Source organism: Magnolia sinica, chromosome 5, assembly GCF_029962835.1.
Source record: "Magnolia sinica isolate HGM2019 chromosome 5, MsV1, whole genome shotgun sequence".
Lineage (NCBI taxonomy): Eukaryota > Viridiplantae > Streptophyta > Magnoliopsida > Magnoliales > Magnoliaceae > Magnolia > Magnolia sinica.
In genome coordinates this window covers 103,028,939-103,173,117 of record NC_080577.1, presented here as the reverse complement: position 1 = coordinate 103,173,117, position 144,179 = coordinate 103,028,939, and the positions used below count along the sequence as shown (strand labels likewise).

Below are 144,179 nucleotides of genomic sequence, written 5' to 3'. Positions count from 1 at the left end.
TGCGCCAACATTTTAAGATTATACATGACTACATGCGTGCAGATACAATTGATATACATATCATCGATCTTCACATACATCTAGGGTGATGATCCAATATTTTTGGGACAGGATACATACATGGTGGGGCCAGCTCTAGAAAGACTAGGGTCTTGCACGTACTTCCTACATTGGCACGTGTTAAATGCTTTTTCACTTACGCAATCGCGACAGCAGACTACTAGTATTTCATGGAATCTTCGGGTCACATTCGACTTTCAGGCTCAGACGACTTTAGTTGGATGAGTTACATTCACATCGACTTTTAGGCTCAGACGACTTTAGATGGATGAGCCAAGTCAAACAAAGATAACGGGGCTAGCTGTAGGTCTATTCTTTAAGTCGGCTGAAGATAATAATAATGGAATTTTTCAAAACACACAACCTTATTATAGAAAAATTATATTCAAATACTTTTTTGGGGTTTTTACCTAAAATTCTTCCAAGTTGATGATATTATAAAAGCATCTTTTTACTTTTCATATTTAACAAAACATTTTTAGAATTGTATGGACATTAAATAAAAAGTCTAATTTCTAATTTATCCTCTTAGCCATTTTAGCAAACCGAAAACCTCATCCTTTGTGGAAGAGAAGGACTACACAAACAAGACACTATATAGGGCAATACACGAGCAGAGTTAACTCGGTTAGCTCGGTTAGCTCGCTCGACTCGACTCTAAAAAGCCGATTTGACTTGGTTCGAAACTGAGTTCGAGCTGAGTCGAGCTGATTTTTTAGCTTGAAAAAATTTCGAACCGAGTTCAAGCTTGGCCGGGCTCGATTCGACTCGGATCAAACCCAGCTCGAATCGGACTCGAATCGATCTAGTTCGGTGACTTGGTTACTTTGATATTGATGTTGCTCACCAACTGTTTGATGAAATGACCCATCCCAGTGTCGACTGGTGGCAAGGAATGTATGTATGTGAAACAGATACCCATTTTTCTTGATTTTCATGTTGCCTATGAGGCGTTTGATGAAATAGCTGTAGAAACCATTACTGTAATTTTACAAACAGTGAGAATTTGAGATGCGGTCCATTTGTTTGTGAAAATGCTGCAGAGGCGAACTCGGCTCAAACTTGGTTCAAACTGACCCGAGCTACTAACCGAACCGAGCCGAGCTGGCCAGTCAAGCTCGAGGACTAAGCCGAGCCGAGCCGAGTTCGAGCTGGGTCAGCAAGTGGCCAAGCCGAGTCAAGTTGTGCCAAGCTCAACTCGGTTCAACTCGTGTACACCTCTAACGCTATATTAATATTAACGTGCAGTATTTCCAAAATCATATCATTTACTAGTTGCTAAACCCATTTTAGGTGTGGGTCTAAAAAATCAGTCCCATCTATGATTCAAGTGTACCGTATGATTGGAAATAGAGTACAGGCAATGCCTACCTTCCAAAGTGTTTCCCTGAGTACGGCCCACCAAAATCACAAATTATCCTAACTTCTGGATTCCAGGTACCCTGAAAATTTGTGCGCTTATATAGGTACACGAGTGTGTATCCTTGGTCCATATACATCCCAAATTGAACTTGTACCTTTAGGAGGACCACACTTACATTTGCACTCTAGTACACACACTTATACCCTTGTGCACCTCACAACGACCATTGATACTCAATATGTCATTGTATACTCGATTACTATTCTAATCAACGGTTGTAATAGTTACACGTCAGTAGAGGAAGCCACCCATCCGTCCATTTCACCATTAGACCGTCCGATTACTGTAAGCCAACATCGGATCACTAAATCAATCCATATATACATCCAACCTAGACTTTAACCTGTTGATCTTATTCAACCTCGTATGCTTGTACACATACAGTTGGGCCCACTGTGAATGTATATGGTCTATCCACACCGTCCATCCATTTTTCCTGCTAATTTTAAGAGTTGATGCCAAAATTGAAGTGAATCCAAAGCTAAAGTGGACCATGACACAGAAAACAGTGTGGAATAACGATTTCCACTGTTGAAACCTTCCTAGGGCCCACAGTAATGTTTATTTGTAATCCAAAATTTTTATAAGATAAAAAAGACATGGATGAAGAGAGGCCACAGACATCAGCTTTATTCAAAACTTCTGTGGCCTCCAAGACTTTTTCAGTGGTAGAGGTTCAATCACACTGTTTCATGTGGTGTGGTCCACTTGAGCTTTAAGTATGCTTCTGTTTGGATTAAAGCCCTAAAATTATCTGTTAATATAGATGAACGGAGTGGATAAAATAAATAAATAACGGTGGACCCCACAGAGTTTACTCAGTACGCCCAGGGTACTGAGTTACTCGGTACGCAGTACGATTTACGGAGATACTCAGTAGGCTCTTATCGTACTGAGTAAACTCAATCGGGCCCACTGTGAATTTATGTGGTTTATCCACACTTTTCATCCGTTTTTCCATCTAATTTTAGGCGTTGATCTCGAAATCGAAGCTTATGCAAATCTCAAGTGGACCATACCACAGGAAACAGTGGAAATAATGATTTCCACCTTTGAAATCTTTCTAGGCCATACAGTTATGTTTATTTTCATCCAAACTATTCATAATATTAAACAAACATAAACAAACATGGATGAAGGGAAGAAGGGGAAAAAAAAAAAACAAATTTAATCTTGATCCAAAATTTATGTGGCCCCTAAGAATTTTTCAGCGGTATAAATTCAATTCACACTGTTTCCTGTGGTGTGGTCCATTTTAGCCTTCTATACGGTTCTGAGTTAATGCCCTAAAATGATATTTGACAATGGATGGACAGACCGGATAAAATACATAAATCACGGTGGACCCCTCAGAGTTTACTCAGTACGCAATCTGCATCCCCTCACCAAGCAGGTTTGGACCATCCAAACCCCGAACTCATTCTCCATCCGACGCATCTCATAATGAAAGCAACCAAAGACCCAGAAACCACACCAGAAGATCCATCTCTTTCCATCGACAGCATGCGATAGCCGCACTCCTCAAACGCATAACCCACCGATTAAACTGCTCCGGACCTTCGATTTCATGCGTTCCTGAGCTCCTCCAGGACATCAATACAAGCCCTGCAGACGCCATTGACATCGACCATCTTCCCCGAGAGACAATTCCAACTGTAGAAACCCATGCAGTCTCTGGTTCCAGATCAAAACCGATCAATGTATATCTCATATGATCAGCAGGTGGCCCCTGAATTTCAATGTGATGTAGAGAGGGTCGCAGACAATTTCATGGCCAGGATGGACCAGATCAGGGGCAGAAGTGATCCGGACCGTCGGAACCTTAAAATAGGCATTTCTCGCAAGCGGAATGATATATAAAATAAATCAAAGCTCCAGTAGACCGCTGCACGCTCCAGGCTCAATAATGCTACAACCTAACATCACCTACACGTATCTATCATGCATAAGCTTATATAAAGCTTAGTGGGTGGTGAAAGTGTGTGCATAAGGTAAGTGTCAAGTAAGCAATATCAGAGTAATCAGAGTAAGCGAAAATACTGATAAACCCATAATCATACAATATCAGAAACACTAGCAATATCATAAATCATACGAAATCGGAGTATGCAAAAACATACCGATAGGCCCATAAATACCATCGGTCTTATCCAGCTATGCGACGAAATATAATAAAAACAATATCATATACGATGAAGCAATGTATATCAACTATGCAATGCGGAGACAACAAACCAAATATCAAATGCCGAGGATGCAATACAATACACAAATCCTGATGAGTCCATAAGCAACTCAAAATGCCATATACCGCGAATGTAATGCAACATGCAGTGCAAATGGAATGACTATGCTGGAGTGTGAAGTCGGGATGGTAGTACGTAGTATCACAGGCTATGGGGTCCATCATAATGGACTTCTATCCAAACTAGTCCCATACCTAATTTGGATAGAGAGACCCAATGTGGTAAGCTCCTGATCTCAGGTTAGTCGCATGCCACAACCAAAATCCTACCTATTGCGAAGGTACACGTAACAAATAGTTACGCACCACCAGCCCGAGTGGATAGTGAATGAATGAATGAGTATGCAACTCCTACTTAATAAGTCCACATATCAGTATGGTTCATCTCTGGGATCATCACCGGGGTCCATTATACTCCATGCCAGCTTGCCGCCCCTATCGGCACAATAAGGTGAGTGGAAGAGACCTCACTATCTGCTAGCCAATATTGGGCCCGGCTCGTCAATAGCGGACCCATTCCTCGAGCTGGTCGACTCAGCTAGAATTGCCCCCTCCTCTCGGGCAGGTAAGGCCGCACCCCTTCCAACCGACCACGACACAGTGGGAGACGCGGCCTAATGGTATACGGCCCTCATGCGCTCATGCATCCACTCGGTCTAGACGTTGGAGCAACCTCTGGAACCAAGAGGGTTTAGGGACTTTCACCCAGGGATATCTATAGCATCCCATGTAGAACAGATTTTCGGTGTCCCATCTGGCCATCCACGAAATACTTGTGGAGGCTACGACCCTGATGTCGCTAGGGTGTACAGTGATCACAATGCAAGATACATGAGTCATACAATCCAATCATGCATCACTTCTATGCATACCATGCGCTCAGGTGAGACAATCTTTGCCTATCAAGGAGTCTCATAACAACCTGCACAATGACATATGCAATGGTTAACCACATCTCATAACAAACACACAGATGATGCGTATGGGCATGTATCATGATGCTATCTTTGTCACATACTCCTAATCGATATCAAAACGGCATCGACAATCGACCTCTTCAATGTGGACATTTATCCACATTGCCCCTAAGGAATGGCCCACATAGAGCCTAACATATAGTGGACTCATGGCCTCTCACAAGGGTTAAATATACAACACCATGGGCCTCACTCAAGAGCCACATATACACAACAGGTGGGCCCTGCTCATGGGCTTCAAATACATGACATGTGAGCCCTACACATAGGTCACGAATACATCAAATGCGTCATACATCCTGGGCCTAATACATATCACAATGGCCTTGCCCATAGGCCACGAATACACCACAATGGGCCTTGCCTATGGCCATGAATACATCACATTAGGCCTCAACTACGGTTCGCATATACATCATAAAGGTCTCGACAATCGGAATCGACACTCAGAATCGGCCTCAACAATCGGGGTCGGCCTATACAATCGACCTCGACAATCGGAATCGGCTTTGATACTCGGCCTCAACAATCGGGATCGATCGAAAATCAGAATCGGTAAATCGGTCACGATAATTAGCCTCGATCGCTAATCAGAATCGGCAAATCGGTCAAGTTAATCGGAATCGGCAATCGGTCATACAATCGAAATCGATCGAAAATCAGAATCGGCAAATCGGTCAAGTCAATCTGAATCGGCAATCGGTCATAACAATAGGAACCGATCGATAATCAGAATCGGCAAATCGGTCACGTCAATCGAAATCGGTGATCGGTCATGACAATCGGAATCGATCGATAATCAGAATAGACAAATCGGTCAAGTCAATCGGAATCGGCAATCGATCATGACAATCGGAATTGATCGATAATTAGAATCGGCAAATCGGTCAAGTCAATCGGAATCGGCAATCGGTCATGACAATCGGAACCGATCGATAATCAGAATCGGCAAATCGGTCACGTCAATCGGAATCGGCAATCGGTCATGACGATCGGAATCGATCGATAATCAGAATCGGCAAATCAGTCAGGTCAATCGGAATCGGCAATCGGTCATGATGATCGGAATCGATCAATAATCAGAATCAGTAAATCAGTCAAGTCAATCAGAATCGGCAATCGGTCATGACAATCGGAACCGATCGATAATCAGAATCGGCAAATCGGTCATGTCAATCGGAATCGGCAATTGGTCATGACAATCGGTCATGATAATCAAAATCGATTGATAATCAAAATCGGTAAATTGGTCATGTAAATCGGAATCAGTAAGAATGGGCTTAACAAGGCCTAAAGGAATGTCACAATGAGGACATCTAACCATCATTGCCTATCAATGTGGACATCTAACCAACATTGCTCGCAAGGAGTGGCCCACATAAGGGATTCATACGTAACGTAACGGCCACACATACATCATATTGGGCCTCGCCTATGGGCCTTAAATACATCATAATGGGCCACAACCCATGGGCCTCGAATACACAATAGGTGGGCCCTACACATGGGTCTCATACGCATCAAATGGGCCATGTATCTAGGTCTCGAATACATCAAATGGGCCACGCGTCATGGGCCCAATACACATCATAATGGGCCGCACGATAAGGGCCTAATACACATCATAATCGGCCTCGTGTACATCAAGTCGGGCCTCATCATATAGACCTCATATACGCCAAGTGGGCCACAATAATGGGCCTCAGACACATCAAGTGGGCTGCATCGGGCCGCACTAATGGGCCTCAAGTGAGCTTGGCCCATACTAAAAAATCATTTCAATAGTTGTAGGTGTAACATTTGTATCACTATACACTATCATTCCATGGGGCACATAACCCACTAACAATGATCAGTACTGTCCAAACATTAGACATCACCATCCAACATTGTCCAGCACTGTCTAGCACTATCTGGACGGTGTGGATGAGACAAATACATCACGGTGTAGCTACAACACCACCCAAACATTGTCCAGCACCGTCCAACACTTTCTGGATAGTATGGATGAAACAAATACATCATGGAGGGTATCCACGTCCCTCACCTGGGATGGTGTGGATACCAATAGCTATATCATGGTGGGTTCCCACCATCTAAATGGAGGGTGAGGATAGAACACATCATCAAGGTGGTCCCGTACGTGGGAGATTTCCACCGTCCAGGACACTGGACGGTGTGGATGTACAAATATACATCATGCTGGGGTCCACATGTACGTGGACTGGATGGCATGGATATAATAAATACATCAGGGTGGTGCCATGTGGTGGGCCACCCCTCCAAAACATAGGGCCCCACCGTACCATGCTGCTGGACGGTGAGGATATATAACTCATTCATCAATGGGTGGGGTCCAGGTCAGTGTGGCCCACCATTTTGGATCAAAGTGATATTTGTACTTTCCTTTGTCCAGGCCTGTACTCAACGATAGCCAGGTGGACCTTGTCCTCTGGACGACCAGGGGGGCCCTGCCCTGAAATGATCTGAACTGTATGGAGACCACATGCAGCAAGGTGGGCCGTACATAGCACCGTCCAAATGGACGCCGCAGTTGAAACACGCAGATCAAGGTGGGGTCCACGAGCGTGGCCCACCTAAAATGAGAACACCAATGGATGGGCGGTTTAGATGTATAAGGAGGTGGATCCCATAGATCCTGGTGACGTCAATACCCCAGCAGTGGAACTCACGGGGCTTACGGATTCGCTGCAACAGCAGCTGCAGCTGCTGGTCCCAGTAGATGAATGGCTTGGATTCAAGGGACCCACAGCATGCTGACATTGCAGCAGCTAAGTTGGCCCACGTGCAGATGCTACACACACCTGCGGGCCCCACCAGCAAAATAGATGGACGGTGTGGTGCACAAACACACGCATCATGGTAGCTTGACACCACCCAGCTAATCCAGCACTGTCCAGAGGCCTGGACGGTGTGGATGAAACAAAACATCACGGTGGGTCCCACATACATCAGGGCCCATAGTCATATATTAATATATATATATATATATATTATTTGTTAAATCTTAAAATCGTCCAAACTCTGGACGTCTTTGAGGACGTGGGTATGAAATGCATCACCAGGTGGGTCCCACCTGCCACGTCTGGACGGTGGAGATCCTACACATGCGCCTGGGTCCCCCCGTCTAGCAATGGATGGACGGTGCGGTTTACATTACAAAATGAGGTGGGCTCCACCGTGCATAGTTGGATGGAATGCATACATCTGGTGGGTCCACACGTGCGGCCCACCAGCTTGTATCATGCAGGTATTTGTTTTTCCACTTCACACGGTCCAGCAGCTGCTGCTGCTGGACGTCCTGAGGCTGGACTGTTTGGACGACCATCCTCAAAGTGGGCCCAAGAGTCTGGTCAAAATGGATGGATGGTTAGGACATAACGCACACCTCGTGATCAGCCCACCGTCCAGAAATCTGGACGGTGCGGATTTGAAGCATACATCACGGTGGTTCTCACAGCAGGATGGCATGGATTAATACCTCAAGGTGGGCCATGCAATTAAGGAAAGAGAGAGAGAGAGATCCATCGACATTGGTAGCCCATCGGCCATCCACGCAATACCCACCGTTAAACTGCCCGGACTCGTAGGGTGTTCCTGACCAATGCAAGATATAGCTCAATCCAATCATGCATCACTCCTACACATACCATGCGCTCAGGTGAGACAATCTTTGCCTATCAAGGAGTCTCATAACAACCTGCACAATGACATATGCAATGGTTAACCACATCTCATAACAAACACACAGATGATGCGTATGGGCATGTATCATGATACTATGCTGTCACATACTCATAATCAGTATCAATAACTGACATCGACAATCGACCTCTACAATGTGGACATTTAACCAACATTGCCCCTAAGGAATGGCCCACATAGAGCCTAACATATAGTGGACTCATGGCCTCTCACAAGGGTTAAATATACAACACCATGAGCCTCACTCAAGAGCCACATATACACAACAGGTGGGCCCTGCTCATGGGCTTCAAATACATGACATGTGGGCCCTACTCATGGGTCACGAATACATCAAATGCGTCATACATCCTTGCCCATAGGCCACGAATATACCACAATGGGCCTTGCCCATGGGCCATGAATACATCACATTAGGCCTTAACTATGGTTCGCATATACATCATAAAGGTCTCGACAATCGGAATCGACACTCGGAATCGGCCTCAACAATCTGGGTCGGCCTATACAATCGGCCTCGACAATCGGAATCGCCTTTGATACTCGGCCTCAACAATCGGGATTGATCGATAATCAGCATCGGTAAATCGATCACGATAATTAGCCTCGATCGCTAATCAGAATCGGCAAATCAGTCACAACAATCGGATAGATCGATAATCAGAATCGGTAAATCGGTCATGATAACCGGGATCGATCGATAATCAAAGTCGGCAAATCGGTCACGACAATCGGAATCGGCAATCGGCAGAAATCGAAATCGATCGAAAATCGGAATCGGCATATCGGTCACGTCAATCGAAATCGATGATCGGTCATGACAATCGAATCGATCGATAATCGAAATAGGCAAATCGGCAAGTCAATCGGAATCGGCAATCAATCATGACAATTGGAATCGATCGATAATCGAATCGACAAAGTCAAGTCAATCATAATCGGCAATCGGTCTGACAATCGGAACCAATCAATAATCGAAATCGAAAAATCGATCACGCCAATCGAAATCGGTGATCGGTCATGAATCGGAACCGATCGATAATCGGAATAGGCAAATCGGTCACGCTAATCGGACAAATCGGTCATGACAATTGGAATCGACAATCCGAATCGAATCGGCAAATCGGTCACGTCAATCGGAATCGGCAATCAGTCATGACAATTGGAATCGACAATCGGTAATCAGAATCGACAAATTAGTCAAGTCAATCAGAATCGGCAATCGGTCATAACAATCGGAACCGATCGATAATCAGAATCGGTAAATCGGTCACGTCAATCGGAATCGACAATCAGTCATGACAATCGGAATCGATCGATAATCAGAATCGGCAAGAATGAGCTTAACAAGGCCTAAGGGAAGGTCACAATGAGGACGTCTAACCATCATTGCCTATCAATGTGGACATCTAACCAACATGGCTCGCAAGGAGTGGCCCACATAAGGGATTCATACGTGACGTAACGGCCACACATACATCATATTGGGCCTCGCCCATGGGCCTTAAATACATCACAATGGGCCACAAACCATGGGCCTCGAATACACAATAGGTGGGCCCTACACATGGGTCTCATACGCATCAAATGGGTCATGTATCTGGGTCTCGAATACATCAAATGGGCCATGTGTCATGGGCCTAATACACATCACAATGGGCTGCACGATAAGGGCCTAATACACATCATAATCAGCCTCGTGTACATCAAGTCGGGCCTCATCATATAGACCTCATATACGCCAAGTGGGCCACACTAATGGGCCTCATAAACATCAAGTGCGCTGCATCAATGGGCCACATTAATGGGCCTCAAGTGGGCTTGGACCACACTAAATATCATTTCAATAGTTGTAGGTATAACATGTGTATCATTGTACACTATCATTCCATAAGGCACATGGCCCACTAACTATGATCAGCACTGTCCAAACATTAGACAACACCATCCAACATTGTCCAGCACTATCTAGATGGTGTGGATGAGACAAATACATCACGGTGTGGCTACAACGCCACCCAAACATTGTCCAGCAACGTCTAGCACTTTCTGGATAGTGTGGATGAAACAAATACATTATGGAGGGCATCCACGTCCCTCACCAGGGACGGTGTGGATACAAATAGCTATATCATGGTGGGTTCCCACCATCCAGATGGAGGGTGAGGATAGAACACATCATCAAGGTGGTCCCGTACGTGGGAGATTTCCACCATCCAGAACGTTACGGTGTGGATGTACAAATATACATCATGCTGGGGTCCACATGTACGTGGATTGGATGGTATGGATATAATAAATACATCAGGGTGGTGCCATGTGGTGGGCCACCCCTTCAAAACACAGGGCCCCACCGTATACTGCCTGACGGTGAGGGTATACAACTCATTCATCAATGGGTAGGGTCCACGTCAGCGTAGCCCACCGTTTTGGATCAAAGTGATATTTGTACTTTCCTTTATTTAGGCCTGTACTCAACGACAGCCAGGTGGACCCCGTCCACTGGACAACCAGGTGGGCCCTGCCTTGAAATGAACTGAACTGCATGGAGACCACATGCAGCAAGGTGGCCGTACATAGCACCGTCCCAACGGACGCCGCAGTTGAAACACGCAGATCAAGGTGGGGTCCACGAGCGTGGCCCACCTAAAATGAGCACACCAATGGATGGGCGGTTTAGATGTATAGGGAGGTGGATCCCACATATCCTAGTGACGTCAATACCCCAGCAGTGGAACTCACGGGGCTTACGGATTCGCTGCAACAGCAGCTGCAGCTGCTGGTCCCAGTAGATGAATGGCTGGGATTCAAGGGACCCACAGCATGCTGACATTGCAGCAGCTAAGTTGGCCCACGTGCAGATGCTACACAAACCTGCGGGTCCTACCAGCAAAATATATGAACGGTGTGGTGCACAAACACACGCATCATGGTAGCCTGACACCACCCAGCTAATCCAGCACCGTCCAGAGGCCTAGACGGTGTGGATGAAATAAAAAGATCACAGTGGGTCCCACATACATCAGGGCCCACCTCATATATTAATATATGTATATATATATATATATATATTATTATATTATTATATGATTTATTTGATAAATCTTAAAATCGTCCAGACTCTGGACGTCTTTTGAGGACGTGGGTATGAAATGCATCACCAGGTGGGTCCCACCTGCCACGTCTGGACGGTGGAGACCCTACACATGGGCCTGGGTCCCACCGTCCAACAATGGATGGACGGTGCGGTTTACATTACAAAACGAGGTGGGCTTCACCATGCATAGTTGGATTGAATGCATACATCTGGTGGGTCCACACGCACAGCCCACCAGCTTGTATCATGCAGATATTTGTTTTTCCACTTCACACGGTCCAGCAGCTGCTGCTGCTGCTGGACGTCCTGAGGCTGGACTGTTGGACGACCATCCTCAAAGTGGGCCCAAGAGTCTGGCCAAAATGGATGGATGGTTAGGATATAACGCACACCTCGTGATCAGCCCACCGTCCAAAAATCTGGACGGTGCGGATCTGAAGCATACATCACGGTGGTTCTCACAGCAGGACAGCATGGATTAATACCTCAAGGTGGGCCATGCAATCAAGGAAAAAGAGAGAGAGAGAGAGAGAGAGAGAGAGCACCCACCGTTAGATCTCTTCTTCATTCTTCCGCCAATGCAGGCTAGAGCTCACATGGGTGGACTTCAACGGTTGAGATCGGACTTAGATGGTGGAGATGGAAGGTAGGAAGATGGGCCACACTAGTTTCTCTCCCATGGAAGTCATGGACGGTTGCTTGGAGAGAATGAGGGAGAGAGAGAGAGGTTGGAAGAGAGAGATGGGTGAGTGATGTGGTGGGTGTACTTTGTGTAAGAGAGAGTTTGACTTTGGGGGTTGCTTGGGGATGGGGTTGTACTTTGACATGTGAGGTGATGTGTGATTGATTGATGAGATTGATGGGATTTGATGTGATGTTCTCTTGGGTTTTGCAACAGCGCGATGTTTTCCTCGAACTGAACGCGAGCTCACATCTTCTGGCCTGGGTATCACCTCAGTGAGCGAGACGCGACATCGGAACCGCGACGACGGCGCGGTCGCTAGGGTACAAGTCTCGGGTCGAACCGACTCTAAAATACAGGGTACAACTCAGGATCGCACCCCACTGCTATTTATGCGTCGTGGGTCGTCAAAATTCGACCGAGAGGACCGCGAAAGCCTATGGAACAGTACGAGCTAGGACACGGGTCTTACACAATTCCAACTGTAGAAACCCATGCAGTCTCTGGTTCCAGATCAAAACCGATCAATGTATATCTCATATGATCAGCAGGTGGCCCCTGAATTTCAATGTGATGTAGAGAGGGTCGCAGACAATTTCATGGCCAGGATGGACCAGATCAGGGGCAGAAGTGATCCGGACCGTCGGAACCTTAAAATAGGCATTTCTCGCAAGCGGAATGAGTTATTGGACGTACCATATATGATTTCAGGGTAGGAGAAGATACTTTAGCCAACCAACAATTTTACTTCCATTTTTACTATTTATAGTAAGTTTTAGTTCGATCATAACTTTTGATCCATTGAGTCTTAGGAGTCGTGTCCAACATGAAAATGGATTAGACAAATTAGGGAATAACGTGGTTTGGCCAAAGTGGACACTTACTATTTTTCGCCGAAAATATGAAGTCTAGCAGAAATTATGACCAGCTATAAATAGTTAGTTTACTATTTATAGTAAGTCATGATTATAGAGAGTTTAAGTTGGAGTTTGATTCTGAAACTTCTTCTTAAGAATGATATCACTATTTAAAGGATTTTAAACTCATTTTTATCATCAATCAAGTTATTTTCAATTTTATTAAAATTATTTCTTTTCCTTCGTGGATTCGAGGAATCTTTGTGAGGAGTCCGAAGAAACTCTGTGGATTCGAAGTAGTTATCCTTGAGGAAGATAGTACTCGACCTCATCACATCTATCCCTACGTCAATTGGTATCAGAGCAAAGCTTTCTTCTTGGATTTATGGTTTTTAACGATAGGTTGGGCAACACTCCCATAGACGATGCTTTAGGGAATTTACTTTTAACAGCGGTGGCTTTCAAAGCTACGTAACGAGAGAAAAGTCATGCAAGGGTTGCAAGCTGCCATTAATCGCATGATGGAGGCCCTGGGGAAGTACTATGTACAAAGTGGCAATCCACCACCAGTAGGTGCTAGAACTCGTAATCGCACTTATCGCAGGACGGTACCGGCAATAAACCACATGATCATTCCCGAGGAGGTGGTATTCAACGATGAGGAGGTCGACAACATGATCCTCCAATATCTCAGACAAGGTGGCGATCAAGCAGATCAGACAGATCGAGAATTCAAGATGAGGGTCGATTTTCCTAACTTCAATGGCTGACTTCACATTGCGGATTTCCTCGACTGGCTTTCTGAAGTTGAGCGATTCTTCGACTATATGAAAATTCCTAAAGCAAAGAAGGTCAAGCTTATGCCCTACAAGCTGAAGGGCAGAGCTTCAGCTTGTGGGAGCAACTGCAACTCATATGGATGAGACAGATGAAAACACCTATCCGCACATGACAGCGAATGAAGAAGCTACTATGTGCGTGATTCCTCCTTGATGACTACGATCAGGTATTATTCAAACAATACCAAAATTGTCGACAGGGTATTCGGTTGGTGAGAGATTACGCAACAGAATTCTACGCTTGACAACATGTAACATTTTGGTCAAAACTTAATCGCAACAAGTTGTCCGATTCAACGGTGGATTGCGTATGACAATCCAGGATCAGGTCTAGTTGCAGTCCATGTAGATGATGAATGATGCAATCAAGTTGGCTACCCGAGCGAAAGCGCAACTTGAGCATCCCAACACACGGACCTATCCTACCATCAGGGTCATCGCGACGAGACACTCCCAAGGAGCTTGTTCACTCCCCAAGTATAGGGTTGTGATGTAGTAATAAACTCGGTAAGACCGAGGTCGAATCCCAAGGGACTGATACTTGTACGTTATCTAAAATTAAATAGAACTAGAACTAGAATGAGATGAAATCTAAATCGAGTGTAAGTTGAGGAATAATGATGAAATAATTATCTAAAATTTTAAAGAATTCAGGGAAAGGAAACTAGGGATTCAGAGGATCCACTTGTAGAGATCAAGGAGATCTTATGTCTGCATTAAAAACTCAACTGGACTTAGAGTGCATCTTCATCCAGTTGAAGGATGTAACCATGAAGATCAAAACTGAACTTCCTTTGATCTAATTTTCAAGGGATGAAAGGTATATGAATTAGAATGGATTCCATCACCAAACCATGCCCAGGAGACAAAGTAAACAATAGAATTTAACTAATTACCAATCAATTAACAATGTATGAAGGTTAGGAAGGGTACCGTCATCCAACCATGCCTAGGAGACGATGGTGAACAATAGGGCTTCCTGACGTCATACACATAAAAGGAAAGGAACACGCTCAAAGCCATTGCAGACCCATTGTAATTTCAGTCACAACAGACCATTAAAGACTAAAAACATTCCCTTAATAATCAAACTAAAATCAAATTCAGTTCATAAATTTAAATTAAATTAAAAGCATAAAATAGGGTCTAAACAAAAGGCACAAGCAAAAATCTCGCATCACGCTACAAGCTTCACCTCTTAGGCCTAGCTTAGAGGTTTAGCCACACATAAACATGAGTAGGCTAACCCCAAAAATCATAAAAAAATGAAGAAAACAGTAATTAAGGAAATAGAAATTTCTAAACTCTCTTGTGCAGACGTGTAGGCTTGAATCTCCCAGCTACTGAATGCCCTCTTCTCCCTCTCCCTCTCTCTCCTTTATAGGATTCCGGAAGTGGTGGCTGGAGTCGAGCACCGACTTCTCTTTTGCAGTCAGTTTGCAACGGAGTCGGACTCCCTGTTTATGCAGTGGAATCAAAAGCAAAGCCTTACGCATCTGTGATGATTGGTGGGACTAGGATTGATGTCAGACGAGAAATCCGACCTGTCCATTGAATTCCTCTCGAAATTTCAGTCGAAGAGTATTTTTGCTTGGGTTTAGTGTGGTCCATCGAATCAAATCTTTCCACCGTCTGTCCGTCGTTTGAATGGCTGAAATCATATCCTCACTGTTTCTTGGAAACTTGACACCTAGGCCTTGGCCAGTTGACCCGTGGAATTCTAATAGACAGCTCGGATCAAAACATCGCATCATGATGGTGGCCCATAAAGAAAAATCGCAAGCTCTGTTGCGAAACAGAGCTTTCGTGTCGACGCTGTGAAAGTCGGTGGGCCCATGATCAGGGTATTCAGAAAAATCCAATCCGTTCATTGGAATGCTCTCGAAAAACCATTTGGAAAGGACTATTTTTAGAATGAAATCGGTGTGGCCCATACGATCTTCTATGCTACCGTTCATCTTGTGTGCGGCTGAGATCTTCACACGTATGCTTGCATGAAGGAGAAAGGACACATAGGCGCCGGTTGTGGCTAACCCTTGGAACGAATGGACGGTTTGGATTGTCCATATGGACAATGGGTGAGGCCCATAACCTAAATGTTGTTTACTTAAGATTGGATCGGTCAGCGCCCGTTGACCGATCTTGGTTGGTTCTGTGCAACTGGCGTGTGCGTGCACTGAATGCATGCACAACCTCATGTGGGATCTACTGTGATGTTCGTTTCAAATCTGCTCCGTCCATCCTTTTCCCCAGCCTTGTTAAAGCGTTGATAATGAGATTAAAGCATATCCAGATATCTGGCGGGCTCCAAATCACTAATTTATGAGTTGATCTGTCCGTTAGGCTACTTTCACGAGGATCCCACTGCTGAATTTCGACGTGTACGGTTAATATATGGTATTCAGGTCCTGTATAAAGTTTCGAGCAGAACGGATAGTGAGAACCTTGTGATCTTGCATTTTGGACGTCTTTCAGGCCACTTGAGCTTCAGTTTCTCGGTTTTCTCGGATTTCTGGCATGTATATCCATCGATCACGGTCTCCTAGGGTCCGTCCCATGCTTTGGTGAATTCTATGCATTAAATCTCAGCTTTTAGCACCCTGTTTCGATCTAAGCTCGCAAATGTACCTTGCATCACAACACGATCAAATCGGACCGTTAAACAGTACCATGTTCATAAAATCCGGCAATAACTGGGGTCTACTATGTAATATTTGACCCTCAACAGAGCTTCATAGGACAAAGGAAAAGAACTTGTAGGAGCACACACTCAACCTCCTATACCTGCGAATCGAAATCAAGGAAGTGAGAAAGTTAGGCCCCAAAGGTTCGTAACGACTATTGCTGGTCCGAGTAGGATCCCGAACCCTTATAATCGGCCAATGCCCGACCATTACTATCATTGTAGCCAACTGAGTCACCTATCAAACACTTACCCCCAATGACAAGTGGCGAACCTCGCCATCAATGATGATAGTACTGAAAACGCCAATGAAGACCTAGATGTTAATGGATTAGAGCACGCACTAGAGAATATAGTGGATAAGACAGATAGGATTTCGCAGGATCATGGTGAGTTACTCGTCGTGAGGCGACTATTATATGCACCAAGGAAATAGGTACACTATTGAGACTCAAATATTGCATGTTTAACCCTTCAATCACATTAGCTTTCCTAGTATTTAAGTGTTAATTCGATTTAATTATATATATTTTTGTCACGCGAGGTGATATGGAAGACTATAATGAATATGCGCTTAAAAAGATGGATTTAGAGCTCAAAAGAAGATAATAAAGAATTGGAGATTTAGAAGTCATTAATTAAGAATTCACATGCCAAAGATCCAAGGAAACCAAGGAATGAAGGGAATAAAATGAATACTGAAAATTGGCTAGAAAAATCATATTATGAAATTTTGAGTCTAAAAAAAGAAAGCCCTAAAATAATTCCAAAAATACACTTCAATGACATTGAAGTCACTTCGTTAGCATCGACAATTTTGAAATTTCGGGCTCAAACTCATTGGATAGTTCTGGAGAAGTTTCGATGACATCAAAGACAATTTCATGACATCGGAGGTGCAATCGAAGACCTCCCCAATGACATCGAAGTTTGTCATCGAAGATGGGTAAAGTGCTTAAATTTAAGGCAGGGGGATATCGGCCAACAGAGACGACCACAACCTATTTGTCTCTCAGCCTCACAGGATCTACAACTCGCAGCAGACATGCTAACCTCATTGACCATCATATTCCCAGAACAATTTGCTCCGTTCATCCCCTGCTCTACTTCCTATACAGATCACCAAAACGGCCTTTCTGAGACAGCCCCATTTGCTCGACAGAATGCCATAATGACAATTCGAGTCATAGACGCTATGCTGACCACCAATAACCCAACGGGCCTGCCAAGACAACCGTCCTTCTTAAACCTCAATCATCAGACTCTTGATTTGCCTCCACTTCAGAAAGATTTCAGAAGGAAAAACCATTCCAGTAGCAGCAATGTTCTCCTACCCCAAGTCACTTCTTAGTTAGCTGCTTATCAGGAATTCAAACCTCTCCAAGGAAGCAATCGCATTCCCTCATATAGTAACCTGTCTGACAGCATGTGCAAAGCTTCTCAGCTGATTCAAACCCACCTTTCTACCCCATGGACTCAACCCAATAAGACTGTCATGGATGCCTGAAAGACCTATTTAAAGATAGCCCGAGGAGGCCGATCATAGGCCCTCCTTCCCATCCCCTCACATATTCAGTTGGCTATGATGCAGTCCATCACAATTCAACAACTACAACTCGAAGTAATGAGCTGCTAGCCCAAGTTGCAATCCCGGATAAAAATGGTGGAATGAATGAACCAGTTAACAATGGTGTAGATGGGAGTCAAGGTCCGATCCTTAATGTGCCAGGGATCCATACAGGTGCACAATCAAACACGGAATTGACTCTATGGGTGGATATCCAGGGCAAGAAAGGTACTGATGACGCTTCTTCCTCCAATTCAAGCATAGAATCAGATCAAGAGATTACAGATAAGGGAAACAAGAAGAAGAAAAGGAAAAACATGTCCAAGCTTAATATCATTAACAGGGAAAGTCAGAGACTGAAAAGCAAACAACGACGGGCTGAGAACAGGGGATGGGTTACTGATGAGTAACATCCTATCTTGGAATATATGGGGGGGGGGGGTAGGTAATGCTCAAACTACCCGTTTTCTAAAAAGGCTAACCAAGAAACACAATATTGCGATTGTTTTGTTACAGGAACCAATGATTAGAGACTCCCATTGCTTAAGGGTGGTTTCTAGGTTGGGCTTTTCCAACCACATCGCTGACGAGACAGGGGGAAGTAAGATATGGATTTTGGGTAAGGATAATGTTCAAATGCAGATAATCAGGGCCAATAATCAAAGCATCATTATCACAGCCAACTCGCCGATTTTTCCCCTACCCATCACCATCACAACAGTCTATGCTAGTTGTAGCAAGGAACATAGAAAATAGCTTTGGGATGAGCTGAGAGCAATTTTTAGAATGACTACAGGCCCTTGGCTAGTTAGCGGCGACTTCAACACCACATTCAGTCCTAATGATCGTATTGGTGGCACTCCTCAAATGACGGGAGCAATGAGAGACTTCCAAGACACTATCAATGACACAGGGCTGATCAATGCTGGATACCATGGCCCTCCTTTTTCTTGGTGCAACAATAGAGCGGGCAAGAGCCGAAGATGGGCCAGGTTAGACTATATGCTCGTCAACGCATATTGGTTGGCGGCTCTCCCTAGCTTCCAAGTTCATCATTTACAGCGATCCTTTTCTGACCATTCTCCTCTCTTGCTCTCCTTCCATGAAGAGGCTTCTAATTTTCCTCGTCCCTTTCAATTCCAACGTGTGAGACCCGACCTGAGTTCTCATGTGTGCATGTGTGTATGTGAGTATGCATCTCGTGTATTTTGGTCCCGCGGTCCTACCGGTCAAATTCTGGCGACCCGCGACCCTCGGATAGTGATTGCGGTCAGCCTTGAGTTCGGTCACATAGACCTAACTTGGAATGACCTAAGACCTATGTCATTGCGACCGCATCGTCACCACGGTTCTAGCGCCGTGTCTCATGCATAAATTCAACTTATCCATCAAAAGTTATGGGCCGCGCATTATTTGGACCGTTGATTGCATTTTTGGTGGAATTACACATTTCTCCATGTGCACTATTTAAGCCACCTTTAGCCTAGCAATGATGGCTTCTTTTCTTAAGAAAACCATGATGAGATTAGCTTCTCTAGGCAATGATGAGCCACCCTATCCCATGAGCAATGATTGTTTTCTCTTTTTAAAAACTCATCTTTTTCTAAGAAACTAATCATTTCAACTCTACAAACTCTCTCATCTCCCTCTCTCTTTCTTCATTTCTCTCTTCTCCTTTTTGCAAATGCCCTCCAATGTCCACCATTGTTGAACTTTTCCAGCCCTCTTTCCTCTTCTTTCCCCCTAGATCTAACCATCAAAGATCCATCATCACCATTAAACCTCCTTCCTTGAAGCTTGAGGAACATGGTGGTTGAAGAATCTTGAAGATCCAACAAGTGGGTGAGCATGTAGGATAGATTGCATGGTTTTTCTTTAAAGATCTTTTGTTGTTTCATATGAAGAGTGTAGGACTCACCACATCAATGATGAAGGTCTACCACTCCTTGGATAAGGTTTTTAGCCTTTACTTGCATGCATGCGATCTTGTTGGGACCATTCTCCATGGACCCCATCTTGATGAGATTTCCTTTCTTCTTCTCTTCTCCCCTTTCTGTGGTTTGGATGTGATGATTATGTGACCCACCTGATGTGCCATATAACCAGGATTTTTAAATTTTTGGGACATCCAGGCCCAAGTTGCTGGACACCTAGGCCCAACTGTGATGCCTAGTTTTGCTGCTTGATTTGGAAGGCCTTTGAGCCTGATTTTATGGATTTTCTTGGGTAGGGGCTAGGCCTAGGAGTTGTGTGACACATCAGGGTGGACCCCACCTTGTGGAATCTGTGATTTATTTCCCATTTATTAATTTTATAGGCTGATCTAGACAATAACATGTTGCTGTCCAGATTGCTGGAATTTTTTTTATGCTGTAATGTATGGGTTGTAAGCCTTGTTTGTGGTCTCTTTTTCCCTGATTTCTTAGACTTCTCTTTGAGGTGTGGACCCCACCTAAAATTATGTTAAACCTCACCTTCAAATGTCCCTATTTGATCACCCAAAAAGGTGGGCCAAGGAGGGTGGACGGTCCAGATTTTTCTGGACTGTCCAACCACACTGTTTGATGGAAAATCATAAATATCAGCCTGATTTTGAAATAGTGGGCCACCTTTGTGGACCCCACCTTTATGTATACTTGTATAGGAAGGTTGGCCTTGTATTTTTCCAAATTTACATAGACCTGGGCCCACTCAAATGGGGTGCTAAAGTCAGGGACAGCAGCATTGCTGCAGCAGGAAAATAAAAATCTGGACCTTGCTGTCCATAAATTGAAGGAGTTAAATAAAATATTTTTACTATCCCAAAAATTTTTAATTTTTGAAGGGAGGTGTCCCACCCATGGTAGGACCTATCCACACAATTTCAAGTCCAAGGGATACCATTTGGGCATCCAAAAGGGTGGGCCAACATACTGGACTGCCAGAAATTTCTGCTGTGCAGTCCAGCAGCATAGTCCCATAAAAATAAAAATTTTAAAAATACTTTCTAAGAAGGTGGGACATATTTCTAGATCCCACCTTATTTTAGGATTGATGAGGGACCTTGAGTCCAAATTTTAGAAATTTTAGAGGCCCAGAACCCACCCATTGGATGGCTCAAATTCAGGATAGTTATATTCCAGCAATATTTTACCCTGGATAGATTGTATTCTTTAAATTAATTTAAATACTTCTGAGTATCTGAAAATCATGAAAATTTACAAAGATGTGGTCAACCCATGGTGGGAACCATCTACAAATTTTTGGGGCCAATGGATCCCTGTGCATACCGTGAAAGGGTCTGGACTGGCCCACCACGTTCGGACATCCAGATTAACCAGATTTTCTGGATAGTCTGTTTTATTTAAATTAATTAAAATACTTTTGACCATCTAAAAATCATGAAATTTTGTGGAGTTATGCCCCACCTATGGAAGGACCATCCTACAAATTTTCATATCCATCGGGCCCCTGTAATGACCGTGGTGCAGCCTTCAAATTTGGGTCAGTTTTGGGCCAAATACCTAGGCCCGTAGGACTACCCACCACGGGATGCCCCTACCTTGGGCTGTTGCTGGGCCTGTATTCCAGCAGCATGACCCACTTCTAATGTGTGTTGTGCATTCCCCTCTCATCCAGTGGGACCTACTGTGATATGTGTGGGTCACCATGAGTCAATAACCCATCTGGATTAAATAAATTTCTAGATTCCAGCAGGCCCAGGAAGTGGGTGGGCTGGAATTCCAGCAAGGGGCCCAAATTCGCTCCATAGTTGATTGTTTTGGAGCTGCTGTGGCCCACCAGATTTAAGGGAGTGTTGCACACACTCCTTGCCTTATTTCCTTAGACATTTTTGGGCATAATTAGTGCCTCTTAAGGCCCACCTTTGTGGTGATGTTGGGGGTTAGCCTTAACCAGATTTTTGGTAGTTTTATAGGCCCAATGGGATGGAAACCTATTTCTTGACCCAAGATCGTGCAGGGCCTGACCTTATTGTTTTATAGGCCCAACGGGCCATCTATAGACTGACCACGTATATTTATTAGTCGTGATGCCCTCATCAAATGCTTAATTATGGGCTGACTTTCGGGGCCCACATAAATGTATATTGTGGAGGGCCTTGCTAAGTCTTTGGGCTGATGTAGCAAGGCCCCCACTGTCAGTATAGGCCTTGCCCATGTGTATTCTTGGGCTTATGGGCTGCCCTCAAGTCCACCATAATGTGTGAATTGGATGGCTTTTGTTTTGGGTCATTTCTTTAGGGCCCATTATGTGATATAGTATATGCATGTTTGTGTTAGCAAGTAGGCCTTTTGGACTCAGTTCTTTTGGATAGGCCCATTGATCTTGGGCCTATACTCTCCTATCTATTATGATGGGCTTAGGGGCAATAATACACAAGAAGTCGGGCCCTTTGCTGCCCACTAAACTAACCCTGTACTAAGGCCAAAAGTGAGGCCCAACTCACTTTGTGTTAAATGTGAAACTTGCCCATGTAAATGAATTACTGGGTTGTCCATGGAGCCCATCACAATATGTGGAATTATGACCTTTGTGGTTGGGCCCAAACCTTACTTGAGAGCCCACTATATGGCCTATAAGTTGGGCTTGGTGTATGGCCTACTAGTCCATACATTGCTTAGGCCTTGGATCTTTCATTATATGAGTAGTGGCAGGTTACCTCTTGGAAACCAGTTGAGGTTGAATGTCCTCCTGTATGATCTAAAGGTAGGCCCATGAGTTTCTCTATGGATGGTTAAAGGCCCACCATATACCCTAGGCCATTTGTTTAAGGATCAATGTGAATGTATGTGGAACCTACCTTAATGCATGTTTGGTCCAGGCCGTCCAAGCCTTGAATCGCTTGATCATGGAGGCACTCTTTGCCTTAGGTTACTGCTGGACTCCCAGTCCATTAGTAGGCCCACTTGATCTTTCATGATGTATGCACACCCTCCATCTGGTGGGGCCCCCTGTGAGTATTGTTGGCCTTCATGAGATTATTTAACTAATTTCTGGACCTTAGCAGGCCCAAGAAGTCAAACGGGCCAAAAGTTTATCAAAGGGCCTTAGATGTACAATTTTATAGTTAAAACTTTATTTGGCTGTAGGGCCCACCATATTGAGAACTTGTGTACGTGTTACATGCTTATATTTTCTTATAATCTTTGGGCTTAATTAGTGCATTCTTTTGGGTCACTTTTAGTGATCTTATGAGGATCCCATCTTAGATCAGATTTCTGGGGCATCACATAGGCCCAAACTGGGCTGGGACGTCCACCATTTTGATGGACTTGTGGGATGAGATAAGGATAGTATTGGGCCCTTAGTTGCCCACTTAAATTACTAGTTATTGGGCTGATGTAATTGGGCCTATTTCATCCAAACTTAAACTTATTTTTTGGACCGTATATTGTGTACGCGGGCTGCCACCAAGTCCAACTTAATGCATGGATTCTATGGCCATTGGGAATTGAGCCTCAGACCTTAATTCCCCTCTTGGAGTCCATGTTGTTAAAAGTAGTATTATATTTTTTATGGCCTACTATGAGGAATATATGTATGCGGTTACCTTTATTTTTATCTTAAATATAGGCCTTTGGCCTTCTATTCATATAGTTCATGGTTGATATGCCTCTTTGGGGATTGGTGGTTAAATGTCCCCATTATGGACCCCTCTAGGCCCGGTTGTATTTAAGAATGATTGGATAACCATCTTAGACTCTTGCTAGGCTTATTTCTATATTACTTAGACCCGTAGCTTGTATACTTAGGCTCGTGGGCTACCCCAGGTAAATAGGCCCCCACTAGAAGTTGAATTCCTTAAGGATATTGTCTAAGTACCTAGTCTTGGTTCCTTCTTGGATAGGAGGAATGTAATTTACATTGTATATGGCCATATAGTGTGATTAAATTTATCCTCATGACCCATGTATATCATTGTATGCTTAGTTGACACTGTATGTGTGGTCATATTGTGTCATTGGGCATTGCATGTTACCTTCTCCGAGGGACGTAGTATTCCCTCTTAAGCAAGTTGGATGCTTGGAATTGATGCATGGTTGATTGTGTGATTTATACATCTGGCATTGCATAACATATGAGCATTATCGCCCTTGCTTCATTAGGGCTGTAGCCTCCACAGATACATTGTGGATGGCCATGTTTAGACACCGAAAATGTTACTTGAGCATACCGCGTGCATAGGATGCCCATGGGTGAAATTTTTAAAACTTCCATGGTACCAAGGATCTGCTCCAACGCCGTGACAGGGTGGAATATATGAGCACACGAGGGCCTTATACCGTTAGTCCGCGACTCCCACTGTCGTCTAGTCGGTTGGATAGGGGTGTGGCCTTACTTGCCTGATGTAAGGAGGCATTGCTAGGCTGAGTCTGACCAGCTCATGAATGGGTTCGCTACCTTCAGGCTTTACTGGTGATTGGCTCTCCATATGCAGGGTAGTGAAGTCTCTTACGCTCGTTTGACTGTGCGGGGTCTGTAAAGTAGCAGTCATCCAGCAGTGTAATAGACCCCGGTGATTTTCTTATGATGGAAATGTACTTGATATGTGGGTTGGATATAAGCACTGACATTACTTCATATTGCATTGCATCGGTTGTATAAGCCTCATATTGCATCGCCTTGGCATGGCGCCCAGTACCCTTTGCATTACCGTACTCATTGCATCATATAGCCTTGGTATGGCTTCCCGCATTATTATACTACCTTTGTATAGCTTCTTGCGTTCATGACAACCTTGGTAAGGCTAGTGGTGTTGGCTTTGATCATGTCTCCTTCCTGTATCTCTTATTATTCTTCTGTGCACTATTATCACACACTTACACTACCCTCTAAGCTTCTATAAGCTTATGCACGATTGATACGTGCAAGAGATCCTAGGCAGGCATCGCAGTGGCAAAGTTTGGATTAGAGCTGAGCTTGAGGACCCAGTATTGCAGACTTCCTTTCTTTCTTCTATTATCTTATGTGTCCTTTTGGACCTTATGTAAGCCTGTAAAAGTTCAAATTCTTAGTGAATTTTGTGATGTGTGCCCTTTGTTATTCTCAGATATACTTGTTGTGATCTTGAGTATGCTCGTATTGGAATGATTATACTGTTATGGAAATCCTCCTTATAGAATCTCAGGATTAGAACTTGCCTTAGGAACCGAGAATGGGGTACTACGGAGGCTGTTGCAGCCAGAACCGGCCATCAGGTTCCTTGTAAGTCCGGTTACCGAGTCTGGGGCGTGACACAACGAATGTGGATGGTCCATGAAGATTTCAGGAACTTAGTTGAGAGAAGTTGGCAAACCGAAATCACAACTCCCATGTACAAGTTCTACATCAAGCTGAAAATTTTGAAGAACAAGCTTAAGAGATGGAACAAGGAGGTTGTCATGCCCCAAGCTCGGAAATCGGATTCATAGGAACCCTGATCGCCGAATCTAGTGCCGACAACCTCCGTAGTACCCAATTCTCGGCTCCCAGCGCCCGTATGTCAGGTTCCGATCATAGGATCACACAAGGAGGATTTTTCAATGTACATTTATCTCGTAAGAGGCATAACCACAAGTTTACCAAAATCACAAAGGCAATATTATGATCATCACATATCCACTAATATAATATTTGAATACAATGCTGAAAGGGAAATACATATGTCGAAATCAAAGTTCCAGAAGTCCGCTACATGCTCCAAGCTCAACTTTGATGCATCACCTGCACGCATCTATCATGCATAAGCTTATAGAAAGCTTTGAGGGTGGTATAAGTGTGTGCATAAGGTAAATGCCAAGTATTCAATACAATGCCATAGTCATACAATACCGCACATACTGGTAATCCATAAATCGTACAATGTCGGAATAAGCAAAAATACTGACAAGATCATGAATCATACAATATTAAGATACACAATACAGATCAAATTGTGCAAATGAGGAGTCATAGAGAACCAAATATTAGATGCAGAGGATGCAATATAATATACATTCTTGATGAGTAACATAGTTAGCATCAGCTGTACCATATGCCACGGATGTAATGCAAAATGTGGTGCGAATGAAATGACCATGCTACAGTGTGAAGTCAGGATGGTAGTACATAGTATCGCAAGCTATTGGGTCCATCACGATGGACTTCTATCCAAACTAGTCCCATACCTAATTTGGATAGTCAGACTCAATGTGGTAAACTCCTGATCTCAGGTTAGTCACGTGCCCCAACCGAAATCTTGGCCCTTGCGAAGGTACACGTAACAAATAGTTGCGCACCACCAGCCCGGTGGATAGTGAATGAATGAATGAATGAGTATGCAACACCTGCTCAATAAGTCCACATATCAATAAGTTCATCTCTAGGATCATCATCGGAGTTTAGTATACTCCAAATGGCACTACCGCTCTCCCAGCCTCACAGTCCAAGTGAGCGTAAGAAACCCCACTATCCGTCTGACCAATAGTTAACCAATACCTATCTGGCACGTCGATAACGGACTCATTCATGAGCTAGTTAAACTCAGCCTAATATTACCCCCTTCTCTCGGGCGGGTAAGGCCACACCCTCTCCCAACCGACCACGACACAGTGGGAGACGCGACTTACTGGTATTCGGCACTTAGGCGCTCATGTATCCACTCGGTCTCGACGTTGGGGCGTCTCCTAGCCTCGGAGGTTTAGGGACTTTCACCCACGGACATCCAAAGTGCCCAGATGCTCAAACCAAACATTTTCGGTGTCCCATCTAGCCATCCACGACAAGCCTGTGGAGGTCATAGCCCTGATGTCGCTAGGGCGTACAGTAATCACAATTATACAATGCAAGATGCATGATTCATACAATCCAGTTATGCATCGATCCTGCGCATACTATGCGCTCATGTGAGACAATCTCCTCCCATCAAGGATCTCATAACAACCTGCCCAATGACATATGCAATGGCTAACCACATCTCGTAACAAACATGCAAATGATGTGTATGAGCATATATCATGATGCTATGCTGTCACATACTCATAATCGGTATCAATAACCGACATCAACAATCGGCCTCGACAATGTGGACATTTAACCAACATTGCCCCTAAGGTATGGTCCACATAGAGTCAAACATATAATGGGCCCACAGCCTCACACAAAGGCCTAATATACAACACAATGGGCCTTACACAAGGGCCACATATACACAACAGGTGGGCCCTGCTCATAGGCCTCAATTACATGACATGTGGGCCCTGCACATGGGTCTCGAATACATTAAATGGGTCATGCATCATGAGCGTAATAATATCACAATGGGCCTTGCCCATAGGCCAAGAATACATCACAATGGACCTTGCCCATGGGCCATGAATACATCATAATGGGCCTTGCCCATAGGCTTCAAATACATCATAATGGGCCCCATCACCTAGGCCTCAATACACATCTCCTTAGGCCTTGGACACGGGCTGAATACACATCATGTCGGGTCTCAAATACGGGTCACATATACATCACATATCGGTAACGATAAATTAAAATCGGAAATCAGCCTCGATTAATAATCGGCAATCGGCCACGACAAATCAAAATCAGTAATCGGCCTCGATCGATAATCGACAATCAGCTACGACAAATCAAAATCAGAAATCAGCCTCGATCGATAATCGACAATCGGCCACGACAAATCAAAATCGGAAATCGGCCTCGATCGATAATCGGCAATCGGTCACGACAAATCAGAATCGGTAATCGGTCTTGATCGATAATCGACAATCGGCTACGACAAATCAGAATCGAAAATCAGCCTTAATCAATAATCGGCAATCGACCACGACAAATTAGAATTGGTAATCAGCCTCGATCGATAATCGATAATTGGCTACGACAAATCAGAATCGAAAATCGGCCATGACAATCAGAATCGGCCTCGATACTCGGCCTTGGCAATCGTAATCGGTCTCAACCAAGCAAATCGGCCTAACAAAGGGCATGAGGAAAGGTCACAATGTGGACATCTAACCATCATTGCCCATCAATGTGGACATTTAACCAACATTTCTCCCAAGGGGGTAGTTCACATAGAACCAAACACATAGTGGCCCCACGGCCTCGCACAAGGGCCTCAAATACATCACATCGGGCCTTACCCATGGGCCTCAAATACATCACATCAGGTCTCATATACTTCGAGTGGGCCGCATCAATGGGTTGTACTAATCGGCCTCATAAACATCGAGTGGGCCGCACTACTTGGGCCGCACCATTAGGCCTCATAAACATCAAGTGGGCCACACTACTTGGACCGCACCAATAAGCCTCATAAACATCAAATGGGCCACATCAACGGGCCGCACCAATGGGCCTTATAAACATCAAATGGACCACATCAACGGGGTCTCGAATACATCAAATAGGCCACGCGTCATGGGCCTAATACACGTCATAATGGACCGCATGATAAGGGCCTAATACACATCATAATGGGCCTCGTGTACATCAAGTCGGCCTCATCATATGGGCCTCATATACGCCAAGTGAGCCGCATCAACGTGCCGCACCAATGGGCCTCATATACGGTCGAGTAGGCTGCATCAATGAGCCGCACTAATGGGCCAATAATATACATTAAACGGGCCTTAACAAATGGGCCTCAACAATGGGCTTCATATACATTAAGTAGGCCCACCGTAACGTTTATTTTCCATCCAATCTGTTCATAAGGTCACATGGACCCAACTTAAGAGGAAAAACAAATTTCATAATAATCCAAAACTTCTGTGACCCCAAAATCAGGTTTCAATGGTAGACATTCAATCTCCACTGATTTTGTAGTGTGTCCACCTGATAGACGGTGTGGATATACAACATATTCATCAAAGGTGGATCCCACTGTCTAGCAGCTGTTGGACAGTGTGGAGTATGATCACCAAAGTGGGCCTGGAAGATGAATCGGCGTGGAGTATACATCTCGTGGGACCCAAAGAGCTTGTTGACGCCATTCACAGCAGCACGTAGCTGTGTGAGGTGCAACGGCCAAATCGTCCAGCAGGGTCCCACATGGGCCCACCATATATATATAATAAAATATTACTATATACATATAGCAGGTGTGAGGTATAAGACATATACATTCGGTGGAATCCCACGTGTGAGGTGTACCAGCCAATCCACGTCCCTGGACGGTGGACAGAATACACACATCAAGTGCGTTTCACACAGATGGACGTCGTGGATATAAGACACGTGCATCAAGTGGGTCCCACCTGCCCACATGTGTCACACGTGTGGGACAGGTCCCACGTCCATAGCAGGTGTACGGGGTGGATGTAAAACACATTTATTAAGGTGGCTCCCATCCGTTCAAAAATGTTGGACGTCTAGATCAGACCCATACATTTGGTGGGTCCCACGGGCCTGCTGGCATCATGACATCAGCCATTTGCTGGTGTGAGTACAGCAGCCAACCTGCTTCCATATGAGGTGGGTCCCACGTACATCAGGGCCTACCGTCATATTTTAATATAATATCATATTTATTATTATTATTATTATTATATATTGTACCCACAGGACTTGCTAGCTGCGTCAGCGGCTGCAGCTGTGAATGCGGAGCCCACCGTTTGGACGGTGTTAATGATATACATACAGTACGGTGGAGTCCACATGTGTGTGGGTCCCACTTGCTGGGCTACAACACGTCAACAACAGGGTCCCTCAGCAGGGATGAAACACATACATGACAGGTGGGCTGCACCGTCCAGATTTCTCTGGATGGAGTACATAAAGCATACACATCAAGGTGGCCCCACAACTAGTGCGCTGCACACGTGCACACACATCAGGTGGGTGGATCTCCACCGTCCAGTTTTGCGGGATGGTGCAAGTATAATAAATACATCGTGATGGGTCCACATCAGCGTGGATGGTGTGGATCAACTTCAAGGTGGGCCACAAAGAAAGGGGAAGAGAGAGAGAGAGAGAGAGAGAGAGAGAGAAAAATGGAGATCAAAGTAGCGGAGGGACCCCACCACTATGGGTCCCACTATACAATGCATATATCAAGATAGGTCCCACCACAAGTGGGCCATCAAAATTATTATTATTTTAAAAAAAAAATCGACGGATGAACACGCACCTCAAGATCTTTTCTTCTTTCTTCCGCCAATGCAATCTAGAGCTCCAAGGAAACGATTCCAACGGTTTATATGGACTTTGGATGCTGGAGATGGGAGGTAGGAAGGTGGGCCACACTAGCTCTCTTATGGGAAGCTCTCATGGACATTGGGTTGCTTGCTTGTAAGATGGAGAAAAATGAGAGAGAGAAGGATTGGATGGATTGATAAGGTGTGGTTGTTGTAAGAGGTAGGAAAGGGGAGGTATGGGTTAGTTTGAAAATGATGTAAAAAAAGTATGGGTGGGGAGAAAAAGAGTTGACTTGTGAGGGGTGAGGTGGCATGGAGCATGGGTGGTGTACTTGACTTGTGAAATGATTGATTGATTGATGTGTTGTAGAGATTCCCTCGATATTTGCAACGCGCTGCATTTTCCTCGAACTGAACGCAGACCCACATCTCCTGGCCCGGGTATCGCCTCAGCACGTAATACGCGGCGTCGAAACCGCGGCGACGGCGCGGTCGCAAAGGTACAAGTCTCAGGTCGAGCCGACTCTGGAATATGGAAAACGATTCAGAATCGCGCGCAAATGCCGATAATAAATCTCGGGTCACCGAAATTCGACTGGGAGGACCGCGGAAGCCTACGGAACAGTACAGGCTAAGATACAGGTCTTATAGAGGTGTTTGGTAATGTTTTCAGGAATGTACAACTAGCTGAGGTGGAGGTAAACAGGGCCGAGCTTTCTCTCATTCATTTGATGTCGGCGGCGGATTCCATTGTGCTACAGCATGCGCAGGAAAATTTGAAGCGCGCCTATCTCCAAGAGGAGATTTTCTGGAAACAAAAATCCTGTATAGCCTGGCTATCTGAAGGAGACAGAAACACTCAATTTTTTCACAAATCTGTCCTTGACAGGGGCAGAAATCTGTCTATTAAAATTCTGAAGAGGTCCTCTAGGGAGCTTCTCCAGAAGGCAGAAGATATTGGAAACGAGGCGGTCCAATACTTCCAAAATCTGTTTATAGCGGAAGGCATCAGTTCCAACAGTGAGATTCTCAATTGCATCCCGAAATTGGTGACAGATCAAATGAACATAGGCCTCACGAGACCTTTCACGTTGGAGGAAGTCAAGGTAGCGGCCACCTCCATTCCTCTGGATAGCACTCCTGGGCCTGATGGCTTTGGAGGAGCCTTGTAAGACCCGTATTCTAGTCCGTACTATTCCGTCGATTGCCGCGATCCTTCCCGTTGAATTTCGGCAATCTGTAACATATAATTGACGTTTGCGCGCGATCTTAAACCATATCCTGTAGATTTGAGTCAGCTTAATCCGAGTCATGTACCATTGCGACCGCACCATCGCCGCGGTTCCAACGCCGCGTCTCGTGCACCAACCCGACGCTTAGATCATAAGATGTGGACCGTGCATTATAATGGTCATGAACCACATATTGCAGGACCCACCCATCTCATGTGGCACCAATCTCTAGGTAATCATGAGGGTGATGGAGACATCACTCTAGCTATAGCCACCCTACCCTAGTTATAGCCACCCTACCTACCCCTAGCCCTTCTTATAAGCACTTATGGCTAGCCACCCTACCCCTAGCTCTTCTTATAAGCATTTATTGCTAGCCACCCTCTCTTACAAGTAATCATGGCCTACGTAAGCTACTCTCTCTCTCTTTACAACTCTCTTTCTCTCTCTCATTTCTCAAACGCACATTCCCAAGCAAGGAAAATCCCACTTCCAAGCCTTCCCATGGAGAGAAAAATGTGATTTGATGACCCACTTCTCATCCCAAAAATCCTTCATCCAAGCCATCCACTTCTCATCTCCCTCCATCAAAGTCAAGCGCAAGGAGATCGGTGTTCCAACGGACCGAGAAGATCGAACGGTGGATGCTTATTAGGATAGATTTTCATGTTTTGATGATGGGTCAAGTGAGGCATATCGATTGATATTGAGGGTGAAATATTACATATCAGACCCCAGTTATTGCCTGATTTTACGTACATGATAATGTTTAATGTCATGTTTTAATTGTGTTTTTATTGAAGGATGTAATCAGGAGCGTGGACTGAAAAATAGTATCAAAAGCGTGGATTTGACACTCCGAAGTCACCAGAGCAAGGGATGCACTCCAGAGAACCAAAACTGAAGAATTTACATGCCAGGGATCCGAAGAAATCAAGCCATTCACATTAAAGAGGCCCGAAATTGGTGAAGAATGCAAGATCACATAGTTCCCGCCATCTGATTGGCTCAAAACTTCATACATGGCCTGAGGGCCATAAATTAACCGTACATATCAAATTTCAGCCCTTGGATCACTATGGAAGTGCCCCAACTGACATATCAGCCCATAAATCGTTGATTCTGAGCCCACCTGATATCTGGAGCTGCCTCAAATCTGGTCTCAACGCCTTAAATAGGGAGACTAATTGAATGAATGGATTGAATTTTGTAAAAACATTACAATGGGCCTCGTATGTACAGTGTGTGTACATAATGTACACACGTGCCGCCGAGATCCGAACCGAGTAAGGCGGGTCAGCGCCTGCTGACTCGTGTCTTCTTCTCAAAATGGCAACTGTCGTTTTGGTGTTGCATAATGGATGGACGGTGTCCGTTTTGCGGACGCTAGTGGGCCCCACAGAGTGACCGTACGGATGATCCAAGCTGTCCATCGTGTAGAGGGCCACGAATACATCAAACCTATGCTGACTGTTTGTACCCATGCAAGCACACGTGCGCGATACAGAGGCCATAAGTGGACTGCCCTGCAACGTTCAAATTGATTTTAGCATGATTTCTTCTCTGGTCCGAGTTAATGGACATTCAAAACCATCTGTTTCTGACCGAAATTTTGAGGGCAATCTAATGGACGGGGTGGATTTCCATGAAAGCACCTCTGTGGGGCCCACCGATCACGACAACGCTGGACGTGCGAAAGGTTACGTACGTCCGAAAAAATCCAGGTTTTCAGGCGGTTGTGGCCCACCATCTTTGATCATATGGCAGATCCAAGCCGTCCATCGTGTAGGCCAGCCAAAATACTTCCAAGAGACATTGATTTTACAGAAATAATGGAAGGAACACGAGAGTTATGAAGCCCTGAATTTGGCTGCGAAAAGGCTTTCGCTGCGCGTGCGATAGCTTTTCAAATTCGATTTCCACCACCCCAGCAGCTACAAAAAGAATTCCAAAACGTGGAGAAGGGTGTGTGCTTGAACAGGGGACATTAGATAGAGAAAGAGAGGCGGAGAGAGAAGTGTTGAGAATTTTTATATATTTTCTTTATTTTTTTCTGCTTTTTCTTATGAATTATGTTGAGATTTAGTCTGATTATGTTAGGCTAAACCTCTTAGCTGGGGCTAAGAGGTGAAGCTTGTGGCGTGATGGGAGTACTCCTATGGCTTTGATTCATGTTGAACTGATTTTGATGCTAGTTGATTTCATGGAATGCTTTCAGTTTTTAATGGTGTATTGTGACTTGAATTACAATATATCTGCGATGGCTTTGAGTATGTCCATTCCCTTATTGTGATTATGCAGTTAGGAAGCCCTGTTGTTCACCATTGTCTCCTAGGCATGGTTGGATGATGGAATCCTTCCTAACATTCATACATCTATCTGATTAATTGTTGATTAGTGTAATTCTGTTATTTATTTTGTCTCATGGGCATGGTTTTGTGATGGAATCAACTCTAATTCTCATACCTTTCATCTTTTTGAAAACTAGATCGAAGGAAGTTCAGATTGAGTTTTAGTGACATATCTTCCAACTGGATGAAGATGGGACTCAAAGTCCAGTTCAGTTCATGAATCAAGCGTAGATCTCCCTGATCTCTACAAGTGGATCCTCTGAATCCCTAGTTTTCTACCTCTAAATTTCTTAAGTTTTACATTAATATTTCACCATTATTCCCTCAAATTCATTCGATTTGGATTTCATCTTAATCTAGTTCTACTTCTAGTGAGTTTCAGACTACGCCCAGGTTTCAGTCCCTTGGGATTCGACCTCGGTTTTACTGAGTTTATTACTACATCACAACCCTATACTTGGGGAGTGAACAAGTTTTTGGCGTCATTGCCGGGGATTGACGGTTGCGTTTTCTGAAATTAACTAGTTTTAAGATTAGTTTAAGATTAAGATTTTTTTCTAACTTTAGGTTTAAATTTTTCTGATTTCTAGAAACTAACCTGTTTTCCTGTTTTGTAGGATCCTGACACAAACTTCTAAATTGGTAATCCCTTTCTAAATTCCTCTACTTTTTCTATTTTTAGAATTAGGGTTTGAATTTTAGAAATTTTCTAATTCTAGTATTTTCTTATTTTTAGGAAATAGTTTATTTTTAAAAACTTTCCCCTTTTGTTTTTAGAAACTAGGTTAGTTATTTCCCTTTTTAGAAATTCTTTCTAATTTTATAAACTAACTCATCTTTCCTTTATTTTATTTTTAGAAACTTTCTAATTTTAGGTTTAGATTTTCTATTTTAGAAACTTTCTAACTCTGGAACTTTCCTTTTTAGAAACTAATCTCTTTTGTTTTCTTTTACAGGATCTTAACATAGGAACTTCTCATTTGGTACCATCTTTCTAACTTCTCCTTTTACTTTCTGTACTTTTCTAATTTTAGATTTAGATTCTTCTTTTAAGTAACTTTCTATTTTCTATTTTTAGAATTTTTTTAATTTTTTATTTTTAGAAACTAACTTTCTATTTTTATTTTTAGTAACTTTATAATTCTAACTCTTTTAGAATCTAACTTTGTTTCCTAATTTATTTTTAGAAATTTTCTACTTGTAGACTTTTTGTTTAGAAACTAACTGTCCTATTTTGTAGGCTTTTAAGATAGAATTTTCTAATTTGGTAAGCTCTTTCTCTTCTTTCTATTTTTCAGATCTCTTTTAGTAACTTACTTTCTAAGTTCAGGACTTTTCTAATTTATTTTATAAATTTCCACTTTCCTTTAGGAATTTCTTCTTTTAGAAACTAGTTACTTCTATCTTTCCTTTTAAGGATTTTCTAATTCTAGACCTTCTCTTTAGAAACTGACTTATTTTGTTTTCTTTTACAGGTTTTTAGCTTAGGGACTCCAATTTGGTAACTTCTTTCCAACCCTCTCTTTCTTTCTAGATTTTTTTTTTCCTTTCTTAGGATTAGATTTTGAATTTGATTGAGGGTTGTGAGTGTTTCATGCCCAAGTGGGCCCGTGACAACACTTGACGTCTCTTGATTGAAGGAGGATTGGTTGAGGGGTTAACTATCCATCGCAGGACTAAACACCACTCGAAATCCCTGAGTTAATTGAAGTGATGGCTGAAAACCAACCACTTCTACCCCAACCTAGGGTGGAGGACATTCAGGATGAGAATGAGGTGTATGAAGCACCCCCGCCTCGTACTTACGAGATTATTTACAACCAACAGGGCTGAGTACGCCCTCATGCATGATTTTTTCTGAAAATACAGGACATATGGACATCAAGCCAGGGGTTATCCAACTCCTTCCTAAGTTTCATGGGCTTGAATCTGAAGAACCATATCTACATTTAAAAGAGTTTAATGAGATCATAGCCACTTTATATTTTCAAAATGTGTCTGAGGACACAGTCAGGCTGAAATTCTTTCCTTTTTCCTTGAAGGAGAAGGCTAAAACGTGGTTACATTCACTGCGTCCTAGATTCATTGGCACATGGAATGATACGCAAATGGAATTTATAAAGAAATTTTTTCCACATCATAAAACGATTACCCTTAGAAAAGCAATCATAAACTTCACCCAAAAGGAGGATGAAACATTTTACCAATGTTGGGAAAGGTTCAAGGATTTAGTCAGTTCATGCCCACAACACGGCTTTAAAACATGGCGCATTACAAATTTTTTCTATGATGGACTGACATCTTCCATGCACCAAATAGTCGAGACAATGTGTAATGGAGAATTCATTAATAATAATGTTGACGAGGTATGTGATTACCTCAATAGTCTTGCTGAAAAAACACAATCATGGGACTATTACCCAAAATCGAACACCATGTCTAGGCCGACTCAATCTAAGGAGAAAGGTGGATTGTATCTCTTGAAAGAAGAGGATAATCTCAAGTATAAAGTGACTACGCTCATAAGAAAAGTTGAGGCCATGGAAGGAAAGAAGGATAAGATTAATGAAAGTGTTTGCGGCATATATGATTGCAATATTCATACAACTGAAAATTGTCATACGATACCCGCCTTTCGAGAAGTGTTAAATGAACAATTCAATGTCGTAAATAATTATCCAAGACCTTTCAATGGACCAACCTCTAATACGTACAATCCTGGTTGGAAAAATCATCCAAACTTTAGTTGGAGAAATGGACAAACTGCTACCCCTCAAGGTTTCTTCAATCAAAATCCAAATCAGGGGAAACCTCAAGAAGAACCGGTTCAAAATTTCATGCAAGAGCTGACCCAAGCAATGCGAGACTTAATGCAAAAGATGGATTCACGTATGACGGTTAAAGAAAAAGGGATGCTTCCTGCACAACCGCTCCCCAATCCTAAACCGCAATACGAGATAAGTGATCCCAGCTCTTCAAATCAAATGGAGCACGCTAAATCCATCACCACTCTTAGGAGTGGGAAGATCATTGATAAAACCCTCCCGGTTATGCCCGAAAAGCCTCAAGAACCAGAAGAAGACAATAATAATGGATCTAGTGAGGCCCCACAAAAATTAGAACCGGAACTTCTAGAAAAGCCAGTTGCTCCATTTTCTCAACGGTTGGTCGCACCAAAACCTCTCTCTAACTCTCAGGATATCCTAGAGGTGTTGAAACAAGTGAAAGTCAACATTCCTCTACTTGATGTTGTAAAACAAATACTTTCATATGCCAAATTCCTGAAAGACTTATGCACGACCAAACGACGGCAGAGTATTCAAAAGAAGATCTTCTTGACCGAGAAAGTGAGTGTCATCCTAAAGCAAGATGTGCCACAAAAATTCAAAAATCCCGGTAGCCCAACCATATCATATGTAATCGGGGACCATCGAATTGATCATGCACTTCTTGACTTAGGAGCAAGCGTCAATCTGATTCCCTACTCGGTATACAAATAGTTAGGTTTAGGTGAATTAAAACTCACCCTAACCATACTAAAACTTGCTGATCTCTCTGTTCGTGTATCAAGAGGGATAATTGAGGATGTGTTGGTCCAAGTTGATAGATTTTATTATCTTGTAGATTTTATCATCCTGGACACCGAACCCATCAATAACATGAGCACTCAGATTCCCGTCATTCTCGGTCGCCCATTCCTTGCCACTTCAAACGCAATTACCAATTGCAGGAATGGTGTCATAACTATGTCCTTTAGGAATATGACATTGGAGTCAAACATCTTTTTCAATAACAGTAGAAACTTAGAGGATGATGACGATTTCCATGATATTAACATGATTGACTCTTTAGTGGAAGATACGATGCCTCTGACCCTCTAGAGACGTGCCTGGCCCACTCCCATGATTTTGATGATGACATGATTAAGGAGACGTGTGCCTTGCTTGATACTGCACCGGTACTTAAAGTTAACTGGTGGAGGCCACAATTTGAAGAGTTGCCCCAAACTGATGTAGTGTCTCTACCGTCTAACCTCAAGCCACCGAAGCTTGACTAAAACCTTTGCCCTCTGATTTAAAATATGTCTATTTAGGTCAAGATGAGACATACCCGGTGGTGATCTCTGCCCACCTGGAGAAAGAACAGGAGAGTATGCTCATATCTACTCTCATGGAGCATAAGAGAGCCCTTGGATGGACGATAGCGAACCTCAAGGGAGTCGACCCCTCGATTTGTACTCACCGCATTTATCTTGAGGATAATGCTAAGACCGCTCAGCAATCACAACGTAAACTAAATTCAAATATGAGGGAAGTGGTTAAGGCCGAGGTTCTTAAACTATTAGATGTGGGTATCATATACCCCATATTCGATAGTCAATGGGTGAGTCCAACTCAGGTGGCCTCCTAAGAAGTCCGGGATCACCATCGTAGCCAATGCTAATAATGAACTCGTGCTAACTAGAGTTACTACTAGTTGGAGAATGTGCATTGACTACAGGAAGCTGAATACCGTCATGAGGAAGGACCACTTTCCTTTGCCATTCATTGATCAAATCTTGGAAATGTTAGCTGCTCATTCCTATTACTGTTTCCTTGACGAGTATTCGGGCTACAATCAGATTGAAATCGCCCCTGAGGACCAGGAAAAGACTACATTTACATGTCCTTACGGCACCTTTGCCTATAGAAGGATGTCATTCGGATTATATAATGCCCCTGCCACCTTTCAGCGATGTATGATGAGTATCTTTTCTGACATGGTGGGGAAATATCTAGAGGTCTTCATGGACGATTTCTCTGTTTTCGGTTCATCTTTCAGCGAGTGCTTAAAGAGTCTTAAATGTGTGCTGAAAAGATGTGAAGAAAAGAACTTGGTACTTAATTAGGAGAAGTGGCATTTCATGGTTCATAAGAGAATTGTCCTTGGACATATTATCTCGTCCAAAGGAATCGAGGTGGATAAGGCAAAAATCGATCTTATCTCTAACCTACCTCCACCCAAGAACATTAGAGACGTGCGATCCTTCTTAGGACACGCAGGATTTTACAGGCGATTCATAAAGGACTTTAGTCTCCTCTCTCATCCTTTATGTAATCTACTTCAAAAGGATGCACCATACGAGTGGACTAAGCCATGTCAGGAAGCTTTCACTAAGCTTAAGGGCATGTTGACTAGTGCACCCATCATACAACCACCCGACTAGGGCATTCCTTTTGAACTTATGTGCGACGCGTCTGATTATGCTCTTGGGGCAATTCTAGGCCAGAGAAAAGATAAGAAACCCTACGTTATTCATTATGCGAGTAAGACTCTAAATCCTGCCTAAGTGAACTACTCGACTAAGGAAAAAGAACTCTTGGCCGTAGTGTTCGCTTTGGACAAATTTTGATCCTACTTGATTGGATCCAAGATCATTATTTACACTGATCACGCGGCACTCAAGTATCTTCTGTCTAAGAATGATGCTAAGCACCGCCTGATACGATGGATCTTCCTACTCCAGGAATTTAACCTAGAAATAAAAGATAAAAGGGAGTAGGGAACGTAATGGCTGACCATCTTTCTCGCCTTAATCCCTCTGATTCCCTTGAAATGATACATATCAATGACATGTTCCCTAATGAACAATTGTTCAGAGTCTCCCATTCACCTTGGTTCGCTGATATTGCTAATTATCTTGCCACAGGTTCCATACCGACACATTGGACTGCGCAAGATAAGAAGAAAATTTTCACCAAGGTACGTAACTTTTTCTGGGATGATCCATATTTGTTTAAATATTGCCCAGACCAAATCCTGAGGAGATGTGTGTCAGACGATGAGCGTCAGAGTGTCATCTCCTTTTGTCACTCACAGGCCTGTGGTGGTCACTTTTCTGCTAAAAAGACCACGGCCAAGATTTTACAGTGTGGCTTTTACTGGCCCACTATATTCAGGGACACTCATAAGTTTTGCAAAGCTTGTGAGCGTTGTCAGAAATTGGGAGCGTTGTCCCGTCGAAATATGATGCCCTTGAATCACATTCTTATCATCGAGGCATTTGATTACTGGGGCATTGATTTCATGGGACCATTCCCCCAATCTTTTGGAAATTTATATATTTTGCTCGCTGTAGACTATGTCACTAAATGGGTTGAAGCGATTCCGTGTCGGAATAATGACCATCGCACGGTCATTAAATTCCTAAAAGAGAACATCCTTTCCTGATTCGGAACGCCTCGATCTATCATTAGTGATGGGGGCTCACACTTTTGTAATAGGTAATTCGAGAGTTTAATGAAGAAATATGATACCTCTCATAAGGTGAGCACCCCATATCACCCACAGACAAGTGGGCAAGTTGAGATTTTTAATAGGGAGATCAAACACATTTTGGAGAAAACGGTTAACCATAACCGTAAGGATTGGTCAATCCGATTGACTGATGCCTTATGGGCTTACCGTACAGCGTTTAAAACCCCTATTGGAATGTCTCCCTTTAGACTTGTCTATGGGAAGGCTTGCCACTTGCCTATGGAGTTGGAACATAGAGCCTACTGGGCAATCAAAAAATTGAATTTCAATCTGGACAACGCTGGCTCGCTATGCAAACTTCAATTGAATGAACTCGAAGAAATCCGGAACGACGCATACGAGAACTCGAGAATTTACAAGGACAAAATGAAGGCGTTTCATGACCAACGTATTCTATGGAAATCATTCACACCTGGTCAGAAAGTCCTTTTGTATAATTCTCGACTACATCTCTTTCCAGGTAAGCTTCGATCTCGTTGGACTGGCCCTTACATTGTGGTCACTGTGTATCCTCATGGGGCCGTTGAGATAAGAGATCCTGACAATGGCAAGGAGTTTAAAGTAAATGGACATCGTTTAAAGCTATTTGTCGAGAAATTTGATTCAGAGGACATGTCTATACCTCTGACTGATCCTGTTTACCAGGATTGATCTCCTAGTCTGATGGAGGTATAGGTAGGTTTCCTGTTTTCATAGGACTAGGGTAGTTTGCTTTATGCTGTTCTAGGTTAAATTATCTTCTATATTGTTTTAGGATTTTTTTTTTTTGGTTTCTCTCTTGTGCTGACTTGCTTTCATGCTGAGATCCTTATGTAAAAACTTCTTGAATCCCTCATCCAGGTACAATTTTTCCATCACTTCTCATTTACTTTCATTGTCTCATGTACATTGCGAGCATATCTTTTACATTGAGGACAATGTAGATTTTTAGTTGGGAGTGGAGATTAGGTTACCTAATCAGTGTTTTCTTGGTCTTAAGCGCAAAAATTGTGAAAATTTTTAAATTTTTTTAAAATTTTGTATGAATTCGAAGTGATTTTGACGACCATCTAGGGCACTTAGAATTTCAAGATACGTGATGTTAGTAATTTATGACTATTGAATTCAGTTATTTGTTAGATTTTCTAGTTAAGTTTGAATTGTTAATCCATGATTAGAAGTTTTAAATATTGATTGAGTCATGATTTCACAAAACACAGCTCGCTTGCACATTAAGGGTTCAGTTCGATATTAAAGGATTAACTTGGTGATCACTAAGCTTGAAAGGAACCAACCTGAGAAATTGAAAGGATCGGGCGAATGGTCTACACCATAGGTTTGCTCCCTATAGGTGTAGATTCAATCCCCCATGGATGATATGTGAAAACTTTGGGTGTACATTCTTCACCATAGGTTTGCTCCCTATAGGTGAGGATTCGATTCCCCTTCTTGGCGTTACTTTTACTAGAAATTTCAAAAGCTTATTAAAAAAAAAGGAAAAAAGAAAAGAAAAAGATAAAGGATGATCTGTGGTTGTCATGAATTCTCTTGTTGGTTACCAATGATATCCAGAAATAGAGAAGTGAATTTTAATGATGATAAGCCGAGATTAGACTATACACTCATGGATCCTAATGTTTAGAATTTTTTCTAATTGGTGGATTAATACTTTGATCTTAACTATGAAATTTACCGTGCGCATGAGGCCAGGAGAGAGTAATGCCCAACATTCATGAATCTTAAAATTCTAGTATTTGATTTGTTTTTCAAAAATCACTCGAGTTCATATAAATTGTCCTATAATTCTCAACTTATTTTTCGCATACTTTGCTTGGGACTAGCAAAATGCTGGTTGGGGGTTGTGTTGAGGGTCAAATATTACATATCAGACCCCAGTTATTGCCTAATTTTACGTACATGATAATGCTTAATGTCATATTTTAATTGTGTTTTTATTGTAGGATGTAATCAGGAGCGTGGACTGAAAAATAGTATCAAAAGCGTGGATTTGACACTCCGAAGTCACCAGAGCAAGGGACGCACTCCAGAGAACCAAGACTGAAGAATTTACATGCCAGGGATCCGAGGAAATCAAGTCATTCACGTTAAAGAGGCCCGAAATTGGTGAAGAATGCAAGATCACATAGTTCCCGCCATCTGATTGGCTCAAAACTTCATACATGGCCTGAGGGCCATAAATTAACCGTACATATCAAATTTTAGCCATTGGATCACTATGAAAGTGCCCCAACTGACAGATCAGCCCATAAACTGTTGATTCTAGGCCCACCTGATATCTGGAGCTGCCTCAAATCTAGTCTTAACACCTTAAATAGGGAGACTAATTGAATGAATGGATTGAATTTTGCAAAAACATCACAATGGGCCCCGTATGTATAGCGTGTGTACATAATGTACACATGTGCTGCCGAGCGTTGAACCGAGTAAGGCGGGTCAGTGCCTGCTGACCCGCGTCTTCTTCTCAAAACGGCAACTGCCATTTTGGCGTTGCGTAACGGACGGACGGCGTCCGTTTTGCGGATGCTAGTGGGCCCCACAGAGTGACCGTACGGATGATCCAAGCCGTCCATCGTGTAGAGGGCCATGAATACATCAAACCTATGCTAACTGTTTGTACCCATGCAAGCACATGTGAGCGATATAGAGGCCATAAGTGGACTGCCCTCAACGTTCAAATTGATTTTAGCATGATTTCTTCTCTGGTCCGAGTCAATGGACATTCAAAACCATCCGTTTCTGATCGAAATTTTGAGGGCAATCTAATAGACGGGGTGGATTTCCATGAAAGCACCTCTGTGGGGCCCACCAATCACGACAATGCTGGACGTGCGAAAGGTTACGCACGTCCGCGAAATCTGGGTTTTCAGGCGGCTGTGGCCCACCATCTTTGATCATATGGCAGATCCAAGCTGTCCATCATGTAGGCCAGCCAAAATACTTTCAAGAGACGTTGATTTTACAGAAATAATGTAAGGACCGTGAGAGTTATGAAGCCCCGAACTTAGCTGCGAAAAGGCTTTCGCTGCGCGTGCGATAGCTTTCCAAATCCGATTTCCACCACCCCATCAACTACAAAAAGAGTTCCAAAACGTGGAGAAGGGTGTGTGCTTGAACAGGGGACGTCAGATAGAGAAAGAGAGGTAGAGAGAGAAGTGTTGAAAATTTTTATATATTTTCTTTTTTTTCTGCTTTTTCTTATGAATTATATTGAGATAGTCTAATTATATTAGGCTAAACCTCTTAACTAGAGCTAAGAGGTGAAGCTTGTGGCGTGATGGGAGTACTCCTATGGCTTTGATTCATGTTAAACTGATTTTGATGCTAGTTGATTTCATGGAATGCTTTTAGTTTTTAATGGTGTATTGTGACTTGAATTACAATATATCTGCGATGGCTTTGAGTATGTCCATTCCCTTATTGTGATTATGCAGTTAGGAAGCCCTGTTGTTCACCATTGTCTCCTGGGCATGGTTGGATGATGGAATCTTTCCTAACATTTATACATCCATCTGATTAATTGTTGATTAGTGTAATTTTATTGTTTATTTTGTCTCATGGGCATGGTTTTGTGATGGAATCAACTCTATTTCTCATACCTTTCATCTTTTTAAAAACTAGATCGAAGGAAGTTCAGATTGAGTTTTAGTGACATATCTTCCAACTGGATGAAGATGGGACTCGAAGTCCAGTTCAGTTCATGAATCAAGCGTAGATCTCCCTGATCTCTACAAGTGGATCCTCTGAATCCCTAGTTTCCTACCTCTAAATTTCTTAAGTTTTACATAAATATTTCACCATTATTCCCTCAAATTCATTCGATTTGGATTTCATCTTAATCTAGTTCTAATTCTAATGAGTTTCAGACTACGCACAGGTTTCAGTCCCTTGGGATTCGACCTCGGTCTTACCGAGCTTATTACTACATCGCAACCCTATACTTGGGGAGTGAACAATTGATGGTGTGGATCTCACTTTGGACCTTGATGTGGCCGATGGACCACTTTGATCCTCATGATCATTCCATGATGGGGCCATTCTCCATAGACCCCATCATGATGTTTAGTTTCCATGTATGGATAGGGTCATCTAGACCTTACATTTGGTGGAGAAAGGATCTCCACCGTTGAATCCTTGATTTGGTGGGCCCACATGTATAGGGACCCACTTGATGTATGTTTTAAATTTTGCAAGGAGGGCTCATAGTGTCGGGGTCCCTCCATCACACGTGTGTCCCACTCTTTCTCTCTCTCCCTCTCTCTTTCATTTTCTTTGTTCCTATTTTATGTGATGTTGTAGCCTTGTGGCCCACCCGGATGGACCCCACCATGAGGCATGACTTTTACCCAAGCCATTTATAAGTGAGGCCCACCTTATATGTGTTGCACCCACACCATCCTCCATGTGGTGGCCCACCTAATTCGGGCCCACCTCGAATGTATGTGTTAGCGTCTAGGGATGGACGTGGATTGGAAAAACAAAAAAAATATCATCTTGGTTTAAAGCTTTTGGATGAACCGATCATGCAGGCCCCACCTTGATGTCAATATTCAATCCACGCCGTCCATTCCATTCTCAAGTTCATTTTAGGCGTTGAGCCGAAAAATGAAGCTGACCCGAGTATCTAGTGGGCCATAGCATGAGAAACTGTGGTGGTTACCGTTGAAAAACCAACTGCTGTGTTTATTCACCAAAATATATTCAACATTGGGCTTATTTGGCTTGTATTAAGCTATGGGACCCAGCGGCGGGGTCACATTCCACTGATGCGGGCCCCATACATGAAAAACCATGATATTTCGTGATTTCAAAAAAATTTAAATTAAATACATGCAGCAGACGCTGCTGCTGTCAGAGACGCAGGCAGCGCCTGCTGCTGCTGGCGGGCAGGCGGACGAGCAGGGACCCACAGTCCCAGGCGTGGGCCCCACCATGGTGTCTGTATGCCATACAAACCGTTCATATGGTGGGCCACTTATAGCAGTGAGCCCCCTCGAAAATTCAGCAACATCCAAGACTCAGGTGGCCCACATCAGAGGAAAGAGTGGGGTTGAACTGTCTGCCATTGAAACCCATTTTTGGGTCCACAGGAGTTTTGGATCAAGATGAATTTGTTTTTCCCTTTCATTCAGGGCCATGTGACCTTACCAACGGGTTAGATTGCAAATAAACATTACGGTGGGCCCCACATGGGACCCACAGTGATGTATGTGTTCATTCTTACCGTCCACTGACAGTGGACGGTGTGTGCGCATGCGTGTGTGCATGTGTGTGTGTGCGTGTGTATGTATGTGTGTATATATATATCCACATATATATAATTATATTATATATAATATTGTATGTATATACTTTATATAAATTATATATTATATTATACATAATATATATGATGGTGGGCCTTCATGTGGACCCCCCACCACGATGCTTGTGTTGCATACAACTGTCCAACCATTTTGAAAGCTCTTTTTACAGGCTTGAGACTAAAAATAAGACAAATCTATAGTCCAAGTAGACCCCACTTTGGTATAAATATAAGCCCATAGGATTAAGCCCATCTTGATGTATTATGGCCCGTTGTTGGGGCCCACTTGAGTATAGACATGGGGCCCAATTGGTGTGGCCCATCTGATGTACATAAGGCCCATGTGATTAGGCCCATTCAATGTATTTGTGATATGAATATAAGGCCCATGTTATAAGGCCCATTGTGCTGTATTCAAGGCCCATGGGTTATGGCCCATTGCAATGTGCACAAGGCCCATTGATGCGGCCCACTTGATTTATATAAGGCCCATATGAGGCGGCCCATTTGATGTATTTAAGACCTATGGGTCGAGGCCCAATAAGATGTATGTAGGTCCATTGCAATGTGTGATTCCCTATGGTTTGGGTAATGATATTTTATGGCGGGCCATGCCTTGGGAGCAATGTTGGTTTGACGTCCACGTTGTAAGAATAATGTTAGTTAAATGTTCGCATTATAACTCTCCCTAAGGCTCATTGGTAGGCCCATACTAGTTGATGGTTCATCACTTTGTAACATGCTTAGTATATCTCCTTGATTCATGCCCATACGCATCATATGTATGCTTGATATGAGTAATGTTTGATCACTGCATAAGTCGTTGGGCTGAGACATTTACGGGACTCCTTATGAGATGGAGTGCCCCACATGATCGCATGGTACAAGCGAGATTGCTGCATGACTGACAATGTGACTCATGCATCTAGCATATGTGTGACTTGATCACTTTATGCCCTAGCGACATCAGGGTCGTGACCTCCACAGACACATCGTGGATGGTCGTATCGGATACTAAAAATATTGGTTTTACCATTGTGGACACTTAGGATGTCCTTGGGTGAAAATCTCAGAACCTTTTTAGTACCAGGAGATGCTCCAACGTCTAGACCGAGTGAATACACGAGCGCCCGAGTGCCGAATACCAGTAAACCGCGTCTCCCACTGTATCGTGGTTTGTTAGAAGGGGGTGTGGCCTTATCTGCCCTAGTGAGGGGGCTATAAGTTAGGCTGAGTTTGACCCGCTCGTAAATGAGTCCGCTATCGACGAGCCGGGTAGGTATTGGCAGACTATTGGTCAGGCGGATAGTGTGGTCTCTTCCACTTGCTTGACTGTGCAGCTAGGGAGGAGGCAGTCAGTGTGAGGTGTACTAAACCCCGGTGATATCTAGAGAGGAACTGTACTGATATGTGTACTTGATGAGTACTGGCATACTTGCTTTACATCTCGCATATGACATTTGGCTGCATAGGCCTCGTCTCGCATGACTTTGGTATGGCCGATAGCATTCATGCCTTGTATCACATAGTTATGATACCGCTGATAGCATTCTTAGACTTACCGCATATTTTCGCATTACTCTGATATTATACACTTGGCGCTTGCCTTGCGCACACACTTACACCACCCTTTAAGCTTTTGTAAGCTTATGCACGACCGTTGTGTGCAGGTGTAGTTGGATAGCAGAGCGTTGAGGCAGGAGCGTGCATCTGATCATTTTGAAGCTTTTTTATCACCATGTATTTCCCTTCTGGCTTTGTACTTAAAAGTTTTTGATATAGTGGATATGTGGTGGTGTTATTTTGTGACTTGGTTATGCTTGTGGTTATGCTCTATTACAAAAAAAAAAAATCATACTGAAAATCCTCCTTGTAGGATCCCAGGATCGAAAATCTGGCATGGGAGTGCAGGGATCCGAGAATGGGGCACTACGGAGGCTGTCGGCACCGGATTAGGCGATCAGGAATTTTGTGAGCCCGCTTTCCGAGTTTGGGGCGTGACAAGCCTTCTACTCGTCATTCTGGGATGTTATTGGCACTGATCTTTTTGAGGCAGCTAAAGATTTCCTTCTTGGAGGCCCGATTCCCAGAGCTTTCTAATGTACCTAGATTTGCCCCATCCCTAAAAGGAGAAACTCGGAGTACATCACAGACTATAGGCCTATTAATCTATGCAACTACATTATGAGGGTTTTTTCCAAGATTTTGGCGTCAAGAATGGCTGGCATTCTTCCTCAGCTGATTTCTAAGGAGCAAGAAGCTTTTATTAAGGATAGATTGATTACGGAGAACATATCCATTGCAAGTGAGATGGCTCACGAGACTGACCGGAAAGTTTATAGTGGTAATATGATTATAAAGCTTGATATGGAAAAGGCTTACGATCGTCTGGATTGGCAATTCATCACACAAGTTCTGCATAAATTCGAATTTAACTCCCAATGGGTAGCTCAACTTCAACGCTGATGGAGCAATGTCTAGTTCTCTGTTCTTATAAATGGCCGAAGCTTTGGTTTTTTTCAAGCTGAGAGAGGGCTACGATAGGGAGACTCACTCTCCCCATCTTCATCCTAGTAGCCGACATTTTCAGCAGGGCCGTCTCCCATCTATTCTCTTCTGGAAGATGCCAAGCCTTCAAGCTCCCTCAAAACTGCCTTTCTATTTCCCATCTATTTTTTGTTGATGATGCGATTCTTTTTCTAAATGGCAGGCTTTCCAATGTTCGCACTCTTCTCAATTTAATTCGTGCATACAAAAATGCTTTAAGTCAGAGGATCAATGCGAGCAAAACCTCATTCAAAATGCCAAACAAATCGTCCAGATGTAAGGCCTAGAAGCTGGGCAGCCTCACAGGTTATCATCAGGCTTTTCTCCCCATGGTGTATCTGGGAGTCCCTCTCACCAAAGGTAGAATCAGTAGTCTGCTTTTGCAGCCAACAATTACCAAGATAACAAACAAGATAGAAGGATGGAAAGCGAACCTGCTCAACCCACTTGCGAAACAAATTCTCATTAAGCACGTTCTTTCAGGCATCCCATCCATCTCTTATTGGCCATCAACATTCCCAAGATGGTGTGCAAATCGCTGGAAAGAGCTTTTACAAACTTTTTCTGGGGCAATTCAGATGTAGGCAACAGAAAACATTGGGTTAGTTGGGATAAAATTTGTGCGCCACTTCAGGAGGAAGGTTTAGGTATCAGAAGCATCGAAGAAGTTATGTTAGCTTTCAGAATTAAGATGGGGTGAAACCTACTGAAAGGAACATCTCTTTGGGCCCGCTTCATATCAGCCAAATTCTTTAGGAAGCTGATGTCAAACCAGGGGAAGATTGGTTCGATTACCTCCCCAACCCAGAGGGAGCACCTCAAAGCACTACCATTTGCATTGAAGCACTCGAGATGGCTTATTGGGGAGGGCAAAGTCAGTTTCTGGTATCACAATTGGTCGAGTGGTGGAATTTTGACAGGAGCTCTGGTGAGACAGATTCCTCACCAGATGCGGGAGGCGAAGGTTTGTGACTTCAACCCTCTATCAGGAAGATGGAACTTTGAGGACATTCAGGACATTATCACACCAGCAGCTATGCAGACTATCTCTTCCTCAAACGTCGGCCTATCCAATAGAGAAGATCAGCTTATCTGGGACTTAACTCCGAAGAGATCTTTCTCTCTAAAATCCGCTTGTAACAGCATCAGACAACATCGTTTGAAGCCTCTTTGGACCAAGTGGCTATGGAACAAATATCTCCCCACAAAGATCGCAATTTTCTGCTAGAAAACAGCCCATGCTGTTATCCCTGTTGACGCAGCTTTACAGAAATGCGGCATCCCACTGGCCTCTCAATTTGAGTGCTGCAACTTCATCTAGGCGGCCAGCTCGTTGTCCACCATCCCTTGAGGGACTATTCAGTCGGTCCTTGTACCATTTCAGCATGGAGTGGGATCTTTAGCTTACCAGCCGAACAGGGGACAACAACACAGCTTTCAGATTTAGCAAGATCAGATTGCTGTCGAAACTCTCAAACATTTGCTGAGCACCGACGGATCAGTCAGTCAGGTCTGGGCTCACTTCAGCATGCTTTTTGATATCCCGTTAATCACAACTCTCCTATTCTTCAGTAGATCCAACTTTGGTCTATCGCAGCCAGTGAAAGATCAAGAATTAAAATGCTAATTGGCTTTCTCCCCTGTTTTGTCATCTGGGAACTATGGATAAGTCGCAATGCAGTTCATTATGAGGGCCGTAAAATGTCAATAAATAGCATCATTTTCAACATTCGTTGATGGCTACATGAGATCGGCAACCTAATTCAAGCCCTGAAACAAAAATCCATGGCAGAGGACCTCAGAATTCAGTCTTTAAGGCTCGATTCCGCTACCAATATCCCAATTTCTAAACCGTTGATAGTGAGATGGTCAAAGCCACCTAAGAGCTGGCTAAAACTAAACACTGACGGTTCCTCGAGAGGTAACCCAGGTGAGAGCGAAGGTGGAGGAGTGTGCAGGGATCATTTAGGCCAGCTTCTCTTTGCAATTCACAAACATTATGGTAATTCTTCAAATACTTGTGTGGAAGCTTGGGCCATGCTGGATGGACTTAATATTGGCTCTAACCTAGGCCTTGTAAATATCATAGTTGAAACTAACTCTAAAGTCTTTGCGGATGCCCTGGGGGACTCCGCCCCACCCAACCTTTGGAAATTATGGTACATCTTGGGAATCATTAAGGATAAAATTTGGAGCCTTAATCTGGTGATCAACCATATTTTTAGAGAGGGGAATTCAGCGGCAGATGCACTAGCAAGAATGGCTAGTGAGGGCTACCTGGATATGATCTACACGCACCATTCCCAGGTTCCAAGGTTAGTCAGAGGAGCTTTACTTTTAGATAACGCAGGGATTGGTGCTCTTAGACGTTAGTGATTGGGGGCTATTATTCGTCCCATCATCTCAGCTTTTTGTAGAGTTTTTTTCGCTTAGTTGATGGTTATTTTAACCCTCTTGTCCTATTTATGTCACATGATAGGTGAGGCCTCCATCCTTTTTGTTGGGCCCACCCGAAAGGCTGTACATTTTATTGATCAATGAAATCTCTCAGCCCAGTGCCTTCTTTTTATTAAAAAAAAAAAAAAAAAAGGGCAGTTTGTGAACTTTTCTAAGGTAGTGTGAAATTCTGAGTTGTAAAACTATTTAAAGGAGTCCTTAGGCTATTTCAAATCATCTTCGATGGTTTGAAAATGGAGAGAATGCCTATATAGAGCATTGACAATATTCTTCTACTTCAATTTATTCATAAGTTCTAGCAGATCTTTTAGTTTTTCTTTTATTTTTGAGTTAGCTATGACTAGCTAATTTCTTAGCTAAGGCTAAAAGATGAAGCTTGTAGTTAATTTCACTGTTTAGTTTATTGAATTCAATGCTATCACTTTGAATGATGATAGTATATTGGTTTGGTTTGAATTTGCTTTGAAAATCTTTAAGTTGTTTATTTCTGGATTCATTGTGCACTCCAAGTACAATGAATGTTCTGATTTAGCAATTGTTTAGCCTTGACTTAGAGAAGGAATCAATCTGTATAATTGATTGATCCAATGATGCCTAGGGCTGCATTGGATGCTTTTGATTCCCTGCGACTGATGTATGAATGCTTAATGAAAGAGTCGGTCAATTGAAATCATATTCATCTTAATACTTGTGAATAATTTAATTGCTCTATCATCCATCTGGATAGATTAGGACTTTAATTCCGGTTGTATTATTTTATATTGAAGCAGCAAATTGATGTTGAGATTACTACAAGTGGATTCCTGAATCCTTGGTGTTTTATCTTTATTATTTATTTTTCCCTTCACATCACTGGATAAAATCCAACCAACCAAGTTAGATTTAGATTAGTTCTAAACTGTGTTCCCCATTCCCTGTGGATTCAACCTCGATCTCATCGAGTTATTAATGCAACGCAACCCTACACTTAGGGTTGTGAACAAATTTCTGATGCCATTACCGATGAGTGGCATTGAACATAATTAAGTTTAGGTTTTCTGGGTTTGTTTTTTATTTTTGGTTAGATTTTTCTAGTTTTCTGAATTTTTCTAACCTAGGGTTTTTAGAATTTTCTAATTTTCAGAATTTTATTTTTAGAGTTTATTTTTTTCTTTATTTAACATTACTAGCATTTTTAATTATTTTTTTTATAGGATCTTCATTATAATTCCTCTTTTCTGGTAACATCCTTCCTCACTCCATCTACTTACTTTCATTAATGTTTAAAACTTTTCTATAGGAATTTGTTTTAGGATTAGATTCAGAATTAGAGTTTCATCATGTTCATGTAAGGATGGACATGTGAATACTTTAATCTACTTCTAGAAGATGAGAGATGGGTTGAAGGGCTGTCAGATGATTATGTTAGGAAACAACCCATGTCTCAAAATTTTATCGAAACCATGATCGAGAACGACTGGGATATGATATTGCACCGGTTAAGAAATCTATACACGATCATATAAGGGAGAACAATTATCATCCATCAATCAAGAAAAAGATGTTGCACGATTATATTGTGGGTGATAATGCTTACAAACAACCGTCAAATACTCCCACATATGATCCATATGACTTTAATTTGTGGAAGCAACAGAGTTTAAATTGGAGAGGTGTACCAACCATGGATTCTAGCGACTATCTTCTCAAATCCCCTACTTATGAGATCCAACCAGAAACAGTCCAAGAGTATTCACTTCAGAAATACATGGATGCTTAAGAATAATTCAACCAACATGTCACGCAATCATTCGCAAACATTAGAAAATCATTAGAAGTGATTGAATCCTCCATTTAAAAATTTTAGCCACTGCCTATTAATGAGAAAGAGGCTAGTTTAGTCGAGCCTCAACTCAATCTAGAAACACAATGTGAGAAAATTGATCCCAACTCACTTGTAGAGTATGCTGAATTTGAGAGTGAGGAAGAGTTGGATTATGATCATGAGTATACGGTTCAACTTTCCGAGGAGTCAATCTCGATTATAGTCCAAGTTAATAATCAAGAGAAACAAGTAATTTTCAAACATATTAATGCTGATCCACTCCACCCACATGACACGCTTGACCTCAATGTGGAGAATGAGCCCCTCTCAATTGAATTTCTCGACTCTTTAGAAGTTTGCTTGGCACAGTTTGAGGATTTTAATGATATTATGATTAAAGAAATAGTGAATGTCTTGTAAGACAATACCTTGGTAGTTGTAACTCATGATCGGGGGAATCATTATTCTGAAGCCCCTCCTTTCACACATGCAGAATGTTTACTAATTGAAGTGGAGGAGCTAGAATTTGAACCAAACTATGAAATTTCAGAATGTGTTGAGACTACATTGACTACAAAAATTTTGTCTGATTTACAATTGATTGTAGTCTCATATTCACTATGTTGTTTTAACTTTGAGGAATTTTCTCTTGCAAGTGAATCATATATCTTTGGAAACCTCAAAATTTTAATTGTAAAAATGTCACTGAGGTTCATAAATTTCTCTAGACATCGATGCTTCATGACCTCTAAGCCTATTGCAAAAAAGGCTTTTGGATGATCTTGTTAAAAAACCTACTAAGAAATTTATCGACATACTAGCCAGATGAGAAACCTATCAAGAATGAGTAATTTTTCATTACTTTCTTAGTTTAAGATTAAGACTTTATTACTTTCTTAGGATTAGTTTGTTTTATTGAGTTTAATTGTTGAGGGTCAAATATTGCATATCAGACACAGTTATTGCATGGATTTACAAGCATGATATCGTTTAATGGCCCGATTTAATCGTGTTTGTGATGCAGAGTGTATTTACCAGCATGGACTGAAAAAGGGTGCTAGAAGTGTGGATTTGACACTCCGAAGTTACCAGAGCAAGGGACGCACTCCAGAGAACCAAGAGATCCGAGGAAATCAAGTCATTCACGTTAAAGAGGCCCGAAATTGGTGAAAAATGCAAGATCACATAGTTCTCGCCATCTGATTGGCTCAAAACTTCATAGATGCCCTGAGGGCCATAAATTAACCATACATATAAAATTTCAGCCCTCGGATCACTATGAAAGTACCCCAACTGACAGATCAGCACATAAACCATTGATTCTGGCCCCCCTGATATCTGGATATACTCCAATTTTGGTCTCAACCCATTAAATTAGATGGGAAACTAGATGGACGATGTGGATTTACCAAAAGAAGCAAGGTGGGTCCCACTTTACGCGCGTGCGTGTGCATAGCACACGTAGACTCACGGTGCAACGAACCAACTAAAGCGAGTCAGCGCCTGCTGACCCGCGTCTTCTTCCAAAACGGCAATTGCCGTTTTGGCGCAGCGTAACGGACGGACGGCGACCGTTTTACGGACGCTAGTGGGCCCCACAGAGCATACATACTGATAATCTAAACCGTCCATCGTGTAGAGGGCCACGAATTCATCGAACCTATGCTAACTGTTTGTACCCATGCAAGCACACGTGCGCAATACAGAGGCCATAAGTGGACTGCCCTGCAACGTTCAAATTGATGTTTGAATGATTTCTTCCCTGATTCTGAGCCAATGGACATGAAAAACCATCCGTTTTTCACCGAAATTTCGAGGGCAATCTAATGGACGAGGTGGATTTCCCTGAAAATACCTCTGTGGGGCCCACCAATCACGTCAGCGCCGGACATGAGAAAGGCTACTCACGTCCGCGAAATCTGATTTTTCAGGCAGTTGTGGCCCACCATCTTTGATCATATGGCAGATCTGAACCGTTCATCGTGTAGGCCAGCCAAAATACCTCCAAGAGACGTTGATTTTACAGGAATAGCGCAAGGAACGCGAGAGTTATGAAGCCCCGATCTTGGCTGCGAAAAGGCTTTCGCTGCGCGTGCGATAGCTTCCCAAATCTGATTTCCACTACTCCAAAAGCTATAAAAAGAGTTCCAAACGTGGAGAAGAGGGTGTGCTTGAATAGGGGACGTCAGATAGAAAAAAGAGAGGCAAAAACAGAAGTGTTTGGAAGTTTTAGAGATTTTTTCTTTATTTTTCTTTTTTTTCCTATGAATTATGTTGAGATTTAGTCTAATTATGTTAGGCTAAACCTCTTAGCTAGGGCTAAGAGGTGAAGCTTGTGGCGTGATGGGAGCTTCTACAGGTTTGATTTGAACTGAACTGATTGACTCTGTTTGATTTAAGTAATTCCTTTAGTCATTAATGGTTTGTTGTGATTTAAATTACAGTAGATCTGTGATGGCTTGAATAATTCCTTTCCTTTTATTTTGATGTTCGGAAACTCTGTTGTTCGCCATCGTCTCATAGACATGGTTGGATGATGGAATCCTTCCTAACACTCATACATCTTTTAGTTGGGTATGGATTGGTCTAAGTTTGTTGTTTACCTTGTCTCTTAGACATGGATTTGTGATAGAATCATACCTAATTCTTATACCTTTCATCTCTTGAAAACTATATCGAGTAAGTTCAGTATAATATCCATGAAGCAGGCATAAGATCTCCCTGATCTCTACAAGTGGATCCTCTGAATCCCTAGCTCCCTTTCTCTGAATTCTTTAAGTTTAGATTAATATTTCACCATTATTCCTCAAATCACAATTGGTTTAGATTTCATCTTAGCCTAGTTCTAGATCTAGTTATTTTCAGATAACGTACAGGTTTCAGTCCCTGTGGATTCGACCTCGGTCTTACCGAGTTTATTACTACATCACAACCCTGCACTTGGGGTGTGAACAAGTTTTTGGCGCCGTTGCCGGGGATTGACGGCTACGTTTCCTGAAGATAACTGGTTTTAGGATTAGTTTAAGATTGGGACTTTTCTGATTTTTAGGATTTATTTTAGAATTTTCTAATTCCAAGTTTTTCTTTAATTTTTAGAAATTTTCTATTTAAATAACTTTCTATTTTTAAATAGTTTTCCTTTTTTTTAGAAACTAACCCAACTTTCTTATTTTGTAGGATTCTGAGATAGGTTTCTAAATTGGTAATTTCTCTCTTCCTTACTATTTCTAGATTAGGATTCCTTTTTAGTAAGTTTCTAATTCTAACTCTTTTAGAATCTAATTTTGTTTCCTATTTTATTTTTAGAAATTTTCTATTTTAAGACTTTCTGTTTAAAAACTAACTTTTCTGTTTTGTAGGCTTATTAGAAATTTTTAATTCGGTACGCTCTTTCTAAATTTCTACTTTCTAATTTAGGAATTCTTCCTTGTTTCTTTTTATTTCTATATTTCTCTTCTTAGGAATTTTATAAGCTTGCTATTCTTAGAAACTAACTTGTTTTGTTCTATTTTGCAGGTTTCAATTTAGGGACTTCAATTTGGTAACTTCCTTCCAACCCTCTTTCTCTTTTTAGATTTTTATTTTCCTTCTTAGGATTAGGTTTAGAATTTGATTGAGGGCTGCGAGTGTTTCATGCCCAAGTGGGCTCGTGACAACACTCGACGTCTCTTGCCTGAAGGAGGATTAGTTGAGGGGTTAACTGTCCATCATAGGAATAGACACCACTCGAAATCCTCTGAGTTAATTGAGGATATGGCTGGAAATCAACCTCTTCTACCCCGACCTAGGGAAGAAGATCTCCAGGATGAGAATGAGGTGCATCAAGCACCCCCGCCTCGTACCTTACGAGATTACTTACAACCGGCAGGGGTGAGTACGCCCTCATGCATGGTTTTTCCTGAGAATGCAGGACGCATGGATATCAAGCCAGGGGTGATCCAACTCCTCCCTAAATTTCATGGGCTTGAGTCAGAGAATCCTTACTTACATTTAAAAGAATTTGATGAGATCATAGCTACCTTATACTTTCCTAACGTGTCTGATGACACGGTCAGGTTGAAACTCTTTCCATTTTCTTTGAAAGAGAAAGCCAAGACGTGGTTACATTCACTACGTCCTCGATCAATTGGCAGATGGAATGACATGACAAGGGAGTTCATTAAGAAGTTTTTCCCATACCATAAGACGAACACCCTGAGAAAGTCGATTATGAACTTCGCCCAAAGGGAAGATGAAACGTTCTTCCAATGTTGGGAGCGGTTCAAGGATCTTGTCAGTTCATGCCCACAACATGGTTTTGAAACGTGGCGCATCACGAACTTTTTCTATGATGGACTGACATCTCCCATGCGCCAATTAGTCGAGACGATGTGTAATGGGGAGTTTATGAATAAAGGAGTCGATGAAGTGTGGGATTAGTTTGATAAACTTGCTGAGAACACACAATCATGGGACATCTCCCCTAGACCTAGTACTACGCCTAGGCCGACTCATTCCAAGGAAAGGGGTGGAATGTATCTCCTGAGAGAAGACGATAATATTAATGCTAAGGTAGCTAATCTCACTAGGAAACTCGAGGCCATGGAATTTAAGAAGGATAAGGCTAAGGAAATTGTTTGTAGCATCTGTGGTTGCAACATTCATACTACTAAAAACTGTCCAACTATCTCTGCCTTTCAAGAGGTATTAAATGAGCAATCCAATGCTATAAGCAATTACCAGAGACCTTTCAGTGGGCCCACCTCTAACACATACAATCCTTGCTGGAGAAATCATCCAAACTTCAGTTGGAGGAATGGACAAACCGCTACACCTCAAGATTACCTAAATCAAAATCCAACTCAAGAGAAACCTCAAGAGGATTCAGTTCTGAAACATTTTCAAAAGCAAGAGCTTTTCAATCAGGGTATGCTACAGGCCTTCCAAGACCTAACAAAAGCAATACAAGGACTTAAGGCTGAAAATACGATTGGGAACAAGGGGAGCTTCCCAGCTCAACCTCTTCCCAATCCTAAACCGCAATATGAAGTTAGCGACCCAAGCTCTTCAAATCAGATGGAGCAAGCTAAATCCATCACCACTCTTACGAGTGGAAAGATCATTGACAAAACCATTCCGGTTAGGGTTGAAAAGCCTAAGGACCCGGAAGTGGATAAAGAAGATGGATCTAGCCATGCCCCACCAGAGTTAAAACCGCAACCTCAAGGAAAGCCGGTTGCTCCATTTCCCCAACGGTTAGTTGCACCAAAATCACTCTCTAACTCTCAGGATATTCTAGAGGTGTTGAAACAAGTGAAGGTGAACATTCCACTACTTGATGCCGTGAAATAAATACCTTCATATGCCAAATTCCTGAAAGACTTATATACGACCAAAAGACGGCAAAATATTCAAAAGAAAATCTTCCTGACTGAGAAAGTGAGTGCCATCCTAAAGCAAGATGTGCCGCAAAAATTCAAAGACCCCGGTAGCCCAACCATATCATGTGTAATTGGGGACCATCGAATTGATCACGCACTTCTTGACTTAGGAGCAAGCGTTAATCTTATCCCCTACTCGGTATATAAACAGTTGGGCTTAGGTGAATTAAAACCCACCTTAACCACACTACAACTTGCTGATCGCTCTGTTCGTATACCAAGAGGGATAATTGAGGATGTGTTGGTCCAGGTTGATCAATTTTACTACCCAGTTGATTTCATCATCCTGGATACCGAACCCATTTGTAACACAAGCACTCAGATTCCCGTCATTCTTGGTCGCCCATTCCTTGCCACTTCAAACGTAATTATCAATTGCAGGAATGGTGTTATGAGTATGTCTTTCGGGAATATGACATTAGAAATGAATATCTTTTTCAACACGGCCAGACGGATAGAGGACGATGACAATATCTACGATATTAACATGATCGATACTTTCATGGATGACAGGACACCCCTTACCTTATCCTCTGATCCTCTAGAGACGTGCCTGTGATGACATGATTAGGGAGACGTGTGTCATGCTTGATGCCGCACCGATACTTGAAGTTAACTGGTGGAGGCCATAATTTGAAGGTTACCCCAAACTGATGAAGTGCCTCTACCGTCTAACCTCAAGCCACCGAAGCTTGACCTAAAACCTTTGCCCTCTAATTTAAAATATGCATACTTAGGTCAAGATGAGACATACCCGGTGGTGACTTTTGCCCACCTTGAGAAAGAACAAGAGAGTATGCTCATATCTACTCTCCTAGAGCATAAGGGAGCCGTTGGATGGACAATCGCGGATCTCAAGGGAATCGACCCCTCGATTTGTACTCACCGCATATATCTTGAGGATAATGCGAAGACCGCTCGGCAACCACGACGTAGACTAAATCCAAATATGAAGGAAGCGGTTAAGGCCGAGGTTCTTAAACTATTGGATATGGGTATCATATACCCTATATCTGATAGTCAATGGGTGAGTCCAACTCAGGTGATTCCCAAGAAGTCCGGGATCACCATCGTAGCCAATGCCAATAATGAACTCGTGCCGACTAGAGTCACTACTGGTTGGAGGATGTGCATTGACTACAGAAAATTAAATACCGTCACGAGGAAAGACCACTTTCCTTTGCCCTTCATTGATCAGATCTTGGAAAGGTTAGCTGGTCATTCCTATTACAGTTTCCTTGGCGGGTATTCGGGCTACAACCGGATAGGATAGCCCCCGAAGATCAAGAAAAGACTACGTTTACATGTCCCTATGGCACCTTTGCCTACCAAGGATGCCGTTTGGACTATGCAATGCTCCCGCCCTTTCAGCGATGTATGATGAGCATATTTTTCGACATGGTGGGGCAATATTTAGAGGTCTTCATGGACGATTTCTCTGTTTCGGTCCATCTTTCAAGAGTGCTTGGAAAGTCTTAAATGTGTGTTGAAATGTGATGAAAAGAACTTGGTACTTAATTGGGAGAAGTGCCATTTCATGGTTCAGAAGGGAATTGTCCTTGGACACATTATTTCATCCAAAGGAATCGAGGTGGATAAGGTAAAGATCGATCTTATCTCTAACCTACCTCCACCCAAGAACATAAGGGACGTGCGATCCTTCCTAGGACACGCCGAGTTTTACAGAAGATTCATAAAAGACTTTAGTCACCTCTCTCGTCCCTTATGTAATCTACTTCAAAAGGATGCATCATACGAGTGGACTGAGCAATGTCAGGAAGCTTTCACTAAGCTTAAGGGCATGTTAACCACTGCACCTATCATGCAGCCACTTGATTGGAGCCTTCCTTTTGAACTTATGTGCGATGCGTCTGATTATGCTCTTGGAGCAGTTCTAGGCCAGAGAAAAGATAAGAAACCCTACGTTATTCATTACGCAAGTAAGACTCTAAATCCTACCCAAGTAAACTACTCGACTACGGAAAAGGAACTCTTAGCCGTAGTGTTCGCCTTGGACAAATTTAGGTCCTACTTGATTGGATCCAAGATTATTATTTATACTGATCACGCAGCGCTTAAGTATCTTTTATCTAAGAATGATCCTAAGCCCCGCCTGATACGATGGATCCTCCTACTCCAGGAATTTGACCTAGAGATAAAAGATAAGGGAGTAGAGAACGTAGTGGCTGACCATCTTTCTCGCCTTAATCCCTCTGATTCCCTTGAAACAACACATATCAATGACATGTTCCTCGATGAACAATTATTCAGAGTCTCCCATTCACCTTGGTTCGCTGATATTGCTAATTATCTTGTCACAGGTTCCATACTGACACATTGGACTGCGCAAGATAAGAAGAAATTTTTCACCAAGGTACGTAACTTTTTCTGAGATTATCCATATTTGTTTAAATATTGCCCAGACCAAATCCTGAGGAGATGTGTGCCAGACGATGAGCATCAAAGTATCATCTCCTTTTGTCACTCACAGGCCTGTGGTGGTCACTTTTCTGCTAAAAAGACCACGGCCAAGATTTTGCAGTGTGGCTTTTACTGGCCCACTATGTTCAGGGACACTCACGAGTTTTGTAAAGCTTGTGAGCGTTGTAAAAAATTGGGAGTGTTGTCCCGTCGAAATATGATGCCTTTGAATCTCATTCTTATCATCGAGGCATTTGATTGCTGGGGCATCGATTTCATGGGACCATTTCCCCAATCTTTTGGAAATCTATATATTTTGCTCGCTATAGACTATGTCACTAAATGGGTCGAAGCGATTCTGTGTCGAACTAATGACCATCGTACGGTTATTAAATTTCTGAAAGAATACATCATTTCCCGATTTGAAACGCCTCAAGCTATCATTAGTGATGGGGGATCACACTTTTGTAATAGACCATTTGAGAGTTTAATGAAGAAATACGGTATCTCTCATAAGGTGAGCACCCCATACCACCCACAGACAAGCGGGCAAGTTAAGATTTTCAATAGGGAGATCAAACACATTTTGGAAAAAATGGTTAACTCTGACCGTAAGGATTGGTCAATTCGATTGACCGATGCCTTATGGGCGTACCGTACTACTTTTAAAACCCCTATTGGAATGTCTCCCTTTAGACTTGTCTATGGGAAAGCTTGCCACTTGCCTGTGGAGTTGGAACATAGAGCCTACTGGGCGATCAAAAGTTTGAATTTCAATTTGGACAACGCTGGCTTGCTACGCAAACTTCAGTTAAATGAACTCGAAGAAATCCGGAACGACGCTTATGAGAACTTGAGAATTTACAAGGACAAGATGAAGGCGTTTCATGACCAACATATTTTACGAAAATCATTCACGCCAGGCCAGAAAGTCCTCTTGTATAACTCTCGATTACATCTCTTTCCGGGTAAGCTTCGATCTCGTTGGACCGGCCCTTTTACTGTTATCACTGCTTACTCTCATGGGGCCGTCGAGATAAGAGACCCCGACAATGGCAAGGAGTTTAAAGTAAATGGACATCACTTAAAGCCATTTGTCGAGAAATTTGATTCAGAGGACATGTCCATGCCTCTGACTGATCCTGTTTACCAGGAATGATCTCCTAGTCTGATGGAGGTATAGGTAGGTTTTCTGCTTGCATAGGACTAGGGTAGTTGCTTTGGTCTGGCTGAAGACGTTAAACTTAGCACTCCTGGGAGGCAACCCAGCTTTTCAATTCATTTCATTTTCCTAGTTAGTTCCATGTTTGTGGGTAACATTACTGCAAACCCTCACGAGACTACAACTCGTCCACTAGGGGCAACCTAGGGGTTTAAAGGCTTGTTGCATATGATAAATGCAATCGAGAGCACCTGCGAAAGTGGTATAGGCAGGATCTGTTTTGTGATTTTATTTTTGTTATTTTGCTTTTGTTGATTTCTCTCTTGTGCTGACTCGCTTTTACGTTGATATTTTTGGAAAGCCTTTTGATTCTTTCGTCCAGGTATTTTAATTCTTTCGTACAGGTACTATCTTTCCATCACTCCTCGTATATTTTTGTTGTCCCATGTACATTGCATGCTTATTTCTTTTACATTGAGGACAATGTAGATTTTAGGTTGGGGGTGGGAGATTAGGGTTCCTAATCAGCTTTTTCTTGGTCTTGAACAAAAATTGTAAATTTTTTTTAATTTTTCTGGACTTTCTTGTGAATTCGAAGGGATTTTAACGGCCATCTAGGACACTTGGAATTTCAAGATACGTGATGTTGGTAATTTAAGACGCTTGGATTCAGTATCTGTTGGATTTCATAGTTAAGTTTGAATTGTTAATCCAAAATTAGAAGTTGTAAACATTGATTGAGTTATGATCTCACATGTCACATCTCGCTTTCACATTAAGGTTTCAGTTTGATATTGAAGGATTTACTTGGTACTCACTAAGCTTGAAAGGAACCAACCTGAGAAATTGAAAGGATTGGGCGAATGGTCTACACCATAGGTTTGCTCCCTATAGGTGTAGATTTAATTCCCTATGAATGATATGTGAAAATTTTGGGTGTACAGTCTTCATCATAGGTTTGCTCCCTGTAGGTGAGGATTTGATTCCCCTTCTTGGCGTTACTTTTAATGGAAAAATCAAAAGCTGAAGGAATGAAAAGATGATCTGTGAGGCAAGTTTTGGTTATCATGAATCTTCTTATTGGTTACCAGTGATATCCTGAAATAGAGAAGTGAATTTTAATGATGATAAGCTGAGATTACACTGTACGCTCATAGATCTCAATGATTAGAATTTTTCTAATTAATGGAATAATACTTTGAACTTGATTATGAAGTTTACCGTGCGCTTGAGTCTAGGAGAAAGTAATATCCAACATTCATGAATCTAGGAATTCTCATATCTGGATTATTCTACAAAAATCACTCGAGTTTATAGAAATCGTTCTGTAATTCTCAACTTACTTTTCGCATATTTTGCTCGGGACTAGCAAAATGCTGGTTGGGGGTTGTGTTGAGGGTCAAATATTGCATATCAGACCCAGTTATTGTATGGATTTACAAGCATGATGCCGTTTAATGGCCCGATTTAATCGTGTTTGTGATGTAGAGTGTATTTACCAGCATGGACTGAAAAAGGGTGCTAGAAGTGTGGATTTGACACTCCGAAGTTACCAGAGCAAGGGACGCACTCTAGAGAACCAAGACTGAAGAATTTACATGCCAGAGATCCGAGAAAATCAAGTCATTCACGTTAAAGAGGCCCGAAATTGGTGAAAAATGCAAGATCACATAGTTCTCACCATCTGATTGGCTCAAAACTTCATAGATGGCCTGAGGGTCATAAATTAACCGTACATATAAAATTTCAGCCCTCGGATCACTATGAAAGTACCCCAACTGACAGATCAGCCCATAAACCATTGATTCTGGCCCGCCTGATATCTGGATATACTCCAATTTTGGTCTCAACCCATTAAATTAGATGGGAAACCAGATGGACGATGTGGATTTACCAAAAGAAGCAAGGTGGATCCCACTTTACGCGCGTGCGTGTGCACAACACACATAGACTCACGGTGCATCGAACCAACTAAAGCGGGTCAGCGCCTGCTGACCCGCGTCTTCTTCCAAAACGGCAATTGCCGTTTTGGGGCAGCGTAACGGATGGACGGCGACCGTTTTACGGACGCTAATGGGCCCCACAGAGCATACATATTGATAATCTAAACCGTCCATCATGTAGAGGGCCACGAATTCATCGAACCTATGCTAATTGTTTGTACCCATGCAAGCACATGTGCGCAATACAGAGGCCATAAGTGGACTGCCCTGCAATGTTCAAATTGATGTTTGAATGATTTCTTCCCTGATTCTGAGCCAATGGACATGAAAAACCATCCGTTTCTGACCGAAATTTCGAGGGTAATCTAATGGACGGGGTAGATTTCCCTGAAAATAACTCTTAGGGCCCACCGATCACCTCAGCGCCGGACGTGCGAAAGGCTACGCACGTCCGCAAAATCTGATTTTCCAGGCAGTTGTGGCCCACCATCTTTGATCATATGGCAGATCTGAACCGTCCATCGTGCAGGCCAGCTAAAATACCTCTAAGAGACGTTGATTTTATAGGAATAGCGCAAAGAACGCGAGAGTTATGAAGCCCCGATCTTGGCTGCGAAAAGGCTTTCGCTGCGCGTGTGATAGCTTCCCAAATTCGATTTCCACCACTCCAAAAGCTATAAAAAGAGTTCCAAACGTGGAGAAGAGGGTGTGCTTGAATAGGGGACGTCAGATAGAGAAAGAAAGGCGGAGACAGAAGTGTTTGGAAGTTTTAGAGATTTTTTTTTTTATTTTTCTTCTTTTTCCTATGAATTATGTTGAGATTTAGTCTAATTATGTTAGGCTAAACCTCTTAGCTAGGGCTAAGAGGTGAAGCTTGTGACGTGATGGGAGCTTCTACAGGTTTGATTTGAACTAAACTGATTGACTCTGTTTGATTTAAGAAATTCTTTTAGTCATTAAGAAAACTCATGTGGGCCCCACCAAGTACTTTTATATATTTTAGGATGTATCTCATAATTTTAGATGTTATGGCCCACCTAAGTTTCGTATACGGTTGATTTTTGGGATATCCTATGACCTAAAAGGGACACATCAAATGCACGGTGTTGATGTTCTACACACATCATGATGGGGCCCACACAACTCAACCTCACGAGAAGTTCCATGAGGTCAACCTGATAATACCATTTTCCAATTTAGTTAACTCCTTCATGGGTGTTACCCTAACAAGGAATGCCCACCTTTATATATTTTCTATATATCCACACCATCCATACGTTTTTCCATCATATTTTAGGATGTCATTGCAAATCATAAGAAAATCCAAATCTCAGGTGGGCCATACCAATCAAAATAATGATGAATAACCATTAAAAACCTTTTGCAGGTCACAAAAGTTTTGGATCAATTTGATCTTTGGAATTTCCCTTCATCTAGATCCTCTTTACATTATCAACAAGTTGGATTGCAAATAAACACTACTAAAACAATGGGTTTTTATAACAACGAGTGGAGATGCAGATTCACTACTGAAGTGATGTGTCCAAGTTCTGTGGGACCCACCATGATGTTTGTGTTATATCCACACTGTCCATCCATTTGGAGAGATCATTTTAGGGCATGAGCCAAAGAATGAGATAGATCTAAAGCTCAAGTGGACCCCACCGCATGAACCAATAGGGATAGTGACATGCACTGTTGAAACCTTCCTAGTGCCCACTATGATGTTTATATTAGATCTAATTTGTTCATAAGTTAAAAAATACATGGATGAAGGAAAAACACAAATGTTAGCTTGATCAAAAACTTCCACAACCCATAAGAAATTTATAATGGTAGGCATTCAATCCCCACTTGTTTTTTCTGATGGGGTCCACTTGACCTTTGGATCTGCTTCATTCTTTGGCTAATGCCCTAAAATGATCTCTTCAAATGAATGAACAGTGTGGATACAACACATACATCATGGTGGGGCTCACAAAACTTAGTGACGTCGTTTCTTTGGTTTTCACGAGGTCAGTAAGTTGTGGCACAATTTTAACAAAATATTTGGCAAATTTAGAAATTCGATCCATTCAATCTATTCTACTAATCAAGAGCTTCGATTTGACTAGTTACTCACCCCAATCAAGGTTCAAATGAGAAAGATATTAAGCAAACAAGATTGATCAACAATATGATGGGCCATATCTTGCGATCCGATTAGATTTGAGTGAAATGTAATCTAAACATCTGAAGTTATATTTACTCTTTAATCTGGACCGATCAGATTGTCCAAAATCAATCTAGATCTAAACAAACTGATCATGCTCATTTAAGGAGTGTTTTCGATGGATCCGATTCGTTTCAGGTCATATTGAGCGGATTTTTGTTCTCTATCCTAATTAGCATGTTCCGAACATATCTGACCATTCAGATGAACGTTAGGATGGCCTGATCATAGAATTTGATCAATCTCATCATTATAAGTTATTCGGGCAATTACACTTCATAATACTTGGGCTATCATTTTTTCACAAGTGAATGTTTATGTGCATAAATGGTTAGAGGTTCAATTAGTGGATGTCCCCAGTAATTTAGTAAAAAATCTTAATTTTTTTCACAGATAAATATCAATTTAAAAGAAAAAAAAAATCTCGTCTTCATTTTTTTTCAAAATGTCTATTTTTTAATCTTTTTTTGTTTTTTTTTTCAAAACTTTTAACAAATCTCATATTTGTTATCAAATTTTTCAAATTCTTTTTTTTTAAATACAAATTCTGAAAATTTTCTTTTCAAAATCTCAATTTTTTTCCTAAAATCTTTTTTTTTTCTTTTTTTTTTTTTTGTTTTGTCAAACTTAACAATTTATTCAAACTTCTCAGAAATTTCAAGATGCTAATTTTATTTTATTTTTTCAAAAGCACCATTTTATTTTCAAATTTTTAATTTTCTTTTTCAAAATGATAATTTTTTGTCAAAATCTTAGTTTTTTTTAAATCACTTTTTTTTTTCAATATGTCAATTTTTCTCAAACATTATCAATTTTTTTTCATATTCATAATTTTTTTGAACTTCTCAATTTTCTTTTTTAAAATGTCAATTTTTTGTAAAAATCTTGATTTTTTAGTCTCGTTTTTTATCTTCAAAATTTCAATTCTTGCGAGCTTCTACATTTCCTTTTTAAAAATATTTTTTTCCGAACATCTTGATTTTTTTTTTTTCAAAACACAATCACAATTTCTTTTTCAAAATATTTTCTTTTTTTAAAGTTATCAAATTTTTCACAATTTTTTTAATCTTTTTGATTTTATTTTTCAAAATATCATTTTTTTATATCTATTTTTTTCAAAATTATCAAATGTACTCTAATTTTATTTTTTTTTCAAAATCTTAAATTTTCTCAAACATTGTTAATTGTTTTTTTTTTTTTTTTTAAAAATTCTGAATGATTTTTTTCAAAATCGTAAATTTTTTTAAACCTCTCAATTTTCTTTTCAAAATGTCAATTATGTATCAAAATATCGATTCTTTTTAATCATAATGTTTTTCAAACTTCATTTCCTAAAATACAAAAGATGTATAGTCGGATTTTTTGTGTGATATTCCAAAGCATTCAAATATCAGTTTTAAACTTTTTTTTTTTTTAAAAAAAAAAAAGAAAAAAAAAAGAGAAGAAGTTTCCACTCAATTGATAAAAAAACAAAACAAAAAAAATTCATTGCATTTAATCAACTGATAGAAAAATAATCTTAATACAAATAAATACAATTAAAGACCTGAAATTCTTTTAAAAAACACTTCTTAGACTATAATAAAACAATTTACGATGGACAATGATCTGTCACAAAAGAAAATATGTCGGTAGGGGTGGTACTTTGCGACGGACCAAAATCTGTCGCAAAAAAATGCAGGGGCAAAAGTCAGTTTACGATGGACCGTGATCCGTCGTAGAAGCAAATAAAATACGTGGCTAGGGGCGGTACTTTGCGACGGACGGAAATCCGTCAGAAAAAAATGCAGGGGAAAATTCAATTTATTACGGACTGATCTGTTGCAAAAGCAAATTATGTCGCCAGGGCAGTACTTTCCGACGGATCCAAATCCGTCGCAAAATCTCAATTTGCGACGAACTTAATCCGTCACAACTTTCATTTTAGTACCATTCGCCACATCCATAAAAAATCAGGATGGACGCTTTCCGTTAGCGACAGATTAAGTCCGTCATCAAATCACGCATCTTTTGTGACGGACAAAATTCGTCGCAAATTCACAATTTTAGTGTAGTACTCTTTTTGTATCAATTATGGACAAGTTAATAAAGCATATGTAGAAAGAGATGTCATGATATATTTTTTGAGAAGATGACAGTGTTTTGATTGACAAGACGTGGGCATAAACACAACTAGATTTATGGGGATGCGATTTAGTACGTAAATGATTTAAAATTATTCAGACCAGAACAAAGTATATGGAGTGTCATTTAGTAATAATAGGAGTAAATGAGGAATTAATAAATATTGTTGACTAAGAAGTTTCCTAAAGGAGCCACTTAAAATATCGAAGACTGATAATTCATGAGAATGGAGAGGTTGAGAAGGGGTTTCGCATAGAAGTCAAGAGGGGTGGAACAAAATGGAGGTGTATCCGGTTCCTCTCAAATTGAAAGACATTTTATAGGTGGCTATAAACCAGCATGCTTTATGGGACAAAGTTGCGTAGTCAAGGAACAACATGCCCATAAGAGGAGCCGTGACTTTCCAACTGGGCCAAGCTATCCGCCATTGCATTCATTTCCCAAAAACTGTAGGAGAATTTGTAGTGAAGAAGCTAGGATTTTTTCTTTAACTCTACCCACTAGTACCAAATTGACTACGGGCTGGGGAGAGCCCTGAGCAAGTAAATTAAACGTTTCACTACGGCCACCTAGTCACTTTCTATTTCAACTTGGGTCAGTCCCTTCTCCGTGCACGGCAACACCCCCATCCAACAAAGCTCTAGCTTTAGGTTCTGTACAGTGTTAGAATCCAGGAAGTAGAATTTGCTAAAGAATATTAAATTACCTTCGTGGTCCCTGCAACATTCACCACCATCCCATGGACTGGAATTTCCTCTGAAGTATCCATCCACATTTCGAAGCCTATTGATAAAAATTATTCTTTAAATAATACTCTTATGTGGAAGATGTAAGAGCTTGGCTTTTGTGGCTGCATGTCCACACCTTTTTGGAGTAAGTGCGTGCCTAGATATTGCCCTTTTTAACTACCAAAAGAAAGGTTCACTGGCCCCACACTCTCCTTTACACACCTGGTGGGCTAACCTCTCCCATTCTTACATTTGCAACTTTGGGCTGTTTATATAAGGTGGCCCCACCACCGAGATGAACATGGGCAACAATAATGTAGTTCTGGCCATTAGTTGGGCCACATCCATAGATTGGATGGGGACCCTTGGCAAATTCTTTTGAAATAGGCGCATGGCCCAGATAATGGGTGGAGTAAATGGTCATCATCATAAGTATCACCATGTCCTACGTACTTGCAAGGTCAGCACATGTTCTGCTTGCAAAAGGTGCGTGTGAAGAGAAGTGCATGTGGGCTTATAGTTCAAAAACTAGAAAACTCGACTCGGTGTTTAGCCAGGTCCTATCAATTTGAAGACTCAGTGACTCCTCAGTTGAATTGACTCGGAATTTAATAATTAAATAAAAATTGTTTATAGGAGTATAAAGGAGAAAAGCACATGAAATAGCTGAAATGAAACAAATATATGGATTCCACTACGCTTACATAGATGTTTACCTTTTAAGCTCACACTATGAGTTTGGAGCACATTAATTTAGAGTGTGTTGCGGACACTTTCATGTCCAAGATGGACCAGAGAAGACCCGATCAGAGGCGGAAGTGATCTGGACCATTAGAACCTTAAAATAGTCGTATCTCGGAAACCCAAATGAGCTTTTCGACATATCATATATGATTTCAGGGTAAGAGGAGCTACTTTAGCCAACCAATTGGTTTGCCCATGCCCGATTTGTAAGATTCTATCAGATCGACGTTGAAAGTTCTTTTTATTTTTGTTTTTACTATAAATAGTAAGTTTTAATTTGATCATAACTTTTGATACTTTGAGTTTTAAGAGTCGTGCCCAACATATGAAAAGGGCTTAGAAAAATTAGGGGAATAACGTGACTAGGGCAAAGTGGACACTTACTATTTTTGACAGAAAACCATAAAGTCTAGTAGGAATCATGACCGTCTATAAATACTAAGTTTACTATTTATAGTAAATCCTGTTTTTAGGGAGTTTGAGTTGGAGTTTGATTCTAAAACTCTGTCCTAGCTAGGCTTGGTATCATTATTTAAAGGATTGTAAATTCATTTTTATTCATCAATCAATTTATTTTCGATTTATTTAGAATTTATTTTTATTTTTATCCCTCATGGATTCGAGGAACTCTATGAGAAATCCAAAGAACTCTGTGGATTCGGAGTAGTTATCCCTGAGGAAGATGGTGATCGGCCTACCTCATCACGTCCTTCCCTATGTCATGAACTCAACTTGGCTTGAGTCATCTTGAGTCATGTTGACTCGACTGAGTTAGCAAACTGACTCAATGAGTCTTTTCAACTCTAGACAAAGTCAGACCCTTGAGGAAGTATTCTAGTGACTCGCTCAAAATCACACCGAGTGAAGTTGACTCAGTTGAATTTTAAAATCATACATGGATCTAGCAAACCTCATCAAAGGAGATGAACAAGGGCATTGAGCCTTGTAATAGGGAATAGAAATAGAAAGAATAGAAAAGGATTTCCCGTTCTCTTCCGATGAAGGAATGTTCCTAGCTGCCATTGGAACCACACGAAAGGACCTCTAGAAAGGCCAGCTATCCATCCTTGCATCCTAAGCAATCGATCATACCGTTGTGACCGTACGCTCCACTTACTCTAGAATAACCATAAACCTGATCATCAAGGAGAGAATCCCAAAAGCCGAACTCAAGCAGTAAAAGTTTAAAATATTCAATCAGCCAGCATTTCTTTAGCAAATCTAATAAAAGAAAGGGGATCTAGGGTAAAGGGTTGCTAGCTGGTCCACTTTTTTCATGATTCTAATAAAAGAAAGTGGATTTCGAACAAAGCATTACCTAGGTGGTCCACTTTTTGCGCGCATGACACAAATGAGGTATTGGTATGTGAAAGTTCAAATGTACTCCCTTCTATTATATTTATTCATTACATGATTGGACTTGATTAGTGGACCTTGTAAACAAAAAAAAAATGAGGAGTATGGTAGTCTGAGAGGCTACCAAAACATGTACACCATACAATATAGATAATTGAAAGCAGGAATGGCTTTAATGAAGACATCCACCAATTAATCCTTACCCAACAATGAGGCATGCAAATAACTCCTAAGACAAGCATTTCACAAACAAGGTGGCAATCATTTTCAATATGCTTCGTCCATACGTGAAAGACAAAATTAGAGGAAATTTGAGTTGCGACTTGGTTATAGCAGAACAAAGGTAGCCAAGAGTAAACCCCAATCTTGAGATATGAGAAAAGAGAATGAAGATATATATATATATATATATATATAGAGAGAGAGAGAGAGAGAGAGAGAGAGAGAGAGAGAGAGAGAGAGAGAGAGAGAGAATGCTCACCTGCTCACTAGTTCTCACGAGAACTCGTCAGAACCTTTTCAGAACTCATCTCTCGTGATATGAGCATAAAATCTAAATCATCCATGTGATGCAGCACCCCATGAAACCCCTAGGGCCCAACTTTCACTCTGATCCAAACGTTTGGTGGGCCATGGAAAAAGAGAGCGACAAATCAAGGAAGGAATCTATTTACTTTTGCCATGGTCAACCAAAGTTTTGGGTCAGGGTGAAAGTTGGGCCTAAGGGTTTTATGGGGTGCCACATCATGTGGACGGTTCAAATTTTACACTGATAACACGGGAGATGAGTTCTGAAAAAGTTCTCATGAAAACTAGTGCGAAGGTGAACATTTCTCTCTCTCTCTCTCTCTCTCTCTCTCTCTCTCTCTCTCTCTCTCTCTCTCTCTCTCTCTCTCTCTCTCTCTATATATATATATATATATATATATATTGTTGAGGCTGAGATCTAGTCGTCTCTGCTAGATCATCGTGTACCTGCAAAATTGAGTGACAATGGGGGCCTGGTTATAACCAGGGACCCTCTGATGTATAAGTCAGAATAAGCACTGAGTCTGACTAAATTAGGGTAATAGTGTCTACCTTCTATGATAGGTTGGGTTCTTATTTATAGTCTTTTGTCACCCCTTATGTATATGGTAATGAGTTTACTATGCAGGTGTGTATCAAATAAGGGATCTTCTCCAGGATATATGGCGCTATCCTCGGCGTGATTCTCGGCGAAGATCTCAAGGAGGTAATCCTTTCTGTATATGAAGGAGATCTCCTGGTGGTTGGTATCTGAGGAGGTCATAGTCTACAAAGGAGATATTTTTTGGTGGTCGACATCTGAGGAGGTCGTGATTAGGGGTGTATATCAAGCCGAACCGAGTCAAGTTGGCCTCAGCTCGACTCGGCTCAGCCACTGGTTGACCTCAACTCAAACTCAGCTCGGCTTAGTCCTCGAGCCTGACTGGCCAACTCGGCTCAGTTTGGTCAGCAGCTCGAGCCAAGATCGAGCCGAGTTTGCCATTGAGTCATTTCCACAAACACCTAGACTGCACCTTCAAAATCTATCTGTATGTGAAACAGAAGCAATGGTTTTACATGTATTTTATCAAACACCTTCTAAGCAACATAAAAAGCAAGAAAAAAAAGGGTATTTGTTTCATGTACATACCTTCCTTGCCACCAACCACACTTTGTTGAGTCATTTTATCTAACACTTGGTGAGCAACATCAATGGCAAAGTAACCGAGTCACCGAACTGGATCGATCTAAGTTCGATTCGAGCTGGATTCGAGCCAAGTCGATTCGAGCTGGATTGCTCGAACTCAGCTCGAACTCATTTTCGAGCTCAAAAAATCAGCTCGACTCGGCTCGAACTCAGCTTCGAACCTAGTCGAATCAAGCTTTTTTGAGTCGAGTCAAGCAAGCTAACCGAGCTAGCTCGTTTCATGTACACCCCTAGTCGTGATCTATAGTTGATGCTGACCTCTAAGTCGGGTTGGCCGAGGTCCTGCAGACCAAGCCTAATTGTCGATCGTGATCAGGGCCGAGTTTTGAGGTTAGGGCCTCTAATCAGGGTCAGGTCAGTACTTGCAGTCATTGCTTGGTCATGACAATGAAATGCTAGACAAGTGATTGAGGCCATCGCTTATGATTGGTGCTCGGTTGATTGTAGAAGTCGTAATTGGTAGTCGAAGCCAAGCTCTTACATGATATTTCATCTAAGTTGCTTGCCTTGTTATATTCCTTGGCATCCTTGTTATTTGGTCAGTCCCATTATACCCATAACATATATAGAGTCATGCTCACCTGCGCATGTGCGCGCCTTTGCACATGTGTCATGGGCGTCTAATCCCAACGGTCCATGTGATGCGGAATCCCATGAAACCCAAAGGGACAAATTTTCACCTGATCTAAAATTCTAGTTGGCTATAGCAAAGAGAAATACAAATCAACTGAGAAAATTGTTTTCTTTTTTCATGGCCGGCCACCAAAGTTTTGGATCAAAGTAAAAAATTGGGCCTCAGGGGTTTCATGAGGTGCTGCTTCACGTGGACCGTTCAGATTTTGGAGTCACATCACTTATGGTGAGTTCTCAAAAAAGTTCGCATGAGTTCCGTGAGAACTGGTGCGCAGCTATATATATATATATATATATATATATAAAAAATATATATATATATATATATATATATATATATATATATATATATATATATATGCTAGTGCCATAACCCATAGACCTTATTTAGCTCCGGTGGAAAGACGCGCAACAACATACTGCCCCAATAAATAAACAGTTTGGATCATGTGCACGTTTGCAATGTGTTGAGAATTTGAGATCCAACCCACACATTAGCTTTGAGCTTTAGTTCCTTCCCCTTATAACTAATAAAATGCCAATTGTCCTTAAGTGCGATTTATCTTATGTAAAAAAATTAGGTTAGGCTCACCCTAATACAAAACAAAAGGCATGCTTGTATAAGGACAAGGTTAGCTGTCAAGAGAATTATCGCACACCATCCATTCATGCTGATACCTAACAAGCCAATGATCTGGATTACTATGCTATGGGCTCCACTTGCTAGGAACCGAAAACTCGAGTATACTACGGCAGGCGTTCCTTATGTTTAGGATTGGCATTTGAGTAGAAGCAACCATATGATCCTTCAGTGGCAGTGTATCAGTGATCTAGACAGTTTGTCTGTTGGGATCAGTTGTAAACGGACCATGCCAAAATATCTCCTTCATATGGCATCTCTAACCGTTCAATCGACCGGATTAAAGAGATGGTCAAGAAGGGAAATACATCAACTATCCATGTTTAACTGAACGAAAGGTCCCACATGGCTGGCTATGATCTTGAAATGTGGGAGAAGTTTGGGCCGTGGTCCATCCAAGGTGGGACCCAGAAGATCAACGGTCTGCACCTGTGAACATTAGACGCACTTCTACGTACCAAACATCTGGGTTTCTGGTGCATGCATTGAGTCGAGAAACATAAACAATTCATCTCGTGTAGGTCAACATCCACTATAGAGTTGCGTCGTCTCTAGGCGAGTTAATATGAATAAATGATCCTGAGGCCGAGGATTTTCATGCAATTCTTGGCCTTTGTAGAAGTGGGGCCCATTTATGTAATTCATCCAACTATCGGTCTAATGGGCCCTACATGTACAGGGGATCATGGCTGGCTAATCCTACCCCTTCTCTTCGTTGCTTGAAAATATATAGTTAAGAAGAAATAAATAAGCGGTCAGCATTTAACGGAATAAAGACCAGATAATGGATCGCTATAGGCTCTCGTTCAATGAAAAAGCGCCCACGAATCAGTGGTCAGGATTGTTCAACTAATCTGACATGGGGATGGTGACTTGGCCAGCACAACCTAGTCGGTTTTATTGCCACGTGTAAATATTCACGTAGGCCCTACCTTCCTATGTATAAACCAAACCCTAACAACCCCATGCAATTACATCTCTATTAAGGAAAGCTTCGTTATTTAAACTCCCTGAATTTCTTTCATTTCCACCAACAAACCAAAGAACCATGGCTAAGGAAGGAGACTTCAAGGTAGAATAGCTCGAAAACCTCTCTCTCTCTCTCTCTCTCTCTCTCTCTCTCTCTCTCTCTCTCTCTCTCTCTCTCATGGTACTTGTGTTTGATCGTACACAGAGGATGGACTTGAAGGTCTCAGCTAATTGCTGTGATGGTTGCAAGAAGAAAGTGAAGAAGGCCCTTATAAGTATTGATGGTAAGAGAGCATGAGTTTCTTAGCCATAGATGTAAAATACAATTGCATGTGGTTTTCCATTAAAAGCATGATTTGTAATTATAGATAGATTATTTCTTCTCCTTCTAAGTTCTAGTTACTTGTAGGGGTTGTGGGCACCCATGTCCATGTGTCTGAACCAAAAGTTACAGTCATCAGCAACAGCAACATCGATGTCCAAATTCTCATCAAGAAGCTTGGAAAAGTTGGAAAGCCTGCAGAGATATGGCCCAGCGAGGATCGGACGGTTGACAGTGAACAAAATAAAGATGAGAGTAGTGCTAAGGTAGTCGAATCAGCGGCATCAGGCGCTAAGAAAAATGGAAAAGGCGCCGATGGTGGAAACAAGTCCAAAACCACTGATAAGAGTAACGAAAATGAGAGTAAGAAAGGTAAGAAAAAGGACCCAAAAGGGGAAGGTGCAAGCAATGATTCTACGTCTGAAGTTACAAAGATTGTAAATCCTCCACCACAGGTGAATTGCACCATTTCTCCGGGTATAGTGCACACCGGAGATAATGTTGCATCCGACAGGCAGTGTTATATACCGGGGCCTTCTATGGCCACCCCACTGCATTATATTATATGTGCTTATCCGGGCCAACTACCATTCAACGTTGAAAATCATTACTACAATCAAATACCAGTATCTCACCAACCACGTCCAGTGCGATCACAGGAGCTAAAGTTCCCCGACTACTACAGTGATGATGATGAGTCTGTCGGATGCAGGTTAATTTGAGGGCCTCACTCCTTTACCATGGTAAAAATAGTTGTATTATTTTATAGAAACCAGTAGAGAATATTAGTGATCTTATGGTTGTTTTAGCGGTATTTGTAAGCATGGTTTTAGAGAAGTATTTTTCAAAATAGTTCGTTGGCATGGATTTTTTTCGTCTTTTCAGTGGGAATTTGATGTAAAGCGGGTCGCAGATAATTTCATAGGCAAGATGGACTAGAGAAGGCCCAATCGGAGGCAGAAGTGATTCAGACCGTCAAAACCTTAAAATAGGCTTATCTCGCAAACTAGAATGAGTTATTCAACGTACCATATATGATTTTCGGGTAGGAGAAGCTACTTTAGCCAACCAACCCCAGGTTGCCCAACACCGAATTTTTGAGATGCCGTCAGATCGACGGTTGAAAATTTGTTTTATTTCCGTTTTTACTATTTATAGTAAGTTTTAGTTCGATCATAACTTTTAATCCATTGAGTTTTAGGAGTTATGTCCAACATGAAAAATTCTTAGAAAATTTAGGAGAATAAATGGTTAAGCCAAATAGGACACTTACTATTTTTGCCCGAAAACCATAAGTTTAGTGGAAATCATTAATGTCTATAAATAGTAAGTTTACTATATATTTATAGTAAATCATGATTTTAAAGAGTTTGAGTTGGAGTTTGATTATGAAACTTCTTTCTAGGGTTCATATCACTATTTAATGGATTGTAAACTCCTTTTTTTATAATCAATCAATATATTACGGATTTTATTAGAATTATTTTCTATTTTCTTTTATCGTGGATTCGAGGAATCTCTGTGAGAAGTCCAGAGAAACTCCATGGATTCGGAGTAGTTATCATTGAGGAAGAAGGTGCTCGACCTCATCACGTCCATCCCTGTGTCAGAATTTGAGCTATGGCTATGGATAGCATGGTCACATTGATTAGATCTAAGGGAAACCTTCATGCTCTGATACACTCAACCATTACAAACTTAATGTACATATAATTTAAACCACTCATATGTTGGGCCAACTTTAGAAGGTTAATAAAGCTATAGTTATACTGAAATGATGCCCTAAATGATCGATTATTAGATATTTTAATGGAAGGACAGCATGAAATTTCAAATTGATGAAGGAATCTTTAGAAATCAAAGATCCAAAACGCTCAATTAATACTATTTTAGATTTATCACCTATCTACATTGAGTTACATGACAGGGACTGTTGAATCTGATTTAAACATATTTCACTACTTTTTTTAAAAGAGGCTATAATAGCCTATTTATTAAGAAAGAGCAAGATGCAAGATGTACAGACATTTACTTCAGGTGGGCTTCAAAAAAAACTAGGGCCTCACCTATCATTTCACCCACACACTCCTAACACCTAACCAAAAAAAAAAAAAAAGAATCAGCCTAGAGCAACACCCACCGCCCTCACAAGAAGATAAACAACCAAAGTCCCCACCGCGAAAGCCTTGGCTACAAAGGACGCGTAAGAGATTTCGCCTTCTTAATGGCACCCATTCCGGTGTTATCTAGAATAATAAGAGCTATAATAGGGCTCAGAAGGTCCAAGCAACACAAGTATCATCTATTAGGTCAACCGCCACTCCCTGCCTTGCTAGAGCATCCACCACTGAATTACCTTCCTTAAAAATGTGAGGTCGATCACCATCTTCCTCAAGGGGATAACTGTTCCAAATCCATGGAACTTCTCTAGACTCCTCCAGAGACTTCTTGAATTTATGAGGAAAAAAAAGATAAATAGAAAATAAATTCTATAAAATTTGAAATTGATTGATGAATAAAATAAACAAGTCTACAACCCCTTAAATATAGATAATAAGCAATGGAAGAAATTTCAGAATCAAACTACAACTAAAACTCTTAGAAATCGCAACTTACTATAAATGGTAAACTTACTATTTATAGATGGCCATGATGTCTACTAGTGCACAAGGTTTTCGGCCAAAAATAGTAACTGTCCTATTTAGCTTCACCAAGCTGTTCTCCTAATTATTCTAAGCACTGCCCAACGGATGAAGAGTTATAATCAAACTAAAACTTACTATTTATAGTTAAAACAGAATTAAAACAGGGAAGCGACCATCGATCTGGTGGGATTTTACAAGTCTGGCTTACATAACCTGGCAGAGCAGGGTTGGGTGGCTAAAGTAGTTCATCCTACCCCAAAATCATACATTTTACGTCCGATAACTCATTTCGGTTTGCGAGATACATCGGTTTTAAGTTCTGATGGTCTGGATCATCTCCGTCTCTGATTGGCCCTTTTCTGGTCCATCTTGGCCATGAAATTATCCGTGACCCTCTCTACATCAGAAACCTTGTAGATGATGGAGCTCTATAAATGATGGATAGCACCTAAGTGATTACAAATATTCAAGGAGTATTAGCTCGGGGGTTGGAAATGGCCTCCGCGCAGCAATATGAAAGCCGGTTTTCACTATGATGTTTCATCCATTTCGTCGCAGATCTCCAAGCCATCTAAAAGTGTGATTGGGTCTCCGCAACAATGTCGGACACCCGTCCATATGACTTGTGAAACACAAAGATCACCCGCCCCCAATAATCCCTGCATATTCTTCCCCCCACCACCCCGTCACCAAAACTACCTCTCGCAGAACCATTTACGTTCAGCTTGTATCAATCCCTTTCCGTCCGAATCCATTTAATGATATCCACCCTCTCATGGGAGAACCATCTATTTCACTTTTACACAGACAAGTGCCCACGTATCATCATCATCCTCTGCTAGAGTATCAAATAACTCTATTAGATTTTGTTTACTTGGTTATTAAGACTGCTAGGAATCATATAGGTAATCATATAGGTAGAAAAGAAGGTCCGACTCATCATGTAATTTTCCAGCCATGGTTAGCTGCAGCTCTACAGTACACAAGGTTGTGTCCGGTTGGTGATTTCAGACCGTTTCTCCGGTTGTACTTACTCTTGATGGTCTACGATAGTAAAATCGTAGTGGACATACTATCATAACTGTTTGCTTGTGGCCTTCAAATGGACGGTGAAAATTAAAAGCTGTCAATGGCTAAGATTCAAAAGGGAAAAGCCTGATGATAGGTATTATTCAATCAGAGTGGGCTTTTCTTAAATGGGTCATCCATAGTAGGGCCCACCATTGGGATGGTTCAGATTCACAGACAGTAGAGCTACCTATGCTTTAGAGTGAAAACGAACCATAAAATTTTCACCAGCAACGAACTGGAATTAAAGCTCATCTAAAAAGGAGAAAAGACATATTTCCCACATCTAAGACTCCAACTAGATTACAACTAGATTCCCACTTCTTGCCAATCCTGTTAGAAATGGTTTGGTTGCTTTAGACCCCAATCGTCCTTTCTCGCATGGCCATGGCACCTGAGAGAGACGGGGAGAGGTGGTTAGCTCTTTCTACCTTGCCATCATCGTTAGGTGGTCCACCAAGTCCACTCTCATTAGCCACAAGATATTTGAATAAACGACTGGGTTTGGCTTTCCATCTGTGTCCACAAAGCCACCTCACGTGGCCTTTGCTTTTCGCAAACTTAATGCATTTACCTTTAGTGCTTTTTGATGTTTTCTGATGTGCTGGTCTAATAAAATTACGGAGGCCCGACATTGTCGGTGTTTTAACATATAAAAAATTTGTACTCTGACAGAGTGTGATGGATGATACGCAGGCACTCAGGAATTACTCACAATTGCATTCCTGGCCAAACAAGTTATATTAATCTGTCAAAATTACGGTCCCAGTTTAGATGTGCTAAGAGAGCTTTGCTAAGCTCACACACGTCATTTCAGCTAATGCACGCGCCACCAATATATACCTGCGTGCGCAACTGGTGCAATATATGAAATCATCCAGCACCACTGAGTAAATTCCCCATCCGAGGAGAGGATGGCTCGAATACATCCTCCTTCAGTGTGTTACAACCGAACTTTGGACTAGAATCTGGATCATCTTCCAGCAATCCAAACCATTTATTAGATGGGTCGCTTTTGGAGATTATTTTCCATAGATAAATTTGGAATTAGATAATAAAAATAAAATTTACACCAGGCTAAAGCACGTAAATGATACGCATGCAACACTTAAAAGGAGAAAGGATTGACTTCTGCTCGATTTCGTCCATTACAAGACAAGCTTCATGTCAGGTCTGGCTCTTGTGCTTATCTCCTGGGAATTATGGTTGAGCCACAACACCTCGCAATTTGAAGGAGTGAAGATGTCTGGCCACAAGGTAATCGCTCAGGTTTCAGATGGATGCAAGAAATTGGCAACCCTTTGCCACACAACGATCATTCGTCTCTCAGGGAATTGGCCATCATTCAAGCTCTTCATCTGGATAGCAGCAGAGTGTGCACTAGTTCTTTTCCTACGATTGTCAAATGGTCAAGACCTCTCCCAGGCTAGGTAAAGTTGAACGTTGATGGATCTTCCTGCAGGAATCCAAACGGTAGTGGCGGCAGAGGAGTTGCTAGGGACTCCCAAGGTCGGGTAATTTTTGCTTTCCATATGAATTACGACCTTGCTTCCAATACGATCGCAGAGGCCCAGGCTATGCTTGATGGAATTACCCTTGTAGCAAATTGGGGCTCTCCAGTATCGTCGTAGAATCCGATTCGAAACTGGTGGTGGAAGTTGCTGCTGATCCTTCCGCCCATTGTCCTTGGAACATATGGTATAGGTTGGGAGCCATTCATTTCTTCAGCCTTAGTCTCAACCTTTGTTTTAGGCATATCTACCACGAGGGTAATTCAATGGCAAATGCGCTTGTCAGGATGGCTAGTGAAGGATGTGGCAATTCATTCTTTCGATCTCGTTCAGAACTGCCAAGGAGCATCAGGGGCCCTTGGTTCTTGACAAGGCAGGGTTGGGTTACTTGAGAGTATGATTTTGGTGTCGGTTTCTTATCTTGTTTTTTTGTATGGTAAGTTGGGTCGAGCTTCTTTTTTCCTGCCTGGCCCTCCTTGGTTCGTCCCTAGGTTCTGCTATTCATAGTCGTGTGGGTGAGCCAGTATATGATAGGCGGGGCTCCTTTTCTTTTGGTGGGAGCTAGCCCGAAGGGTTGTTCATCTTGTCTCTTTCATTTAATGAAATTGGGTGGTGTGCTTCCACCTTTTCTTTAAAAAAAGAAAAAGAAAAAAGACAAGCTTCATGTTGTTGAACAATGTTTTGCTTATGGGGGCATGTTAACGATGATTGCGTTGCACTACAATAGTCTTCGAATCAATCGCATGCACCAGACTCCTGTCTTATCTCAACCTCCCCAGCTTCCTCCGAATGACAAGTCTACTCTTTCAAATATTTGAAATTCTATCTTATCCTATCTAGTATTTCTACTTACATAGAGTGACGTGTTTTGTAATTCAAAGTGTAATAAAAATACAATTTTATACGCTTTCTGTGACCGTAGTTAGTTGGTTATCTTAGCAACTATGACAGGGATTAGTTATGTTATTACAAGGCTTTTTTTTTTTTTTTTGAAAACTGTATATTCATTCCATGGAGCAAACTTTACGGCGCAGGAGACATTCAGGCTCCCCCAGGAGAGAAAGAACCTGGGCAAAGCCTATCTTAACAAAAACCTATATATATATATATATATATATATATATATATATATATATATATATATATATATATATATATATATATATATATATAAAGGAGAGAGAGAGAGAACAACGGAAGAGAAACCATGAAACACGGACTAGGTTCACTGAAAGGCTTCTTTGGAAGAATGCCTGATGGCTCCCAGGCCCACTCTATCTAGGAAAAGGAAACCCCTTGCATGGATGGAGAGCTCCGAAAGATGCTGGACCAGAGTGGAGCTTTGACATTCGCTGCCCATGCGGGCCATCCCATCAGCTGGCGCATTTCCTTCCCTAAAAACATGCACAAAATCCACCTGTCCTCTGAGCTTAAGCCTCTCAATCCTATGCAACAAGTACATCCATTCCAACCCGGGAGGGATGACCCATTCAGAAAAGCCACCACCAGCTGCGAGTCAGATTCCACTACAACTTTGGAGAAACCCAAATTGAAGTAGAGAGAAAGACCATCATGGACCACATGAATCTCCGCTCTTATGTTCGAGCCTACTCCATAACTCTTGAAAAAAGTGAAGAGGAATTCTCCCTTGTCACCTATGCACATACCCCTCCTCTAGACACGTTATTAGAAGGCTTGTATAATAAGCAAATCTATGTATTGTAATAGAATTCAAGAGGATTAATTCAAGAGAGGATAGCTTTTCCTTCTTGTGACATATATGATGGTGCGAAAATTTCCACTCATTAGTAGCTACCATGATAAATATAACACTATAGGAAATTGCTCTTTTACCGACGAAAAAATTCGTCGATAAAAGATGATTTTTTGCCTGTAAAGAATATTACCGACGAAATATGTCATCGGAAAAATCGTCAGTAAAAGACCGTGGGTAAAGGCTTTTACCGACGAACGGACTTTTACTGACGAATTTTTTTGTGAGTAAAAAATGTGGATGAAACATTTACCTACGAAAGTTTTCGTAGGTAAAAATGTGAATGAATCCTTTGTAAAATATGTGGATGAAACTTTTACCTGCAAACATTTTCATAGGTAAAAATGTGGATGAATCTTGGATGAATCTTTTACCTACAAAATTTTTCGTAGGTAAAAAATGTGGATGAACCTACGAAAATTTTTGTGAATTGATCCATGGTCGATTCCGTAACAGATAAATAGGAATTGTTAGTTGTACCTTGTGAAAAAGACCTCTTTCGTGGAATTAGCCATTCCATTTCTTTTAGAAAGAGATTCTGGTCAAGTAAACGAATATGGCATGGTTACAGAAGTCTATCCATTGCATATATGTTTCAAGGGACATCATGGCATAACCATCGAGGTGAAGTAGGGACCTAAAAGATTGAATGGAAGGATACATAGACAAGTAAATCCCTTATGAGTTCCAAGGTATTCTTTAAGTTAAGAGGATGCATCATTCGAAGGGAAGTAGACTACTCAATAATTTCACATTTCATTTGTGTCATAATTGAATAAGTAATTCAGAAAGTAAAAGTTGAAGGAAGAATGAATCAATGAAATATTTGTTGGTCCTCGATAGGAACTTGGGAGTAAGGAGTAGATCCTTATGGGGTTGGGTTTTCTAGAACAAAATTGAAAAGTGAAAATCCCTTTCTAATCTTTTACCTGCGGAATTTTTTGTAGGTAAAAAATGTGGATAAAACTTTTACCTACGAAAGTTTTCTTAGGTAAAACTGTGGATGAATCTTTTACCTACAATTTATGTCCGTCGAGAAAAACACCTTTACCGACGAAATTAATTTCGTCGGTAATAAGATTCTATTAAAATTTATTTTTTATCAAAAAATTCAATATGGCGATTTTTGCCAACGATTTATGTCCGTCAGTAAAAACACTCACCGATGAAAATAATTCCATTGGTAATAAAATTTTAACAGATTTTTGCCGACGGTTTATGTCCGTCAGGAAAAACACCTTTCGGACAATTAATTTTCGTCGGTAATAACATTGTATCAGATTTTTGCCGACAGTTTATGTCCATTGGGAAAAACAGCTTTACCAACAAAATTAATTTTCATCAGTAATAACATTGTATCAGATTTTTGCCGACGCTTTCTATCCTTACTGACGAAAATACTTTCGTCGGTAATAACATTGTACCAGATTTTTGCCGATGATTTATGTCCGTCAGGAAAAACACCTTTACCGATGAAAATAATTTCGTCGGTAATAACATTGTAGCAGATTTTTGCCGGGTGTTTATGTCCGTCGGTAATAAAAATTTTCAAAATTTCTTTTTAATCAAATAATTCAAAACACCCATTACCGACGAAAAATTTCATCGAGAAAGACACTTACCTACGATAAATAATTTCGTCAGTAATTTCGTCGGGAAAAGTCCTTTTTACTGACGAAATGAAAAATTTCATCGGGAAAAACACTTTTACCTACGATAAATAATTCTATCGGTAATTTCGTCTTGGAAAGTCCTTTTTACCGATGTCCTTTTTACCGACGAAATAAATTTCATCGGTAAAAGGCCAACTTCTTGTACTATAATGTGATTTTCAGTGGAAGGGCAATCCATGCTACGTCCCAATAAATAAATGGTTTGGATCATATGCATGTTTGCAATGCGCCAGGGAATTGAGTTTTTTAGAACCAACTCATAAATTAGCTTTAAGCTTTAGATCCTTCCCCTTATTAATAATAAAATAGCAATTGTCCTTAAGTGTGATTTAACTTGTGTGAATAAATTAGGTCAGGCCCACTCTAATACAAAACGAAAGACATGCTTGTGAGAGGACGTGGGTTTCCTATTACGGAGTTCCTGAAACACAAAGCCCCTAGGTCCTCTCTGAGATTTGTGCAGAAACCTTTGTTGTGAACATGATCCGGCACTACCTGTGGTAGAAGCTTTGAAAGAGAACTAGGTTGATGTAGACCTTTAGGGCCCAACCATCTAGGCTTTAATCTCCTCAAGAATCTCCTTCAAACACCAGCTCTTTAGTGGCCCTACCTCTATCCAGTCCATTGACCAAAAACTGCACTTGCCTTTCCATACCATCCAACACACCTGGTTATTGAGGATAGGCAATAGTTTGCTGATACTTTTCTAAAATGGTGATGCAGGGATGGACATGATGAGGTCGATCATTGTCTTTCTCAAGAGGATAACTATCCCGAGTTCATGGAACTTCTCTGAACTCCTCATATATGCTTCCCGAATCCACGAGAAAGAAAGCAAGCAAAATAGAAAATAAATTTTATAAATTAAAATTCAAAATTTATTAATAAATGAAATAAACAAGTTCACAACCCTTTAAATAGGGATACCAAGCAATGGGAGAGAAATCAGAAGCAAACTACAATAAAACTCTTAGAATTCGCAACTTACTATAAATAGTAAACTTACTATTTATAGACAGTCGGCAAGATTTTCAGCCAAAAATAGTGTCCTATTTGGCTTCACTAAGTTATTCTCTAATTATTCTACAACTCCTAAAGCCCAACGGATGAAGAGCTATAATCAAACTAAAACTTACTATTTATAGTAAAAACGGAATTAAAATAAGAAAACAATCGTCGATCTAGGGGTATTTCACAAATCCGGCTTGCGCAACCCAGCATAGCTAGGTTGGGTGACTAAAGTAGTTCGTTCTACCCTAAAATCATATATTTTACACCCAATAACTCATTTTGAATTGTGAGATATGCCCGATCTAAGGTCCGACAATCCGAATCACTTCTGTCATCGATCGAGCCTTTTCTGATCCATCTTAGCCATGAAACTATCCACGACCCACTCTACATCAGTCCCCTCCACTTCAAAAGAACTTGTCCTGCTCCGGTTCACGATACTCGGTCAGGTCTCCTACGTTGAAAGTCCATGAGATTGCTATATCATCTGGAAGATCAACAACATAAGCGTTGTCATTGATTGATCTTTCGGATGATTGAGACGGGTTCATTCTTCTTATTCTTCAACTTGTTGTACGTCCTGGTTAGAAATCTCTCCTTATGCAGATGGACCATAACGCGGTCGCCCACCTCGAACACTTTTTGTCGCCGATGCTTGTCCACTTATTCCTTATACTTCTCGTTTGAGGCATGTAGCTTGGTCTACACTTCCGCATGGATGCCCATGATCATGTCTGTCATATGTTCTACTGCAATGCTCGTGCCTCGACGCATGGGAAGAGGGACCAGGTCAAATGTGTGGTGAGGCACTCGTCCGTAGATAATCTGGAACAGTGATTTTCCTGTCGAGTGGTTTACCATGTTGTTGAATGCAAACTCTGATTGAGACAAGCTCAAATCTCACTGCTTCAGTTTTTCTCTTGAAATACAGCGAATGAGGTTTTCCGACGTGCGATTCACAACCTCGGTCTATCCATTAGTCTGTGGGTGGTAGGCGCTACTAAATTGAAGTCATGTATTGAATCGAGTCCACAAAGTCTGCTAAAAGTGACTAATGAACCTCGTGTCACGATCAAAAGTAATAGTCTTAGGGACTCCGTGTAGCCGTACGACCTTTATGAAGAATAGATTCACCACGTGTGTTGCATCGATGGTCTTCTTTCATGGAATAAAGTACACCATCTTAGAGAAATGATCTACAATCACGAACACCGAATTCATGCCGCGTTGTGTTCGTGGGAGATCAAGCATGAAGTCTATAGATAAATCTTCTCAAGGACCGTCAAGCATAGATAATGGGGTGTAGAGGCCCGTATTTTGATATTATCCTTTGGAGGTCTAACAAACATGACAACATTGTATAGCTTTTTTCATATCACGTACCAATTATACCTAGTAATACATCTCTTCCGCAAGAGCTTACGTCTTCTCTTGCCCAAGGTATCCACCGAGGCCACCTCTATATAGCTCCTGAATAATCTACTCTCTCAGAGAACTTTGGGGGATGCACAATTGATTCTCTTTGAAGAGGAAACCGTCCCGTATATAAAGGTCACCTGGGTGACTTTCTTGGCACTTCATCTAAGAATCTTTGAAGTCCTCATCCTCGGCATATAGCTCCTTGAGACAGTCAAAGCCAACCACCTCGTTGCTCATCATAATAAGTAGTGATGCATGACAGCTAAGTGCATCAGCCACCTTGTTCTGCTGCCCTGACTTGTACTTCATAACGAACGTGAATTACTGTAAAAACGCAACCTATCTAGCATGCACATGATTCACAGATTCACGTTAATCTGATTATCAATAAACTTTAATGATTAATGGTCAATGTATCAAACAAACTCTCTTTGAATCAAATAATGCCACCAATGTCGCAGCGCTTGAACAACTACGTACAACTCAAGCTCATACGTCAACCACTTCATTCGGGCTTCGCTATGCTTCTCGCTGTAGAAGGCTACTGACCTGCCTTCCTGTGATAATATTCCTCCAATTTTAATGTATGAAGTGTTATACTCAACCTCAAACAGCTTGTCGAAATTAGAAAGCACCAAGACTGGTGTTGTGGATAAATGATGCTTGATCTCATGAAAGCTCTTGTTAGCTTCATCGGTATATTAAAACGGTCCTTTTTTTCATGCAATCTGTAATAGGCACAACTATTATGCTAAAATTTCATATGAATCGATGATTAAAGATCACCAACCCATGAAAACTCCTTACCTCATAAATGTTTATCGGGATCGGCCACTCCCTAATAGCTCGTACCTTTTCATCGTTCACACGAATGCCCATGTACGTTACAACAAATCCTAAAAATAATAGGTTGTCCGTTAAAATACTACACTTCTTCCAGTTGAGGTGCAACTTATAAATTTGTAGGACCTGTAGCACCTGCCTTAGATGTTTCCTGTGCTCTGTCTCATCCTGGCTATATATCAGTATGTCATTAAAATATACTACCACAAATTGGTGAGTGAATAGTTTTAGAACTTGATTCATCAAATATATAAAAGTACTCAGTGCATTTGATAGACCGAAGGGCATGATCAACCACTTATACAACCCTTCCTTGGTCTTGAATGTCATTTTTCACTCATCACCAGGTCGGATACGAATCTAATGGGACCCGCTCCTCAGGTCTAGTTTAGAGAACACTTTGACCCCTTTTAGTATATCGAGCATATCATCCAACCGTAGGATTGGGAACCGATATTTGATGATAATTTTATTAATTGCTCGGCTGTTGACACACATATGCCAGCTCCCATCTTTTTTTGGTGTTAATAATGTTGGTACGACACATGGGCTCATGCTCTCTCTTAAGAGATCCTTACGGATCAATTCCTACATTTGTCCCTAAAGTATCTCACACTCCTTCGGATTCATCCAATAATGAGCGTGGTTGGGCAGGCTAGCCCCAGGAATGAAGTCTATATGATGTTGAATATCCCTCATAGGGGGCAATCTATTAGGTAAATCTTCAGGCTAAAGTTCTTTGAATTCGTTTAGTAATAGTCTTAAACTTGAAGAAATGTTTGAGGGTTTCGATTCCTCACCCTTCACCACTACGGCGTATACCTTGCCAGTTTCCTTGGATTCCTCCATGAAATCTCGAATGGTCAAGAAGGAACTCTCCTTCACTTTAGAGGCTTCAGGGTGGTTCTCTGGTGCCATAGGGATAAGGATTATTTTTTCGACTATCCTTGACAAATATGTAGACATTATCTTATCCTCGATGGGTCGCATCATGGTCCGACTGCAAGGGTTGACCGAGTAATATATGGCATGCTTCCATGTCGACCACGTCACAAAGTATTTATCCTTATAATTTTTGTCAGTTCAACATATCAAACCATTTACCTTAGGACTTTAGTTTAGGTGAAATTGGAATATTATGATTGTCTATTGTTGTACCTTATTTTTAACCTATTAGAACAAAGACAATAAAAAAATGACATGTCGTTACACAGAGTTACAAGTGTATGAAAAGATTTTCTCAGATATATAGTATAATTTTTACGGAATCATAGTTGGCATTGATTTAGTGCTACACGTCATCTGAGAACGATGTGTAATTAAGGTATTGCGATCGAGCTAAGTAAAAACTTAGAATGGGACAAAAAGACAAATTATAATCAAGAAGGTATAATGGAGTTTGGTCGAGAGAAGAAGAATAGTCAAAAAAGGAACGTATGTAAAAAAAAAATGATTTAGATAATGACTCTTCAGCTGCCATAACTGCTGAATTGGAGAGAAGAAACACTTGAATGAAGGCTGTAAGATAGATCTATATGTAGCAGAGGAAATCAACGTAGAAAAACACAATCCCATGATCAATCAAACCAAATCTATCAATTTAATTTATCTCTAGTTATCTTAGGAGTAGTGATAATCTAGTAACAATAATTCTTATATGTAGTTCCTATTTATGATCCAAATCTGTGTTGGATTTGTCTTTTATCTAATATCTTACAGTTCTTTTAAAAGACACATTCTTGCAGTCGATCTTAGTGGCCGATTGTAAGGTTTATTTATTTATTTATTTAATTGCACTAATATTCTAGTTATTTCTTTTGAAAGGTAAAGTGCAACGAGAGGTGTACATGAACCGAGCTAGCTTGGTTAGCTCGCTCGACTCGAATCGACTCGAAAAAGCTCGATATGACTCGGTTTGAAGTTGAGTTCGTGTCGAGTCGAGCTGATTTTTTTTAGCTCGAAAATGAGTTCGAGCTGGCCCCTGCTTGACTCGACTCAGATCGAACCTAACTCGAATCGAACTTAGATCAAACCAGTTCGGTGACTCGATTACTTTGATATTGATGTTGCTCACCAAGTTTTTGATGAAATGACTCATCGAAGTGTGGCTAGTGGTTAGGAAGGTATGTATATGAAACCAATACCCTTTTTTTCTTGATTTTTTATGTTGCTTAGAAGGTGTTTGATAAAAATACCTGTAAAACCATTGTTGTTGTCTTAAATACAGTGAGATTTTGAAGGTATAGTCCAGGTGTTTGTGAAAATGTTGCACAGGGGAACTCGGCTCAATCTTGACTCGAACTCGGCTTAAACTGGCCTGAGCTGCGGACCAAATCGGGCCGAGCTAGCCAGTCAGGCTCAAGGACTGAACCGGGCCAAGTTCAAGCTGAGGTGAGCTAGTGGCCGAGCCGAGTCGAGCGAAGGCCAGTTCGATTCGATGTACACCCCTAAGCGCAACTCATCTTCAGAGGAAAAACCTCGCCCTCCAATTATCACCCAATCATTATAAATTATTTGCAAGTAGCTAAGTAGACAACCGATATTCTCATAATCTAGTCATATATCTATTCATATTAGAATTATTTGCTTATTTTAGCGCTTGGGGTCAAAGTTGATCATTTTTGAATCAACTCATATATTAATTTTCACATGCCTGCATACACTACTACACGTGCCAGAAAACAAACCAAGTGCCAACACCCTGTCTAAGAGAATTTCTATGCATCATCCATCCATGCCGAGACCTAACAGACCAATGGTCTGGATTACTGAGCTATGGACCCCACTTGTCAGAACCGAAAACCCGAGTATGTTATACTTGACGTTAATTATTGTTTTAACAAAAGGATTGGCATTTAATAGAAGCAACTATATGATCCTTCGGTGGCAGGATACGCAAGTTAGGCAAGTGTATCAGTGATCCAGACCGTTCGTCTATTGGGATCAGTTGTAACCGGATCATGACAAAATTTCTCGTTCATATGGCATCCCGGTCAAACAACCGGAATAAATAGACGGTCAAGAAGGGAAATGCATCAACCGTCCATGTTTAACTGAACAAAAGTTCCCGGATGGCGGCTATGATCTTAAAATGTGGGAGAAGTTTGGACTGTGGTCCATCCAAGGCGGGACCCAACAGATCAACGGACTGCACCTGCGAACATTAGACGCTCTTCTACGTACTGAAAACCTGGGTTGGAGGGGAAACGGATTGGCTACTCCCCCTGCCACCAGCCAATGGCTGATGGTCGGTACTCTGTGGGCCCCACCATGATGTATGTGTTTCATCCATGCCGTTCATCCAATTTTACAGATCATTTTATTCTTGATCCCAAAATTGTGAGGGATATAAATCTCAGGTGGGCCACACCACAAGGAAACAATAGTGATTGGATATCCACCATTAAAATCCTCCTAAGGCCCACTGTACTGTTTGTTTGACATCCAATATGTTGATTAGGTCATACAGACCTAGATGAAGGGAAAAAACAAAGATCAGCTTGATCCAAAACTTTTATGGCCCCAAAATGTTTCTGATGGTCTACGTTCATTCAACACTGTTTCCTGTAATGTGTTCCACTTGAGATTGTTATATTCCTAATTTTTGGTCTCACATACTAAAATGATCTAGAAAAATAGATGGACGGCATGGATGAAACACATACATCATGGTGGGGCCCACAGAGCACCGACCACGAGCCAAGGGCCGGTGGCAGGTGGGGTAGCCAATCCGTTTCCGGTTGGTGGTGCATGCATTGAGTCGAGAATCATAAAAAATTCATCTCGGGTACGTCGACATCCGATATAGAGTTGCGTCGTCTCAAAGGCGAATTAATATGATCCTGAGGCCGAGGATTTGCACGCGATTCTCGGTCGTAGAGAAGTGGGGCCCATTTCCGTGATCCATCCAACCATCGGTCTGATGGTCCGTACACGTACAGGGGATCCTGTTGGATAATCCTAACCCTTCTCTTGGTGACTTGAAAACAGATAGTTAAGAAGAACATAAATAAGCGGCCCACATTTAAAGGAATAAAGACCAAATAATGGATTGTTATACAGTCTCTCCTTCTATAAACAAGTGTCCACGAATCAGTGGTCAGGATTGTTCGACCAATATGATATGTGAATTGTGACTTGGCTACAGTTGGCAGCACAATCCAGTCGGTTTTATTCGACTTAATATATGCTACGTGTCAATATTCACGTAGGCCCCATCTTCCTATGTATAAACCAAACCCTAACATCCTCATGCACTTACATCTCTATCAAACAAAGCTTAAACTCTCTGAATTTCCTTCATTTCCACCAACAAACCAAGAGTCATGGCCAAGGAAGGAGACTTCAAAGTAGAATATACCCCCCCGCTCTCTCTCTCTCTCTCTCTCTCTCTCTCTCTCTCTCTCTCTTTATATATATATATATATATATATATATATATATATATATATATATATATATATATATAAGGGTTCTAATGAAGGAAATAAAAAATTGGTCATTCCCACTTTATTAGACTGAGCATTGTCAATTTGCAATTCAATTCAATACTATATCCAAACGCAAACCTCACTGATATTTTGCTTGTTGAATTTTTGAATGTGGGAAGTGTTTGTGGATTTGAATTTTCTTGATATTCCTCTCTCTCTCTCTCTCTCTCTCTCTCTCTCTCTCTCTGATATTTTGCTTGTTGAATTTTTGAATGTGGGAAGTGTTTGCGGATTGGGATTTTCTTGATATTCCTCTCTCTCTCTCTCTCTCTCTCTCTCTCTCTCTCTCTCTCTCTCTCTCTCTCTCTCTCTGATATTTTGCTTGTTGAATTTTTGAATGTGGGAAGTGTTTGTGGATTGGGATTTTCTTGATATTCCTCTCTCTCTCTCTCTCTCTCTCTCACATGTGGAACTTGTGTTTGACTATACACAGAGGGTGGACTTGAAGGTCTCAGCTAATTGCTGTGAAGGTTGCAAGAAGAAGGTGAAGAAAGCTCTAATGAATATTGATGGTAAGAGAGCATGAATTTCTTAATCATAGATGTAAAATAAATATGACTGTGGTTTTCCATTAAGGGCATGATTTGTAATTATAGACAGATTATTTCTTCTCCTTCTAAGTTTTGGTTTCTTGTAGGGGTTGTAGGCACCCATGTCCATGTATCTGAACCAAAAGTCACAGTTGTCGGCAACGTCGATGTCCAAATTCTCATCAAGAAGCTTGCGAAAGTAGGCAAACCCACAGAGATATGGCCCGGCGAGGATCGGACAGTTGACAATAAACAAAAGAAAGATGAGAGTAGTGCAAAGGTTGTCGAACAAGATGAATCAGGTGCGAAGAAAAAGGAGAAAGGCGTAGATGGTGGAAACAAGTCCGAAACCACTGATAAGATTAATGAAAATGAGAGTAAGAAAGGTAAGAAAAAGGATCCCAAAGGGGACGGTGCAAGCACAAGCATGAATGATTCTACATCTGAAACTATGAAAACTGTAAATCCTCCACCACAGGTGAATTGCACCATTTCTCCAGGTATAGTGCACAGGGACTGTGATGTTGCATCCGATAGGCAGTGTTTTATGCCAGGGCCTTCTATGGTTGCCACACCATATTATATTATAGATGCTTCTCCGGCCCATCTACCATTCAACGTTGACGATGGTTACTACCATCACATGCCAGTATCTCACCAACCACCTCCAGTGCGATCACCGGAGCCGATGTTCCCCGACTATTACAGTGATGACGAGTCCATCGGATGCAGTGTAATGTGAGGACCCCATTCCTTTACCATGGTAAAAATAGTTGTAGTATTTTATAGAAGTCAGTAGAGAATATTAGTAGCTCTTATGATCGTTATAGCAGTATTTGTAAGCATGGTTTCAGAGAAGTATCTTTTTCCATTTTCCGTAGTTCATCGGCATGGATTCTTTCCTCTTTTCAATGGGAATTAGAGCTATGGTTATGGAAAGTGTGGTAGCATTGATTTGATCTTAGGGAAACTTTGATTCTCTGGTACACTCAGACATTTCAAACTATGTGTAACTCAATTTAAACCGTCGGTATGTCGAGGCCAACTTTAGAAGGTTAATAAGGCAACAGTTATACTGAAATAATGCCTTAAACGGTCGATTATTTGATATTTAATGGAAGGACAGCATGAAAATGATGCCTTAAATGGTCGATTATTTGATATTTAATGGAAGGACAGCATGAAATTTAATTAATCAACGATGAAGAAATCTTCAGAAAGCATAGATTCAAAGCCCTTAATTAACACTATCTTAGATTTGTCACCTATCTACATTGAGTTACATGACAGGGACTGTTTAATATGATTTATACATGATTCATGTGTATAGAGGCAAGTGCTCACGTATCATCATCATCCTTTACCAAGAGTATCAAATAACTCATTAGATTTTATTTACTTGGTTATTAAGACAGCTAACAATCACGTAGGTAGAAAAGAAGATCCGACTCATCATGCAATTTACCAGCCATGGTTAGTTGCAGCTCTACAGTACATAAGGTTGTCCGGTTGGTGGTTTCAGACCGTTTCTTCGGTTGTCCTCTACTCTTGATAGCCTACAATAGTAAAATCACAGTGGACTCACTATCCTAATTAGTGTTTGTTTGTGGCCTTCAAATGGATGGTGAAAATTAAAAGCCGCCAATGGCCTTACTCCTGATGCTAGTTTTTTTTTTTTTTTTTTTCACTTCTGATATATTCATAGAAGGGGAAAATTTACACAGGGGAATTCAGGCGGACCTAACATCCAAGAAAAGGGGGGGTGGGGGAGGGTGTGTGTGGAAGGACCGCCTATTGTGAGGAAAAAAGATCAGCTACACCCTTAAGGAAAAAAAAGCAAGAAAAGACTCAACCCTTCCTCAAATTGCCTAGCCCCACCCTGTCTAGAAATGAAAGGCCCTTGGTCATCTTGGGGAGGCCCCGGAAGACGGGAAAAATGATCGGACTGGCCGTTGCTGCCTCTCCGCGCTAGATCGTCCGCCACACCATTCGCTTCCCTAGGGGAGTGGCTTTTTCTTAAATGCGCCATCCATTGTAGGGCCCACCATTTGGATGCTTTAGATTGACAGATACAGAGCTACCTATGGTGTAGAGTGGAAAACCCATCTAAAAGGAGAAAGACATCTTTCCCGTATGAAAGACTCCAACTAGATTACAACTAGATTCCAACTAGATTCCCACTTCTTGCCAGTCTTGTTGGAAAGAGTTTAGTTGCTTTAGACCCCAATTGTCTTTTCTTGCATGGCCATGAACCTGAGAGATTCGGGGCCGGAGAGGTGGTGGTAATCTCTTTGTGGGCCACGAACTCAACTCTCATTTGCCACAAGATCTTTGAATAAACAACTTAGATTTGGCTTTCCGTCTGTATCCACAAAGCCACCTCACTTGGCCTTTGCTTTTCTTTAACTGATTGCACTCTCCTTTAATGCTTTTTGATGTTTTCTGATGGGCTGGTCAAATAAAAATAAGGATGCCCGACATTGTCGGTGTTTTAAATATTATAGAAAAATATGATTCGTTGCCACATGACTTAAACTAATCTATCAAAATTACGGTCTCACGTGCTACAAGAGCTTTGCTAAGCTCACACACGTATCATCTCAGCTAATGCATACGCCACCTCATACGTCAGCGTACCCTACTGGTGCGATGTATGAAATCATCCCGCAACACTGAGTAGATTTCCCATCACAAGAGAGGTTTGCTCGAATACATTCTCTGCGTTTCAGTATGATGCAACAGAATTTCAGACTTGGAATAGGGATATAGTCTTCCAACAATCCAAACCGTTTATTCTATGAGTCTCAACTTGTACGGTCCTCATAACCATTTGAACAATTACGCGATGAAATTTGGTTCTTTTGCTTTCTAAATGGAGACGGGTAAACTCAAACGTTTTTTGAGAAATTTTGTGTGTGAAATCTATGCCTCACTTAAATTTTCTTCCAACATCCTTTGAAGAACTCAAGGAAGACTAATTAGAGGGGGTGAAATCGATCGGCTGAATGCTACTGGCATTATATATGGCATAGATAATGAAATAAAGTTTTTATTGGTCATTTCTATCCATGTGAAATAGCCTTGGGTTGGAGCTGATAGGTTTGATTGGGCTTGGGCTCAAGCTTCCTGTCAAACTTAATTTGTGTTGGGCTTTAGATTGCCCTTACTCAAGTAAGCTATGACTTAACTCAAATCCAACTAATGGAGGGAGGGACATGATGTGGTCGATCACCATCTTCCTTAGGGGATATCTACTCTGTATCCACGGAGCTCTTTGGACTCTCACAGAGCTTCCTCGAATCTACTAGGGATAAAAGTATATATAATTTCTAATAAATTCAAAATAACTTAATTGATGATTAAAAAAATTAATAATAATAAAATTACTACTCTGTAAATGATGAACTCAAACCTAGACTCAGACACCCTAAAAACATGACTTACTATAAATAGTAAATTTACTATTTATAGACGTCCTCTATTCTTATTAGACTTCATAGTTTTCGGTCAAAATGATAAGTGTCCAATTTATCCCAGACACGTTACTCTCATAACTTTTTTAAGCCCTTTTCATGTTGGGCATGATTTCCACGGCTCAAAGGATCAAAAGTTATATTCAAGCTAAAACTTATGATTTATAGTAAAAATGAAAATATATGAAACTTTTGACCATTGATCTGATCGAATCTCGCAAATCTAGCATGGGCAACCAAGCGTAGTGGGGTTGATTGTCTTAAGTATCCCAGTTTGCAAGATACAACGGTTTTAGAGTTCTAGCTGTGACCCACTCTACATGAATTGGAATGAGTCCCCAAATAAAAAAACCATGGATTGAGATCATATGTTTCAAGACCGGCTTGGGCTTATTAGATAATCGAGCCTTGGCTAGAACATTGGTCCTATTAAGTTTAATCTAGCTTGGGATAATGGGTCGTAATAAGGTTGGGGCCAAGGTTATGGCTCAGGCCCAAAATTAGTCACCTAACCCAGCCTAGTTACGACCACAATATAATTAGGATTTACACAAGTACGGTGATGCTTTGTTCTACAAACCGAGGATTATATGGACCTATCACAGATGGGGATTTTCCAAAAGTCTCCTAGATTGGAAGATCGTGACCTTTTTCTCCAGGCCTACAAATCTATAGCTAAGAAGAATAAATGGCACACGATCTACTTTGTTAGTTTAAGCCTACGGTGACTTACCATTGGACGGCGGAAAAGTAAGGCAACAGCCGAACTATGGTTACTGGTTAGTCTTAGATACTGACAAGGTCAGTAGCCAAAGTGCCGAATTGCTACTGAAGTGACGTCACCAAGCTCTGTGGACCCCACCATGATGCATGTGTTGTATCCATACCGTCCAACCATTTATGGAGATCGTTTTATTGTATGAGAAGAAGAATGAGATAGTTCTAAAGTTCATGTGGACCCACCACATAAAACCGTGTGATCAGTCACACCCATTGTTGAAACATTTATACGGCCCACCATGATGTATTTTTTAGATCCAACCAATTCATAAGTTAACATAGAGATAGATGAAGTGAAAAAAATATATAAGATTGATCGGAAACTTCTGTGGCCCCTAAGAAGTTTTGAACGGTGGATGTCACTGTCCCCACTGTTTTCTATGGTGGGGTCCACTTGAAATTTAGATCTATCTCATTATTTTTCTCATGCCATAAAACGATCTCTCCAAATGGATGGACCGTATGGATACAACACATACATCATGGTAGGGTCCACGGAGCTTGGTGACGTCACTTCAGTAGCGCTTTGGCTACTGACTTTCTCCGTATCTAATCCGCGCCCGGTTAGTCCTGGCACCCAGCCAACAAAGAAAATCGTCCCAGGCGAAAGGAGATAAGCGCGGGCCCAGCCCATGATTATAAATCATGGCGAGCCCGGGGGAAAACCCAACATAGGTGGCCAGGATCTTCCAACCGGAGATACTTGTTGTGTATGGTCGATCCATGGTAATGCATAATAGCCCAATGGTCGAGATCACTCAACCACGGGCCCACTTGTCAGAACCGAAAACCCGAGTACCTTGAAAAGCCAAGTATCGAGCATCCTGTAAATATTCCTAACCACGCTTATGGTCGGGTTTTGGTTCATAAATGATTCACCACCATCTTCCAAACTTCTTCTCGAAAGAACAATCTTGACCCTTCCCTATGTGGGCCTGCAAATAGACCATTCCGCAGATAAACACACCAACGGTCCTTATTCAACTCAAAAATGTCCCTAGATTGGTGTGTAGGAAGTTCCAATCTCATTGTTTTTGTGGTCAATGATCAATCCACGGTGTGTCCCAACAGATCAATGGTCTGGATCGATGGACCATAGGCCCCACTCGCACAAACTAAAAACCCGAGTACAAAATGAAGATCCTCGCGTCGTGGACATGTATTCCTCTATAAATTGCTCGAAGCCGTTTCCGGGGTTGAAAAAAATGGCGGGAGTAGGGTTTCCATTTACGACGACGCAGGTCAGCACTTCTCTCTAATGAATTTCCCAAAGGCACCTTGATTTCTCTCTCTTCGCCTCCTCCTCTCATGAATTTTCCATTTAGTCCACTTAAATTTGAGTTCCCATCCCAGTTTTCCCAAATTCATGGAAATTCAAAATCCCAGCAAGAGACGTCATGGAGAAGATTCTCCTCTCTCCGTCTACAAGAAACGGAAACCCATCACAAGAACTGGGTTTCTCTATTTACGATCTCTCTCTCCTTTGATTTTTCCGAGCGCCGAATCTATTTGTAACTCGGTCTGTCTCCGATCGGATCGGCTGTATACCTTCGGTCGCAAAAACCCATTTTGCCAAATCGTGATTAAAGATCACCACATCAGCAAGCGGCATTGCCAGATTTTCTTTGATAGCTTTGACCGCAGGATTTTTATTGTAGATGGGTTCTTTTCATCTTCTGTTTCTGATTTGTGTGAGATTCGGAGATGGTTACGACATCGATTGGATCAGAACAGAACGTGGGTGGGTATTGTTAGGCCTTCTTTGAATGGGGTTTTTGTCAATGGGTGTAGGATTGAAATAGGCGGTATTGTGGAGTTGTTTGTTGGAGATGAGGTTTCTTTTGTTTGCAGAAATCAACCCGATCGGATTGTGTTTGCTGTTGAAAGGAGTGTTTTTACAGAGGAGATAGCATTGGGACATTCTGATGCAGGCAACTTGCTCGATTTAAAGGCAGACAGGACTTTTAAGGATTTTAGTCTCTGTAGGCGGGGACATGAGGAAGTGATTGTTAGAGCATCATTTCTTTTAAATAAATGTAGAGGGATATTGCAAAGTGTTGATCCTCTATTGTACATTCGGAATTGCATGAATTTGGATCAAAATAAGGAAATCACAGTGCATGAAAATGGGTTTTCTGTTGTTAGTCAAAAGGAACACTTTCAAGATCCACAGCTATGTAAAATGACGGATATTTCTTCTTCAAGTCATTGGGGAAAAAATGGTCTTTGTACATTGAATACTGAATTGAATTTGGTAAATGGAAGAGTGGATGTGGTGAAGACCAATTCTGTTATTCCTCAGCCTGAGAGAGTTCTGGTTTCTGAAAATTGCTCAAACCAGATCACTAAATCAATGGTTTCAAAGAAAATGCAGTCAGTTTGCTTCTCTAATGACCCTTTACTAGAAAGGGACTACATAGGAAATTGTAAGAAGAAATCTACCAGTAAACCCAAGGACTGCCAATTGGATTCTGTTGAAAAGATTCATCAAAATGATTGTGATTTACATTCTATAAAAGACACAGGAATTGGTTATTCTTCAGCTGGGAAAACATTCTTTCTCAACCGCCTCGAGTTTATGAAATATGGTTGGTCAGATCAGCATACTGTTGTTTCCTTGCCGCAGCTTGTTTACCCAGTAGAGAGCCTCTTACGCATATTTGTTGCAACTTTTACAAGCGATGTTGCATGGTATGCAAAGTTCTACACCCATCCTGAAGCCTTTTTCTTGATAGAAAATAATAATAATAATAATAATAATAATAATAATAATAAATGTTTTATGTCTATAAATGAGCAAGGCCATGGTGTGGTTTCCACCTTTTCTCGAATGGTGATTACTCATTTTGTAGAACTGGCATGCATGTGTACAAATCCAGACTGTCCAAATCATAAGTCCCATTTTAGATGGAGCATGTACAGAAAACCACACTGATCAGAAAATCCTAACCATCCAATTGGCGGGTATCAATTTGAGGGTTAACAAGGAAATGGCTAGCAACATCAATCAGTTGCATTTTGGCAATCAGTGTCAATATGAGATGGCTAACATCATCAATCAGTTGCATTTTGGCAATGTTCCAGCCATAATGTAGCCTGCAATTTGGATGGTTTGGTTTGCCATACATGTATGCCGTGTGTTCATTGGGTTGCTACAAATTCATAAACAGTGGCAAACGTAATCTTGCCGGCAAATTTGTTTTGCTTCAAAGAAGGAAATTTTATATGATCCATATGCTTTGTATATTGGAATGCTCGCAAATTAGTTTTTCTTATGTCCCCATAAATGAAGTATGAAAAATCAACAGGTTTTTGTCTTGCTGTGAAGTGCCCAATCTTCTTCCAATAACAATTGCCTGTCATAACAAGGAGAGATGCTGGAGTGCCAGTCATGATAAAAGAACCACAGCACCTTATCCAGATTATCCAAACTTAATATTACTGTAAGAAAAGGCTGATTTGTGTATTGTTTTTCTCAGTATTCAAATGCAAGGTCTTTACTATTCTAATTCATGCCATTTGCTCATTGTAGTTATCCCCCCTTTCCTGAGGTTATAGCCTTTGGTAAAGACCGCAAGAAACAAGGTGTTGCATGCCATCATCCAAAACTGCTTGTTTTGCAAAGAGAGGATAGTATCCGTGTCATTGTTACATCAGCCAATTTAGTTTCAAAGCAGGTGATTGCTTCATTGTTACATCAGCCAATTTAGTTTCAAAGCAGGTGATTGCTTCATTGTAAGCATATATCATTTGTATTTGACAGGGTGTTGCTCATGTTCCTTGATATGAGAGGCATAACCTTCTACCATGCCCCTATCTGCACCATTGCCTATGAACCACTGTGTGTTTGGTTTTCCATTTGTAACTGACCACATTTTGTCTTTGTGCACAGCCTTGGCATGCCATTGACCAATAAAAAGCTGAACTGAGAGTTCTCATCACGAGGGTGGCAACTTGGGTTAGGGTCAACCTGAACCTGATTGACCCAACCTGAGTTCGGGCCCAAACCTGATTGACCCAACTTGAGTTCAGGTTGGAAAAAATAGGGTTGGGGTTGGAAAAACTCCTTCCCGATTTGGGTTCGGATTGAGCAAATTCGGGTTGGGTTGAGACTTGGGAATAATCACATGTATTTGGGTCATGTTGGGTTGGGTCGGGTTGTGTCGCGTTGGCTTGAGTATAGAGAACACTTCAGTTTGAGCACCTCGAGTTGGAATTTGGGTCTGGTCGGGTTGCAGTTTGGGTCATCTTGAGTTGCACCCCTGCTCATCACACATTGACAAGGTGTTGCCTAGAAGAGATGAGGATTGAGTCTTGCTTTCATGGGCAGGTTGTGTCATTCTGTTGTTCTTCTCCAAGGCATTGTTGTTACTTTATATTTGTTGGGGATCCGTGGAAGCGAACCCTAAATTCGGATCACTCAAAGATAAAGTAAACGCAATCAAAGCATGCATGAGTACACATGAATTTTACGTGGAAAACCCTTGCGGGAAAAAATCACAGCACAAAGCGATAGTGAATCACTACGAAAGCAAAAGTACAAGAGACGGAATCACTTACAATGTCAAAAACCTTTGTTTTCTCCTCCCCAAAACCGAGAAATAATTTAACCCTGATTAGCATTTCCCTATTCTCGCAATTTCACCCATATATATATAGTGTCACACTTGGAATAGGAAACAAACTATGCAATTATGCAAAATCGCGCGCGTCGTCGATCTGAGCATCGATCGATCGAGCTCCCATGTTCAAGTGATCGAACATGCTCAAAATTATCTAGAGAGTTGACAAGTAATTTCCAAATTTTGTCGATCGATCGAGCCGAGACTTTGATCTTTCAAGACTGTTCAAAATTGTCCAAAGACCAATCTGTGTAATTCGAGGCTCACTCGATGATCAACTAGGGTGGTCGATCGATCGAACTCCTATTTTATGTATAGATTTAAGACATTTCATAACAATCTTCACAATGGCTTCAATATTCATTCATGAACCACAACTTCAAGTTCCATCTCTAATCGTCTTCATCATAGCTTCACCATCACTGTCGCTTTTCGTGCACACTCCATCTTCATCAATCTTTCGCCAGATCCAAAGAAGTCGAACATAATCGGAACTTCTTTATGGGAGCCACCTTTTAAGCATGTCCACTTGATTGACACTCGTTTGGATCTTCTCAGGAGTTACACCGCCTTCCTCAATTACCCGTCAGATAACATAATGACGAACATCAATATGTTTAGTATGAAAATGGTAAACCAAATTCTTCATTAAATTGATCGTGCTTCACTGTCACAATTAAACGACACAGCCTCTTGCTGAAGCCCGAGTTTGTTCATCATTCTTCTCAACTAAACACCTTCCTTAAAAGCTTCCATCACCGCCATATAATCAGCTTCTGTTGTGGAAAGGGCAGTCATAGACTGCAACTTTAACATCCAACTAATCGCTCTACCCGCTAGTACAAACAAGTAGCCGAAAGTTGACCTCTTGTTGTCCACATTTCCTGAGTAATCTGAATCCACGTAACCTACCAATTTTCCCTCTGGTTTCTGAAATGTCAAAACTTAGTCCATTGCACCTCATAAATAATGAAGTAGTCATTTCATTACCTCCTAATGTTGCTTGTCGTAGTTTGACATATATCTGCTCACAACACCGACTACATGTGAAATATTCAATCTCATAGAGATCAAGACATACATCAAATTGTCAATTACACTCGAATTTGGCACATGAGACAACCTGTTTTTCTTCATCTGTAATAGAATATTGCTTTAAAGAAGGCCTAAAGTGAGTAGCATAAGGTGTGCTAACCAGCTTAGCTTTGTTCATCCCAAACTTCACCAATTCCTTCTCAAGGTACTCCACCTGAGATAATTGTAATATGCTCCTCTCGCTATCTTTGTATGTCTATCCCGATAATCTTCTTTGCAACCTTCAGATCTTTCATTTCGAATGTCCCTGATAGCTGAGTCTTTAATATATTGATCTCAGACATGCTTTGACTAGCGATAAGCATGTTATCAACATATAATACCAATAGAATGAATCCTCTATTACTTAGTGTCTTGAAGTAGACAGTGATCATATTCACTCATAGTAAACCATTGACTCACCATAAAAGTATCAAACTTCTTATACCACTGCCTAGGCCACTGTTTGAGGCCATACAACGACCTCCTCAACTTGGAAACCTTATTCTCTGATCCATTTTCTTCAAACTCCTCTGTTTACTTCATGTAAATCTACTCATTCAAATCTCCATATAGGAAAGCAATCTACACATCCATCTGTTCCAGTTCAAGGTTGTATTGGGCAACCAATGCCAACACAAACCTGATAGATACTTGCTTGACCACGGGCATGGAAATCCCGCTGAAGTCGATACCCTCTGATGAGGACATGCGAGCACCATACCGGAGGAGGGTTAAGTCAGTCTCCTTATGACTAGACGACCATTACATGCGACCCACTTAACCTAATTCACATTCTTAGCCACATTGAAGACCCCACGTGAATGTTCATGCATCTTTGAAGACCCCACATTTGGAAGATGCACGTGAGTTGCATATAGAAGCTTGATGGACACATCAGCTCATTGGATTGGGTGGACACGATGATCAGACCGTTGGATCATCATCATTGGTTATCTTGATCGTGGTCTCCCATGTGCCACGAAATAGTTTAGTTGTTTAGATTGTTTACGTGCTTGTTATTTTTGGTATACCTTATATTTATGTTGAGGTTAGGGAGTTAGGAACAACTTTTAATTTATTAAACGTTTTTATGTTAAGAATCTTATCTAAGAGCGTTTTTTTGTAAAAGGTTTTTTCTAAGACTATAAAAGAGAAAGATGGGTGTGAGAAGCCATAATGCCAATATTTTGAAAAAAAAAAACTTGCTTTTCTTCTTCTTATATCTTCATGTGACTTGAAGATATCTTCCATGTGATTTGGAAGAGAGGTTGGTGTGACTCCGATCTTCATCAATAGAGTTGCGGGGTCTCAATCTATTCCCCAATCCTCATCCATTCATCCATCATCAACGTATTTCATTTGAAATTCTTCGATCTTCCCATCCCAAACCTTCACCTTTCTTCTAATCCCCATTACCCATATCCATCCACAAGACAAACCCTAAAAAAAACCCTAAAACCCTACAAATCTTGCCACACGTGTGACCGTATAGCCACACATGTGACCTCTCGGGTTGGCCGTACGGACATCCCTTTGTCCCATTTGGTTTCCCATCACCTTTGAAACAAAACCGTTTTCTTCCTTTTTTTAAACCCTAACCTAAGGTCCTAAACCTAGAAATCTCCAACTTTCCTATTTTCCCAAACTTCCAAACCCTAACTTCTCTCTCATTCTTCAATTCACCTAAAATCCTTACACCCCTTCTATCCAAAACGTTAATTCTCATATCCTAATCCCAATTTGATCCCATAAACCCTAATTCCTAGTTTTCCCTAATTTCCCTAATCCTAATTTTACCATAGGTAGTATTAGATCTACTTTGAAATAGACTTTTTCCTATGTTAATCAAATGTCCCTACATTCATGAGATCCTAGTTTCATTTATTTAATGATCTTGTACGACGATGTTTGGTAACCTAGGATAGGATTATGCATGATATTCTTTGGGTTTTCTTGGTATTTGTGATGATAATGGCAAGTTTTATGTTTTTTGTTAATTACCTTAATTTTGCTACTTGATCTCACATCATATTTGATTCATGCAACAGTGCTACATCAAATTTGGTATCAGAGCATAGGATTTTTGTGTTGCACTTAGGTTAGAGTCACATCTAGGGTTAGTAGAGCATACATTTGCATATGGGATCTAGGATCATATTACTGAATTTTGTTCATAGTTTGGAGTATCCCGTTGCTGAATTTTCAGCTAGTGTTTTCTACTTATACCATTGCTGAATTTTCAGCATAATAATCTCAGGTCGTCACCTTGCTGAATTTTCAGTTTGTAATTTTCATATTACACTCTTGCTGAATTTTCAGTTTGGTACTCTCATATTACCGTTCTGCTAAATTTTCAATATGATATTTGAGGGTGACGGCTTGCTGAATTTTCATATTAGTGTTTCTAGTGTGTTGAGTTTAATCTATAGGTTGGTTTTATCATTGTCATAACATTGTCCTAGGACCTAGAGTTTCCTTTTAAAGTTTTCTTGTGTATGCCCACTTGTTCGGGACACTATTTTGGCCTACATCCCACTATGAATTTAGAACAAATTGCCGAGGCCCTTAATGCTATCAACAACTGTTTGACAGCTATTGAAGCACACAATAGGACCACCGCAACTCAATTGACCATGACCAATGTGCGTGTCATTCAACTTGAAGCCTCCCTTCAGGTGAACCCCAACAGTGGGGAAGATGTCCAATCACAAGTTGGGGATCAAATTGAAGATGTTCAATCATTTTTGTATGAAGGCAAACAGATTGTCTTGAAGCTACTCCCGCCCAAAAGCACCTCGGTAAAGGAGGACGTCAAGAAATGTGGTCCTGAAGTTGTGACAAAACTCTAGCTTGAGTCTCCTCTTATAATTAATGCCAAAGAGTCTGAAAGAGCAACTAAAACTGATTTGATGATGTATGCCCACATGGCAAGTGAGATTACACCCAAGGTTATTATGGAGATGCCACTTGAGGTTACACCTAATGACAGTATAGAGTTACCATCTGAGGTGAGTTCGGTATTGGAGAAGTCCAGTGTTGTTATTCCAAAGGATATACTGGATGAGCTTGCACCCGTGCAGGACATTCATGCATTGACTCTACCAAACCTTCATCGCAATCAAATGAGTTCTAGGGAGGAAGTGGATATGGAAAGACAAGTAGATGAGCCTAAGACCCCTATAGATTGCATACCCATGTCAGTGTTCCATAGGCCTTCAGAGTTTGCACATGCATCTACACGACATATGCATGACTTGCATGTAGAGATTAGAAAAAGAATCAATATAAGTAATGAAACATACAAAATGATTGCTGACTCATACCATAGGTTTAAAGAGTTTATTATGGGTGATGAAGTCATGATTGGAATACGTCCAAAAAGGTTTCCACAGGGAACCATAAAAAAATTACAAGCCCATAGTGTTGGACCGTATAAAATCTTGAAAAAACTGGATCTAAATGCTTACTTGATAGATCTTCTACCTAACATGGGTATCAGTTCCACATTTAATGTGGAAGATCTTGTACCGTTTCATGGACCTTCTCCTAACCTTCACATGAACTTTAATAATGATGCCCTTGACCTGTCCCATAACCCATGGCCATTACCTGATCCCTCTTCTCAACCTTTGTCACCCGTACCATCCACACTTAATATTAATATAAATACCGAATGAGTATCAATTTGTAGTGATCACCAATTTCAAGCAAGAAAGAGATCTAATATGTTGATTGCAGACTGTATGACACATAAAAGAAACCATTAAATGCTACCAACATCACATTGTAACCAGTTATGCATGTCTATAAAGATATCCTTGCCAAGTACTAGTTGTTGCTTTCTGTTGTTAGGTATGGATCTCAAAAAATGCTCTGATCTCTATACAATTGTGACTTTGTGAATTTCTTTCTCATTATCAAACAAAATGGAAAATCACTAAGTGATCTATCAGTTTACAGTGAAGTTAAGAGTTTGAAGTTGCAGTTTGTAGTCGTTTAGTGGCAAGGAGCAAAATCATACCAATGTATGTAAAGAAAATTGAAGTTGAGTCATGCTTCCTCAGAAATAAATGCCTTCATTTTGTTTCTCGGTTTCTTAATCCAACAACTAAATCGAACAAAACAAAAAACCACTAAGGAATCTTTCAGTTCATAGTGAAGTTAGAATTTGGAGTTGGAGTTCTTACTTTAAAGGCTATAGCAGCAAAATCATATTCAAATATTCGAAGAAAACTGAAGTTGAGTCATGTTTCTTGATACAGGACACATGATTTAATGCTAGGATGCAACATGGAGATTATGAAAGAGTCCATAAAATAATTCAATTAACAAAAGATGCTAACCTACCAAGTAATTAAGAGTAAACAATAGGAAATAAAATCTTATTTAACCTAAATCATATGCCCGCATGCTAAGAAATCACATAAATCAATTAAAACTAGGACCGATGGAAGGATAGAACTTCCAATTTAGCATAGGCACGTTTCACACTCAAGGGATAGATTTGTAGGTTTTACGATTAGGGTTCAGATGGGAAAAATCTGAAATTTGAAGAATTAGGATTCATAGGAATTGAGAATTTTGGAATTAGGGTTTTTTTTAGAAATTGGGGAAAATCTACGAAAGTTAGGAATTTTAGGTTTACAGTTAGGGTTTTGGGAATGGAAGAATGAGGTTTTGATATATGGATGATGGAAAGCCAAAAGGGGCTAGGTGGGATTCACATGTGTGGCCGTACAGTCACACGTATGGCATGGGGTGGATGGGTTTAGATCGGTTAGGGTTTGGATTGTGGATGGGTATGGGAAAGTTGGGTTTGGGAGAAGATGAAGATTTGGAATTGGGAGAATGAAGAACCTAAAGAAAATACTTGGATGGGGGAGAAAAGAGATGACAGTGTGGGGATAGATGGAGACCTTGCACCTCCATTGATGAAGATTCGCCTCGCACCAATCTTCCTTCCAAATCGCATGCAAGTATCTTCAAATCGCATGAAGATGGGAGAAGAAAGTAAGAGCTTTTCTCTTCTTCTTCTTTTTTTATCAGAAAATTCAATAAGGCTGGAACTTCACTACCCATGTGCTTTTATTTTTAAAAATTCAGCATAATTGTAAATATGACACTCACTTAAGTGAAGTGACCCATCGTCCAAAATTAGAAAACCAAAACATATATTATCAATCTCAACTATCAAATAACTCCTAAAAATAACAAAAAACATAAAGAAATCAAGATCAGAGTCCAAGGGGCCCAGATCTAAAAGATCTGCTGGCCCGATGGCCTGATTGACAAGATCCAATGGTCGGATCAACACAAAATAGAAATCCTATGACTAAAATGATCTCTTAAGTAGCCCACATGCATCATCCCAAATTGGGGTCTTTCTAATACACGTCCAATGCATGTGGGGTCTTCAAAATGGCCCGGCGAGCCCCATCTGGAACTCGTCTCCCATCCACAAAGAAAGCTGCGCTGATGTGGGTGGTCGTCTCCATCTCTGGTACACCTGAGTAGGTCCTCTGATGTCCCCATCATTTCTTCAGTAAGATTGCTTTCATTTCGACTCTCTCTTCATCCAACATCTAAATCAAACAAAGTAACAAACCACTAAGAAATATGTCAGCATATTGTGAGTTAGAATTTGGACTTGTTGTTCCTAGTCCTTTAGTAGCAAGGAGAGAAATCATATCAGTCATATTTCTTCAGTGGTACTGCTTTCATTTTCTCTCAGTTTCTCAATCCAGCATCTAATCTCCTATCACAGCCAAATACTCTTTAATGCTCTATTAGAATCTTTGGTAAGAGAAAATTGACATGAATAAAACTCTTTTTAACGTTCATTTTCATTTCTGTTTCTACATTGAAAGATCCACTCATGCATGCCAACGCTAATGAAAGCATTTGAAATGTAATTTTCTGCAATAGTGTTTCTTTCTACATGTTACATTCTTATTTGGATCTCGCGGACTTTCACAGTGGAATAATGTGACCAATACTGTCTGGTGGCAAGATTTTCCTCGTAGAACCACGCCTGATTATTCATCTCTTTTCACCCAACTTTCCTTTGGAGAAACAAGTGAAGAGCTGAAATCTGATTTTGCTGCTCAGCTAGCTGGATTTTTGGCTGCTCTTATAGCTGATGTTCCTAGCCAGGCTCATTGGATCTCAGAGTTGACAAAGTATGACTTTGGAGGGGCTGTTGGTCACCTTGTTGCTTCCGTACCAGGAATGCATATGAAAAATCCACCTTATCCTTCAGAGCCTATGCATGTCTTATCTGTAAGTAGTTTTACTATAAGCAATTATGTTTGTGCATAGATGCTGCTTATCCTTCTTATGAATCAAATAACTGTTTGTTTGTGTGTGTGTGGGTTGGCATGCCTGCAGACAGTTATGGACAGGCAAGGTTCAAAAGCAAACCACTTGGTCATCTTCTTTTTTTCTTCTTCTTCTTTTTTTTATTTTTTTTTCAACTGATGATCTAACTTGACCAGTGGTGATTCCCTCAGTTTCTAGGACTTCAGGTGAACTAGGAAAAAAATGTCAAAAATACAAATGATAAATATCAAAATAATGAAATAAGTGATTGTTAAACTTTTTCATGTCTGTCCACATGTTCTTGCACACGTTGAATTCCATTTATACACTTGTTTTTTTCTGTCATAGAACATTTAACCTTTTTCTTATAATTGTATGCCTGAGTAGGTATGTGGACATTATGTGCATGTGTCCATAGGTGCACACAATCATGTAATATGTGCCTTTGATTCCTTAATGCATACAAATATGAACAGTATTAGGAATTGACAATTTGTTATTCATCTTGTTAAATCCTATTGGCATTGTTTTAAATATCATCCAATACGACTTGGTATTGTCCGTCAGTTTCAGTCTGAAAAGATACAAGTACTCTGTGTTTGAAATATCGGTATCGCGTTACGTATTGCATCCTTGGGATACAGATAAGTATCGGTTATCGCATGGGATATATCGTTTGTATCAAGTAATTTATTGCACTTTTTGGGAAACATGGGGAAACATTGGGAAAATAGTTGAATTTTTCAACGAAACTTCAGGGATTGTTATAAAAGACCTTAATACACATTTTTAAATCATAACATCTCGAAAAAGAAGTGCACATAATAGGTTTTCTTTGTATAGGGTCCTAAGCTATGCATTGTCTAACTGAACTAATGCAGCCATATTCAAATTGAATGCATAACATTTAGAGTATATGTGATGATCATTTAATCAAACACTCCTAAATACTTTGAAATTAGTCTCAATTCGCAACTAGTTGAAGGGAAATTTCGAAACAGATTAATATTTTAATCATTTTTTAATTTTTTTTTTTTTTTTTTTGAAAATTGACAAGGACTTAACAAATCAGCAGATCAGCCCTCATACATGCTCAATTTCATATTTGGAGTGCAACATTGCAAGCAATTTGGGAGAAATTGGGAAATTTTTTTTATTTTTTCCCAATTTTTCCCAAATAGGACCACCTACACTCAAATTTCAAAATTAGTGTATGTGATGATCATTTCATCAAATACTCCTAAAATATTTTGAAATTAGTCTCAATTGACAGTTGGTTGAAGGAAAATTTTGGAAAAAAAAAATGGAGAACATGAAGAACCAATGGATATCGAAATCAAGGCTCCAACTCCATGATTTTTCATGCAAAACATGAAGAACCAATGGATTTGTAACCATTTTACACCGATTGAACATAATTTCAACAAAAAAAAAAAAAACGGATCGGAAATTGAAAATGCTCACCAGATCGAACATGTGGGATATATTGGCACTATCTGTGTGTTTCGTATCGCACAGGTGGGATACAAGACATATTGTGGGATATATCAGCCGATATCGTTGATATTTAAAACATTACAAGTACTAACATGGAGTAAGTCATGCTGGTTTCAGTCCCCTAGTGAGCTGCACTCTGAAACGGCTACTTAAATCCATGCCTACAAAAGATCATGTGCATCCAACACTATTCAAATCATGGGCCATATGAATTTATTGGAAAAATTATCCCTTTGTCTCCTGATCGAGGACTTAACGGTGGGCATACGCAAAACGATATGATAAGGGGAAAATCATCTGATTTTCTTGGGAAAATTTTAAGAATGTCAACCAAACAGGCCCTTGCAAACACAAATCAAGCATACTTTGGTGGATTAGGACCCAATACATATGAATACAACTAAAAAAGATGAAATAAAATGAAAAACAAAAGAAAAGTTATGGTGTACCCCTTCTTCTGATATTTTCCCAGATGGTCCATTTCACTTCAATTCATTTATTCCCACCTGAAATCTCGTGTTTTAATCCTCAAATTAGGCCTAGATCTAGCCTAAATTTAGGTTTTAAGCTTCCTTCATGATTGAAATGAAGAAAGAAAAAGAAAAACAAGAGAAATTTTGAAAATAAAATTTCAAAATGGATGCCTTTATGGCCATATCGGCCTATATCGGCTGCAAGGCCCCGTATTGGCATGGATACGAGGCGTATCGGCCAATTCCCAGTACGGCCCATTTTTTCCCTTAACAAACTGGTTGACCCCTGTATCGCATAATGGGATGTCCACTTATCATAGTCAATATTTAAAATCATGGGACATTTATTCTACAGAAAATGATGAATGTGCTCTGATATATGTTGGTAACTAGCTGTTTACAGATGCATTTTCCTTCTTATTTCTTGAGTTCTTAATGTGAAAAGCATGGCATTGTGCTTCTATATGTTTAAGAAAAATCCATTTCTTCGCATTCTGTTGGTGAATATATTATGGGTTCATAGGCTTCATGCATTGCATCTGTTTCACTTCTTTAAATGCAGGGCAATCAGATTGCATGTCCAAGGTCAACTGCCATGAAGTTCCTTGGTTCTGTTGAAGCATCTGTGGTAGGTTTAAGCCACCGTTTTCATACTGCAGCTGATTCAAATGGCGCACAGCTGAAGACACTGGCTGCTTTCCTTGGACGATGCAGAGAAAATGGCTATGGAATGTCAGAAGTTATCTTGAAAAGATATGCTAATATACCTGCAGATGCAAATGCAGTGAGTGTTCTTGTTTGTGACCTAGATGAATTCTCAGAGGGAGGTAAGGTCATAAAGGCTTCTTGTTCAGGCTGAATGATATTATTAAACTGCTACTCCCGTTTTTCTTTCCTGTTACAAGCTCTATGTAAACAATGAACCGTTCTATAGCCATGCTAAGGGTATTGAGTTAGGTTTGCTTTCTGGTAACTGGATTTAAGGATATTGAAAAGGTGAGGCCGTATATAGGCATGCAAGTGTCAAGCCACGTGCTAGAAGAATGCTCCATATAAAATAAAAGAGCATTGGATCATCGGAAGAAGGAAATCATAAGAAGTTGAAATTCAGCTTTATAATTAGCATGCAACCATTGTGTATGTAGACTATTAAAATAGACTACATAGCGCCTGTGGGAGTTCTATGCTCTCATTGCCAATCCCAAGATTGGATAAAGGAGGGTTGCGTCAGGTTGGCAGCTCGCGTGATTCTTTTGCCATAACTTTCATCATGAATCCTGACAATGGCGGAACATGATTCATCTAGCCAACCCCAATTAGTTCGGGTAAGGCTTAGATGATGATTATGATGATGAATTATTGTGTATGAAATGATTAATGAAAGAGAAACAAAGACAAGCTCCTATTATCCATGGGGAACGTTGACTTTTCTTTGGACAACTAGAATCTGTATAGGCGATAGTAGACTGGAAAAATAAAATAAATTTGTTGCAGTGAGAAGTTTGACCTGATGAGAGTGTTTCGGAGAATTTAATTGTTTGTGTCAGTATCTGACTCTGTACAACACCTTGGTTAATGTGGCCTCATCAACAGGCATTGTGATACACCATCATCATCTTAACATTTCTACCAAAAATTTTAGGTTGGCTTTAAATGATAGATTGCAAAATTTTTATGACTTGTGGCCCACTCGACTTCAACTTTCCTTTACTAGGCTCTTGGAACTGGCCATGGTAGAGCCTCAAATTCACACCACTCACACACGAACATGGTCCCAACCAATAACGATCCTAAGCCCTACTATTACACATAGGTCCCAAAGGCTGAGCAAGTAGGGTCATGGAGGGAAGTTGCTAGGAAAATTACCATGCATGAAGAGTGGTTCCTTTTTCATGAAACCAAAAATTCCGCCTCTAGCAAAGAAATACAAATGCCCTCAACTCTCTCTCTTATCCAAGAATTTTAAGTACATGTTTTTAAAATATATCGGCAACATTTCTTGCTGCACTCAAGTTTCGATGCAGGGCGCTTACAGGGAACACCCTAGCATGAGTCTGGAATGTCGTATTGTTCAGATTCTCGTTCGAAGTTATGGCATAAGTTTGACACCAGCTACCAACCTGACACAACCTTCCTCCTTTATCCAAGCTAGGGACTGACAATGAGTGCCTAAAACTCCCACAGGCAGAATGTGATAGACTCTTACATTGGTTGGTTACAATCAAGCGCTATCTTATAGTCTATTACATAGGTTGATTACAATTAGTGATTTGGAGAACTGATCAACCACAACTGAAAATATGCTACGACCCTTTTTTATGCCTCCAGAATTTTGTTTCCACTTCTACCCATGAAGATGTCAAAACTTTTCAATGGATTTGCTTGTATAAATGATCTTGGGTGAATTTAGCCTAAAGCTAGTTGTAGGTGATCACTCAACTAATGGGGATGGGCCCTGGGCTAGCATTTGCCTAAAGGCCAGACAAGTAGACCCCGCCCAGATGCAACCCTACATTTCTCTTGGAAAGTGTCCTTCTCCAAACACCTTTTGAATGTTGTCATTTTATCTTCTTTCGAGACTGTATTGCCTTATGTATTATTTAGCTTCATAAATATATGCCATGTTATTCATGCTTGATATCACCATGTAACTCTATGCAATTCCTGGATCAGATTACATACAACTTGGTTTTCTGCCAAGAAATGTTGCAAAGTGGGTAGCTCCTTTGTGCGATGCCAGCTTTTTCAGTTTCTCTGCATGTATTTATCCTAAAGAAGCCCTTGCAGCTGCATTAGGAGGAAGCAACACCAAAGTACAACTGATATTGTATGTTTCACAGGCATGTAACTTTTATGTATCTATTTATTTTTAACTTTTCAACTTGATTCAATTCTTTGCTGATTATGGTAATGCAGCTCTTAAGTTGAATTTTGGGCTGTCCTATGTGAAAGCTATTGTTCTATGCAATGCAGGGGCCTAATTTTTCAGAAATTTCAAGGTTCATACAACCTGAACATGTTCCTGCTATATGCTCCCTTCTTGCATCAGTACAGAGATGCGTAGGCCTTTGGAGGTTACAAGAGGTAATGGTGAGCTAAATCACCTGCTGATTTTGAAGCTGTGTTTGTGAAATTATTTAGATCTTCATATAAATAGGATATAAATAATCCTGCTTGCCAGAACATGCAGTATGCAACGCGATGGATTTCAAACATGTGGAAACATGGATCCAAACCGTTGATCTGATGAGCTCCCGAGGGAGGGAAATCTTCAAGATTAGAAGATTGGAACCCTTCGATATTTGTCCTTTCCTCTGATGAATGCAGATCTTTGCTGTATTTTTTTCTCTCAACCATTTTTTGTAGGGCCACCACATTGAAGGGTTGGAATGTTCCAATCTAGAAGATTTCCAGGCATATCTCATTCACACCGAGGCCCATCAGATCAACAGTTTGGATAGCCAAACCATGGGAACCACGTGCACAGAACACATCAACAAAATATAAAGTTACTGATGAATAGGACCCATACTTCCTCTTCAAATAATACCAAGAGAGAAGTAGAAAATGCTTGACCTAATGCCCCCATGTCGGCATGTCTGGGTCCACCTTGACACTGTTTTAATACAAAAGATGTGTTTCTTTTTTGCATGGGTGAAGATTTTATCTTTTAGGCCACATCCTCTTTTGTCATAGTTTTAGCAATCTCTGATTGTTTTTATTTCCTTCCTAAATAAGGTGTTGTGTCGATACAAGTGGCCAGAGTCCCTAGAGACTGATTTTATATATGGTGAGATTTATTTATTTTTGTCTTGGTGACATTCTTTCATGTTATTTTTAGTATGCAAACACTACACAAATTCATAAATGACCGTGGTCTCTTTATTTTTTTGTTATCTGTTTCTAATGTGAAGGTGCATCCTCAATTGGAACATCAATCAATGCACAATTTCTAGCTGCATTTTCAGCAGCAGCAGGGAAAAAGTCAAACCAATTCTCCGAGTCTGAAGAGTCTGATCCAGAGGTAACGACATTTTATCACTGTTTTATCTTGTGTCTTGACTTTTATTCTTAATTTAATAATGCAGTCCATTCTTTTTTGCAGTGGGGTCGTTGGAATGCCAGTCATGAGTTGAGAAGTCCATCAATAAGGATTATATTCCCCACCATTAAAACAGTGAGCAATGGTTCTTGTGGAATCTGGCCATACAGATGCTTGCTTTCTTTCCCTGAGGTAATGAATTTATAAATTGGCATTTATTGTGGTGTATATGTCCAGATGACATTGCATTAGCATGACAGGTGTGTGTGAGCATTTATTGTCATGTTTGTCTGTGTCTGTCTGTGGGGGTGGGTGTCTGTCTGTATGTGTTTGTGGGTGGGTGGGTGTGCCCACCTTTTGAACTCTAATGAATGACTTGTTCCATGAGTACTTGGACAAGTTTGTGGTGGTGTATTTGGATGGTATTATGCTGTGTTTGAAGTGCTGCAGAAGAACCAATTGTACGTGAAGAAGGAGAAATGCTCTTTTACCCAGAGGAGATTCATTTCCTGGACTAGGTGGGTGAGTCGTCACTGCCTGAGCGACTCGCCTTAAAGTTACTTTCAGCGACATTTAAGAATCGCGTACCACAACTCCAAAGAGTGAGGAAGATTATTAGCAAGAAAGCCTCCTCTAGAGGAACTAACCCCTCCACTTAAACATACTTTCTTCACTTCACTCATGCTTCTAGAGGGAAGTACTTTGTTACGCTTTCCTTAACTAAAAGTCTCTTATCCTCGGAATGCGCTACTGTCACTTCTCTACACTTGTGCCTTAAAAGGACCTTCTTCACCTTAGCAACCAACCAGTCACTAATGCTCTGGTCACTTACCATGCACCTTAAACTCACTGACCTCATGCGACTAAAACACCCACACACCCATTCCACTCATGTTGCCAGTCATTGAACTTCTGCCAAGCAATCATGAGAATTCAACCTATCGACTAGTGAAACAGGATTTCTATAGCTGACCCCTTAGGACAAGGCCATGATGATACTTGAATTGTCAGGCATGCGTACATTCCCCCACTCTGTGTGATACCCAAGTACCAAATGAGAATTGCATGGTTACAGATTTTAAATATATAAGTGAATTGTTGGACATGGGTACATAGGCCCAAGGTTTTATGTCTTGTTATCATCATATGTACTGTGCCCTTGGGATACATAAACATGTTTTGGTATGATTGATAATATTGCAGATACTGGGGAATATATCAATGTATGAGGGAAACATTAGGAAAATGGTGGAATTTTTCAGTGGAACTTCAGGAGATGTTAAAAGACACATGATTACAAACTTAGGACTCAAAATAACATAATAGGTTTCCACTGTATAGGGGCCCAAACTGTGTTATATTTAAAGTATGATTTTAATGCACTAATTTTTTAGAAATAGTGCAATAATTCAGCACATATAATGCACTAACTTAAAACACCCTAAGGAAAAGATTCCCCCCCACCCCCCCCCCCCACACACACACAAAAAAAAAAAGGGATTCTTTTTGTCATTTTGTTTTTTATTTTCTAGAATTTCACAGTTATTGTGCTGGTATTGTCAGCATTGTCAAAATTATCACATGTAACGAGGATACAGTACTTATTTCAAAAGGCTATTGTTGATACCTTGCTATAGTGAAAATATCACGTGATATCGGTGATATTATGGATAACATTGATGATAACCCACAAATTCTGTCTCGCTGAGGTGTGATGTAGATAATATCGGTGATATTTTGAACACTGAATAAGCCCATACCAATATCTGTGTCACTGAGATGTGATGTAAATAATACCGGCCAATAATATCGGTGATATTTAAACAACTGCACAAGCCCATTTGAAATGTCTTTGTAGCACAATCTCTTGTGACTAGGGTGATTTAGCAAGGAGATGAATGTACCATGTGAAGCATGGTTCTTAGTCTCCATTAATGACTGACGGAACCAAAAATAGTTGTATTTTGACTGCAGATAGGAGACAGCTAAATGAATTTCTCCTACCACACACATTCAACATATATTCTTCCAAGTTTTGAATATACACATTTTATGTGTGTTACTGGAATCATTTTTCCTTAATTGCATTTCATTACCCTTTCTCAGAAAACGTGGCAGAGATTGAGAACTGCAGGCATATTCCATGATGCAATTCCGCATCCAAATGACAGAGTAGGATACCCAATGCATGTCAAGGTAATATTTTCCTTGCATTTTTGTGTTGATTTTACTACCTCCTAATTAATTACATTATGTCTGAAACACAGATGAGGCCGATCATGTTATGCTGATAGAAGCTGTTTTGGTGTGAACAGGTAGCACGAAGACGCTTTCAGTCCAATACAGGTGCGCTCTCCTTTGGGTGGATATATTGTGGTTCCCATAACTTCAGCCCAGCTGCCTGGGGGCAACCAATATCCCCTTCATCCAACACTATTGTGGGTCCAGCTGTTGCAGCTTCTGATTTGGGTTCAAGGCTATACATTTGCAACTACGAGCTCGGCATCATTTTCATTGTCCCGCCACCAGACATTATATCAAAAGATGCTGGTGAAAAGAGTCTAGACTTGGATGATATAATTCTGCCATTTGTTGTGCCTGCACCAAAATATGGGTATGGAGATAGGCCTGCAACAGCGCAGGCCATGCGAGAGGCTTTGGCTGAGGTTACTAAGCTAGAGAAAGAAAAATCTGCAGCAATGACAGTCATGGATGATCTCGTGGATGAGGAAATCCCAGATGAAGAAGAAGAAATGGGAGAGGCAGCTGAATATGTTGCCAAAGAGAACGAGGATGAGAAGGTTTATGCGGAGACTCTATGGAGCCAAGTTGATTCATCAGAGAGCTGATACGTCCAATTTTAAGGGTGGGCCCATTTTACACCCACCCTAACTGATAAATACACCCTTTCTTTGGTACTGGTAACACAATAGTACAGCTTTGTACTGTTCTATTGCCAAAAGGAGTGTCATCAGTCGACGTGGTTGTCGATGTTGATTGCCAAATTTTAACAGCATCGGCTTAATTGCTGGAATTGGTGATCGGACCGGCAAGCGGAAGTGGAAAATAAGCTATTACACTTCTGGGTGCTTAGGAAATGCATTGTTCCATGCAGAAACAGCATTCTTTGTAGATTCCAGTGAGGTTAGCTACATTCATCAAAGGGTAAGAGTTTCATCCGAACCCAATACAGCCCAATACAGTTTCATCCATGAACAATACAGGTGTATTGCCCCAAAACTGCCTGATGCAGGGTGACACAACTGGGTTATGATGGTGACCATTACACTACATTGAAACGAATACTCAAACCCTTTCATTCAGTTTGCTGAATTACATTTGAATCGGAATTGTACAATATTTTATGCCACCTGTGTAAATTGATTGACAAGAGGAATTTATTCCATTTAATATTATTGAACAGGATCAATTATTCTGTTGAATGTAATGTGTTAGCGCATATTTTGAAATGTTCATTTGAATTTGTTTTCCATGTGTGGTTCCTTCAATTTCAATTGTCTTCAGAGAAATTGTTTGGATTTTGGGAAGATTTCTTACCTAGTATAATGCCCACCTTTCTATTAGTTTTATATTATGAACTTAGGATCTGCTCCATAGCCACTTACAAATGAGTTAATCTCATTTTAATTCATCATAATTATGAATTAGAGATCTCTCTTTTTTAGTAGGAATTAAGAATAATCCTGATAACCAACTGTGTATTATAGTACACTGCTGTCGTCATCGTTGTCATCGTCTTATCCCAACTACATGGGTTCAGCTAAATGAATCCTTATATGTCAGGATTCATGATGGAAGTTATGACAAAAGTTTAAGGCTGCCCATTACAATCATTTTTAATTGTCTACCAAAAAGACCCTCATTATATTAATGTTTCGTTTTCTTTATAGAAGCTGATATAGTGCTTTGGGGCTAAGGGTGCTTGCGGCATGTGTGGATGAGATCCCGACTGCTCATGCCGTGGGCTGTGCCATTAACTGACCAGTACCCCAAATATAATACTAAGGCCTTGTTTGGTTGCCACTTAAAAATGATATCATCTTATTTTCCACCTATTTTGGAGATTTCTCAGAGACCTCTTAGGTGGGGGGAAATTGCTTGGCCTGATAACCTAACATTCCATCCGCAGCTGATCTTCCTGACATGCGGCCAGGAGACTTGAGGTGAGCCTGGACCTATCTTGGCTCCCTAGTACATAATTGCTGCTAACTAAAATGAGATCATCATCATCATTGAAGCCTTATCCCAATTATTTAGGGGCTTTCCACTATAAATGGCTATACCTTTAGTTAAATCATAGGTCATCAAGTCTTTTCTTACCATTAGGTCCCTACTCATGTCTCAATGGTAGACTCGCAAGAGTTTCAACACTAAGGCCATGGGTTCAAATGCCCATTGGAGTGTGTGTGTGTGTGTGTGGGTGTGAGGGTATGTTTATTATTTATTTATTTATTTATTTTTAAAAAAGTCTTTTATTACTACCTTTATATACCGGAGGCTTTTCCACTATAAATGGCTATAGCTTTAGTTAAATCACAGTTAAATCATAGATCATTAAGTCTTCTCTTATTACTTTTATCCGCCCAATGCTTAGCTGCTCACTGATTCTCACTTCGTGAAACTTTTTGAGAACTCGTCACACGTTATGTGAGCCCAAAATCTGAACGGTCCACGTGATGCAGCACCCCATGAAACCCAAAATCTTAACTATCCACATGATGCAGCACCCCAAGAAACTCATAGGACCCAACTTTTATCCTAATCCAAAACTTTGGTGGGCCATGGCAAAAATAAAAAATAAAGGAGTTTTCTCCCTTGATTTGCATCTCTCTTCGCTATGGCCCAACAAAGTTTTGAATCAGGGTTAAATTTGGTCCCTGGGGGTTTCATGGGGTGCTACATCACATAGACCGTTCGCATTTTGGGCCCATGACATGTGTGTAAAGGTGCGCTGGTGCCCAGGTGGGTATGCCTCCCTTTATCCCTCTGTCCTTTCAGGCTTTAGAATGAGATGACTCAATTTTAAGTGGCAACCAAAAAGTGCCTTACCTATTTGAGTCACGCAACCTGACATTAAATCGTTATCCCTTGTACACAACTGATTAAAGGGTTAGGATTGTCTGATCAGTAAGCTTCTTGATGGACCATTCACTAGTGGAGCTGCTTCTTTTTTTTCTTTTTCTTTTTTCTTTTTTTAAAGGACACAGGTTTTTACTGAATGCTGAAATAATGGCCAACAAGCAGTACAAAAGCTAGATTATGTGATATGACAGATTCACTCTCTTTCCTCAGTACATCACTCTAGACACTTTCTTGCAAGATTGGATCTGGGTCATGTTCGGTGATCCATCCTTCTTTTTTTTTTTTTTCATCTGAATTTATAAGATTGGAAGGTCCTAAACGTTCCATCCATGGCCCACAAGACAACAGTGAAAGAGACGTACGGTTCATATTCAATAGAGAAGAATGAAAAGAGCAAAGTATTAAAATATTCTAATGTGAGATTTCCCAATCCATTGTATGGTTGGGATCACCGAACATGATTCCCGATCCAATGGCTGCAGTCACACTATTAACTTTTTCTTTCTTTCCTTTATTTTTTTTTTTCCATTGAAGGTGGCTCGGGAAGTGTTATAGCAAACCTCCTTGCAAGTTATATTTCGAGGCCCTCCTCTGCAACGGTGGAGAATAAGCTTACTGCAGAACACATTTGTGTGGGGCCCACCTTGGTGTGTGTATGGCATCCAACCCCTCCAGCAGGAGGCGTGGATTTCCTGCAAAAGCCTTTCTCGAAAAGTTCCTGTGCTTGGATGCTAGGTGGGGCCCACCGCGATGTTTGCGAGTAATCGAGCTCATTTTAAGATATGTGACAAAAAATGTGGGGAATCCAAAACTCAAGTGGGCCACACGGAGGGAAAATTAGGGAAAGAAATGACTACCGTTGAAACCTTCTTAGGCTCTACGTGGATGTTTATATACCATCCAAACCATTTATAAGGTCATTCCCGCTGGGATGAAGTGAAGACACAGGGAACTTGGTCTGATACAAACTTTTGTAGCCATGCGAATGTTTCAACGGTGGTCATTGAATCTCCACTGTTTCCTCTCATGTGGCCCACTTAACTTTTGGTTTCATTTCTTTTTTGGTCCAATGCCCTAAAATGAGCTCTCAAAACGGATGGACAGGGTGGATTATTCATTAACATCATGATGGGGCCCATCTAGCATCTCAGGAAATCAGCGTCTCCAGAGAGACACTCAAAAATCAGACCGACACAACCATCATGTGTGCCGACCACTGAATTTGGAGGTTATTGGTTGTCCACGGCCTTCTGTAGTGTGGCCCACCTGATTTTTGGGGCATCCCATCATGCGAGTTAGATGGCATAAAGACAACACCGTGGGCCCCACACAGACAGTTGAAACTTCTACGCTAGCTGAATACGTTCTCCGTGCAGTCTTAATAAACTTTCAGTAAGAAGTTGAATAACATTTTACACTCGGTTGAATAGGTGTTGTAAGCTTATGGGTGGGTTGGATGGCATGAACAGAACCTGCATCGTTATCTTGTAGAACACGAGACTGATGATTTTAAAGGAATGTACGGTCTCTATACCAACCGTTGGTTTTTCCCTCCATCCAGAAATGCAACAAAACTCAGCCTCCCAAAGACACCTCCCAATCTCTTCCTTTTCTCATTCCATTTCTTCTACAATTCTATCTCACCAAACAATCCCATCTCATTTGATTTTCTTCTTAAATCCTGCAATAGCTTGGAACCACTTAAACAGATCCACTCATCTCTTTCCACTACTGGTTTCATTCTTAGCAACCCTCAGTTGGGTGCCCAACTAATCACCAAATACTCCAAATTCGGGGACACTGATGCCGCCCGATCGCTCTTCGATGCGATCAAGGGATGTAATTCTTTCCTCTGGAATACAATGATCAGAGCCTATGCCAATGTGGGCCATTGCAATGAAACGCTCGAGCTATATTCGGTCATGCATCGAATGGGAATTCGATCGAACAATTACACATACCCATTTGTTCTTAAGGCATGCGCTACCAAATCGCTGGTTTTTGGAGGGAAATCGGTCCATCTCGATGTTATAAGAAATGGGTTCGATTCGGATGCATTTGTTGAGGCTGCATTGGTTGACATGTATGCAAAATGCGGCGAGATTGATGATGGGCGCAGAGTTTTCGATGAAATGTCAAAGAGAGACCTTGTGTGCTGGACTGCCATGATTACAGGTTATGAGCAAGCTGACCGCGCAGCAGAGTCATTGGTGCTGCTTTCTGAAATGCAACAAGAGGGTCTAGTGGCCGATTCAGTTACGGCAGTTAGTGTTGCTTCAGCTGTTGGTCAGTTGGGAGATGTTCAGAAGTCTCGATCAGTTCATGCCCATGTGATCCGAAATGGATTTCTTGAAGATCTAATTGTTGCGAATTCTATCATAGCCATGTATGCTAAATGCGGTGATGTTAAAGCAGCACGGATAGCATTTGATGGGATGAAGGTGAAAGATGGTATTTCATGGAATTCCTTGCTTTCTGGTTATGCTCAAAATGGCTTTGCAACAGAAGCTCTTTTACTGTTTGAACAAATGCGGGTTTCCACAGTGCAGCCCAATCCTGTAACAGCCTTGATCGTCGTTTCAGCTTGCGCATACTTGGGTTCTCTGCACATAGGAAGGAAAGTCCATAGTTTCATCGTCAGTGGTAGAATGAAGATCGATACAACCTTATGGAATGCAATCATCGACATGTATGCAAAATGCGGTGATCTAGAAACTGCAATTCAGGTATTTGATAATGGACATGAGAGTGGAAGGAATGTCAGTTCATGGAATGTCATGATCTCAGGCTACGGCATGCATGGCCATGGGAAAGAAGCCCTCCATCTCTTCTCACGGATGCAAGAAGAAGGCGTTGAACCGAACCACATTACGTTCACATGCATTCTATCAGCATGTAGTCATGCTGGCCTTGTCGACGAAGGAAGGAAATGCTTTTATGACTTGAGAAAAAAGTTCTTCACAAAACCCACTGTGAAACACTATGCCTGCATGGTCGATTTGTTGGGCCGTGCTGGGCATTTGGAAGAAGCTCAAGCGCTGATTGCAGAAATGCCTTCAGAGGCCAATGATGGGGTATGGGGGGCCTTGCTTGGTGCTTGTCGAATCCACAGAAATGCCGAATTGGGACAATTCGCTGCTAAGAATCTGTTCCGTCTTGAGCCCGAGCATTCGGGATACTATGTCCTGATGTCGAATATATATGCAGCGTCCAACCAATGGCATGAAGTTGGGAAGCTACGACAGGTGATGAAGAGTAGAGGACTGAAGAAACCGGCAGCTTTCAGTGTGATTGAATTCAGGAAAGAGGTTCATGGGTTCCATACTGCAGATCAGACTCATCCGGAGTGGATGGAAGTTTACAGGAAGGTGGAGATCTTAGCCATTGAAATGAAGATGGCGGGGCATGTGCCAGACACATCGTGTGTGTTGCATGATGTTGAAGAGGAGGACAAGGAACACATACTGAACTATCATAGCGAGAAGCTGGCTGTAGCTTTCGGCATCATGAAGATGGACGAAGGCATTCCTATACAGGTCACAAAGAACCTTCGAGTTTGCCACGACTGCCATTCAGCTTTCAAGTTCATTTCATATGTTCATAAGAGGAAGATTGTGGTAAGAGATGCAAATCGTTTCCACCATTTTCAAGACGGGTGCTGCTCGTGCAAGGACTATTGGTAAATTGCTACAGATTTAAGTGTTCTTCCAAATCTGTGCAGTCGTTTGCATTGGTTGAGTGTTATTCCAAATTGCTACAGCCAGCTTCTAGATCTCCCTCGAATGCACAGCACTTGGCCAGAACTACTGGTGTCTTTATTTGAGCCAGCGGCAACCCCTGTCCCACCCACAATGCATGCTGATGGGGAAAAAAAAAAAAAAAAGGAATAAAGAAGCAATGGATACATATGCATGGATAAAAATCAATGGGACGGTTGTGGTTGATCCATAGAGGACAATTTTTTATTCTGGGCCAATCCACAGTAGGTTCATGTGTGTGGAGCGCCTTGCTCGAATGAAGAAAAATCAATTCGTCTCCTTTTCTGGGCAACATCGATATCCCCATTTGTTGGGAATAAGCTTGAAAATGCTAGACCGATTCAGCACCTTTTCTTCTTCTTCTTCGTTTTTTTTTTTTTTAGCTAGGAAGGTCATGCGGATTCCCTTTTCATTTCAAGAGGTATTGTATAAACAAACAGACCTCGAGATTAGAACCTGGGGTGATACCATCATCATGTTTTCTTACTTAGCATGGCAAGAAAGAACTACAATCCCCAGTCTATGATCACATACAAAAGGCCCTGCTTCGGCTTCCACTCCTACAAATTCATATCCTGCTAGGTTGGAGTCCGCCTGTTTAAAAGAACAGTCAATACACTACTCAGTGCTCAATTCCACTGAACCAATGCTCGTCCGTAATACAAGCATTGATATCTTTGACATAAAAATTTCGAAACCTATAGACCTGTACATGTCACAATTCACAAGATTTATTTTTGGTGACTTGGCCGTTCCTTGTCCCATCTGTTCTAGAACATTTCTAGGTCATCCACACTAAGCCAAAACAACCTCCACTACAATCCCACCGGTCCATCATAGGCTGGCCCAGCTTTCAGGGTTGTATTTATGTATCCTATTTCCCTAGACATTCCAACATGAAAGGGCTGTTTGATTTTCCAGTGCACCGGTAAATACCAGGTAAAAAGAGTAATAATTATTTCCCGTGTATTTACAACATACCTGATTTGACTACTTACTTTTTTGACACGGAACAGAAAACATTACAAAATATATATGAGTCCCACTGTGATGCATTTCGCTTATCCACACTGTTCATCCATTATGCCATTTGAATTTATAGCATGAGCAAAAAAATGAGGTATATCCAAAACTCGAGTGAACCACACCATATGAAAAAGGGAATCAAATACTTACCATTAAAAACTGTGGGGCCACTGTTTCTTTTGGTGTGGGGCACCTAAGTGTTGTATCTGCTTCATTTTTTGTCTCATGCTTCAAAATATTGTAGTAAAATAGATGGACGGAACGGATATATCATATATATTACCGTACGGTTCAAAAATTAAAATCATCTTTTTTAAACTAGTTTCAATGGCACAAATACCTATGAATTTTCAAACACGGTGAGGAGTAAACCATAATAATTACCTATTTATAGTGTAAGGGTTTGAAAAAACAAACAGGCCCAGGCCGAATTCTCAGTAAGCGAGCAAGCCTTTATATCACCACTTCAATCCCTATCCTTCAAAGTCTTCTCTCTCACCTTCCTTTCAGGCCCTTCTATTGTCAAAGTTCCTCTCCTTATTAGGTCATTGCTGGTTTTCACGGCATATGGAGAAGCCATCTAAATCAACTCTCCATCATTTTACTTCCTCTTGAAGCAACTTATAGGTTGCTTCAAATGACTTCATTCTTGACTCTTATTCATCAATCTCAGCATCCCAAACTCTTTAACGTTTGTCCCTGCTCATGTTGCATCCTAGTCGCACAACACTCTGCCCTAAATAGCATAGCTGGTGGAATAGTAGTACGATTACCTTTCTATTTTTGTTTTATTTTTGTTAAACAGCAAAAGAACAGAGCTCTATCTATGAAGTAAATGGATAAGCACCAACAAAGACGGAATGGATTGCCTGGGCACCACTCATAGTCAGATCATCCTTATCGCATTAGCATCCCTAGGAACTAACTTTAAAAATAAAAAATTAAAAAATTAAAAAATTTAAAAAAAAAAAAAAGAGAGAGAGAGAGAGAGAAAAAAAGAGCAGCATAACCAGCCCAACAATTTCAATTGTACAACTGAAGATTGAATTTGCCTTGTTCATCCCTAAGAACACCCCAACACCCAATGGCCTAGGATTTCCAAGAGAGTGGCCATCCGCATTCAGCTTCCACCAACTAGCTGATGGGGGATTCCAAACAGCAGCTCTAGCAGGATTCCTGCATCATTGATCACCTCCTTCCAATTACTATGCATATCAAATAGAGGGATGCCCTTGAAATCTTTTGCCCGTCCAACCCAATCAATCAGAAGCTTGACGACACCCACAGACAATGCCGCACTTTCTAAAATTCTCGTTTCACTCTCCCCATATGCTCTAAAAAATATCATGAGGGAGCATTCTCCAAAGAATTCTATCCCAAACTTTGAAGGGATTACACCCCAACCCTTGAATAGATCCATCAGATTTTGGGAAAAACCAACGTCTCAAACAGAGAGAAAAACAAAGAAAGAAGCGTAAAAAAATCCCAGGTTACCGTGATATGGAAGAAGAGGTGATCCACTGATTCTTCATCTTCCCAACAAAGGAATATCATGTTTGGAGGGTTATGTTTCTTTCTTAAGATTAAGGGTAAGAACTTTATTGGCCACAGCTGTTTAAAAAAAAAAAAAAAAAGAATTCCACTCAGAGAGAAGCAAAAGAGACCCATACACAAGACCTGGTCAATGAGGATAGGTGGGTGAAGAGAATTTCCAAAAGTTTTTGAAGAGAACTCCATCCAGACAAGGAGCCCAGATCAGACAAATGGGAATGATTTGGCAGCAGGAAAACCTCTTCGAGTCGAAAGAAGCCCTGCCATTAGCACTTCATGATCCATGAGATGTCTTCTAACTTTAGGCATCCAGACCATTTTCCCTCCTGGAAATCTGCAACATCCCCTTCCCCTTGATATTTACTGCTTTGGAAGAATCACATATTACCTCAGAAGCATGCGGCAATCACACAGCACTTCCAAAGGCACATCTCCACCTCATCCGCCCAATCTAATTCTGGCAGACACATCGTCATTGGTTTCCTCATTTCTGAACTATATAGAGCCAAGGTAACAAGACAAATCACTTCGAAGAATCTACTTGTCATCAATTTCAACCACAGTTCAAAAACTTAAAAACTCGACTCAATTTGATGTCTAGCCAGGCCGTGTCAACTCCAAAACTCGACCAAATCTCTACTTGACTCAACTAAATATTTTAATAACTAATTTAATTCCTTGTTGGGCAGAAATTTTAAAAGTTGAGAAGAGAAAGTAAATAAAATAACTGTGGTAAAAGTGGAAAATACAGTTGTAAACCTGTAATGTGGAAAATACAGTTGTAAACCTGTAATGTCTGGTGTGCTGGTAGCATATACTTAGCCTCATAGAAAAGGTCTGCTGTTCAGATCCCCTCTAACGCTCTTCACTTTTTTAAACAACTAGTGACTCAATCAAGTCATGCTGAGTCATACCAAGTTGACCAAATTTTCAGGGCAACTCAACGGGTTTTCTCAAGACCTGACCAAGTCAGACTCGCCAGCGAGTTTCGAAGAGACTCAGTTTGAAATCTCGCTGAGTCAAGTTGACTCAACCAAGTTCCAAGTTGAGTTACCCAGATTCTGAAACTATGATTTTAAACAATTGGCTAGCACCTATAAATATTCCTACTGATGTTGCATTCCATTGCATATCAAACACTGCTTTCTATTCTATCAGAAACATCTTCAGATCTACAAATCCTTCTGAATTACAGAAGCAACGAAATGAGACAAATTGCTTTGAGAAACCTCCATATCATTCATATAAACTAAAAAGCGTCTCTATCCATAACCATTCCCAATACTACTAAAGTTGCATTCTAGATACTCAATCTTGGTTCCGCTAATTTTTGAACCTTTAGACCCTAAGGTTTATCCAATAGCGAGAGATGTCCTATATGGCTGAAAACGGCGACCTAAATAATCATCTCTCAAATGTATCTTTAGAACACCTCTCATCATTACAACTCTATCCCTACAAGATGCTTTCCAAAACCCATATTACTCCATAAAGAATTATCTTATTTCTGCACCTTCCAAATGAATCTTCAGTTGTATTTTCAAACAGCCATGGTTCTCCATATGGCCGCTTGAAGACTTGACAACTTGAGAGCTTCTAATATTATCAAGCAAATCTAGGCAAGTTTCTAATTTTATCAAGCAAATCTAGGTGTGTGCATAAGTTTAATGAATTGAAAGTATAAGTGGAGGAAAGGTAGAAACACAGACCTTCACCATATATTTGTAGTAGATCAGCTCAAGAAGCCCAGGCACAAAGAAAAGAGCAAAAGCATTTCCCATTCAACTTCTCATCCAAGTTTTAATAGTATGGTAAAGCTCTGATGAAAAACCAACGTATATCTATTTGCATTCATCATTTAAACTTATATTGCGTTGTGGTAACAAGTGTTGATGTTGAGATAGAACGATCTGTGCGATGGAACAGGAATTTGCAAATGCTGCTCCTTTTTTCTTCCCAGCATTCAACCAAAATATAATGCGAAGGATAAGAGGTCTCATCAAAAAATATCCATGGCATGATTCGATATCATCTGAAAGACAATAAATCATCCCGCAAATAATCCTTCTAAGAAACATGCAGCAGAGAACACCACAACACAGAATAAAGGCTGTTTTCCTTCTTCTTCTTCTTCTTCTTTCTGTTTTAGAAGCTAAGGCTTTTTAACTATTAGGTACACCATATGTACAAAAAGTGCGGACAACCTAAAAAGACTTGGAAGTGTTTTAAAGTTTTTTTAAGGCTGTCCATTGTTTTAGCACATGTTGGCCCACCTGATAATTATAGAGCCTGACTTTTGGTCCAAATCATTCATATGGTAGCTCCAACCTAAAACACAGCTCAGATATTCTATACTGTGAGACTAGGCACATGTTCCCATGCATAGAAGTCATGTGGACAGTTGCTTATAGGGCTAGAAAACCTCTAAGAAAGAATGCAAAGAATCTCATTGAAGATATTTCCCATATTCCAAAGGGGGGAAAACATCCCACTTTACCCAACAAATGATTGCAAAGGAATAACACCCACCCAAAATAGAGTGCAGATGGAACTGATGAAGACCTGTGTGAGATAAGCCAGGCGTTGAGGATCCTAGAACCTCTTGAGTCAAGACACAGTAGAATCATAACTGTCTTTTTTTATTTCAGAAGCAACGAAACTATATTAAAAAGAAAATGAGAATACAAAAAAGAACTGCTGAGATAGCAGAACCAAAAGCCTACAAGCCTAAAAACAAAAGATTATAGTCCTTAAGGCCAATAACATTCACCACCCAATCAATTAACAATTTCTTAGCCACGGATCCCACTGCTTGAGCTGAAGACTGGATGTCATTGAAACATCTGTCGTTTCTTTCCTTCCAAACAGCCCACCAAATAGCGAGGATAGCCATTCTCCATTTATGAGATTTGATTTTGCCTAACTTAAAACCGTGCCAATACACTAGCATAGAAGAAGCAGAAACCGGGATACACCTGCTAACATTGAATCTGTTAAAGAAGTCCAGCAAGATCTGGGAGATGGAAGGGCAGTAAACCAGCAAGTGATTGACTGATTCCTCACTTTTCATGCAATAGAGGCATATGTTGACAAGCTGCATGCCTCTCTTTCTCAAATTGACAGCATTGAAACAAACAACTGTCATAGTTGGCATCATCATCTAAGCCTTATCCCAGGTTATCAACTAATTGAGCTCAGCTTTGTATCCTGCTTTCTTCCCTTTTTAAAACATTTTTGCTATTCACCAAAAGAACACACGCATGCACATGCACACACAAGGGCCATATCCTCAGTTAAACTGTATGTCACCAAGTCTTTTCTTACCAACATCCACATCCTTTTGGCGTTCCCAGCCATCAACTTGAACCAAATCACTCCTTCAACAAACAACTGTGACATAAATATTTAAAAGCAATGAGCTGGTTTGCTCACTAGCAAGTTAAAATTGCCATGAAGTTGGTAGTCATGAGTTGTGACAGCTCAAATATAACCAAGCGAGCTAAGATGATTTTAAACATCAGCTAGCATTGACAGGATAGCTAAGTATTCCATGCGCTTCACTTACTAGGCATCTACATTTGGCACATATGAAGAACTATGCCAGTCACCAGAGTTATACTCCTACGATCCTCTAAGAACAAAACCCCAGTGTGCAATTCCACTGATAGAATTGACAATAATAGCCTAACGCATACTAAATTTCACAAGCTGAGTACAGCACATCCATACCCATCTGTAATACAAGCGCTGGCCGCTATGAACAGTCCCTTGAATTTTGACATGGCCATTACTAAACCTGTAAATGCCTGTTTGCATGTCACAGGTTATTTCTCAGGAGTACAGTGCCAGACACCCAACTGGATCCTTATTACAGAGCATCCCTCATCTCATCTTTATCTCATCTGTTCTAGAAGTGGACTCAAGTCAGTCAACTCAACCTGGTTAATGACACAAAGCCAAATACTCCATTTGCATTTCAACATTTTCTTCCCCACCTCATCTGAATCTACATAGGAAACATGCACATAGCATGGGCGCATCTGGATGTTACTAAATTTTCATTCAGCAGGACCACCATTATTAGCCCGATTGGGCATGGTTTGGAGACAGCTTGATGATTTTTCAATGCCGCTCAATGCTGAATAGAGTACTGCCTCCAAACAATGTGCACTTCTCAATTTTAGGTGGAAGTCTGTTAAAAAAGGTGGTTGACAATTGCACGCTTCTCCATTCAGTGCACAAATACCTAAACTTGTTCTAAATCGGTGACCATCTCAAGGTGTAACCTTTTTCTCTTTGAAATTGATAACACAATTTCATCTCAAAGTGCAACTAACAGCTAGATATGTCCCTTGTGCTTAAACGTAATAAACCTAGAAATCAGATATAACCTAAATCATCACCCTGCCAACATAGCAGATCCACAAAAGGAACCTATAAAATCTAGAGAATACGCTAACTACAGCTTCGCATACAGGTCAGATAATAAGATTAGCTTGTAAAGAATAGCTAAAGTGGATATCATTCAAAGTAAATTACATTCTGACAAAAGAATTTATGTTGAGAAGTAGGTTTCACTGCATGTCTTTGAATATGCCCCTAGACAGTTCTTCTAAACCTTAAACACAAATACAATAAAGGGATAGAGAAGTGATCTAAAAAGAGTCATGGCAAGATTCTATCACCTGACAGAAAAAAGAAGAAGAGGATGCTTCAACGAAAACAGAAGACCAAAACAAAACTGGAAGCAGAAAACTACAATCAAATGCAATCTATAGAGATCTGAAGAGATCGCAAGAGAAATTAAGTTAATAAACTTCCCAAAGCCAACCAAAATCACAAATCCAGAGCAGACTTGATAAAGAAAAATATACCACCAACAGTACTGACTATGTATAAAAAAGAAAGCATTTAATAGGCCATTTTTAGCATTGTGTGCAGAGTGTGAGAAAGATGAAAAGAGACAGAAGATCATCGACGCCTCTCTCACCCTCCCCTCTTAAACCATTTTTATAAATAAATCCCAAAAGAACTGAGAGAACAATAGTTCCTAAATCCAACATACATCGAGAGAGGGAGAGGGAGAAGGAGAGAAGGAGGGAGGGAGGGAGGGAGGGAGAGAGAGAGAGAGGTCCATACACACTTCCAACATTCCATATATACCATTACTGTAGCAGAAAAAGCTCAAGTGTTCACAGGCAGAAGATCTCAACTGACTATTTCAAGCAATGAGCAGATAACATGAGAGAGACATTCAAAACAAAAGATACCCACTCAAACTCCATTTCCACAACCTCCACTCCAATTGAACTAAAGTTAAAATCATGAGAGAATTAAAACAACCCCATGTTCCCAAACCCAACAAAATTGGGAAAAAAAAATAAAATAAATTGAAAAGCAAAACATAAGTGAGGTTTGCATTTGGATACAGTATTGAATTGAATTGCAACTTTGCAATGCTCAGTCTTATAAAGTGGGAATAACCAATTGCTTATTTCCTTCATTAGAACTGACATTGAAGAACAGCTCCAAATTTGCCATTACGTTAATTTCAAGTTGGACTTGAAAGGACGATAGCTGCATTTTGAGGGAAACATCAACTTTTTCCCTAAATTAAACTGATGCATATAGGTTTTGCATTTCAACTCATTTGTACATCCAAACATGGCCTGAAACTAATAATAAGAACAACCCAATTTGTAGAAGAAGTCATATATACCAGCAATTATGATGAAAAAAAGTCTACAATTCACAAACAGAAGCATTCACCTAACCAATTCTAACACTGCCAGAAATACCCAGAGAGAAGAAAGAAACCAAAGGAACCTAGAAATCCCACTCCATCGCCATCTTCCTCTCTCCCAAAAATCAACATCTACCTTGCCCTACAGATATTCTGTTTCTATCTATATTTGCATTTCAAACCCTCAGTATCTGAAGTTTGGTTGAGAATGCGATTGCCACCCAATCCGGCTGTGAAGACGACCATTGCAGCTGCTCGATCTCCGCCCCCGCCGTGTACGCCAGTATCGGGTCCAGCCCCCCTTCCACCGGCTGCCCCATCGTCGACAGGTCCCAGATCAATGCCTGAGAGTCATCCCCCGCTGTGCATATGTGGCACGAGCTGTGTGGGGCCCAAGCAATTGCATTGACGCTCGACTGGTGCCGCTGCAGCTCGACCACCGGCAGTGTTGGGAACCGTATGTCAAGCACCACCACCTTGGCGCTGTCCATGATGATCGTGGCCATGTACCGTGGGTCCTGCTTGTTCCACCCCAGCCGCACCAGCGGCGTGTCCGGCTCCGAGCTCTCGTAGATGATCGTCGAGTGCTCCTTATCCCTCAGATCAAATACACGGACCGACCCATCAGCGGACACAGAAGCAAAGACGCCGACCCCGCCCCAGGCGATGTCGTAGACCTCCTTATCATGGGCGATCAGCTGCGTGTCGACGGCCTCCCGCTCGATGTCCCAGATCGTGCACGTCGTGTCGATGCTGGACGTCCCGATGCGCTTCGGCTCAGCTTCGTTCCAATCAAAGGACGTAAGCGGGCCGCAGAACTCGCTGTTCTTGTTACCATTGAGAAGGCTCTTCATCTCGACTCGGTCCTCCCAGACTCTCCAGACTCGGAGGAAATCGCCGGAGGTGGCGAGGAGGTCGGGTTTGGAGCATTCCTTGTCGGGTATGAAGATGGTTTTGGTTGGCGGGTAAGGGTGCTCGAAAGAGAGGTTCGGGTCGGATCTGATCTCGCCCGTGGAATCGTCGAGTTGGACGATCTCGACTCGGTTCGGGATCTGTTCGAGGAGGCTGGCGATGGCGAGCCGGTACTTCTTATCGCGACGGACGGACCAGTTCATGGCGTAGATGTGCCAGGGAGCTTCGTAGGTGTAGATCTCGGACCGCTTCTGCTGCTCGTCCGACGCGTTGTGAGTCGGATCGGTGCTGCTCCCCATCGCTGCTCGATGATGCTTTCTTTCCTGCCCGCTTTTTCTTCCTTTTCGTGCCTCTTCTGCTGCAGCTGGGGTTTTTGCGTGTTTGGCTTTGTCGGGAAAGAAATGGGAAAGAAGGGGATAAGGGCGAATTTTGGAGAGTTTCCAGTTCGTCGCGACGGACGCGTGTGTGTTTAGTGGGGTTTGGTAGATGATCTGCGTCGTCCATTGAGTGGGACCAACAGTCAGTGGCGGGTGGCAAAAGGAAACGGATTGGCTACTGCCCCTGCCATCAGCCAATGGCTGATGGTCGGTGTTCCGTGGGCCCCACCATGATGTATGTGTTTCATCCATGCCGTCCATCTATTTTTCTAGATCATTTTATTGTATGAGAGAAAAAATGAGGTATATATCAATCTCAAGTGGACCACATTACAGGAAACAGTGTTGAACAAGTGTCAACCATTAAAAACCATTTGGGGTCCATAAAAGTTTTGGATCAAGATGATTGTTGTGTTTTCCCTTCATCTAGGAAATCCAAAATGATTTTTGTTATTTCCCTTCATCTAGGCCTGTATGACCTAATCAACAGATTGGATGTCAAATAAACAGTACAGTGGCCTCAGAATGATTTTAACGGTGGATATCCAATCACTTTTGTTTACCTGTGGTGTGATTCAAATGAGATTTATATCCCTCTAATAATTGGAATAGAGCTATAAAATAATCTGTAAAAATGGATGAACGGAATGGATGAAACACATACATCATGGTGGGGCCCACAGAGCACCGACCACCAGCCAACGGGCTGGTGGCAGAGGAAGTAGCCAATCCGTTTCCGTGGCAAAACGGATGAAGTCGATATCCAGTCCTACCCTCTTTATCACCGTCACAACCTCCGCTTTTCAGAGTCGCACTCTTTGCACGTGGTAGGGTGCTTGGTGCAGTAGTCTGTACCATTCCGTCTATCCTTCGACACCGTAGATACGGCAGGTTGATCTGAACCATCCACGCAGGTTTTTAACAGTTTTAAGGACTTATTTGAAACAAGGATTCCAGCCTAAGGTTTTTTCTGGGTACTTATATATAAAATGACTTGGAATTTAAATTGGGCATTAATATAAAAATGCATTAATTTCAATCTTTGTATATTCATAGGGACTTGAATTTAATTACTAAATCAACTTGAGTAATTATGTACATATGTGATGGTTGACAAAATAATTATAATTGTTGCCACTAAATTCAGACAAGTAGCTATAGGTAATATAAATGGCCCAAATTCAATCAAACATTTGTAATTAAATTAATGCCGAGTGTGCTAAAGTCATATTCAACTTAAAATAATTAAATACTTATAACCTTAGTTTTTGAACTAGTTAAATTAAAATTACATTAGTAAAAATTGACTTTACCATAAGTAATTTATCTATAAATCATTTAGAGGCTATCAAAACATTATAATATTTTACCTGCTTAAAGTCAAACCGGCATACTATAAATCATTTACAACAACTTAAACTATTTCATCCAAGCCATCCGTAAGCTACACAGGAAAAAAATAATAATAAATAAAATAAATAGAGAGAGAGAGAGAAATGGCAAGTGGTCCATCTTTACTATTTTTCTTATTATGGCTCACTTAGGTTTATAATTTTGGACATATATGTTAATATGAGCCAATACAAATAAATGTATGGAATAAATGTCATATAGTAATTAGAGTAAACATTATATATATATATATATATATATATATATATATATATATATATATATATATATATAATGGTTCTACCTAATTAAATGCTTATCAAACTACAAGCAGAGAAGGTAGGAGCCAGAGCGTTGTGATAAAAATTTGAAATGAAGGATGATGAAATAAAACTATTCATGGTGTCTTATGCGGTAAAATTGAAAGCATGATATTTCATTTGTCATCCACATTGCCTTGATTTATTTCTGGGGATCCATGTAAAAAAGCCAAAGAACTCTTGCTAGGGTTTCCTCCAGCTCTTTAGAGAGAGAGAGAGGGAGAGGGAGAGAGGATGCTAGCAGGTCATGGCGTCCGCTCCAGAACATGGTATCTCTTCGCCCGGCCATTCAGGAAGAAGGGTTACATCGTGCTGACGACGTACCTACGAACGTACAAGGTAGGAGAGTACGTGAACATAAAGGTGAATGGGGCCGTACACTAGGGCAGGCTCCACAAGTTCTACCATGGCGCCATCGACAAGGTCTGGAACGTCGCTAAACTAGCCATCTGTGTCGAGATCAACAAGCAGGTCCCACCTACCCCTCTCTCGATTTTCGATTGCTAGTCTGCTGAAATCGATGTTTTTAAAATGTTTTTTGCGTCCAAACGCGGCTTATAAATGAATGGTCGAGTATTTGATGTTGTAGATACTTTGGTAATTTTGGACCCACCTTTACAGAGGAGGGAGCAACGGGAGCTTGGATAGTCCAATTGAGCAATCTGGACCGTCTATTAGGTTCAGCATACAAGCCCTGATAAATGAATGGGTCTAATTGTTGATTAGGAGACTTTAATGTGAAAATCAGACTTATTAGATGATCCTACGCACCTGTAAGTGGGCCTTCTTTTTTATAGCCATCCTCCATCTGAGCCATGGATGGGGTGGGATGGTTAGGATTCTCTGATCAAAGCAATTCTTTAGAACCATAAGCAATCCATTATGGGCCCAAATAAATTGATGGCTCAAATTGTTGATTACTCCAATTTTCTTTCAATCATCTTCATTGTCCTTTTCATATGTTATTGGTGAGATAGTGAAATCATCCGATCGGTGTAATTTTTATGTGGTAGCACATCAAATGTAGGTTGGACCTAATTTTTATGTCATAAGCACAACCAGTTGATTGGACTACCCAGATGTCCGGATGTGATTGGGACTGGATTAGCATATTCCATCATTTCTCGCGTGTCGTGTGTGCATGTGTGTTGTGTGGACACGTGCCATGCATGGATGGGATTGAAACTATTAATTTTTTGTGTGCGCGCGTGTTTGTGTCTGTGCAAGTGTGCATGTTTATGCGTGCTTGCACCATACATGGATGGGATTAAAACCATTAATCTCATATTTCCAATAGTTTTTTTTGAAAGATAACGATTTCATTGAAGGAAAAAGAACAAAGGAGGGCTAGGGGGCTGCCAAGGAGGCAGCCCAGAACTAGGCCCCTAAGAATTTAAAATCAAAACAATTAAAATAATTCGACTGAGTCACCCATTCGACAATTCGCTGCTTAGCCTTAGAAGAGATAGCATGGGGAAGGGAGGACGAATTCCAGAAGCATCGATTGTTCCTCTCTTCCCAGATAGACCACCAAATAGCAAGAATAGCCATCCTCCACAGTCCGGTTCTACCCTTATCGAGCCGGACGCCATGCGAGGCCTGCAAGAGACTGTCAGCCGATTCCGGGAAGCACCAACTGATATTGAAACGGATGCGAAAGTCGGACCAGATGGGGAGAAAGAACAAACAGTGGATCAGGAGATGATTCACAGTTTCCTAATTTCTCATACAGCACACGTAAACATTAGTCAGGATCATTCCTCTTTTCCTCAAGTTATCCGTCGTCAGAATCTTTTTGTTTCCTGCCAGCCAACTAAAAGCGCAAATTTTTGGGGGAGTCGTGTACTTCCAAATAAAGTTTAGAATCAAGGTGTTCCGTAACAGTAACGGTGGCTGTAACGGCCACCACCGTTACCGTTATGATACGGGCCATAACGGCCGTTACAGCCCCCGCATCGGCCGTTACGGCCTTTTTTAAAAAAAAAAAAAAATTGTTCTTCCTGGACCATTACGGGACCGTTACAGCGCGTTTTTCTGTAAAGGCCATTACGGGCGTTTCGACCTCGTAACGCGTAACGGTTATGACCGTTACCGTTACGTAACGGCCGTTACATAACCGATTTGGAATAGCATGTTTAGAATGGGCGACTGAATTATGGAAGACTTTTCCATTTCTTTATATAAAGAATTTACCGTAAAGGCCTTTGATTTGTCTAAGTCCCATAGAAGGGCGTCTTCCGTTGAGGGTAACGGCAGTGTTCTATAAAGGAGGCGTAGAAGAACAGCGTACTCCTGTATTTCCCAATCATGGAGATTTCGACGACATAGCACAATCCATTCTGTTTTATCGTTGACCATGGAGTAGCAATCGGCAACTAACACTGATTTATTCGGAGCAAGATTGAAAATGGAAGGAAACTTATCTTTCAAACGAATATCGTCCAACCAATTGTCTTCCCAGAATCTGATTTTGTCACCTTTACCAAGGTCAAATCTGATGGCAGCTAGGACCTTATCCTTCATTGAGAGGATGCCTTTCCACAAAGCCGAAGTGCGATACCCAGGCGACGCTTTTGACCACCACCCACACATAGATCTGCCGTATTTGCCTTTTATAATCTGATTCCACAGACTTCGGTCCTCCACCCATAGTCTCCAAATCCATTTCCCTAAGAAGGCCTGATTCATTAGCTTCAAAATCTTAACCCCATCTCCACCATTCTGATAATGTAGACATACAGCTTTCCATTTCATCAGATGGAATTTGGATCTGTTAGCCCTACCATGCCAGAGAAAATCCCTACTTAGCTTATCAATGGCTTTTATAACTGAAATAGGGCAGCGATAGATAGACATGAAGTATATTGGGAGATTGGATAGTGAGGCCTTGATCAGCGTAAACCGCCCGCCTAGGGACAGATATCGACATTGCCATTTGGCCAGGTACGCGCCCATCCTAATTAGGATTTTGTCCCACGCTGACTTGGGAGGATTCCAATGCATAGAAGCAGGCCGACGAAAGAAGAAGGCAGGGAGGAGGTTGCGCAGTGGAGATAAGAGGCCCGGTGTTCAGTTTCAGCTAATTCCATATTTACCCCGATCAGTTTGGACTTGGAAAGATTTATCGATTGGCCCAAAACAGCTTCAAAGCATCGGAGGGTCGTCCGTAGATTCTCAACATATTCCTGGGAAGCTTCGCAGAAAATTAATGTGTCGTCAACAAACTGAATGTGCGATATGGGAGCAGGGAGGCCATTGATGTCGATACCTTTCAAAATGCCATTTTGTTAGCCTTGGAGGAGCATTCTAGAGAGGACCTCACCCACTAAAAGGAAAAGAAACGGGGATAGGGGATCCCCTTGTCTGAGCCCTCTGGAAGATCTGAAAAATCTTTTTGGCGACCCATTTAGAAGAATGGAAAACCGAGTAGATCCTATGCATTCGCCAATCCACTGTCTCCATTTGTCGGAAAAACCCATACGTCGCAAAAGATACTGAAGGAACCCCCAGTCAACGTGGTCATATGCTTTCTCCATGTCAAGCTTGCATAAGAGGAGTTTAGAACCAGACAGATGACTCAAGTGTAGGCTTTCATTCGCTATTAGGGTGCAATCAGTAATTTGTCTCCCGAGATGAAAGCGCACTGATTAGCGGAGATCAGCTTGCTGATGACTTTCTGCAGACGGGAAGCAAGACGCTTTGCCAGAATTTTGTAAGGGCCCCCTAAAAGACAGATCGATCTGAAATCCTTAAACGCAGCTGCTCCTGGAAATTTAGTGATGAGAGCAATGAAAGAGGCTCCTAAACCAGCCGATAGTCTACCTCTATCGTGGAATTCATGGCAAAAGGCCATAACGTCCTCCTTTAAGAGCTCCCAAAATGTCTGAAAGAAGCTAATAGGGAAGCCATCTGGGCAAGGAGATTTATCCCCCCCTAAACTGAACGCTGCCTCTTTCACATCATCCTCAGAGAAAGGGGACTCTAGAAGCAGGGCCTCTTCTTTAGAGATAGAATCGAATCGCAGGTTATCCAGCCTCGGTCTGATCCATCCGTCTGAGTGGAGGAGAGTTCGAAAGTGTTCCACTGCTGCCAACGAAATTTTGTCTCTGTCTTCTACACGACTTCCATCCACAATGATGCTGCTGATCTTATTAGCTCTTGCACGCATACTAGCTATACTATGGAAATATTTGGTATTCTTGTCTCCCTCCCGAATCCATTCTGCTTCCAGGTGATTTCTTCATCGAGGGCCCTACTAGATAGAGATTGAATCATCCGAGTTCGCTTCGATAGGATTTCCAGAGAAGAATTCCCGTCTTCTATTTCCGCATCTATTGTTAAGATATCAGCCACTATCTGATCGAGCTCAATGTTCCACTTTGGGAGTTCCACTGACTTCCACTGTTTTATTTTCTCTTTTAACATTCTGAGTTTGTAGCATAATCTGAATCCCGCAAAACCTTTAAAATTGAAGCTGCCCCACCATTCAGCAATCCGGGACTGGAATTCATCAATAATGAGCCAAGAGAGGTCGAAGCGGAAGGGCTTCGGGCCCCAGTTGGGCTCCACATCGGAGAGGATAATGGGGCAATGATCTGAGGTCGTGCAAGGGAGCACTGATTGAAACGTGGTCGGGAAGGCATCTAACCAATTCGGAGATAGCAGGAATCTATCTATTCTGGACATACGAGGCGAGAGCCTCCCATTAGTCCACGTAAATCGGGAACCCAACAACAGGAGGTCAATCAATTCCTGATCTTCAATCCAAGCTGAAAACATTCTCATGTTTGCAGAGAAAGAGTTGCAGGGTTGTGATGTAGTAATAAACTCGGTAAGACCGAGGTCGAATCCACAGGGACTGATACCTGTACGTTATCTGAAGCCAAGTAGAACTAGAACTAGACTAAGATGCTATCTAAATCAAATAGAATTTAGGGAATAATTTGTGGAATAATTATCTAAAAATTAAGTAATTCAGAGGAAGGAAAACTAGGGATTCAGAGGATCCACTTGTAGAGATCAGGGAGATCTTATGCCTGCATCAAGGATTATGGAATTCAAACTGAACTTACTTGATCTGGGTTTCAAGAGATGAAAGGTATATGAATTAGAATGGATTCCGTCATCTAACCATGCCCAGGAAACAAAGCAAACAACAGGATTAAACTAATTACCAACCAATCAACAATGTATGAGGTCAAATATTGCATATCAGACCCCGATTACTGCCTGATTTTACGTACACGATAATGCCTAATATTATAATTTAATCGTGTTTTTGTTGCAGGATGTAATAAGGAGCTTTAATTGAAAAAGAGTATTAAAAGCATGGATTTAATGCTCCGAAGTCACCAGAGCAAGGGACGGACTCCAGGGGACCAAGATCAACGGAATTACACGCCAGGGATTCGCGAAAATTGAGAAACTGAAGCTCAAGCTGCCTGAAAGTCAGCCAGAATGGAAGATCACTAGGTTTCCATCATCTGTTTGGCTCGAAACTTTATACATGGCTCGAGGACCAGAAACTAACCGTACACGTCAAATTTCAGCCATTGGATCCTCGTGAAAGTGGCTGAACTAATAGATCAGCCCATAAAACCCTGATTTGGGGCCACCCGCTGTCCAGATACGCTTTAACTTCGGTCCCCACGGCTCAAATGAAATGGGGAACAAGATGGATGGTGTGGATTTCTCATAATCATCATACAGTGTATATAGTACACTTTTTGCACTAAACTTGCATGGCAAACCGTCCTCTGGACGTCTCCTCTTCAAAAACAAAAACAGAAGTTCTGTTTCTATTATGAAACAGAGATTGCGGTCCGGTCTTGTGGGCCACCACGGTCGATGATCCAGATAATCGGGACCATCCATCAGGCCTAAAAGGGCCCCGTAAACATAGTCTAGGTGGCGAAATGGCGAGATACATCGGAGGTCAGTTTTTGATCGTCAAAACTGAAGGCAGACGGTGGAATGAGTTGATTTGATAGACCGCACTGAACCCGACTGAAATTTTTAAGGGAATCTGGTGGACGGTTTAGATTTCTCAAGCGACAAGGTAAGTGGGCCCCACCGAGAGTCCGGCGTCGACAATTCGGGCTCTGTTTACGCAGCCCGCGCACGACCGTGAAAACCGGAGCTTGTGGGGCATCCTGTGATCTCTATCACTGCCGGATTGCCGATCCAAATCGGCCAAAATCCTTATAAGTGGCCATAGCCCTAGCCAAGGTGTCAGAATCAACAAATGTGTTGATTTCATGCTGCAAAATCAAATCAAATAGAGGGTGTTTTGCTGCGAAAAACAGATTGCGCGTCCGGTTTCTGCTGCGAAAAATTTCCGCATGGAGTGCGGAAACTCCAGCCACCGCCTCTAACACTCCAGCAGGGTCTTTGCTGCCTATAAAGAGAGAGAAAAGCATTCGTTTAAAGGAGGAAAAGAAAAACGGAAGAAAGGAGAAGACAGGGAGCCTTGGCTTTCTGCTATCCACGGCTGGAGAGAGAGAGTACGGGAGCTCGTCTTCGGTTGCCGCTGCAGTTAAAGGAAGAGAAACGGAGAGGAAAAGGTGGGTTTCTGCTAGGAAAAGGAGGAGTTTTCTTGGGCAGGAAAACGTGGAGAAGAGAGGCTGTGCGGCTGCTTGGCTTTGAAGGAAGGAAGAAACGTGAAGCAGGGAGGGATTCGGCTGGACGTTCCGGGTTTTTCTTTGTTTCTTGTTTTCTTTTTCTTTTAATCCTTTGATTATTTTTTTTGTGGTGCTAGCATGATCATGCTAGGCTAAACCTCTCAGCTAGGGCTAAGAGGTGAAGCCTGTAGCGAGATGGGAGATTCTACTTTGTGCCTTTAAATTTCATAAACTGAATTTGATTTAGTGATTATTATAAAGAATATTTTTCTTAGTCTTTAATGGTCTGTTGTGACTGAAATTACAATGGGTTTGCAATGGCTTTGAATATTTTCTTCCCCTTTTTATGTTTATGAAGTCAGGAAGCCCTGTTGTTCATCATTGCTCCATGGGCATGATAGGATGACAGTACCCTTCCTGATCCTCATGCATTGTTGATTGGTTGGTAATTAGTTTAATCCTGTTGTTTGCTTTGTCTCCTGGGCATGGTTAGATGATGGAATCCATTCTAATTCATATACCCTTCACCTCTTGAAAACTATATCAAAGGAAGTCTAGTTAAATTCCATGATTTCTGAAGCAGGCATAATTTCTCCCTGATCTCTACAAGTGGATCCTCTGAATCCCTAGTTTCCTTCCTCTGAATTACTTAAAGTTTTAGATAATCATTCCACAATTATTCCTTAAACTCTATTTGGTTTAGATCACATCTTAGTCTAGTTCTAGTTCTACTTGGTTTCAGATAACGTACAGGTATCAGTCCCTGTGGATTCGACCTCGGTCTTACCGAGTTTATTACTACATCACAACCCTATACTTGGGGAGTGAACAAGTTTTTGGCGCCGTTTTACGATTCTTTGAAATTAATTAGTTTTAGAATTAGTTTGAGATTAGGATTTTACTAACTTTAGTTTTAGATTTTTGTTTCTATTTTGATTTTTAGAACTAACTTGTTTCCTGTTTTGTAGGATCCTGACATAAACTTCTAAATTGGTAATCCGTTTCTAATTCCTCTACTTTTTCTATTTTTAGAATTAGGGTTTGAATTTTAGAAATTTTCTAATTCTAGTATTTTCCTATTTATTTTATTTTATTTTATTTTTTATTTTTATTTTTTTATTTTTTTTAAGAAATAGTTTATTTTTAGAAACTTTCCTCTTTTGTTTTTAGAAACTTGGTTAGTTATTTTTTTTTTTTTAGAGTTTCTTTCTAATTTTAGAAACTAACTCATCTTTCCCTTATTTTTAAAAATTTTCTAATTCTGGAACTTTCCTTTTTAGAAACTAACTTTCTATTTTTATTAACTTTCTAATTCTAACTCTTTTAGAATCTAACTTTGTTTCCTAATTTATTTTTAGAAATTTTCTACTTGTAGACTTTTTGTTTAAAAACTAACATTACTTTAGAATTTTTAGATTTAGAAACTAATTTCTGTTGTTTTCTTTTGCAGGATCTTAATATAAGAATCTCTAGTCTGGTAACATCTTTCTAACTTCTCCTCTTACTTTATGTATTGCTGTAGGATTCTTTTTTTTTTTAGACTCAGAGTTAGGGTTCTACCATGGAAGCGTGGGTACGTGCATATGCCGAGATGGATAAGAGATATTGGGGAATGCCTGAGGGTTGTGGAATTCAACGTATACCTCAAGATTTTTCTCCATCAAGAACAGACATTGAGAACCGACTAGAACGTTACGTTCCATTGGTTAATAGGGCCGTATACGATCATAATTATGGAAATGAGGATTATTATCAACCATCATATCCTCCCATGTATGATCAGTATGACTATTACCAGGGGAAACATCAAAATTTGGGAGATGAACCAACTATATGTTATAATGATTATTCTCTTGGATACCCTACCATTGATATCCAACCAGAAACAATCCAAGAGGATTTAGCTCAGCGTAGCCTTGCCTATCTCACGGAAATGAGAAAATCGTTGGAAGCGCTTAATTCGCGCCTTGATAAGATAGAGGAGGCTCGGTTATCTCAACCACAATTCATTCTAGAAATACAATGCGAGAAAAGTGATCCTAACTTGCTTTGGAAGAACTCTAGAATTACAAATGAGGAGTTGGATTCTATTAATGAGCATATGGTTCAATTTCCTGATGAGTTGATCTCAATGACTGTTCAAAGGAATGATCAAGATGCGTGGGTATCTTTCAAATACAGTGATGATGACACACTTTCCTCACATGAGACACAGGATCTTAATGATGACGTAGAGGTTAGTTTTTTCAAACCTCAACCGAACTTAGGTGTAGAATGTGAGGAGAGCGACCCCATCCCAAGTGTGTACTGCACGGAATTAGACAATGATGCTTATTGGGATGATGATCATGAATATACAGCCCAAAGTCCCCTAGAATCAATCTCAAGTTTAGTTCAGGTCAATGATCAAGATGTACATGAAGTGGTCGGTCATAATGAGCCACTCCCCTCACCTGACATGTCTGATTTTAAGGTGGAGGATGAGCCCCTTACAATCGACCCTTCTAACTCTTGTGAAACATGTTTGGACCACTCCTCTGAATTAAATGATGATGTGATTCGGGAGAAGGACGAGTTGCTCGCTACAACCTTGGAAATTGAAACCACTAAGTTGAGGCCACCATCTGAGCTGTACACGTTTGACAATTCAACACCTCGATTGAGTAGTTTCAATGAACAAAGTAATCACATCGATGCTTCCCCTATTGATTTTCAATCTATCTGTGTAGGGCTGGAGCAAGAGAGCACACCTCCGTTTACCTTTAAAGACAATGGATTCCTTGGGCAGATCATCACAAGCTTTAATGTGGAAAATGAGTCACCCTCAGCTGAATGTCCCAACTCTTTTGATGATTGTTTGGCACACTTTGCAGATTCAAATGATCCCATGATAAGAGACATAGTGAATGCCTTGCAAGACAACATCTCGGTAGTCATCACTGACCGAGAGAACCCTTACTTTGAAGCCCCTTCTTCCACAGATCCTGAATGTTTACCATTAAGGGAGGAGGAGCTGAAAATTGAACCGAAGTCTGACACTTCGGAATGTATTGAGACTACATTACTTCTTGTGAAGTTTTCTAAACTTGATCTACCTGTAGTCTCTGATTCACCATGTGATACTAACTTTGTAACTTTTTCTGACACAGGTGAATCATATATACTTTGGATACCTCAAGCGAATCAACAGCAAAATTTTAATGAGGTACATAAGTTTCTCTGGAAGGTCATGCTCCAAGGCGTCCAAGCCTATTGCAAAAAGGGCTTTTGGATGATCCTGTTGAGGAACTTACTGAGAAACTTATCAAGATACTGGCCGAAAGAGGAACCTTGCGGCTTGACTCAGTAGTTTTTCCTTGCTTTCTTAGGACTAGGGTAGTTGCTTTATTTGTCTGGCTGAAGACGGTAAACTTAGCGCTCCTGGGAGGCAACTCAGCTTTTCATTTCATTTCGTTTTTATCATTAGTTAGTTCAATGTTTGTGGGTA

General features: G+C 41.0%; 5 protein-coding genes and 2 non-coding genes across 8 annotated transcripts; 4 read left to right on the top strand and 3 right to left on the bottom strand.

The window, feature by feature from the left end:
• Nucleotides 1–35,999: 35,999 nt before the first annotated feature.
• Nucleotides 36,000–36,106, bottom strand: LOC131247512 (small nucleolar RNA R71). Its single transcript, XR_009171799.1, has one exon. It is a non-coding gene; the product is annotated as a small nucleolar RNA R71 (small nucleolar RNA).
• Nucleotides 36,107–56,447: 20,341 nt separating this feature from the next.
• LOC131247649 (small nucleolar RNA R71) lies at nt 56,448–56,554 on the bottom strand. Its single transcript, XR_009171925.1, has one exon. It is a non-coding gene; the product is annotated as a small nucleolar RNA R71 (small nucleolar RNA).
• Nucleotides 56,555–74,366: 17,812 nt separating this feature from the next.
• On the top strand, nt 74,367–75,496 carry LOC131247417 (heavy metal-associated isoprenylated plant protein 36-like). Of its 2 annotated transcripts, XM_058247719.1 has the most exons (3): nt 74,367–74,425; nt 74,528–74,606; nt 74,732–75,496. In XM_058247719.1, exons 1-3 carry the CDS (start codon nt 74,402–74,404, stop codon nt 75,364–75,366), a joined length of 738 nt encoding a protein of 245 aa, XP_058103702.1. In that variant the 5' UTR covers nt 74,367–74,401; the 3' UTR covers nt 75,367–75,496. The 2 variants fall into 2 exon arrangements, with proteins under 2 accessions (XP_058103702.1, XP_058103701.1); XM_058247718.1 differs by lacking the exon at nt 74,367–74,425 and having other exon boundaries at nt 74,471–74,606.
• A 15,318-nt stretch (nt 75,497–90,814) lies between these two features.
• On the top strand, nt 90,815–92,547 carry LOC131247416 (heavy metal-associated isoprenylated plant protein 36-like). Its single transcript, XM_058247717.1, has 3 exons — nt 90,815–90,937; nt 91,512–91,590; nt 91,716–92,547. The coding sequence occupies exons 1-3, from the start codon at nt 90,914–90,916 to the stop codon at nt 92,348–92,350; spliced, it is 738 nt and encodes a 245-aa protein (XP_058103700.1). The 5' UTR covers nt 90,815–90,913; the 3' UTR covers nt 92,351–92,547.
• Nucleotides 92,548–97,163: 4,616 nt separating this feature from the next.
• Nucleotides 97,164–117,333, top strand: LOC131246493 (uncharacterized). The gene is made up of 12 exons (XM_058246680.1): nt 97,164–98,552; nt 99,170–99,304; nt 99,394–99,538; nt 107,537–107,839; nt 110,411–110,675; nt 112,522–112,688; nt 112,822–112,932; nt 113,587–113,638; nt 113,763–113,872; nt 113,954–114,082; nt 115,997–116,086; nt 116,206–117,333. Exons 1-12 carry the CDS (start codon nt 97,228–97,230, stop codon nt 116,737–116,739), a joined length of 3,366 nt encoding a protein of 1,121 aa, XP_058102663.1. The 5' UTR covers nt 97,164–97,227; the 3' UTR covers nt 116,740–117,333.
• A 3,040-nt stretch (nt 117,334–120,373) lies between these two features.
• LOC131246492 (pentatricopeptide repeat-containing protein At3g26782, mitochondrial-like) lies at nt 120,374–122,887 on the top strand. Its single transcript, XM_058246679.1, has one exon. It carries the CDS (start codon nt 120,511–120,513, stop codon nt 122,674–122,676), a length of 2,166 nt encoding a protein of 721 aa, XP_058102662.1. The 5' UTR covers nt 120,374–120,510; the 3' UTR covers nt 122,677–122,887.
• An 8,137-nt stretch (nt 122,888–131,024) lies between these two features.
• On the bottom strand, nt 131,025–132,393 carry LOC131246491 (WD repeat-containing protein LWD1). Its single transcript, XM_058246678.1, has one exon. The coding sequence runs from the start codon at nt 132,280–132,282 to the stop codon at nt 131,248–131,250; it is 1,035 nt and encodes a 344-aa protein (XP_058102661.1). The 5' UTR covers nt 132,283–132,393; the 3' UTR covers nt 131,025–131,247.
• Between the last annotated feature and the right edge of the window lie 11,786 nt (nt 132,394–144,179).

Bases quoted from the DNA above. Each gene is read 5' to 3' on its own strand.
- LOC131247417 (XM_058247718.1), top strand. From the start codon at position 74,501: ATGGTACTTGTGTTTGATCGTACACAGAGGATGGACTTGAAGGTCTCA. The intron at 74,607-74,731 runs GTAAGAGAGCAT...AGTTACTTGTAG, and splicing joins GGCCCTTATAAGTATTGATG to GGGTTGTGGGCACCCATGTC.
- LOC131247416 (XM_058247717.1), top strand. From the start codon at position 90,914: ATGGCCAAGGAAGGAGACTTCAAA. The intron at 90,938-91,511 runs GTAGAATATACC...GACTATACACAG, and splicing joins CCAAGGAAGGAGACTTCAAA to AGGGTGGACTTGAAGGTCTC. The intron at 91,591-91,715 runs GTAAGAGAGCAT...GGTTTCTTGTAG, and splicing joins AGCTCTAATGAATATTGATG to GGGTTGTAGGCACCCATGTC.
- LOC131246493 (XM_058246680.1), top strand. From the start codon at position 97,228: ATGGAAATTCAAAATCCCAGCAAGAGACGTCATGGAGAAGATTCTCCT. The intron at 112,689-112,821 runs GCATGTAACTTT...TATGCAATGCAG, and splicing joins TGATATTGTATGTTTCACAG to GGGCCTAATTTTTCAGAAAT. The intron at 112,933-113,586 runs GTAATGGTGAGC...TTCCTAAATAAG, and splicing joins GCCTTTGGAGGTTACAAGAG to GTGTTGTGTCGATACAAGTG.
- LOC131246492 (XM_058246679.1), top strand. From the start codon at position 120,511: ATGTACGGTCTCTATACCAACCGTTGGTTTTTCCCTCCATCCAGAAAT.
- LOC131246491 (XM_058246678.1), bottom strand. From the start codon at position 132,282: ATGGGGAGCAGCACCGATCCGACTCACAACGCGTCGGACGAGCAGCAG.